Source organism: Acipenser ruthenus, chromosome 11 (assembly GCF_902713425.1).
Source record: "Acipenser ruthenus chromosome 11, fAciRut3.2 maternal haplotype, whole genome shotgun sequence".
Lineage (NCBI taxonomy): Eukaryota > Metazoa > Chordata > Actinopteri > Acipenseriformes > Acipenseridae > Acipenser > Acipenser ruthenus.
In genome coordinates, this window is record NC_081199.1 from 43,071,066 (window position 1) to 43,198,152 (window position 127,087).

The window sequence follows — 127,087 nt, forward strand, 5'->3', positions numbered from 1 at the left end:
ACAGAACACACATGAATAAGTTTGTTCTCCTAATTACAAAATGGGAGTCCTTGCTTGTTCACAGTGCTACACACATTCACTGCTGTACATTGTTACTATAGTTAAACATAATGGTGGACAAAACATTAGAAACTACATAACATGCGACATACATTGCTTAATACATTAAAGCCGCTAGTTACAAGTCAGTTTCAGTCACAATGGGCAAGACTGACAGACCGGGCGGATAGTAGGGGCTCGGCTGGCAGCTGCTTCTGTACCCATGACTGCACACGTTTTATATGGAACTGAACTGTGAGTCCAGCCGTGATGCTACCATTCCAGGAACCCTGTGTTGATGGGCACGCGTTGGTCAACGTAGCCAGAGTGTTGAGGGGTGATTCGGTGCCAAACATAAAGAAAAGATTTATTTATGCATAGTACAGAAAAAGCAGTTCCAGCCGCTGGGGGAGCGTTGCGGCAGGAAGAGTTCAGCCGAGTCCTGCAGGAGCGCTTCCAGCCTCTCCGAAGCGGATATGGAACAATGCGTAGATATAGGAGAGGTGGAGAGGCAGGCTGGCGGGGCAGTCGGGGCCACGTTTCACATGGAGGGCACACAGAGGTCTGTTTTATTTACAGCTTCCGGGCCCTTCAACACTGTATCCTGTATTACTCTGTGTTTATTTAAAGAGACTGTTCCCGTCAGACTGGACTGTGCAGACATTTAATCCTTTCACCAGACAACACAGGTTTGCTTATTGGGGTTTAGTTAGAAAACCTCTACGGGGAATGAGGACAGGTTATAGAAGGTAAAGTACTCACTGTGACCTCAATAGAGCTCTCAGAATCATGTCTAAGAGCACCCACTGTGACCTCAATAGAGCTCTCAGAATCATGTCTAAGAGCACCCACTGTGACCTCAATAGAGCTCTCAGAATCATGTCTAAGAGCACACACTGTGATCTCAATAGGGCTCTCAGAATCATGTCTAAGAGCACACACTGTGATCTCAATAGAGCTCTCAGAATCATGTCTAAGAACACCCACTGTGACCTCAATAGAGCTCTCAGAATCATGTCTAAGAGCACCCACTGTGACCTCAATAGAGCTCTCAGAATCATGTCTAAGAGCACACACTGTGATCTCAATAGGGCTCTCAGAATCATGTCTAAAATAAAGCACCCACTGTGATCTCAATAGGGCTCTCAGAATCATGTCAATTTCAATGTACAAACAACACAATAAAAACATGTGCGGTTCAAATGTAATCAGCAGCATACAGAGATCTGAGAATAGTATCAATACCTATTTGTTAACGTGGACTGCAGGAAAACATTAGCAGGAGGGTCTAAGCAATTCCCAAATACGATCTTTAAAACCAGAGAAGGAAAGACAATCAAATTCCTCCTTCATGCTATGATGGAAACAGTTCCATGTCTTTGGGATATGCAAATGATCATTTTACCTTGGAACAGCCAAATGAACAGAATCCCGAGACTGTAAATCTATAGCCAATGCGTGTCCTCTCTACCAGAGAACTCAAATAAAGAGGTACCAAACCTTTAAAAACCTTCAACTCAGAACAACCAATGAAAAAGCTTAATAAGGGCAATAAAAGAAACACCAACTCAAGTAACAGATTATTCCACATGCCCTGGAATTCCGAGTGAGTCACTGCAGCAGCAGCAGTGTGTTGCACGTGTCTTCGGTTGCTGTTCCACCTCAAGGAGGCTTGATTGGAGTCCTAGCCAGGTACACCACTTGCACTGCATGGTTAACACTGACTTTAGAGAAGCTGGACCGCAGTTACAAGCACAATTCGGGTCAATAAAAGGCTGCATTGCAAAGACCCTGCTGAAACGTGACTGGCTGCTCTGTCATGTCACAGGGCAGGGATTAGAGCCAATTGATTCTTGTCTTGTTCTTGACAATTAGTATTTTTTTCTCTACTTCCTGGAGATTCTTGTAAGTCACTCCCCCATCCCGGACCAAACAGAATACAAACATTGCGCAATCCCAACTTTGCGCAACCCCATTTTCAGTGTGCTCACATTTTCTGATCTTTTGTTTAAAGGTCATGTTGGTTTTGCCTGTTTCTTTAAATACTGTTAACATTATTATTATTATTATTATTATTATTATTATTATTATTATTATTATTATTATTATTACTATTATTATTACTACTACTACTACTACTACTACTACTAATAATAATAATAATGATTGCTAGAGGAACATTCACACAGCTGATTTCCTTACATTGTGATGTTGTGATGAGGTAGCAGGAAGCAACAGCACATTTGAATCTCTTGTGTTGTTTATTACATTTCTCTGTCGATCTTGAGAGGCAGATCTGCATTAAATAAGCAAAGCAAGAGCTCTGCCAGTGACACTGCTGCTAGAGCAAAGGAGCGGTCAGGAAGGGGGCCAGTGACACTGCTGCTAGCGCAAAGGAGCGGTCAGGAAGGGGGCCAGTGACACTGCTGCTAGAGCAAAGGAGCGGTCAGGAAGGGGGCCAGTGACACTGCTGCTAGAGCAAAGGAGCAGTCAGGAAGGGGGCCAGTGACACTGCTGCTAGAGCAAAGGAGCGGTCGGGAAGGGGGCCAGTGACACTGCTGCTAGTGCAAAGGAGCGGTCAGGAAGGGGGCCAGTGACACTGCTGCTAGAGCAAAGGAGCAGTCAGGAAGGGGGCCAGTGACACTGCCGCTAGAGCAAAGGAGCAGTCAGGAAGGGGGCCAGTGACACTGCCGCTAGCGCAAAGGAGCGGTCGGGAAGGGGGCCGGTGACACTGCTGCTAGCGCAAAGGGGCAGTCGGGGAGCTTCTTTCACAGTAATTGGAGAAATGTCAAGCGTGATGTATATTGTTACATTGGCCTGTTCTACAGCACATATAGTGTATAAACCAGTAGGAAGCCATTCAATATTCTAATTTACTAGCAGTCAAGCAGTTGCTGGCATTTCCTTCTGAGTATACCTTTAAAGAAGTTGAATGCATTACTGTGCAGGTGTGGTAAATGCCTGGTATAAGCACGATAAACTGCAGATTAACAGCGGTGAACATTTCATGGGTGCCCTTTTACAAGGGGTAAACAGGCAGCAGTACAATAACTTCTCCATTCCCTCCCTGTTTTGGACAGAGCCTGCATGTTCATACAGGTGCCTGTATAAAGGCTTTTCTTCGCCGCTCCATTCATGTATCTGTGGTGCTTGAAAGAACAAGCTAACCGCACAGACAAAGGCCTGTGATGTCATGCAGTAGTTTTAGTGAGCAGGGCTGCTTATCACAGCACTGAAGCAAGTCTCAGACCTTTCCTTAACAAGGCTCTCTCTCGCTCCTCCCGGTTCAGAGCAGAGGAAACCGCCAGCTGCTGCTACTGCTGCTGCACAATATCATATTAATTTCAATACAAACGAGCGTGTCTCCTTGTGGCACGCTCTCGCTCTTCCAAATGTTTCAACTGGGCGTCCAGGGTGGAGACCTCTGCTGCATAAAGAAACATTTCCTCTGCCGCAAAAAAAACCCAGAGAATGTCCCAAGCAGCTGAGCTACTGTACCCAGATGATACAAAACCCTCTCTTAAACCCGTTAGGGACACAATGGCCCCTCTTTATTAGACTTTGTACAGTTTTGGGAAGCTGGAATGGAATGTGTGTCTTGAGAAGCAGGGTGAGGAGCAGAAGCTTACGCACATAGGATGTTGTCAGGGTCCATCATTCTTGCCCTATAGAGATCCTGCAGTCATAAGGCCATCTAAACATTGTCTTTACATTGTAAAGCTTCATCCTTCCAGGGCCCTTCATCCTCATCTCCTAAAAGGCTGGCCAGGCAGGTGTGAGTTATACTGGCCTGGGGGGGGTGCAGCTCAGACTGCTACTTGCTCAGGGGATAGGGAGAGGAATGCGGTACCTCTCATGCTGTATTTCCTGCACCTTTAAGATGCCCCTGCATTATGACGTGCATTATGAGTATGCATGTAGGCGGCCTTCAATCAGATGTCTAATGAGGACGTGGCTTTTAACATACCCCTGGAAAGTGGGGACCCAAGTGCCTCCCTGCTCACAGTCTCAACCCTCCAGTTTATTAAACTGGGATTACTGAAGCTGTTATAAAACATTGTCTTGCCTTCACCGAGTTTATAATCCTGATTTTTCCTGCCACAGCAGGATGGCTGAGATTTATCGAAAGGCATTTTGCTCCCTTTTTGTTTATTCTGTGAAAGTTACCAAACAAGTAACACATTTTAATGTTGGGACTCAGAAGTGGCTCTACGTTGCTTGTTCCTGGTTTAACAAACAGTTTTATTTTCCTTTCACACGTAAAGAAGATGAAAATAACATTCAGGTGGAAAGACCGTGACCTTTCCCAGAGATCATTTAAGAATCTTTACGAATCAATGGTTCATTGATTGCTTGATCGATCGATTGATTGAACCAAACCAAGGGAAGAGAGAGGCATCTTCTATCACGGGCTGTCAGAGGGGTTCATCTTGGACCACGCTTGAAATCTCTTTTAAACGGTCCGGCCATGTCAAACACAAGAATCAGCAAATACATGTGTTTGCACAGCGCTGGGTGAAGTGCCCTCTTTGTGTGTGTGTAAGTTGGAACGAGCCCCAGAGACTAGCAGTGTTCTTTCCTCAGTTAGCTCTCTAATTACCGCTAAGACCCAGTTTCTCTTTGTGCAGCGAGCGGACAGTGAATGCGAAGCAGACATGTTCTCCTTTCAAAGGGACAAACCTTACGTTGGATATCAGTTGCTTTTTTTTTTTCAACCCGTCTTTTGTTTTCTTTTCTGATGGCATTTCTCTCCTGTGTTGTGAGGGGCCCTAAACGAGCCTTGACTGCCCTGCGGACGAATGGAGAAGCACAGAGGAGACCATTCCGCTCGCTACAGTAAAGCTATTGTGTTTTCTGACAATGCACTGATTGGCGATGACAATTAGGCACGGAGGACACTCATATTCAATTTGCCAGACTCTCAATAAAAATCAAATGAGTTAGTCGACACAGAGCACACACACACAACAAACTGGTTACTTTTTTGTTGAACTGGGAATTAAGAAGGGGGACGGAGAGCATTTGCCAAGTGGCTTGGTGTCTGCAGTCAGTCTGAATTGATGCCTTGTGCAGCAGGTCTGCAGCAGGTTTCATGGGACAAAATGAAGAACAAAACAAAGAACGGGGTGGAAAAAATGACATTCGTTTTCATATCTGCGTCTTACTTTGAATCTGTGGTGCCGCGCGTCAAACTGTGTTACAGTACAGTCTGTAAGAGTCCAGATCATCTCAAAGACTGAACCTTTCTTGGAGACAATTACTTTTAAGGGGAATGTTATCATTTTATTCCCATTGAGAAAAGAAGAATTCCACAATCAACTACAAAAATCAACTTTGGAATCTCAATTCCCCTTGTAAAATACGCAGATAAGCACGGACACATGTGTCCTTTTTATATAGCTAATCCCAGAACAAAATGTGGTTCCTGATGCCTTTGCACCGCATTAAATCTTCCTATTACATGCAGCTAGGTAAAGAACAGTCTCCAGATATGTATTTAAGAATGTTAAATGCATTCGCTGAGCCTGAGACAAAGCTGTTTACACAGACAAATGCATGCTTAAACTTTGTCATGGACGTCATGCAATTCCTATGTGTCTCATTTAAGCCACACGACACACAGCCCCATGTGCAAGTGAAGTGAAGGATCTCTGAAACTGTTAAAAGGTTTTAAGCAAAGATGACCACCGAGTCACGTCTTGATAAAACACCTCCCACCCCCTCCCAATGTACCAAATAAATATTTACACTGGAGATATGTACAGAATTAGCAAGCCAACACCTGCAGACAGGTTTATTAGTACACAGAAGGGGCCGGTGCACCATTATCGCTTGTGATTAACACTATGCATCATGGCAATTGATAACACAATTGGGTTTTGTCCAATTCTATATTATAAAAAATGTTTTAGATGATTTGACTCATTCATTTTTTAATGCACTTCAAATGGTTCGCTGTTCAATTTAAAAAATAACTACATTAACTACACTTCTACCAATTGAATCACGTTGTCTGTATGAGCGGGTGTCGTTTTTGATTGCTGTCAATGTAACTGTGCTTATGCCTCACAGAAGCAGCATGCGCTCCTCCTCACTGTTACCATAGTTTGTGTGCAGGTAGGAGCTCCACACAGGTACATACATAAATGGGCCCTCCCAGTACAGTCATTGTGAATATATGGTAATATACTTACATGCAAATAGGTATATATAGACAGACAGATAGAGACAAACAGACAAACAGATAACTAGACAGACAGAGTGACAAACAAACAGATAGATAACTAGACAGACAGATTAGTGACAGACAGATAGATAACTTGACAGATAGATTAGCGTGACAGACAGACAGATAGATAACTAGACAGATAGATTAGTGACAGACAGAAGGACAGATAGATTAGAGTGACAGACAGACAGATTGATAGAGATAAACCAGACATATTTAGTGTTAAACATGATTTTTTTTTATTTGTATCATTGGCATAGAAAGGGATTTAAACACAGTCCTGTTACTTGCATAAGCGAGCAGCTGCTACACATTGTCACCCAATAATAAAACACAAAGCCACGTATTCACACAGACATGAGGAAAGCATTGCTAGAATAGCTGCCAAAAATAAAACTAAATAAATATGAAATATTAAAATGAATGCAATGGTCTGGTTATATTTAGATGCCTTCACAAGATCACAAAATGAACTCCTTATTTAGAGTTAGTGGTACTCTTATTAGTTTAGCTGATACCACCGTGTAGAAGTTAATGTCTTTGAAATGTCCCTTTTTAAACACCCTGGCCTTGTGTGTTAAATCCTTTACCTCGACTCTGCAACGTCACATCCTACTGTAGACATTGACACTAATGTTATTAATCCCTGAAAATCCTTTCTTTCTAAGTGATCCTGGTTAAACTTCCACTACACTAATCCTGATTCTAGCTACCACTCGTTAACATGCATGAAAAGAGTCAGCTGTGGAAGCGTCCCTGCTATTCCTACCTTCGAACAGTAAACACGGGAAACAGGTACTTGACTATATTCCTTATTCACAATGTAAACTTGTTTTACTTCACCACAGAATCCTGTACTGTTCTACCTTCAGAGGTGCCAAAGAATTTTAAATTAACCAGAAGGAGCGATGGGCCACGCCTGGTTTTGCAGCGATGTTCAAATAAGCCCAGGGTCTAAGGACATTGTCTAAAGCTGAGGGAACACAATGCCACTTTTTCAGGAACAGTGGCTTGAAACCTGGTTCCAGGAGACCAGGTGACCTAGTCTGAGGTAAGTTTGCTGTATCAAACCCCAAGTCTCCCCTGGTGTGCCATGCAGTGGTCTGAAACCTAGTCTCCTAAAACTAAGTTCCAAGTCACAAAGTGGCTTCGTGTTCCCTCAGCTTTAGAAACTCCTTGACTGAGAAACTCATGGTGACTAAGTGGTGGCCTGTCATTACATACTCATATTGGCACAGGTTTATTCATGCCAATGCTGTGTTCTCTAATTAACTAACTAGCTAGCTAACTTATTAACCTCACACCCCTCTTGCAAAGCCCTCCATGTGACTCTGTAGAAACAGTGTTAAAATGTTGATCAGCAATACCTCCCAACCAACCCCTGCAACATTCTGTCATCCACACAAATCCAAGCAGCTGTTTCTTCATTTGTTTCACTTGGAATGTTAAATTAGCCCGACCAACACCAATGACCCTCCCCTGTGGAGAGCACAATCTGAATAATGGGTTTGTGCAGCTCTAAAACACAAGTGTCTAATAATGTTGGGTATCCTCTACAGCAGGGGTAGGCAACCCTGACATTTAGGTCTTTGTTTTACCCAAGCCCTAATTGATTTAATGATTGGCTTAATTGGTCAGAATTACCATGTGATCCAGGTATTTAGCAATTGATGATTAAGAGATCCCTACAAAACCTGCAGGATTGCGGCACTCCAGGACCAGGGTTGCCTACCCCTGCACTAGAGCAGTGGTTTTCAACCCTGATCCTGGGGGCCCACTGTGTCTGCTGGTTTTCATTCCAACTGAGCTCTCAATTACTTAACTAGACCCTCAATTGAACTGATCATTTGCTTAATTGGACCTTTTTAATTGTTTTCAGCTCTTAAACAGTTGCAGATTTCAAGTTTGCTATAACAGTTTATAAGTAACTTGAATTCTGCAACTGTTTAACAGCTGAAAACAATGAAAAGGTCTAATTAAGCAAATGATCAGTTCAATTAAGGGTCTAGTTCAGTAAACGAGAGCTCAGTTGTAATGAAAACCAGCAGACACAGGGGGCCCCCAGGACCAGGTTTGAAAAGCGCTGCTCTAAAGCACATTTATAGATGCATTATTAATGGTTTACAACAGATCCTTAACCTCTATGGCTTTCACAATAACAGTGGATATCATAGCCCGGAGTAGTGAGCTTTCATTAATAGTAGCCTTCAGTGGCAACAGAACAGTAACATGAAAGAATCACAAACAGACAAAACAATACAAGTTTCCAGTGACGGAAATAAGACCCCCTACTGCAAAGCAGTTTCACCCATTGCAGGTTTTAATACAAGCTTGATTAGCCACAGGGTATAGGTAAGTTCAGGGGTGTCTTATTAAAGTCATAGTAAAATCAGGAATGGATCACACTGCTATACAATGGGAGTCTTATTTTCTGAGTCTTACTGGCTTCTCATCACATAATGGTATAGTCAATTTAAAATAATAGCCCGTCCTGCTGGTCAAACATGGAAGTAAAGGAACAGAAAAAAACAAAACAAGGGAAAAAAGTTGATCTGGAGTGCTGGAAACCTGTACGAATCAGATTCCTGGGTTAATGCACACAAGCAAGGACAATCTGGTTGCATAGGGAAAAGTTAACACTTTGTTGTAAAAATTAACAAAAAAAGCTGCACTTTAAAAGCATAAAATATACTGTAAACATAATGCAGTTCATTATTGCCTCAGTTTTCAAGTAATTCAAAAAATCTTATTATAATACAACATATCTGTTCTGGTGAGGACTGCCCGTTGACAGGGCTGTTTTACATCGAGGTTTGCCAGGTACAGACAAAGTTAACCGCTTTGCATTGCTACTGCCTTTAAGGCTCCAGTGAGGAGGTGAAACTGCTAGAGGACACTGCTGTCCATTTGCTAGAGCACACTGCTGTCCATTTGCTAGAACACACTGCTGTCCATTTGCTAGAGCACACTGCTGTTCATTTGTTAGAGCACACTGCTGTTCATTTGTTAGAGCACACTGCTGTTCATTTGTTAGAGCACACTGCTGTTCATTTGTTAGAGCACACTGCTGTTCATTTGCAAGAGCACACTGCTGTCCATTTGCTAGAGCACACTGCTGTTCATTTGCTAGAGCACACTGCTGTTCATTTGCTAGAGCACACTGCTGTTCATTTGCTAGAGCACACTGCTGTTCATTTCTTACACATACAGGATTTCCCAGTGGAGGAGGAGTTATTTTTGAGTGGTAATGTAATCTTGCCGATCACCCAACCCGTTTGCTCTTATGTCATTTTTACAACTATTGCACCAATTTCCATCCAACGCACACTAGCTGTCCTTCTCTAATGCACCCTCATACTTGAGATCCAATCAAAGAAGAAAACACCACCAGAGTTTCAGGTTCGATGGAAACCCACTACCAAGAGCTGTCACAAAGCCATCTTGAGATCGAGTTGCTGTGCAGAGCAGACATGAAGCAGAGCAGTTAGAGACTTCAGAGCCACTTTGCAAAGGGATACAAAGTGATTGTTGTTGGTGGTGGAGAGTGCAGGCTGGATGGTTATTCCTTGGCATTGTTAGCTGGAAGTGTCCCAGGACCCCCTAGTTCCTATAGGTAAAAGTCAACTGCAGTGTCAAGAACTGAGCACCAGGAGCCAGGATCAAAGTCTATTCCCTAGTGATTCATGAAGACTCAACACAATATCACATGTCGTAATCACCCCGTAAACAAATTCCGTTTCAGCCCAAAGCACTCTAAAGCTGAGGGAACACTGAGACACGTTTTCAGGAACAGTGGCTTGAAACCTGGTTCTATGAGACTGGAAGGCCTAGTTTGAGGCAACGTTGCTGTTTCTAGTCTCCTGAAACAAGTTCCAAACCACAAAGTGGCTTTGTGTTCCCTCAACTTTAGACCCAGAGCAGACGATGAGTTGTACCATTTCAGGATTCTGTGGCTGGGGTTAGGTACAGGGTCATTTCAGGATTCTGTGGCTGTGGTTAGGTACAGGGTACTCTCCACATACACTTTGGGTCAAGTACATTTTATGTTTGGTATTGGGTACAGGACATGGTGGCCCCAAAGGGGAGAAAAGGCAATGTATCTCACTCTATTTGGAGGCTGCTACTAGGGACCAGGCTAACAGAGAGGCCATGTTTATTAACAAGGCTGGCAGGGCTTCAGCACTGGCTATTGTTTTTCTAGAAGGAAACCATCAGCGATGTGACAAACTGGTGAATTTGAGCAGGTTCTGACTCGCTGTTCCCAGAGGTCTACAAAGGTAGCTACCCAGCATGGTAGTCATGTTACACAAAGGTAGCTACCCAGCACGGTAGTCATGTTACACATTGCTGACAGTTATTCTTCTGCATTGTACCTTTTCAGAGTGAAGGTTCACTCTGCGTCAGACTTGCAGTACTCCTTTTATTAAATTCTGCTCATTTGTCACGGTGGAAACTATAAATCACTTAAATGATAGAAAAACGTATCCTGCTAACCTAAAATACCTTCCAGTCATTTCTGTGATTCTGGGTCACTTTGAATTTTTTAGATTCATGTCTGTTTGGGAATGTACAGCTACATTTCAAACATGATATTCCCCAACATTCCCTTGTAGAATTGGGGGCTCGGAGGCGGGTCCCTCCCTAGCTCGCTCTCTGCGGGGGGGGGGAGGGGCCCGTCTCGCGCAGGGCCCTCTCCTCAGGTACTCTGGAAAGGCATCTCGAAGAAGTTCCAGGAGTCCTCTGCGCTCTCGTCCAGGTTCAGCTTCCTCCAGAAGGAGCGGGGCTTCTTGTGCATTTCCCTGCGCACACACCGGGGGCAGGGCTGAGCCTTCGAGCGGCACTCGGCGTGGAAGACAGCTCCGCAGCCCTCACAGCTAGAGAGAACAAGGACAAGACAAGAGCGGGCAAGGGTGAGCAGCATTGACAGGAGCAAGCCACATGTAATAATAACTCTCTTTTCATTTCAGGATGTTACAATTCATTATCATCAAGTGTGTCAGTAACATGCACAGGCAGACAGACACCACCCATATATCCACAGAATCTGATTCTCTCAATAACTTCTGCTAAATAACGTTAATACCGAGTTTAAAAGACAGCTGGATAAATGTCCTCCAGGTAATTGGAAAACATTTTTTTAAACATGACATTCGGAAGTACGGACGACCCCGAGCAGGGAATAACAATGCATCTGTACAAGATAATAAAACTATATATATATATATATATATATATATATATATATATATATATATATATATATATATATATATATATATATATATATTATATATATATATATATATATATATATATATATATATATATATATATATATATAGTGAAGAATCGTGTAGCAGCTTCTGGTTATCGAGGGATTATTTACACACAGCCAGTATTTTCTCTTACAAAAGTTTACTATAGTAAAAGTACAACAACGTGTATTAAAGCATAGTAAATACATGGTAAAGCACAGGTAAGCATTGTAAAGAATAACGAGGTATGGTAAAACATATTAATAAACATGGCAAACCAGGGTAAACCATGGTAAATGCAGAGTATGACCATGTGAGAAGCAAGTGTGTGGTTCTTTCTATGTGTGCGGATTCAATGTAGTGGTACAGCAGTCTACTCAGGCTGGTATCTAGTATAGCTGCATGGCTATAACTACACGTTTATCAATATAGCTGCACGGTTGAGGGTCTATTTAAATGGTCTGGGTCGAGTTTGTGTTGCTGCTGCATAATAAATGAACGGCTTTCCAAGATAAAGTGGTTGGGAAAGGCAAGCTTTCAGATGAACCCCCCTTTTCAGTGCATCTTTCTGTTTTTGTTTTGCTTGTATTCTAAATGACCTAATCGCCGATGAGAGTACACTGTACATCTCCACTCTCATTAGCATGTGAATGCTTGTTGTTTCTTTTGTTTGTTAAAGTGTGGAGCTGGGTTCCGTGGCTCGTTAATATGCAGGAGGGAAACCATGTGGGAGGATGGGATGGTGTTTACTTCCAGGTCAGGACGGAGAGATGGCAGCATCATAACGCTGTTTTGCATGGTATTAATGCTGTTTTGCATGTAATGCTATTTTGCATGGTATTAATGCTGTTTAGCATGGTATTAACGCTGTTTTGCATGGTATTAATGTTGTTTTGCATGGGATTAATGCTGTTTTGCATGGGATTAACGATGTTTTGCATGGTATTAATGCTGCTTTGCATGGTATTAATGCTGTTTAGCATGGTATTAACGCTGTTTTGCATGGTATTAATGTTGTTTTGCATGGGATTAATGCTGTTTTGCATGGGATTAACGATGTTTAGCATGGGATTAACGATGTTTAGCATGGTATTGCATGGGATTAATACTATGAAAAAATGCTTTGCGGTTTGTTAACTACACAAAGCAATGTAGGGTTTTTAAAAAGCTTTCCTTTTTCAACCACTTCTAAAAGCTGAACTTCTGAAGTGGGGTGGTTTGAGAAATAACCATGAGGGGTGTAATTTCTATTTTCTGTGAGACGGTGATTTTGTACAGAGATTTATCATTTACTAACTCCCTGTTAACACAGTAGAAATTACTAACAGGGTATTGAAACAAGTAATTAATTAAATATTTTGGAAATGTGTACGGCATAAAAGACCCCTTTTTTTAATATGCCTAAAATCTTAAAATCTTTTATCTCCAGTGCACACTTAGGGTGCAATGTAATACCAATCAAGATGGAAGCAGAGCCTTTTAAACTCATACTAATCAACTGCAAGCAGAAATTAATGAGCATTGTATTTGACTAATACACTTTCTAACCTGCTTGCTTTCTGACTGCCACTCCCTACGTGAGTTGATCATTCTTTTTCCTTGGCATCTTGCTGAGTAACAGGCTTGTTATCAGAACCCTGCAACAAACAGTGCACCAACAGAGTTACAGGAGAACTAACTGGAAAGCTTTATGGTGGCCAAAGGTGAGTGTTGATTTGAGGATTAAACAAACACCTACACAACAAACAGTGAGCACAGTCCAACCCTAGCACAGCGCGCCTGAAGCCTGACTGAAACAAACCTGCAAACACTGACTGAGCAAGAGCAAGCACGTTCTCAAAGAGGCAGCCGTGGTCACAACAGCCCACTGTCATAAACTTACCGATACTTGTATCAAAAAAGTGAATACAATGCATTGTTTAGGCTGAACCTTCTTTTCAACACTGCAGGCAGTATTGGCCACTGTAGGCAAACCCCACAGCCGTTTCCAAACATGGCCAAGACACTTCTGGGAACTGTGCCCTGGCTCTAGAGGAGCTGGCACACAGGCTCTCCTCACACGTGAAGGAGGAAGATGATTTAGAAGATGACATTCTGTAATTGTGGCTTGGTGGAATATCTTAGCAGGGCTTAGGGGAGCCAAAAGGAAACCAGTTCTAATTATAAGAAAGATGGGACTGTATTTTTGTCCGGAGATTACTTTTTAATAGCAGAATTGTTTTTCTTTGGGTTTGTTTGTGTGTTTTGATTCTGATCCACCACAGACCAATGTTTTTGTCTGACCAGGACATGCACGCTTTTCTGCAGAGCTACCTCCATTGGTGGAAGGCAGGAACAGCAAGCATTACCGCGGGTGCCTTTATCAAATGAGCAGTGCTTGCCAATGTCTTCTCCGTTCGTGGGCTCTCATGTTTCTAAACCTCTGCTTTTTCAACACTGGAAAACAAAAACTAAATGATCAGTCGTTTTCAGTTCCTTTTCTTATTTCTAGAAAACGAAAATGCACCACTCTATGCAGAATTAGCTTATTATTTCCAGAGTAATTGGTTAATTAATGAACTGATTAATGTTTTAAACACCAGAAAGAAAACAAAAACAAGCACCCCCCTCCACACACAATTACTTCCTTGTCCTGCGTCTGCACATTTCCACAAGTCACGTCCCCAAATGAATGTCAAAAGTCCCACTGAGGACCCTGTAAAAAAGGCCCCCAGTCTTGCAAGCTCTGCACAGGAGCCCCATCTGTGCTCGCTTTGTGTGGGTTGGGCTCCCTGAAGAATGTCTGGGATTTCTTATTTGAGAAACGTTTTAAAGCCATTGAGGTTTCTTCTCCACGTGTTCGAAATGGTAGGGTCACAAAAGACCCTCCAGCAAACGCTAATTAGCTTCCTTGATGTTGTTGAATCTGGGCTTTGCGGTGCCTAAAGCATGCGTGGGGACTGATTGGCATGAGATATACGAAACATCTAAGCACCTGAACCCAGGTAAGCGCGGGACTTAGGCATCCATTCAACCTGTCTCATTTTCTTTAAGTGCTAATATAAACTTATGTTGTACAAACACTATAGAAAAAATATTAGCACAGCCAATGGAAATACCAAGTATCCCCTGCCCCCCACAGAAATGACCAGTCTAAACAGGGATCCTCCCTGACAAATCAAAGAACAAACACCAACAGCAAGCAGAGGCAGGAGTGTAAGCTACCTCAGCCACGCTGCTCGGGGGCGCTTGCAATCGGCTATGAATGAATAACCAGCCGATTCATTCCATGAAAACGTATCATTAAGCTTCCAGAATGAAGGGGTCCGGTGGGATCGGAATGCATTCCCGAGCGATGAAATTAGGTAGTGCGTTATTTCTTTTCGCTCCAATCCAAGGGGATCATTTTTCATGCATTTTCCTCCCGTCATTTTGGTCCCTGCAGACATCTCAGTGCCAAACACTGATTTGTTCAAGTGGTCTGAGCGTCTGTATTGATGTGGTAGGTGTGTGTAGATGAAAATAGAGCTAGGCTAGAATATATGTACTGTAGATAATGTGAACATGCTGGGGTTAATAATGAAAAAACTCATCGTCAGTTACCTTCAATGCATTGCTGTTGTATGCAAAGAACAGAAAATTTAAAAGCACTAGCATACGATTACTGCCATACCCCAGCTTATACAAAGTGTACATTTAAAAATAACTATAATCAAATCCAGAGTTTAATACCAAACTACATCACTCCCCTAACTGACAGATTTTCTGCGGTTTGGGAGGCTAGTTGCTAGACAGATTGTGAATAGGTAATTGGTGGAATAAAACATGCAGAAGTTGTGGTAAGTATTTGTTTATTGGCTTAGTAAGTGTGACAACGGTTGTGTCTTGAGACGACATCTCAAATAGTCATCTAATCTTGCATTGATCTGCATTCATTTAAAGTTATTTAAAAAATAAATAAAAATAAATACATGTTGTAAATTCCACACTGAAATGACAGCACCTCATGTCTACACTGCTTTATTGAATGTATTCATTTCTATGAGACAGGTATGTGTTATTACTACATTGCTTACTGCGTCTCAAACCCTTACCATATCAAAGCAGTGAATCATTATTTTTAGTATGAACCATACTCAGCAACACACAAACACACAACAGAAAAAACAGATGAATGGGGAGAGAAGTCCAAAAAGGACAGCATACTGTAGATAAACAAGCCAAGTCCTATTTTGATTTCAAAGCTATTTTCAGCCTTGTGTTCTTCATCATAGCAGTGACCCATGATTGCCATATAACATATACATTATTCTGCTGTTAACATGATGTTATTTTCTGCAGCATATCAGCAATTTGATCCACTTGAGTGCAAGGCTATGCAGTCAGTTCAATGTTGAAATAAAAAGTTCCTCTCTTAAAGCTGCAATGAAACAAAACCTTCAGACTCTGGTGTGATGTATTCAAGCCGTGATTAGGGTGATCAGTTCAGAGCAGACTCAGCAGGGGCCTGACTGTAGCAACTCCTGGGACCTACCTGGTCATTTCAATAATACACCTAAACAAGGGAAGCTCTGAAACCCAGGACTGGGCTCAGCAGGGTTAGGTGAGACACACAGGACAGTTAGATCCTCCCAGCGTTGTCTCTGACTCACCGCTTGGTAGCTGTGTCCTGGAAGGGGTAAATGACTTGTCCGTTTTGGCAGATCTCACAGATGAACCCTTTCTGGCTGCACAGACTGCAGCTGTAGACGTGGGAGCTGGCGAACTTGATAACCTTCGAGAGGAAAGGAGACAGCTTGCCTTCGATAACCTGGAATGAAAAGAAATACAAATGCAGTAAATACACATAAAAAAGTGATTTCTTAACAAGGGGTTTTAGGTAGCCACTAGTGGGCTTTTATTTTTGCTTTTACAGGCAGCTTGACCACTGCTGCGTGTCTCAGGAGAGTCAATCTCGGCCCTCACATGTTTCACTGGAAATTACCATGTGGTATGAACAAATTATGTGTGTGTGTGTGTGTGATGATGATGTTCCCTACTAACTAACTACACAGGGGATATCACCGTAATAAATAATTAGTAACATGTAAGCAAGTGGCAAAATGAGAAAACCAGGACCAGTCATGAGAAATAATATAGGACCAAACCAAAGTATGGCAATACAGCTGAAAAGATAAACAAAAAATCCATTGCAGACAAACTTAATTAAGTTTAAAAAATAAAACAAAAAACAAACACGTAAAAAATAAATGTGTGAATGTCATACATAGCTTGTTAATTAAATCAAATAAACTCTGGAAAGCTCTGGTTAGAACTTTTTGTGTCACTGACCAGAGCCTGCGGAAAGGGATTTTGTTCCAATCCAAACCTCCCCCCGGTCGTTCACTAATGCAATGAAAAGTGGATACACCTGGCAATAGCACTGGAGACCAATTAAAGAAGCTCCCAGCATTCTTAAACCACAAGAGAAACAGAAAACAAAAAAGGAAAGAGAAAGAAAGGCAGGCGAAAGAAAAGAGCCCCCACCTTCCTGGGCAGCGGCAGGCAGAGAAGCAGAGTTGTAAAAAGAGGCTCTGATTGGAATGAAGGTTTCATTAGGGCAGAGGGAGACAAATGCAGCAGCAGCAGCAGCAGCAGCACGTGTGGAGCGGGTTGTTCGTTTCTTTTCAGGCAGAGCTCAGCGGGGATCTCTGGGGCTCTTCCACACACCTGCACCTCTGCGCTCAGTGTGTGCGCGCGCGCACTGATTTTCTTTTCTTTTACTTTTAAAAAGCGCCTTTTTAAAAAAACAAAAGGGCTTAATGTTTTTAACAATGCTTGCCACCCAGAAAGCCTATTATTATTATTATTATTATTTATTTCTTAGCAGACGCCCTTATCCAGGGCGACTTACAATTGTTACAAGATATCACATTATTTTTACATACAATTACCCATTTATACAGTTGGGTTTTTACTGGAGCAATCTAGGTAAAGTACCTTGCTCAAGGGTACAACAGCAGTGTTCCCGACCGGGGATTGAACCTGTGACCCTCCGGTCAAGAGTCCAGAGCCCTAACCACTACTCCACACTGCTGCCAAAGCCTAAAACCGAAAGGAGCACCTTTAAAAAAGAAAAGGGACATTACTGTTTTAAAGTACTGTAGGTACGACTGAGTTTTACCCAGTTTGGTCTGAAGCTATAACTTTGTGTGCAGTTTAAAATGAAGTTTTGTAGTTTCTCAAGGCAGTTTAGACTTGGTTACTGGCCAGCTTTCCTCTAATAGGTCATCATTTTCAGGTAATGATTACAGGAATGCAAGACATCTGTCTATTGAGGCACAGTGCCAGAATTGTAGGATGTCATCTTGTCATTTTGTAACAGCCCTGGTATTTACTGGGATGCGGATCCACAACCCTGCCACTTGCAGACCTGTACTCCGGAACATTTCACTTAAAACATTTCTTAATAAATAATCAACAATACCAAAAGTACACCACATGGCTCTTTCAGAGATATGCATAAGAGTTTTGATTTCACTGGCTAATGTAAGTAAATAAGAAGCACAACTCGCTCTGCTAAACAACACTAAAATTATCTTGTTGGGGGGGAAAAATAAAAAATGAAAAGTGGTTCTGAGCCATTTTCAACTGTTTGCTGAGAAATATCTTGGACTGGCCAATAAACTAGAGAATGGTTTTGTAGACTGTGTTGATATACATGTTGGTCAATGCAGCCACTGTGTTGAGGGGCAAGCCAGCTGCAAGGACACCCACTATCAAGCCCCCTTGTGAAGACCCCTTCCTCTTTCCCATGATTGTTGCTGAATAGTTGCACTCGCACACAGCTTCACAAGTCCAGCTGATCCCAACATGTCACAGCATTGCACCCATTTTACTTACGTTCTTTCTCCATTTATTTGGCCAATCAGTGTATAAATTTTGATGGAAAACACAACAAAGAAAAAAAATGGGATCTGAAAGATGAATTTGTAAGTAAAGAAAAAAAAACTAAAACATCACATCACAAGTTGAAAGATACGGACGTCTGTGGTCTGGTAATCAAAGGTCTCTCTCTCCGAGTGTTAATTTCAGCAGCATATAAATGGGAAAAAACAGAATTCCAAATGATTCCTGGCAGTTGAAAAGGAAAAGCAGCTGTGAGATGTTTAACAAAGCATATTGATAATTAAAGCAAGGGGGCTGGGGCTAGAAGATTGTCACATGGACAGATTTGCATTACAAACAAGCAGAGGATCAGTCGTGCGTCCCATGGTTAGAACATTACCGGTGTAACGGTACTGTAGCCTCTAGCAGTTAACAGCACACGTACATGTTGAGGTTCAAACCAGTACATGGGAACAGGCTGGACATTAATAGCCTATCAGGTTCCCAGCGATTGGTCCCGTCAAACAATATAAATCCCCAGTGACGCTTGTAACCGGGCGGATTCCATACATAGGGGCTGCATGGATGTGTTTTCAGTTAAGGGCTCATCATATGTTCACACAAGAGTTTGGCTGTTCTGCTAATGCAGTGGCGGGTTGGGGTGTTTTCCGCCAGCATGTTTACCAAGGCCTTGCTCTTGTCTATAAGCACCACTGCTGTGCTACTGTATCACTCATCCGGGCTGTACAGGCTGGTCCAGTAATGTTTCAGTGCTGGAGTTTACAGAAAACAGGATCCCTTCCTCCGTGTTCTTGTCCAAGATGGAAGAGTGCTACAGAGATTCTGTATAGCTATACACTTGAAATAGAAGCTCTGAGGAAAAGTTCAGATTTAAAATGATACACACACCTTTTCCAGTGAGCTTGGTAATACTTTGGGGGAGGAGAGGGAGGGAGGTAGCTGACATGTGTTATTACTAGCCAGTAAACAACATGCTTTTAAACCAAGGGATAGGAAAGATTGCATGTATATTTATAGATCGCACACTCTGGAGCGCATGTATGATCTTTGACTTTTACAGCCAATAATAAACCAACATCCTTCCCAGCTAAGTCAATGAACCTGCCTTTAGGAATTACCTGAAGTCAGTACTGCTGGAGCCAGAAGCAAACAAATAAACAAACAAACAGTGAAGACACATAAGCTGGTTCCACTGACCTTTGCACTCTCCAGGGTTGAGCAGGGTTGAAAATTGGTTTGGGATAGCTCCTCTTTATACATTTCCAACTGTATTTCTGCATGGAATGTTTGCCCTTTTCCCATGCTATTTCCATGGTTATGCCATGTATTTACAAAAGTTTACCCTGGTTTGCAATGTTTATATTAATATGCTTTACCGTACCTCACTATTCTTTACAATGCTTACCTATGCTTTACCATGCTTTCACTGCGCTTTCTTACACTTTGCTAAGCTGTTGTAAACTTGTATAAGGGCATTGCCGAGACCAGTAAGGCATTCTTGGCTGTGACCATTGCAGGAACACATTCTTGGCTGTGACCATTGCAGAAACACATTTTTGCGATCTCTTAAGAAATTTGGTATTCTGACAGATGATTTTGTCTAACAAGTATCGGGAAGCATCCGATGCCCTTAAATACCCAGCCTGCATTGTGTCTAGACCTAAAGGAAAGCTAGTCTAGCAGTGTGGAGTAGTGGTTAGGGCTCTGGACTCTTGACCTGTGGGTCGTGGGTTCAATCCCTGGTAGGGGACACTGCTGCTGTACCCTTGAGCAAGGTACTTTACCTAGATTGCTCCAGTAAAAACCCAACTGTATAAAAGGGTAATTGTATGTAAAAATAATGATATCTTGTAACAATTGTAAGTCGCCCTGGATAAGGGCGTCGGCTAAGAAATAAATAATAATAAATAATAATAAGAGCTGCTGCAAAATACAATGGTAAGTGTTAAATTCACAGGAAGGAGAAGAATCGAATTTATAAAGTTCAAGACAACAGTGAGTCACTGACCTGCCTGTAAATAGTCATTGTGCTACAGTAATGGAAGTTAGTCTTTGTTTTATTCTTTATTTAGAAAAAGTTAATAAAAAAAAAATAGAAAAAAGTTTGTATTACTATAGCTGGACCACAAACCAGTTAAAAAGTAACTTCCCATAATGAAAAGGAAACGTTGTCTGCGCTGATCACGTACGTGGGAGAAAGCATTCTTGTTTTGCTCTTATTTTGTTGTAGATGCTCAAAAGCTACTTCTGTATTTCATAGGAGATGGGTTTCACTGGAAAGCCACACACACTGACCTGGTGAAACACTTTGACGAGCAGAACGGAAAGAGACACTCCCGTTTCTGCCTTTGACTCTATCCCGCTATTCTTGTTAAAAGAAAGGGTGGCATTAGAGAAGGAGCAGACAGTGCAGGCAACACACACCTGTTCAGGATTTCTAATGAGAGCTACACCCATATAGAGGTCTGGCTTTTCATGTTATTCGGTGGGGGGGGGTGAGGGGGGGGGCAGATCTGGGCTCACCTGCTGAACCTGCTAAAGGTGTGTCCCAAATAAACAGAACAATAACCTGCCAGTGTGTTGAAGACTTCTCAGCCTCCTGTAAAGAGGCAGTGAAAGGTCAGAATCAAAGGGAAAATGAATGGGGTATTTTCTTTTGTCAACCACGGTATTGTTTTGGGAAGATACCTTCCCAGCTCAGCCTGGTACAACTCATGAGTGAATATCAATGAATTTCTTTTAGTTTATTAAACGAGAACAAAAAAACTAGAGTATTAAAGACGTTCACAAAACGTGCTTGCAATTGAGATTGCAGAAGTAACCGTCATGGTATGAATAATTTCTTAATGTTCGAGGCATGTACAAAACAGCCCCTAACCTGGTGTGGCTAATAAGCTGATGAGCACATCTTAATGTACTTCCATCAGCTACGTGTGGGTCTGCTGGAAAACAGCAAGTGAAGCACTCAGCTTCCCTGAGAACCCAACTGTTCCATGAACTCAGGATTGTGAGCACTGCTAACTCAAATGCCAGCTTAGTCACTGACTGCACTACCCAGAGAAGGTGTTACCCACTAAGTAACCCGCTTAAAATGGGATGTGCTAGCTACTATGATGGATTACGTTATAAAAACATACACATAGTAGCTGTAGGACAAACCTTACTTAAACAGACTCCTGTTTAAGCAAAACATAACAGCTAACAGCATAGTCTGCACTAACACCACATATTTGCTTTATCTTTCGTAATGACATCCACAATGTACTTATCTAGTCCATTAAACTGTTCCAAAAGGCCCTGGATTACACAGCTAAACAGATATTTAGTCGTGTTTTGATAGTGACCTCTCTCTGACAACTTTACAAAGCAGGATTCCCAACTTGTCCAGTGTGTGTGTGTGTGTAGCCAGTGACAGGGGAGGGCAGAACACAAAATAAAAGAGAATAACACAATAATGGATCAGGGGAAAAGAATGAGAAACTGTCAAGCTCTGTTTTCCTGCCTGTTGAGTTTGAATGTCTCTAATTAGTTGCCCAGGCCTGTGAAGGGTGGCGGGATGAATGCACGCTGCACCCCTGCTGAGGGGAGGCCGTGTTTGCACAGCGCTGGCTGGACAGAGAGCCTGGCTGGAGGCTTGGGCACGCTGGCCTGTCATCCACGTACCTAATCAGAGATAGGAAGAAGGTGGTGGAGGGGCTGTGGGGTACTGCAGATACGCTGAGAACAGCAATGGGCACACTGGGGTACTGCAGACATGCTGAGAAAGGCAATGGGCACACAGGGGTACTGCAGACACTGATAATCTGCTGATTTCCTCAATGCCCTACAGCACACTAGAAGCTGATTAGGCAGCTTACTCAGAATGTGCAGCTCCCAGCTCCCTGTTTTTCTGCAGGTATTTCTCGGTTTCATGCAGGGATCAGCAGGGACAGTCCCCAGGGAAGGGTGGAGCCAAAGCTTTTAACAACAGTCCCAAAACACAACAGTCTAGATCCATCATGATGCTTAAGTTATATTGGTTCATTATCTGTCAGTCTGCACTGCCTGTCCAAATCAGTATACTGCAGTACTGTGGCCTTTTTTTCTTGTTAAAATGTCAAGTTTCATCAAATTTGGACAAAAGATTCAAAACATATAAGCCCACTCCATCCAAAAGAAAAGTTATGAACGAGTGGAGGCCAGTCAGCCCCTTACAGGGCTCGTCGTTGATTCCTGAGCGCTGACTGATCTTGGTAAAAGGAGTAAGTTACCTTCTGTACTGAAGATAGCAGATACAGCTAAAGAGGAGAATACGAGCTGTGCACTGCAGTTACCTACCTGAGAACAGGGGGCTGGTGTGAAAGCACGGCGCTACAGTAAGACAGCTGTTATAGGAAGGCGGCAGCGCGGTTCTTATATTACCTTCAAATTTCAAATGAATTTATTTAACCAGGACAGAACCCTTGAGATATGCATCTCATTTATCAAGGGGTCCTGGCAGGAGAAGCCAGCAGGAAACAACATTATAAAATCAATGGCAACAGAAGACAATCATTCAAACAGGACAAAAACACTTACAACAATAATAGAAACACTAACATAAAATAAATGCATAGAAAATAGAACAATTCACATGATCCTGGTCCTAGTCAGTAACCCTAACCCTAACCCGCTGTCTGAAAGGCAATGCGAGTGAAGCCTCTGCACACAGTTATCCTTACCTGCTGCAGATCAGACAGAGAGTACAGGTGGATGTGCTGAAGAAGGTATTCTCTAGGGAAAATCCTGAAAAAAAAAACATTAAAATAGCAGTAAAATAACATTCAACACACACATTTACAATCAGAAAAAAAGAGCTTATTTTGGAAAATATTTAGTGAAATTTAAATAAATAAATAAATAATTATAAATTGAGATACTGTATCTGAAATATATTGTCAACTGTTTTTTTTACATTTAAAGTTAGGAACCACTTAGCAAATATCTGTGCTGAAAACCATGGACACTAAGAATTAAAATCAGCGCATTACACACTGCTGATGAACACACCGCAGATATACTTACATGCATTACTGCAGGGATGGAAACCAGTCTCCCATTTCATATCAGTTTGAAACTGCTGTGCAATAGGAGTCTTATTTCCAACCCTGTACAATGAACACTGTGTGTAAATGGAAATTGAAGAGTTAAAAGCACTGGAACAAAATGCTAGTAAATCTGACCCCCAGTTTTATTTAACTAATGCTCAAATACTTTACTTACAGGCCTAAATTTTGCACTGTGGGCTAATTGCCCCCTTCATAACAAATGCATGACATGCACAATTTGCCAGTAGTGTAAAACCAGGCCCAGTACTGTTATAAATACTGCTCACGTATTGGGTGAATCACATTCCATGATCATACCAGGGGTATAGATTCTCAATTACTTAATTGTACAGATTATTTTCTTAATTGGTCAACACTGACATTTTTTCGAGGTCTTTAGCCATTGATGGTTTAAAGATACCTAGAAAACCTGCAGGAGTTTATGATTGTGGCTCTCCAGGACCAGGGTTGATCACCCCTAATCTATGATAATAATAATAATAATAATAATAATAATAATAATAATAATAATAATAATAATAATAATAATAATAATAATAATAATAATAAAGTTTAAAATAGATACATCGATCAATTCCAATTCCACAGCACAGGGCGGTTCTGATTCTGATTCCGTAGCTGGCCTGTGTAATAATGAGAATGCACAACCCAGGTGTTAGGGACTGCTTCACAACAAAGAGCCTCTCCATAGCAACCCTTCAGTGATAGTGCCTTGAAAATGAGGGCTCATTTCATTTCATCAGAAATCTGTGAACTAGGTGTTTAAAAGCACCCTTTCTTCTCAGCATTCACTGTTAAGCAGGGCTGCTGCCAGCTGAATCCTGCTTTATAGCCAAGGGGCTCTTGACAGCCTGGTCTGTTTTAGCTTCATACTTCCTATGCCATTCAAATATTGCATATTGTTATAATGGAAATTCATGATGGAGACTCTCATCGTTTATAAATAATAAATCAATAAATCAATCAATAAAATACCAGTTTAGGATTTTGTGGATTTCAGAGGTTTCATTTCCTGGACGCTGCAAGTCCTGCTAAGGCAGGTATCTTACCCATTTTATTCACTGAAGCAGAATTTGAACAAAACTTTCTTGAGACTCTTTACAAGCTACGACAGTGTCCTGGGCTTTACTCTTTACAAGCTACGACAGTGTCCTGGGCTTTACTCTTTACAAGCTACAACAGTGTCCTGGGCTTTACTCTTTACAAGCTACGACAGTGTCCTGGGCTTTACTCTTTACAAGCTACAACAGTGTCCTGGGTTTTACTCTTTACAAGCTACGACAGTGTCCTGGGATTTACTCTTTACAAGCTACGACAGTGTCCTGGGTTTTACTCTTTACAAGCTACGACAGTGTCCTGGGATTTACTCTTTACAAGCTACGACAGTGTCCTGGGTTTTACTCTTTACAAGCTACGACAGTGTCCTGGGCTTTACTCTTTACAAGCTACGACAGTGTCCTGGGCTTTACTCTTTACAAGCTACGACAGTGTCCTGGGTTTTACTCTTTACAAGCTACGACAGTGTCCTGGGATTTACTCTTTACAAGCTACGACAGTGTCCTGGGATTTACTCTTTACAAGCTACGACAGTGTCCTGGGATTTACTCTTTACAAGCTACGACAGTGTCCTGGGATTTACTCTTTACAAGCTACGACAGTGTCCTGGGATTTACTCTTTACAAGCTACGACAGTGTCCTGGGATTTACTCTTTACAAGCTACGACAGTGTCCTGGGATTTACTCTTTACAAGCTACGACAGTGTCCTGGGCTTTACTCTTTACAAGCTACGACAGTGTCCTGGGCTTTACTCTTTACAAGCTACAACAGTGTCCTGGGTTTTACTCCTCTGCTGTAATCACAAGGCTCAGGTTTCCTGCTGCTCTCGATTGCACCACTGCATTGGACTGGCCCTTCTCTCAGTGACATCAGTGGCAGACAATAGCAGAAGTTGGGTTCTAAAACCACCAGTATCTTGGCTCTAAGAGACTTGCTCTAACCACAGATCAAACGTGTCTTTATCGTCTCTGGGCTGCTGCGGATTTCTTTTACTACTGTAGGAGTTCATTTGTGCCGACACACACTTTTTTTTGTCTTCTTTAGCCCTTTGCGGTCCTATGTTGGACCAGGTCCGACATTACAATTTTCCCTTTCCGACATCACCCTGTCCATTCAATGGCCAAGTGAGACCGATAGGAGCCGAGAGAAGCCGAAAAAAAAAGGGCGGATCTGTGCAATACAGATAGCCCCGGCACCACAGAGATAACACAGACATAAACAAACAAGACAGCAGCTTCTGCATCCAGCGCTCAAAGAGTATCACAGACATTTGCAGAGCTTTTTGAGATGTTATAGTAATAAAATAATGATTTGGATGGCATTATTGAGGAGTTTGGTGATAAAACGAGTGATCAGGAGATGATTTATCGGTATGCACGACTATGAAGAGGTATGTGAAAAATACAGAGAACAAGGGGTGGGGCGGGGCTGGAGATGCAGTACTGAGTGTCCTGTTGATATGCAGTGCCTTTTAAACCTGTTTTACTTTGAAAAAAATACTTTTAAACAGTGCGTCTAAAATAAACTGCGCGTGTGAAAATAAATTGGACTTGACGCGCCTGAGACACGCTAAATAAATGGACCGCAAAGGGTTAAATATGAATACTCACAAACAGATTGCTACAAGTCTTTTCGTGATCTCTCTTGCATCACAGAGTACTCTATTATTCAGTAAACATTCAGACAATAACAGGTGAGATGTGAATGAACATTAAGAATTACCATCAGGAGATGCAAGCAGCAACCAGTTTCCTAATCGCATATCGAGCAGGAGGTAATGAACAATAACCCGCGCAACACTTTATTTATCAAAAGCAAGAAGCCAAAAAAAAGTGCTGTCTCTTTATAAAAGCCATCAAATACACCTGAAAGCATGCATGTGCTAGTAATACAATCTACACACACATGAGGCTCCAGATAGATCGATGAATGATGAATTGCGTAAATGCAATGGTGTGTTAGGGTTATGTTTCCGTTGCTGTTGGTGTTCAAGTGTATTCTCTGATTCTGTATCTGTATTCCAGTAAATACAAGTAAGAGTCTTGTTTTCTTTTTACTTGTTCTCAAGAACTCTTAAGGGTTTATTTCAAATAACTCTTTAGTGAAGTTTTTTTGGTGAGATCATCAGTCTGAGTCAGGAAAGTTGAAAAGCACTCAAACTGTATATTTTACTGTCTTAGCTGAGATTTCTTCATATTACATTCAGGAGATCGCAGCTACAATGTAAAAAAAAATAAAAATCAGTCATGAAATATATTGTTAATACAGGGCATCCAGAGAAAAGACTTTAACTTGAATACATCATAAGACTGAACAAGCTTACTAGTTTTAATGTACCCAAACATATACATTTGTAATACCTATAGTAATCTGGAAAAGTTTTGACACCGAGTGGCTGTTTTGCACCTTGAAAAAAAGAAAGAAATCAAAGTGCAACAAAAGCATTTTAAAACACTCTCTGTATTGGTTCTAGTTCGCTGTACATTTGACGTGAGGGCAATTTTATAATAGTATATACTGTATATACACACACACACCCACACACACACACACACACACTAAGATGATCTCTGTGAAGCACAGAAGATGCATCACTCCTAACAGCATGTCACAGATCTAGCACCTCCACTGCAATTCATTTGCACTCTTTGAAAGCCCCCACTCTTGTTCCTTTCCCAGATGCTTTTAAACCAGTAGGTGGTGATGGCAAAAAAAAAAACTGCACAGATGGAAATATTATTAAAAACAATAATAGAATTGATTTAACTGCCATGTAGCTTCACCCTGGAACTTGGAATAGCACCTGATTAGTTTTTTCAGGCAGAGATTGCAAACGGTCACTATAATAATAATAATAATAATAATAATAATAATAATAATAATAATAATAATAATAATTATTATTATTATTATTATTATTATTATTATTATTAAATAAAAGATGAACTGCCTGACAGTGATGTTTTATATCTTTCTTTCAGGACGGGGTGCGATGATAAGTCTCGTTCCCGCATCCACATACTGATGCCAGTGTGGGTGACCCCAGTGCTTAGCGATTTGCTTGCTTTTCACAGTGGGCTTATATCACAGACAGTTGCACTAGACTGATAAAGCCGTGTCGTTGTGTGAGGGAAGGGCTTTGCAGTCTATTTTCATTAACTAAATGGGTACATCTGGATACCGCTGTCCTAAAATTCATAACCTGCCCTGTAGCAGACTTCTTTCCAGCACACATCCGCGGTATAATACCGGTAGATTCAAAATCACGACAGCATTTGGACCTGTCGCTGTCGATTTTGTTAAAATCTGTTGTGAAAACTGGCTGCAACTTAGGCTGTTTTTAAACCCTGTCACTCTAATGACTAGTGTGTACTTATTTGTATTTTGGGTGCACTGCTGCCTCTGTAATCTACACAAAGCCCTGTATCTCTCAAATTAAATCTTTTTTTTTTTTTTTGTAACTGGCCTCATTATCCTTATAATGCTGCAATTCTTCTCTCATTTGCATCCTCCTCAGGTTACCAAGACAACAAGGGGGACGATGACATCAGACTCTTGTTTACTTTGTCAATTAACAGCCCTGAGTACACCTGATTGAGCCCAGCCCTGGCGGGTTTATTGCGGCCGATTCAAAGTCCATGGTTATCAAGCTCATTAGCTGGGCCCCGAATGCAGAATCATTTTACACCAGAAAGCAAAGTTCACACAGCCAGATAAGTTTATCTAGAGTATGTGATTAAGTTTTAACTTGTTTAACAGCCCATACCGTAACAGGTCATAAATGTAACTGCGTATGCGGTACAGTATCTGTGACATCTGAAAAAGAACTGCACTGGTTTGTTTTTTAAAAGGGAGCTGCACTGAGGGTTTAACAAAGCAGTCAGTGGAAAAATGTGAAGAGCCAGTATAATCCATGATATGAAATGCCGTTCAACTATCTGGTTAAATAATAATAATGTGTTTATTTAGCAGATGCCTTTATCCAAGGCGACTTACAGAGACTAGAGTGTGTGTGAACTATGCATCAGCTGCAGTGTCACTTACAATTACGTCTCACCCGAAAGACGGAGCACAAGAAGGTTAAGTGACTTGCTCAGGGTCACACAATGAGTCAGTGGCTGAGGTGGGATTTGAACCGGGACCTCCTGGTTACAAGCCCTTTTCTTTAACCACTGGACCACACAGCCTCCTAATTTCCACATGGTTCCAGTAACTTTATTTTTTGGGGGGTATCCAAAAGGTGTAAGGCTAGTAAATAAGCCTTCTGCTCAACCTAAGCATTTGGTCTACTGGAACAAAATATACCTCTTAGTCAAGCAGAGTACATACCGGTATATACAGTCGTTTGCAGAAGTATTCACCCTGTACCAATAATGTCACATTTTGGTGAATTACAAATAATGTATGTAGTTTTTCAAACAAACTTTTTTTATTCAAAGATGTAGTGGTTAAACTGAACACTGTTATATGAGGAGGAGGTTAAATGTCAGCAAAACTTGCAAAGAAAATGTACAAAATGAAATTTACTGGTTGCATAAGTATTCAGACCCTTAAGTCAGTACTTGGTAGAAGTACCTTTTGCAGCAATTACTGCTATGAGTGTTTTTGGATAGTTCTCTACTAGCTTTGCACAGTAGGATGGTGACATTTTTGCCCATTCTTCACAGGAAAATTGCTCCAGTTCTGATAAGTTTGTTGGGGATCGTCAATGAACTGCAATCTTCAAGTCTTGCCATAAATTTTCGATTGGATTCAAGTCAGGACTTTGACTGGGCCACTCAGTGTGGCTTTGGCTTTGTGCTTCGGGTCATTGTCCTGCTGAAATGTGAATTTCCTCCCCAGTTTCAGAGTCTTGGCTGACTCGAACAGGTTTTCCTCAAGGATTTGCCTGTACTTTGCACCATCCATTCTCCCCTCTATCCTGACAAGCTTCCCAGTCCTGCTGAAGAGAAGCATCCCCATAACATGATGCTGCCACAACCATGCTTGACAGTTGGGATGGTGTTGACTGGGTTATGTGCAGTGTTGGGCTTGCTCCAGACATAATGCTTGGAATTTAGACCGAAAAGTTCAATTTTTGTCTCGTCTGACCACAAACTCTTTTTCCACATGTCTGCAGTATCATCTACATGCTTTTTCGCAAACCATACGTGCTTTAAGATGAGGCTTTTTGAGTAATGGCTTCTTTCTTGCCACCCGTCCATACAGGCCAGCTTTGTGTAGGAACTGGCTTATTGTTGATGTGTGAACACTGACTCCCATCTCAGACACAGAACTTTGCAGATTTCTCAAGGTCATTGTTGGCTTAAGAGTGACATCACAAACCAGTTTCCTGCTTGCCCAGCTGCTCAGTTTGGGAGGGCGACCTGATCTGGTAGTGTCTGGGTGGTATGATGCATCTTCCACTTCTTAATGATGGACTTCACTGTGCTGAGAGGGATAATCAGAACCTTTGAAATGTTCTTGTGTCCTTCTCATGCTCTGTGCCTCTCTACCACTTTATCCCTGACTTGTTTCGAAAACTCCTTGGTCTTCATGGTTGCTTTGTTGGATCACTATGTAAGTTGCAGCTTGAAAGTCTTTATATACCTGAGGGATGTATATATATATATATATATATATATATATATATATAGGTATGTATATATATAGAGCAGCTGGGTCTTTGAGCTAATTATATATATATATATATACATTTTTTTTTTTCTCATCATAATCCTGGTTATAACACACATCATGGATCATAAATCAGCATTCTCCAGGAGAAAGAGAATTTCTCTTAGGAGTACCGCTGTGTATCCAGATCATGCTCCCTCCTGCAACAATGCTGGTGCTCTGATTGAAATGAGTGGGAACAGAAATCCAGCATTGCTGCAGGAGGGAGTCTGATCTTGACGCACGTTGACACTAATACGAGAATGATCTATAGGATACAGACAACACAGCAAAGGTAAAGCAATGCATTTCTTGTGAGCACTGCAGGGGGTCCTGTAACACTTTAACCCAATAACTAAATGCTGAAGTACCTGTCAACAGTACAGAGTGGTACGTTTCCGTAATAAAGCAGCCTCCTCAGAGTCTCTCTGCAGGAGCTGGGAGCAGCTGTGATTAATCAGGCTGGCTTCAATCCCCCACGAGAGATACATTAACAGTGACAGTGTGTAGTTTAGAATAACACTGACCTCGCTTAGTGACCCTCTTTTTAATCAAAGGACAAATACACTCTGCAGTGATTAGGAAAAATCAAGCTGAGTAAATTTACTACTGCACTAGTTTATTAAAGGGGGAATATTTTAGGGACCAGACCCTTCTTTCGTCATGCACTGGATGGCATTGGAAGACTTTCGTGCCAATTCTGAAACGCTGGGAGTAAGAAGCTGTTTTATTGAAACTTACTTCAGACGCAATAACCCTAAGCTAGCGTGTGATAAGACAGCTCTATCACACTGTACAATGGGTCCTTCCTGCAATCAAACCTTTTCTGAGAGCTAATGAGTATTTAAAGAAGAAGCTCCAATCCCATACTATACATAAAAAAAAAAAAAACATTCATCAGAGGGTTTTTGGATTTCATCACCACTTTAAGACAAACCCCAATGATACTGTTTTATTTGAGCGCATTTCTCGTGCTGCCCTCCTACCCCATAGGTTTCTGGTAATGAGGATGCATTGCCAGCAGACAGGACGACCAGCCGGATATAAGTTTCATGGGAGTATTTACATCTCCCTGCCACCCTGCAGTGAGAAATGATTTGTTTACAGCTGTTGATGAGCTGTATTTCCTCATAGCATGCAATTAACAGCAGCACCATAAAGTACTGTAGCTAGGGTACAATCGTTCATTAACTCTTCCATCACTGAAGACTGTGAGAGTGGTACAGGACAGGGGACTTTACTGTGAGAGTGGTACAGGACAGGGGACTTTACTGTGAGAGTGGTATAGGACAGGGGACTTTACTGTGAGAGTGGTACAGGACAGGGGACTTTACTGTGAGAGTGGTATAGGACAGGGGACTTTACTGTGAGAGCGGTATAGGACAGGGGACTTTACTGTGAGAGTGGTACAGGACAGACAACTTTACTCAAACTGTGCTACCTGATATGCCACAACAGATATGTAGCAACAGTTGCACAGAGCTACACAAATATTTCCCAAACATAATTAAGCTATTGCCAGGCATTGCAGACTTGTTCTCACAAGAGCACATTCATGGTTTACATTACTTTGTTTTTATAGAGCACAAGCTCATCAGCAAACAACCTGAAATGACACAAACATCTCTAAAGTCGAACGACAAACTGGCAGACAATAGCTTTTACACGGATTTCAATTACCCACGGCTATATTCAAAAAATAAATTACACATAAAGATTATAGTACTTCTGTTTATCATTGAAAGTACTCCAGCTGTAACTTCACAACCCCTAAATGACAGATGTTACGGTAAGTCGCATTTAGCTGTTAGTTATATAACACTGTAGGTCACCAGTGTGATCCCAGGGTGAACGGAGAGCCCTTTACCTCCTTCGAAGGTCCTCAGCCACGCCAGCCCTGCAGCTGAACAGATACGCTCGGAGGGACTTGAGCTGCTGTCTGAGGCGCAGGGCAGCCGCCAGCGAGTCCACGTGAGCATACAGGCAGGGGTTCTGCAGCTGGATATCGATCAGGGGCTCCTCCAACACAAACTCCAGGAACTCCTTGGCCTGCTTGGACACCTGCAAGTGAAGAGCAGTCAATGCACCCAGCTGGATTCTCACAATGTACAGCTTACAGCCATGAGATTAACATGTATCATCATTGTTTAATCACCCCTTTGCACTGTTGGTCCGATGGTCTGAACTGACCAATAATCTGAACCATGCTGTAATTAATGTATGCTGATAGCAACTGTAGAAAACCTCACTATTAAAATCTTATGGCAAGTGTTTCAAACACTTCCAGCAGTCTCTGCATTTTGTATCCAAAAGGTTATTACTGATTTTTGACTAAATATGTGTATCACACACATAAAGCTACATCCAGACAAGGCATTTTTGTATGCTGCAGATTACGATCAGTTTGGATTCGGGAGAGTCAACGGCATACAGCAGGGATGGAAATAAGACTCCTATGGCATAGCACTTTCACCCATTTCAGATTTTACTACAAGTCTGATTAGCCACAGTTTATAGGTAACAAGTTTAGGTGTGTCTTATTAAACTCCCAGAAAAACCAGGAATGCATCAAAACACTATGCAATGGGAGTCTTATTTCCATAGGCTTCAACAGAGCATTTTATTGATTCTCTGTGCTCTCCATGGTTTGTTCTGTGCCAGTACCAAACTTCAGCACTCTGTATCGAAACCACAGCATAAGTGAATATACCTCAAGCCAAACTACTTAATGCCAGTCCTGTACTTGGCTATATATAACACCGTTTTCCATCCTGTTTGCACAGCGAAAGGGTTTTGATTGTGTGGACAGTTTCGTGTAATGTGTGAACACTACCTGCAGCTGTCAGTGAGGGAGATGGATAGATAGATAGATAACAGAAAAGGCATAGTCACGTAGCTGGAGGAGAACACAACTACAATCCAAAGACAATAGTAAAGATGGGTGTTTTTTTATTTTATTTGGCATGGCAAATAATTTAAATACCTAAAAGTTAAAGGGTACATAATGACCTTTTTATTTTATTAAGTTACATATTCCCATGTGTTTCTGTTTACATATGTAACTGAGATGGATTTACCAGTGAGCAGGAGGATGATGGGAAATGTAGTTCTGAGAGGTCCATGCGGTTACATGTGAAGCCATCTTGATGCAGGGAATGCAATTTAAAAGTTTAAAAAAGTGGTCAGAATGTAAAAAAAAATAAAATTAAAATAAATATTTAAACAATACACACACCTTACGTAAATAGTTGTAGCAACACATGGGAACATGTAACACAATAAAATAAAAAGGTCCTTATGTACCCTTTAAGTCTGTCTGATTTGTTGTGCAATGGAAACAGATTGGCTACAATTTAACAACAGTTCAATAGTTGGATTAAATTTACCGACGCTTCAAACGGCAGATTATTTTTTGCGCGACTCGATTGCAAGTTGATGCAACTCTCTCGTTACTGTTTTTCCTCCTTCTCTGTTTCTCCAGTAGAATCCAAAGCATGGCGTAATAAAGCACATCAGTGAGGGTGATGCGGCTCCCGCTGCTCCTCTATAACCTCTGAACTGCACATTCTGAACAAGCAAGAGCTGTTCTAAAGCAAACACAGTCTCACCCAGCTACAAGCAACTTCAAGGGTTTATAATAAAATCAGACAAGCTGAACATGCATAAAACAAACTGATTTTGCCTGCATGTGTAAGCCCTTGAAATCCCTTAAAACTGTCAGCAAGGTTTCAAAAAGATTCTGCTCCCTCTGACTGGCTGAGCAAGCCCCAGCCTGTGGAGCCCCAGTGCAGCATGGCCGCAGCCTACATGAAAGGCTTGGTGTTTACATTGAGACTGTCACTGAATCACAGCAGGGCTGGGGGGCCGGGAGGGGAAACACACGTCGACACAGAGCGGTCTAAAAATGAAATGCATGAGGAAAGAAAGAAACTGACAGACAGACAAGAGAGGGAGAGATATGCACTGTCTGCTAGGAAAACAGGCAGGCAGGCACACATGCATTCATTTATATTTTACACATTTAAAAAATCCCTCCTTTAGATGTAGACAGCTGAGAATAACCCAACTAAGATTTCAGAACATCAAGACCAAAAATAATTAGCATTTACAAGCGCATGCCAGCTTGTGTCACTGTAGTTTTTAAAAATCCACATGGAATCTTGGGGGGGGTCACTCTGATCTCACACAGCTCCGCTCCCTTGCCCTCTCCACTTCAGTCTGCTGCTCCTGCCCCTCGCTATGACAAATTCAATGACAAAATCCAGCTCTGTGATGAACTGAGGACCTGAGCGCTGCGCAGAAAAACACACACATACACACACACACGTCTGTGATGCTGAGTGGGAGGGTTACAAAGCCCAGACATCAAAAAGGAGCCGCTGGAAACAGGGGAGTGGGGCACGGCAACAAACAGCCGGCGGCAGCACAAAGGGAGAGGTACAAAAAACAAAATAAAGCCAGGGAATTCGCAAAATCACCCAAAGTGTAACTGTAACTAAGAGTAGCCAATATAGTATATTGCACTCCAGACAAAACTATCACTATATCCACAGTATCATTCTGTGAATATTTCAGTGATCCAGTTTACAGTATCATATTGCTGCTGCTTTTGTTACTAATGCACACTCCTTTTACCCTGAACATTTAAAAAAAATGATAATCAAGAGCATATTCAAAGAAAACACACTAATCCGCCGCACTTCTTGGGTGAAAGACATGGTTAAATGTAATCCCACATAATTATTGTGTGTGTGTGTGTGTGTGGGCAGGTTTATAGTGCTTGCGGGGTCAAAAAATTCTCCACAAGGAAAGAAAGTCTGACAAAACCTACCTTATGAGGACACAGGCTAAGTCTTTGTAGTGTTTAAACAGATATTAAACAGTCATTATTGTTTTTTAAAACAAACTAAAAGTGCCCAAATATTTTGTTTGTTGTTGACTTTCACCCTGTGTGGAGTTTTGTTTGACCTGGAGTTAGGAATATTAAATAAAAATATAGTGAGATTCAATGCAAAGTCCTCATAAACACTATAAACAAACATGTGTGCGTGTGTGTGCGCGTGTGTGTGTGTCTGTGTGTGTAAAGGCAATAGGTATTTAAACAGGTGGTACTTCTGCATCAACTGCTGCTGCGGGAAGTCGTGGAGTTTGGACTCTCCTGTTACCTTGTGCTTTCTGGTGTCCCAGTTGTGGACGAGCCTGGCAGGGATGAGAAAGACGTCGTCTTCGTGGCAGCTCTGACAGTAATACAAGCCGCTGTAGCAACACACCTTGGCTCTTCCACGAGAGAGCCCCACGGGCCTCTGGCAACCTAGAAAACAAAACCGGGGTTCCTCATGATAGACCTTCCCTGATAAAAGTTTACCGTGCTATTTTTGCAAGCTTTTCCCATGGTTATACTATGCATTTACCATAGTTAACTCTGGCTTGCCATGTTTGTTAATATGCTTTGCCATACATCATTCAAATACTCTAATGCTGCCATCCATCACAGTGACTGTAACATGTACTAATCTTCCTATTCCGGATGCAGTAAAATGGTGCAGAAAGAGAGAGCAAACAGAAGAAGTAGATCTGTGAAAGAAGCGACTGAAAGTCATCTTTAAACTACATGATCCCATGGGTGCAAACCCTGACACGTCTTGATCCAGCGGAATCAGACATAACCAGTCCCAGTATTACTCATTGTACAGTGCGACTGTTCATGCCACTGTGTAAATTGCACTTGCCATAAAAATCCAATGTGATGTAGCTGTTCTTTCAGGACAAGTTATTTTTTTTTTTCAAATTAATAAATCTGGAATAATACTGATGATGACAATTTTAGAGTAGGAAGAAGGAGCAGTATAATGGCAGCTAAGTGCCACTGAAAAAAACAAACAGCTGAAAGCCTTACAATGAGAGTGGTGGCCTTTTACTACACGACTGGAATAGAGAGCCTGGGTGGTGATGGTAAATGGCACTCCAGAGTCCTGTCTCAGAGGGAGCATTAGATCACAGGCTGGATGTCAGTGGTAGAACATGACAGCCACTCTCCAGAAATAGACTTCTAATGAGCCTATACTCAGGGTAGAGAACAGCAGAATCTTACAGGAGATATAGCTAGAATAGAGTGCAGTTTATTATGAGGCTTATGTACATACCAGTATTGTATCAGAGACAGGGTTAGAACAAAATAGCTTTTGAATGAGAAAGTCTCATGTGATTGCTCTCAGATACGATTTGAAAGGGATTCAGTGGGGGTGTTTGTTTCTTTTGGCTAAAGGGTGCACATGCAAACACAATTAAATACAAATTGCTAGATGCTTAAGTACATTTCAGTCCTTTCCCGTGCTCCTCTCCCTCTCCGTTCCGTGCACAGGTTTTCATAAGAACATCATGCTCTGGGTTCTTTAAACGTCTCCCCCCCCCCCACCCCCTTCACTGCTTCTAGACCTGAAAGGGGCTCTGCTGTATAAACACAAAAAACAAACTCACTGCGTAAAGGACGAGCGAAAAATCTTTAAAAGAAAATTAAAAAATAATAATAACCCTGCCTTCTTTTGGCTGACACACCGCAGCAAGTACAAATACAGCACAAAAAGAAAGACCAGAGGAAACACTGCGTCTGTTTCCCTGGTTACCGTGTTTTTAAGACTACAAAGCCCAGGTGATTGAACGCTGATTGAAGGAGAGGTAGTGTACTGGACTCTCAACGTCTGGGGAGCTTCCGACTAGCTTTGTGGATCAGGCAGAACGGCTCTGTCAACTACAAATGAACAAAGTGCTGGAACACTCCAAAGGCAGACAACTCTGTATACAAAGACATCAATACAACTGTAGGACTGGACCACCAAATCATCGGTAGGATATCATTAAATGAACCAGTTGATAAACACATAATTGTGCTTACAAATACACGTCCAACCAAACATAAGGCCTGAATGTTGTGTACATTACTTTATATTGTATAAAAGAACATGTATAGATCGTGCACTGAGTATACCATGTATGGTTTCTACTTTCACAGGGAATCTAAAAATAGAGCTACGCAGGAAACTGTGATTGCAAATGGACGTAGAATTGGTTTAAATAAACTGCAGTGCTAGATGTGGCAAGAAACTCCCAACTGAAAAGGAGCATTGCCTTGCTCATCAAATCAAACAAACTTCTACAAAATGAACATGTCTAAAGCACTTCTGAGTTAAACTACACTGTGGCAGATTTAAACTGTGTGCAATCATTCGATTTGTATCCAAGAAACAGGAGTTGGTTACTCTCCTCGGCCCAGCCTGAGATATAAAAAGGCCTGTGGTGATGCCTGAACTGCTGTAGCCATTATCAAATTATACAGGCTCCTTCAATGCCATGGATAGACAACCTGCACTTAATGTTGTGTGTCAGTTTTGCCCTGTAATTTACACAGCAACATGTTTGACAATTAAAACCACAAGAAATCTACACATACAGGACAGCTTGGTTTCTATGCTGTTTTTTAATGGGAGGGGGATATAGGATTTAAAGGATACGACCCAATTGGAACATACACCATCATGACAGTAGGAGACAGTATTACGGTTTAATGACTGCCTTTCTAGAAGTGCAGGTGTCCTTCCAGTACTCTCACACCGCTGTGCATGGATTCAGTCTTCCTTTGCTTGCTCTCTGCTCTTCAGACGCTACTGTAGGAAGCCCACTAGGGAATAGGAGGGCACAGCGGTTGAAAGCCACAGCGTTCTCATTTCTGGGAAGCAGACAGCAGATGGATGCTGTGCAATCCAACGGGAGCCCGCAGCACAAAACCAGCACAGAACCTCAGCACACAATCAGGAGCACCAGCCCGTCTTTTCTGTTTTACAAAGGCTCTAAAAACTGGCCACTAACATACTGTACATATATTCCATTCAGATGTAATTGCATACAACCCACAAACACACACACACACACACACACAGAGGCTGAAACAATATCAGCACTGACTGCCATTCATTTTTATCTTGTGTCAAATCTGCGCCACTGTCCAGCACATGCATGCGTCCACCACATCACAGACACTGCTTTTACTAAGTGCATTCTCGCAGGCAGGCCTAGTGCTTGATGGGAATGACCGCTGAACTGCATTGGAGGGGCAGTGTGGGAAAGCTCCCACTGCTTGTGTGCTGTACCTGGTCAATGGATAATTAAAGGAATAGCCATTAATCAAGCACCTTTCATGAGCACTTAATTCATCTCAATTAAGAAAAAAATAAAAAAAGACCAGAGAGAGTCTTACTGTATAAGAATGAAGAACAATAACTTCTAAGGCCATCCATGTGAAGCAGCGGGTGGGGTACACACCATCAACACTTGGGAATGAATAAACGAATGAACAGTTATGCTTTCTCAAGATGTATTATCTGCATTGCTTTAAACCGACAATTTATTTACACAGATAGAACAAAAAAAACCTTATAAAGCGAGCTGGCTCCTTTGAAGTTTCCATTGAAAGTGCTGTGCGGTGAGAAGCGCACACTAATGAAGCTGTTTGTACTGAGAGCGAGGGGGCCTTCCGCACCTTTGATCCTGAACCTTCCCTCCATCCCTGGCTCTCCACCGTGGAGGGAGGGACTCTGCTCCCTGCCCAAACCCCTTTGGAACCAGCAGGTTCAAGATGCCATTGATGTGGGTACATTCACTGTATCTTTTCAAGTCCCCGTGTGTTGTTTATGCTCTTGAGCGTGAATCTCAAACCCCAAAACGTAATCCCCCCCCCCCCCCCCCCCCCACCCCCTGAACTAAATATAAAAGGTGTCTATTTTTTAAAAAAGAACAAAACCCTGTTGGAGTGGCCAAATTAAATTCCATCTCATCTGGGAAAACTCTTTTTCAGGTTGACATAACCAATTATTACACATTTTCAAACACCTCCTTCCTCACAAACTGCGGGGACAGACCATTAATATCATTTTAAAACTTATAAATTTTAGCTACCGTATACAACGGAAACAAAGCCCAAACCCTTTTTTTTTGTCTTTTTTACAGTGATACGTCAGATAAGCCCAATCCTTCTGAAAGCAGAGCCTATTCCTGGTTTTTAAACAGCACAAGTATCAGATAGACGTTCACTATTTACTTACAGTTTATGGCAAGTGTCAGGCACTCGTAAGAGTACCTGCCATCAAGTTCCACCAGTGTGAATCCATGCGTGAGGGTTTTAACACCGATGGGGAGGCAGGTATGGGAATGTATGGGAGTGGGTGTGTCCCTCTAGGATCCACCTAGACACCAGAGAGGATTCAGGCTCCGCATTGTAATAACTAACTACATGCTGTATTATCGGAGCCTGAATGGAACCTCACTTACCAGGCAAAACAAAAACAGAAGGCTGTGAACTTCATCAGCCTCCTTTAATCTGAGAATTCATTTCTGATGAAATGAAAGCGAAATGGATCTTGTCCTAACAAACCAAACACTTGGATGAGCGGCTGAGCAGAAAACAAAAGCCTAGGCAGTGACTGGTCCCGGAGAACCACAGCTTCCAGTACGGTATTATTGGCTGCTAAAGCACAGACCAGAACAACTAGGTAAGAGCATTTTGGCCTGGATGCGATGCTGTAAGCGTGACTATGTAAAATACAGCGATAGCTGTAGAATTCTGTAAAGTCAAATCAAACAGTGATTTTGGGTCTGCCTTACCATGCTAGTTCTATTTATATACAGCAATACTGGTATCTGTGTTTAAGTGGAAGGATTCAGGCCCCCTCGTGGCTGAATATTGATAAAAATGGGTTCAAATGATATTATTATATATATATTATATACCAGGTGGATATCTTTCCAGCTGCTGTTGTTTTGACTTTCTCTGCGAGCACTGGGTGGGTTTTGGTATTGCACAAGTCCCGTTTTCCAAGTACTTGTCAGTGAGGTCTATTCAATTGATCTGTACAGGATCTTACATTGTTTAAATATTATATTGGGAACAATCCTGAAGATGTACTTCAAGTTTAAAGACACAAACACATACTGTTAGAGGTGTTGGTTTTATTTGAATGATTTAATCAATGCAATACCTCACATTGATTAAACAGACCCAGTGTGCTCCCTTACCACCTCCAGTTGAAATGTTATATTGTGCATAGCCTAGGATTGCAAAACACAAACTAAATGGAACCAATTCAATTGAGACTTTGAAACAAGCTGAAGAATAAAACTCCTTTACAGTATACATGAGAACAGGGCATATATGTCTACACTACTTCAGACTGGGAGCTAGGAGTCCCGTGAAGTTCTAACACCATGTGTTAACATCAGATAAGATGGGATCTTGAGGACTGAAAGGGAAACCTGTAGAAGCTGCTGCAGGTACTATAATCAGGACCTTGAGGACTGAAAGGGAAACCTGTAGGAGCTGCTGCAGGTAATATAATCAGGACCTCAAGGACTGAAAGGGAAACCTGTAGGAGCTGCTGCAGGTAATATAATCAGGATCTTGAGGACTGAAAGGGAAACCTGTAGGAGCTGCTGCAGGTAATATAATCAGGATCTTGCCACACACTTAGACCAGCTGCCACAGGACATTAACCACCAGAACTGGGTTATCCTTCCTTCCAAACTAAAAGGAATAAAGAAAGAAAGAAAGAAAGAAAGAAAGAAAGAAAGAAAGAAAGAAAGAAATGTAGACTGTAACTGTGTTTTTTTAGATGGACAGGTGGAGGGGGTGGAGGTGATGGGGTCAGGGTTTTTTTTATTTTTGAAGTTGTGTTTTTTTTGTGCATCTAAATTCCTCAGCCATTTAGTGTTAAGTCCAGTAATTAAGGCCACGCCGGGTCCCCCTCTGAATGGGAAGCTAATGCAGCCGGGGCTGTACCCACTAGAACACACATACAAGGTACAAATCCCTCCATTGTGAAGACTGACAAATTGGGGCCGGAGAGTGTCAGGCAGAGGGGGGGGGGGGGGGTTGTTCAATCAAAGCCTGAACTGCAAAGAAACAGACGGGAAAGCTACAGTAATAACCGCCCATTGTCCTGCCCAGCCTGGCAAACTTTTCTTTTTCTTTTTCTTTTTCTGCTTCTCCCTTTTTTCCTCTCCTCTCCTCTCCTAATCCCCCTGACAGCTCCTTGGAGGGCGCCTCTATTTATTTAGTAGAAAGTGATTAAACTTTAATACAACGGGGCTGCCCATTGCCCCCCACCCCTCCCAGGCTAATTGATTGACATTTAAATGCAGTCAAAAGAACTTTCCAACAGATCCCTGGAATCGGAGGGGCGGGAGGCTGTGCTGTGAACTTCAAAGTCTTATTGGGGCAGAAAACTGGGGAAAAACAAGCAGGGAGGATTGTGAAGTTTTTTTTTTAGTTGTTGTTGTTCTTGTGTCTGTGTAAGGATACTGAATTGGGAAGGTTAGCTTTCTCTTTCAAATGGACCGACTACTTCTAAAAACACAAGTCAAAAAATCAACTCAATGTGTTGCAATTTAATTTTTTTTAAAAAAAGCATAAATAAATTAAAAAAACACAGATTGATATCAATGCATAAATACATATTATAAATTATACAGCTCATGAAAATGTGCTTTTACAAAACAGTAAAAAAATGTTAAGTCACCAAGTTAAATCCCGGTAGGATAGTGTGTGTGGGTGTTTGTTTTTTTACAAGTGGGCCTGATACCTTAATATTAGTTCACTATATCCATAACTATATTCATAAATACTGTAAGTTTAATAAGACACACCTGTGCTTGTTACCTATACACACTGTGGCTAATCAAGCTTGTAGTAAAACCTGGAATGGGTGAAGCTGCTATGCAATGGGAGTCTTATTTCTATCCCTGTGTATATGTTTGATATACGTACTGTATGATATATTGCCACACTAAATCCCAGTGCACTGTTGGGGGCTCACAGTGGGCCCTGGTAGCTATCCACTTACAAGACTGACTATTAAGAAATACATTCTGACGGAATTCAATACTGGAAACACGCTGCTAATCAGAGACTTGCAATCAGCAAAACAAAGTGTTCTGTTCGAATATGAATAATAATGACTATTTTGTGCAGTTGTCTTTCATGTGGTGCTCACAGAAGGGCAGCTGTGACAGTCTGCACTCTTCCGGTGGGTGTGTGTGTGTAAGAATGAGTGAGGGAAGTCTTCTCCAGCAGCACACAAAGGTGTCCAGATAAAAACAAACACCACACATATAAAGCTTATGCACATTCACAGCTTTTTTTTGCTGTCCAAAGAGTTTACTTAAAATCAGCTGGGAAAGAACTTCACAAGGAAAGGTTCCATTTACTTCCAAGACATTTAATAAGTAACCTAACCCACTAATTACTGCCCTTACCAGAAGCCAGCAGTCAGTGAAACTTAAAAATGTAATCGGACTGCAACGCGGTAGAGCTGTCCCGTGACTCTCTGCACCCCAGCACGGTAGAGCTGCCCCGTGACTCTCTCTGCACCCCAACACAGTAGAGCTGCCCCGTGATTCTCTCTGCACCCCAGCGCGGTAGAGCTGCCCCGTGACTCTCTCTGCACCCCAACACAGTAGAGCTGCCCCGTGACTCTCTCTGCACCCCAACGCGGTAGAGCTGCCCCGTGACTCTCTCTGCACCCCAACACAGTAGTGCTGCCCCTTGACTCTCTCTGCACCCCAACACAGTAGTGCTGCCCCGTGACTCTCTCTGCACCCCAACACAGTAGTGCTGCCCCGTGACTCTCTCTGCACCCCAACGCGGTAGAGCTGCCCCGTGACGCTCTCTGCACCCCAACGTGGTAGAGCTGCCCCGTGACTCTCTCTGCACCCCATTGTAGGCACACACAATAATTCACAGGTAGCAATTAGCACACCACTTTGCATTTTGAGGCCCATTCTGTAGCTGCAGAGCATTGTTACAAGCAGATTCAAATAAAGAAACACTCCTTTGTGGTGGATAGCCTTCTAGTATTCTGAAGGTTATTTTTTCAAAAGTTTTTTGGTATTGAGTGCTGCAAATGAGTCTATTTAGTACCTGAACAAAGAAAAGAAGGTGCACAGGAGGGACCCAGACTAATTGCCACTCTGCTCTGTTGAGACTGATAGATTGAATTAAACTAGGAGGGGCATGAAAAACAACCCTTCTCTTTCTTGTGGGACAACCACAGAGAGGATTAGTGCTTCTGAGCCCTCATTTCAAATACTGCAGGTCAAACAATACGGTTTGTCCATTTGTACAAAACAAGGCTCTGTCACACCTGTAGTTGATATAAAAACCAGGGTGGTCTTTAACTTCATTATAACTTAGTTACAATGTACAAAGGCCTGCTAGCCATCATCATCATCATTTTAAAGAATAACTGAATAGTAAAATAGATCATTTAAAGTAATTTCTCTGAAGTCTTCAAGAAAGGGTATTTTGTTACTGTTTACTGTAACCCGATTGTATTTAAAACTCTGTATTTAAGATCCAAACGTTCCCAGCTGAGGTTTAGAGGTACCAAAGCAGGTATCGAGATGACCCAAGGCAGGACCAGTACCACAGTGCCTCCGAGGTGTAATCTGTAAATTCAGCTGGGGGGGGGGGGGGGGGGAGAGCTGCCATTTTTTTACCCGTCCTGAAACAGTGCCTAATAGGCAAACAATTGTAACTAAATATATAATTTCACCTACATTTAAAAAAAAAAAATCTCTACGGTGGTCTGGGAAAGGCATTAGGATATTACCATACAGTATGGCACTTTAACTTGCAAACATACAAATACACTGACTGAACAGGTCCCTAAAGTATTCCTAAGAAGTAACTCAAGCCCAGTTTAAAAAAGGCCAATTTATATTTGTCAACTAAATTATTAAAAAAAAAAAAAAAGAGAAAAAAAAGAAACTTCACCTGCACACCTGAAGCTCTGGGCTGTGAGTCCCTTCTCCACAGCGAGGGTGGTGAGGATGCCTAGGAAGCTGGTGGTCACAGACTGCCTCTTGCTCCTCTGTGGGTTCTTGGCAGGCTTCCCCCGGAGGGTGACATGAGAGGGCTGCCCAGAAGCCTTCTGCAACGCTGCAGCCACTCTGATGGCTTCTGCCCAGTCCAGGGTCTTGTTCTCGCTCTCCGCTCGGAGACACAGCCCCTCCTCAGGGAAGATGACCTGGAACCGGGAGACGCAGCCACCGCTCACGTCCCGCTGCACCGCCACGCAGGTCCCAATGTTATAACGGAAGAGGGGGTCTGACACAGGCCCTCTCCCCTCCGTGGGGAAGGCCACAAGGTGGCTCTTACTCAGCACAAAGGTGAAGGCCTGCCAGTTGTTCTGGTTCGTCAGCTGATACAGCACCCCGGTCTTCAAGACATCCTGGCAGTGCTGTGTGAACAGGGGTAGGGCCGTGGGCCTGCTGAGCTGCCGGGGAGCCTGGGTGGTGGGTTTATCCTCCTGTGGAGCTGGCCGCACTGCTGAGATTCGTTCCAAAAGCCTCTGCTCCCAGTCGAGAGCTTCCCACTGGGACTGGGCTCGAAGCTGGAGCCGGGTGTTGTTGAAGAAGACGGCGTCCACTATTTTGGCATCCTGGTTGTCGGTGGCCACGACGCTGTGGCAGTGGGACAGGGAGTACGCAGTGCAGAGCTGCTGGTTCCCGCTGCTGTCCAGGCTATAGATGCGCAGCTCGCATGGGGACAGCTCGATGTAACAGCTGCTCCAGCGGCTGCCCACACCTTCCCTTTGCTCCAGGTATCCCTTCTTCACAATGTTTGGAAAAGCTGAAAGAAAGAAGAAACAAACACACACACACACACACAAGGATTCAATGCTTGATTACTACTTCCAGTACTATTACACAAGCAATCAATCCAAAGGAACAAGTCATAATGTGTTTTTGCAGCCATCTGCATTGCACTAAGAAAATTCCTAATATGTTATACCTTTTTGTAGTGCTAACTGTAATTTTTTGCAGTATAATTGCAACTAAATATCTGGAAAAAATCAATCACCTTAATTCTGCTTCTGCTATGGGCCAAACTGAAACTCATTAATTCCAGAAAATCCTAAAATGTTTGTACATTAATCATAGCTGAGACTTGGCTAATAAAATATGCCTGTGCTTATTACAGCGAATGACTTTCAATGCAGGATGCAAACACAAGGGGAATGCCAATGTTGAAGCCAGTATTTGGACCTCATCTCAATCCTACTGTAACACCACTGTTTTATAGCTGTGCCAAGTGAAGCGCTGCTCCCCTCCCCAGAAGCACACTAACATAAAGTAGCTCTGACTTTATGAATGGCTTCTATGGACATGCTGAGACTGAGACAAGGAGAATACAAATTCACCGGACAGTCCTCAGACAGAAATGGCTTCTGTTGCTTCTGCTGTGGCCTGAATGCTAACATGAGATACATGGAGGTGACTAGCCTCCCATTTAGCATCTAACATATTCCAAGTGTCAACCTGAAAAGAAATGAGATGAGCAGAACAAAGGGCAGATTATTTATCAAATGAGATGATCAGAACAAAGGGCAGATTATTTATCAAATGAGATGATCAGAATAAAGGGCAGATTATTTATCAAATGAGATGATCAGAACAAAGGGCAGATTATTTATCAAATGAGATGATCAGAACAAAGGGCAGATTATTTATCAAATGAGATGATCAGAACAAAGGGCAGATTATTTATCAAATGAGATGATCAGAACAAAGGGCAGATTATTTATCAAATGAGATGATCAGAACAAAGGGCAGATTATTTATCAAATGAGATGATCAGAACAAAGGGCAGATTATTTATCAAATGAGATGATCAGAACAAAGGGCAGATTATTTATCAAATGAGAGGAGCAGAACAAAGGGCAGATTATTTATCAAATGAGATGATCAGAACAAAGGGCAGATTATTTATCAAATGAGATGATCAGAACAAAGGGCAGATTATTTATCAAATGAGATGATCAGAACAAAGGGCAGATTATTTATCAAATGAGATGATCAGAACAAAGGGCAGATTATTTATCAAATGAGATGATCAGAACAAAGGGCAGATTATTTATCAAATGAGATGATCAGAATAAAGGGCAGATTATTTATCAAATGAGATGATCAGAACAAAGGGCAGATTATTTATCAAATGAGATGATCAGAACAAAGGGCAGATTATTTATCAAATGAGATGATCAGAACAAAGGGCAGATTATTTATCAAATGAGATGATCAGAACAAAGGGCAGATTATTTATTTTAGTCCTCAAGTGCTGCTCATTAAATCATCTATTAAAATCGGCTTCCTTGAAGACACTAGTTCTCATTAACTTTAAGCAAAAACAAGTAAAAAAGAAAATCGTTGGAGACTGGCAGATTTATTCATGGCCACCCACTGCCAGTTCCCCTGGTCAGGTGCCAGCCTGTCCTGATTTGACAGCACAGTTGTTTAAACACTTGAACTGTCCTTGTAATTGTTCTTAAAGCAGTTTATATTGATCAACCACTGCTGCATGATGGGTACAATCATCAGTGAAAGTATGTGTGCTTGACAGCATAACAAAAAAAACACATTCACTATAAAATCCCAAATAAAAGCATTCCTGAGAAATAACGCACAACTCCCACTAACTGCCATTCACCTTTTTGTTTAAATGCCTGTTAAAAAACACTGTGAGTTTCTGATTGTCTGGCCAGCATGTGATGCACTTCACTAGCATTCAAAGAGAATTCCACGTACTGCGTGTGTATATCGTCTGAATGGCCTTGCCCTGCGTACCACTAACGAGTCTGTGCAACATAACAGACAGCCAAACAGCAGACTGATTCAAAGCAGTAATGCTTGCCAAACCTCAGCAATTAGCACATATTTAGGAAACAACAAAAAAAAAAGGTTGAATTATCTTTAAGTGTTTATTTTAAAGACACTTTATACAAAAAACAACAACAAAAAACATTTATGATTGTGCAGGCATGATGTCATCCTCCTAGGTGGGTGGACAGCACAGGATAATTAAGAAGCTCTAATCTCTTAAATAGTCCTTGCTACTGGACTTCCAGTAGCAAGGCATTGACAGGCAGTGTTGTAGGTGAATTCCTGGCCTGTCTGAGTTCTATCAGGAACCACGATTTTGTTTTACATTGCCCTCAAACTGTTTCCACTGCATGTCTCAGTCTTCAGTGCAATATGATTTGTCACAGCCTTCCCCAAAATCTTTAATGTCAGCGTGTCATGCTGAAAACAAACTTGTATTGACTTAGTAAAGAATATATAGAGACTAGCAGCAATATACCAAGAATTATTTTTCTTTCTAACCTTGTTCGACGTCAAGGCAATTAAAAGGTTAAAGCCAGTTTAATTCTGCTATTAAGGACATTTCCATCACTCTTAAATATTAGAACGAGCGAGAGAGAACACTTTACTAGGGTGTGTTTGTCTTATTTAGGTTCATAAAACAGACCCCACTTTGCAAAGGTCCCCTAGCCAAAACCAGGATTCGGACCCGCAAGCTCCTGATCGCATGACTCACCCTGCACTCCACGCGGTAGTGCCTTTACTGGGGACCATATTTTAAGGAACGTGGCGTCTTTTTTCAGATTAACAGAATTCCTGAAGAGCGGGTATTTGGTGAAATGTTTTTTTCTTATCTTATTTTTACAGCAAGTATTTTATTTAACGGCATGTTTTTTGTTGTTGTTGTTGTTGTTTTTTGGAACAATTTATTATTTTCAGGACACAGATAAGGATTTCTATTCATCATATGGAAATGTGTTCTTGTACTGCCTTTAGGAGCACAGCAAGTCGTAAAGGTCAGCACTACGTGTGTGTTAATCAATTGTATTTACAAAAAAAATACACACTTAGAGTTAGATGCAGCAAACCCCATTATTATTATCTTTATACTACAAATAATAGGTTTTGATTCAACATGAATTCAATTTACAGACGGGGAAACATTTAAAGCAACACAGCTTGATGAGCTTGGAATCCCCTGCATTACCCTGAAATATCTCGTCTAACAGCTTTTTGTGAATGTGCGATTCTGTTAAGTATACAAGCAGGTGCTTTAAAACAGTGATGTAAATAATCACAGTTCACTCTCAGGGTTAAATCATTCATCATTGTCTTAGGTTGGAGGGTTTGCCTTTTTGGTGTAATATTTCAAATGGTTTTATTATTTTCCAATGCTGGTTCTGTAAAATATAATTAGGGTTTAAGCTAAATTGGTGTAGGATATCAAAATGACCAGCTAACTCTACTAACTTGCCAAGATAGTAATTAAAAAAAAAAAAAAAAAACACACACATACTTAGAAGGCTCTTGTACTTAAAATAATCCTGTGATCAAAACTACAAGAATGTGTACTGTTCAGGGAATTTCCATATACCTGAAAAAAAAGATCAGATGTGCTGTCAGCAAATAACAATACTTTAATACACATGATCCTTGATGTAAGAGAGTGTGTGTGTGTGTGTGTGTGTGTGTGTGTGTGTGTATACAGTAACAGAGCCAGGAGGTGGCAAGCTTCAAAGTGTCAAGAGAGAAAATTAATTAGTCACAATTACTTTAACCTGAATTCAATTTGTTCATCTCACCATCTTCAAAGGGCTTGGTAATTGCATTGAAAAGAGGTTGAAAGCTATCTCAGGTAAAACGCAACATGGATGGCTTCCACAATGAGTCGGCGAGATGGCACAGCATGTCCTAAACCATGTTTTGGACAAATCCCCAGCGGTGAGAGCGAGTTTAATTATGTTTGCACTTTTCCAGTAAACTCCTGTAAACATGCCACGAGGAAAACCCTAAACAGACTTGTGGTAGCACGCCATGTGCACATGTATTTAGGCACACATTTTATTAGGCCTGCACTGCAACCTCTGAAACTAAGCTTCCATGTGACTTAGCCAGGGTTTGAAACACACTAGTCTTGCACCTCGGCCTGGATGAAATACAAAATATGGCAGCGCCATGAATATTATAGCTACAGTACGACATTGCCAAAAAAATGCAGATTTAATCCAGCAATCTGACTCCTATTAAAAAAAAAAAACTGTTCATCCCTATAGCGGAAAGAGCAACTCCTAATACTAAACCTACAGGCCCTAGAGGGGCAACCCTGGAGTGAGCATGACAGTCCCAGAGCCCAATCTACTGCAGGTTTAATAGGTACAATTGAATGATGTACTACTTTCGGACCTGAACCGAGGTTGAATCGGTTCAATTAAACAATTACGAACAGGCCTGTAGACTGGTAGGGCTGGAGCTGCCTGCCCCTGCTGTGGACCAGCAGAACACACGTGTTCCAGTCAGCTGCAACACATGACCTTGTTCCAACAAGGCTCTTCGTTGATTCATTGAACCACAAGGTTCAGGTCACCACTGTAAGACCTGGGTAGTTGAAACAGTGCTTTGGAACCCTGTCCTGGATAGGAATGGGCTGAAAGAGCCACAAGTCAGTTTCCCTGGCCCTGAAGAAGAGATGCTCTTTGCCATTGCCAATGCAGTGGGGGTGTCTTTCTGTATTGATTTGTCTATCTGCCCACGGCTAACTGAGCCTGGCCACAAGAACTGAAGCCTTTTTTCCCAGCCATATTTACCTGTAATGGAAACGACTATGAATCACGTACTGGCGAATCTGGAAGAGAACTCAATGCTGAACACAAAGATGACAGGCGCTTACCCGTTTTCAATGCTAATACAAATATTTGAGCATATTTTTATGTTACAGTAGGATTCAATATTGACTCGTGTTCTGATTTCAAATGGTTTTGTAATAAAAAAAAAATACAAATAAAAAAAACATCTAGCCAGAGCTGTATAAGTAAGGAAATAAATGAAACCGTCTCAATGGGTTAGGCTATTATATTTGATTGAAGAAAACGGGGGGGGGGGGGGGGGCGCTTAGGCTGAATTTTAAAAGTAATAGATGCATGCTGTGCCCTATATTCTAGTTCTGTTTTAAAAACAACTGTAAGTTCAAATTAAAGAGCTGTCTTAATTGGCTGCCATTCCTTGCCAAAATTGTCATCTTCTTTTTCCTTCAAGTGTTTTAGTCCTTTATGCAGAATGCAATTCATTACCAACGCAGCTTTTAGCTGCGGAGTAGCCTTTCTTCCCTGCCTCCTGTCTGTTAATGCATTTGACTGAGATGCTAATCCACCCTTATATTAGTGATAATTGTTGCACGTTGTTAGCCCCTTGTTGTTTATTCTTGTTTCGTTAATGCACTAATCCAGTATTATTGTAAATCTTATTGCAGCAGCCCTCTAATTCCACACACTACAAAAAATCACCATTGCTAATATTACGTGGACTATAGATGACATTTTGAAATGTTCCCCATATGAGAAATTCAGACTCATCTCACAAAAGCACATGCTTTTGTAGTATGAGAGAAAGCGCTATTCAGCTTGGCTTTTTTTTTTTTTTTTTTCTCCCATGTCAGTGAAGTGTATGCTCCCATTTCCACTCTACGAGGGACAAATAAAAAAAAATGTGCCATTAAAATTCAAATGCCTTGTTCCATATGGGGGTTGGCGATGGAGGTAGAGGTTTGACAGAGAAGCTTTCTTCTCTTCCAGTGCCTCAGCACAATGAGATGGATAATATTGATCTATTGAGAGCGGCTTCTGTGTGCTCTGTGTGCACTGCTGCTACCTCTCCGTTTCTGATAAGGAAAATCGTTTAAAAAGAAAGCAAATTAGACTGAGGCAGAGAGAAAGGAAGAACACTAATAGAAGAGCACAGTCAACATCTGGGCCTGATCTGTACAATAAAGAGGATGAAAAGGATGGCTGGCCCAGCAGCTGCCAGTGTGCAGTACTGGACTGTATCGAGTTTTCTTTTAATAAAGTTGTCCAGTATTCTAGCACTAGTATTAAGGTTTTAAAATTAGCAGGTAATCTGGAGTTGGTAGCGATACTGTAGCGACTAAAATGAATTGTTTACCAGCATGATGTAAGGACCAAGATACAAGCTTTGGTTAATGATCTCCAGGGTGATTTTAATTTAGATTTTAACCCAAGATCATCACGCTTAATACTAAGTGCTTCTGGCCAAACTCCAGCTAGGTCTGAACCAGGTTTGGGGAAAATGTTTTTCTATTTAATTGTATTTAGCATAGCTGAGAGCTTACAACAGGGGTGGTTAAAGCTTGGCCTTCCATTTTGATCTCATTTTACCCGCTGAACCTGGAGTAGAATGGCCATCCAGGACCCGTGATTGGACACCCCTGGCTTAGCAGGTCAGAGCTGGGTATCATCCCTTTTGAAACGGTCCCTTGTGTAAAATCCCTGGTCACTTCTGTCGTCTTGGATGTAGAAGAGCCTGCCTAGCACAGTCTCCAATTAAAGTAAAATTAATAAGCACTTCATAATAATACAAAATAAATACAAATAATAATTAATGCATTTAAAAATCATGTGGCTTTATTGATGTGATAGGAACCTGTGCTCACAGTCGGGGTCAATTCCAATTCCATTTCCTTTTTAAAATCAATTCCCAATTCCAATTCCCATTCCTTAGAAGGAATTGGAATTGATATATTAGAGACATAATTGTTGTGATTGTTAAACTGCTTTCACTGAAGTAACTTGTTGCCCCTGTGAGAAGCTCATTATAACAGAATACAGATTACAATTTGTATCAATGATGTGTTGGAATTGATTAAAAGGGAATGGGAGCTGATTTTAAATAGAAGTTGGAAATGGAATTGAAATTGAAAAACAGGAATTGACACCCCAACCCTGTCTGTGTTTCTGGAAAACTAAATCGCAACAAGTCTCAAGCTTCATGTAATACCAACATACTGTCTTCTTCAACAGTCACACAGCCTCAGACCGATAGAACTGTGCATTGTGATGAGGAGAAGACGTATTGCATTTCAAGAAGTTTAAAATAACAGATTTTCTTCAACACTCCCTACCTTCTTTCCTTTGCAGGTCACTGACGACAGCCAGATTCCTCTCCAGGGAGGGGACTCCGTTATCGGGGACAGACTTGTAATTTGCGTCGGACCTTGAGCGGTTGTGCCCACGTGTGAAGGCTGCCGATTCTTTGGCCTGGCTCGCCAGGTCGTTGGTGGAACGGGCCCTGCTCCTGCTCCTTCTGCCCTGACACATGCTGAAGATGTTGAAGGAGGGCACCTCTTTCTTCTCTGCCCACTCCAGGTTGTTGGCGGCTGCATCGCGGCCCTTATTCAGCTGCTCCTTGCTCAGCAAGCCCCAGAAAGTGCCGCCGTTGCTCTGGAGGGAACTGTTTCGGATCTCGACTGCGTGAGTCTTCCCAGCCTTGCTCATGAAGCCCTTCTGCCCAGCGAGCTCAGGCACCTCCTGTATGCTGTAATTCTCATGCTGCTGCTGCTGCTGTCCGTTCTCTACAGGGCAGTCAAAACAGTGTAGGAAGTCTTCAGTGACCTCCAACGCCGGGCTGATATCCTCCACTTCCTGCCCGTCCATTTCAAACGGTTTGGTAGCAGCCAATTGAAACCAGCTGGGGCCTCAGTCTGTATAAATGTATATGCAGCAAGGGAAACAGACGTGGCTGACAGATGAAATTTCAAATCAGCCTCTAGAAACTTTGCACAGTTAGTGTAAAAAGGGGCACTCAGCCTGCTTACTAAATATCAACACGAGAGCTCCATGCTGTTTATAGCAGACGGAGTGGTCTTTTTTTTTATTTATAAGTGCAACAGAATTTCTTTGGTTAAGGAAGCTAATTTGAGAGGTTCAAGTCTTGTGCCAGGGCCCTCCATTCCTAAAGCGTGTGGTCTCATTTCAAGAAACCAGTTCCACTTTACTGTCGTCACAATCTTGGCTGCCCAGATTAACTGTGTAATGCAGCTGAATACAGTAAACTGCTGTAGATTTATATTCCAGTTCCATGGGAAAAATAATAAATAGATTTCATTTAGGATGTGCCTGTCAACAGCACACCACCCAAGACTGTAATTCAGGCAGAGCTACAGTGAAGTCCACATGGCTATCTAATTAATGGAGTATGATTGGATTGGGCATCCTCTAGAGAGAGACGTTATGGACAAGTGGAAAAGAGATACAAGTCTTTAGGCTGTGGATTCGCATACAGGGTTCTGAGCGTGGTTCACAGCATGGCGAGTCCTATTTCCTGCAAAAAAGAAAAAAGATTATTAATGCAGTCAGCCAACACCCCCCAAAAAACAAAAACAAACAAACAAACAACTGTATTTGCTTAGAACACAAGAATACCCCTGGGTGTCAGACTACAGGGCAGATCTGCATGCATCACAACAGAAGAGCAGATGCAGTGGTAGCCTGTCTAGTAATCAAAATGGCTTCAATCAAGGCACCACGATAAGACCTTGTCACACAGAGTGATCATGAAGGCACCATGATAAGACCTTGTCATACAGGGTGATCATGAAGTCAACATGATAAGACCTTGTCATACAGGGTGATCATGAAGTCAACATGATAAGACCTTGTCATACAGGGTGATCATGAAGGCACCACGATAAGACCTTGTCATACAGGGTGATCATGAAGGCACCACGATAAGACCTTGTCATACAGGGTGATCATGAAGGCACCACGATAAGACCTTGTCATACAGGGTGATCATGAAGGCACCACGATAAGACCTTGTCATACAGGGTGATCATGAAGGCACCACGATAAGACCTTGTCATACAGGGTGATCATGAAGGCACCATGATAAGACCTTGTCATACAGGGTGATCATGAAGTCAACATGATAAGACCTTGTCATACAGGGTGATCATGAAGGCACCACGATAAGACCTTGTCATACAGGGTGATCATGAAGTCAACATGATAAGACCTTGTCATACAGGGTGATCATGAAGGCACCACGATAAGACCTTGTCATACAAGGTGATCATGAAGTCAGTCGGCAGCTGCTGCTGGGAGGGGGTCGGAGCACTGCAGAGAAATGAAGCTTGGCAAACGATATGCAACAAGATTTTAGGACTGCCGACACCTGAAAGTGTATTAACTTCTTTATATGGGCTCCATTCGTCTTGATAGACAGCAGCATTGCAGTCTGGCCAAATGACTTCTCAATCACCCTGTATACAGTACTGGCCACAGACCCATTGTAACCAATTGAATTAAAGACGGCAAGCATTCTGCGTTCTGATTCCCAAGGAAATACCCCCCAAATGCCTAATACACAGGTCCAGGAAATAGATTGCATGTTTAAAAAACAACCAAGCTGAACAGTTACTATTGTATACAAATTATCCACGATAACAATTAAGAATAAGATCTACTCTTGCTCTGTGCAGTAAAGAAAATGTTTATTTTAATATAATATTTCTTTTTTTTCATATATTTTTGTAGCAAAATCCAATCTGACCAGGTACTGTAAAACTAAATTATTATACACTTTCATAGCAGAATAACAAATACAATTACCAGATGTGATTATGTATCCTTTACTGGTTTCCTCAGACTCTCACCATCATTCATCTTTTAAAATTCTATGCATTTAAACTAAATGAAATTAAATAAAGATGCTGTTTCCCCCTTTAAAAGCTCTTGAGAATGCAATCCGCGTGAGTAAACTGGCAGGTGCTGCGTTTGGGCTGCCTGCTCTGTGGATCTCTGACACACAGTGCAAGAGCCCCATCCCACACCAGGTCCACAGAGAGATGACATCACCGACACTGGATTGATTCTGCCTGGGTCCACCACATTCACAGATCAATAAATCATTTACAGTGCATTACGTAAGGGATGGCCAATCCCAGACCAGAAGATGTCTGTGTGCTAGAAAAAGGGTTTAACTCTCTGACCTAACCGTCACACAGAGGAACACAGGCAGGGAGCACCTTGAAATGCTGATTCTATTGCTGAATCAGCAATAGAATCTCCTGTATTTCTCTGCATACATAACTTTGGTTCCAGATTAAGTACCAGGCTTGAGAAATGATTTTTGTTTGAAATATTTTGGAAATGAATGCAGCCCTCTGTGTTTCCAAAACCTAAAGTCATTTGTCTGCTGAGGGTGAAGGCTGACTTAATTAGCCCTATAATCTGCCCCATCACAGTATTGTTTCTTAAATATTAGGGGTAATGAAAAAGTAGTTTTTTTAAAAAAAAATTGATCCATACAGTTTTTAAAAAGGGGTCTCCAAGCGTGCAGAAAACCAGACTCACACTGCTAATTCTGCTCCCCATCACCACCACACACACAGCAGTATACATATTCCGGTGACTAAAACAAAACAATGACGGCACATCATATGTGATAGGCCCTGACAGCACAACACAGGTACCCGAAGCCACAGACTAAACGTTTGCAGTGTTACAACAAACATCAGGCCAGTATGGCAGGAAATTAAATCACATACACTAGCTTAGATCTGGCACAATTTACAAGAGCTAGTAAAAAAAAAAAAAAAAAAAATCAGACACAATAAAAAATAAAAAAAGTGTATACACACACACACACACACACACCAATCCCTTTCGGCTGGGACCTCGACGTTAAATATTAATTTATTCCCATTTAGCATGTACATTTTTAGTATTTACGGTTTGACAAATAAAATAAAATAAAATAAAATAAAATAAAAACATCAGGTAAATATTCTTGACATCGTACCGTAGCCTAGTATATAAATATTAAGCCGTAACATTTATGTGTATGAAACTTGCCTGCTGATTCTATACAAACACGATGTATTATGAATATTACCGAGTTCGATAACTATCTGTTCTAACTGGTACTGTATTATTTATTAGTGTGTAGTATAACACACAGGCTACTGCATAACGGTCTTCAATAATATTTCGTATAGCTTGACACGGAGTCTGGGATTTTCTGAATATGATTTTAATGTTACATAACCCTTGCCCAGTCACTGTTTTCCCATTCTTTATTAACCGCGTTATTTATTATTGTGTATATTAATTATACCGCGTCCCGGTGACTCACCTGAGTCTTCTGTTTACTAGCTGTCAGCTGCGGTTCCGTCACTGAAAGCGGTCCCTCCAGCCACCGGATAAGCAGTGATTCTCAAATAAAAGGTCCGCTATTGATTGTGGCAGCAAACCCGAGCTGCGGTGTAAAGGGTGGCATTCCTTTTGCTGGTCTAATACACTTGTATACAACCAGCCCCCGATCTGTAGAGAAATACCTTAAGTAAACAGCAGATCACTGCCTGTGTGCCATGCACCCAGTCTGCACTGGCAGAGAGCATCAATGCTTGAGGCAGCAGCAGCATGTGCTAATATGGGTTCCAGTTCACATGTACCATGTGGGGCTTGCATGTCCCTTATAACAGTTACCAGGGTAAATATGCACGTTTGCTATGATTGTACCGTGTTCACCCCATGCACTTACCTTTGTTTACCTTGGTTAACATGTGCTCCACCATACTTATCTGGGATTTCCATTCCTGGCTGTGCTTTACTGTGATCACACTGTGATTTTACTGTGCTTCTCTACCACACAGCAACCCTTTAGAAGCGTTGTGACAGTGACTACTTACTGCTAAAAGTTGCCACTCAATCTATTTTTTTCTTCCAATAAGTAATACTGAAAAGTAATTCCAGTTGTGTTGTACTGTTGTGACATTCACTTTAGTAAATAATAATAACAAGCAACAGAATTTCTGCAGGTTTAGTTTGAATGTTTGCAGAAAGTGGGAGCTCCTTTGCATGCAGTGCTGCCCCTACAGGTGAGAGAAGGTAATGGTATATAATCTGTATTAACATCCTCCCCAGTCAGGCCCAACCCCTTGCACAGTCGTTAAGACGCATGCTTGGGGAGTGAGGTAGATGTTATGATCCCAGGCTCTGGCTGATCATGATTGGCAATACTGCCGGACGGAAGGGTCTGTCTCCTGCCAGAAAAACTGAAAACCATTTAAAAAAAAGCATATTGCTTTTTGCCAAATGAGGATCCTTTGAAAACTTTCTTTTCATGGATAGCACTAGCTTTGGGTGAAATAATCTGATTGTTTTATTTTTCAGTTGATCACTTCTTTGACAGGTCGGGTCTTTATTCTGCTCCTCAAGGCGGATGAGAAGCATGCTTCGGTTCCATTGGCTGCTTTTGTCTTATGTTGGCTCGGTTTGTGTTTCATCATTCCTTCCCATTAGCAAACAGAGACGGAGACGAAGGGCGCCTCGTTTGCCTCTCTCTCTCTCACAGGCTACTTGAGTCTAACACAGATAAATGGTCTGATTGTTTACTGGAGCGCACTTACACCCCAACACAAATCCACAAGTAGAGGGGGAGGGAGGGGGTAGATTCACTGGGGGGTTGCTTTGGGGGTGAGGGGAGGTATTCATCCTTAACCCCTTCCCACCAACTGCCCACCCAGTTCCCACTAAGCAATATATATATATATATATATATATATATATATATATATATATATATATATATATATATATATATATATATATATATAGGAGGCTGTGTGGTCCAGTGGTTAAAGAAACAGGCTTGTAACCAGGAGGTCCCCGGTTCAAATACCACCTCAATCACTGACTCATTGTGTGACCCTGAGCAAGTCACTTAACCTCCTTGTGCTCCGTCTTTCGGGTGAGACGTAATTGTAAGTGACTCTGCAGCTAATGCATTGTTCACACACCCTAGTCTCTGTAAGTCGCCTTGGATAAAGGCGTCTGCTAAATAAACAAATAATAATAATAATATACATATATATATATATATATATATATATATATATATATATATATATATATATATATATATATATATACACACGTAAATACAAAAAATGAAGCCACTCTCCACTAATGGGATTATCACAGCTTGAACACCCAAGTTTCATTGCCTTGGCTCCACAGTAAGAAAAACATTATTCAAACTTCATTCAGACTACAGAGGAGGCAGAGTAATTATCCCGGGCTGCTCAGGAGAAGGACTCCCCCACCCTCCCCCCTCTTATTCATTGTCTTAGTTTGTTTAAAAACCCTTACTAATGAAGGGGTGGACAGAGGGGTGGGGGCTTAGCTAATTGCCCCAAATAAGTTCCTTTCTGGAACATTGTTAGGGGATAGTGGCTTTATGAGTGCCAGCTGTAATCTTGTGGATACCGTATTGTTCCTGACCTACATAAAATTGCATGTGAACCCCCTGAACTGTTAATCTGTCCTGCAAATCCCTTGCCTTTGTGTTAAGAGTCAATTAAAGGAGTCAATAGTTAATGCTGCCATTGAAAGGGGGGAGTAGGTGTAAGTGGCTACATTTTATTTTAAGTATTAGGCTGTCCAAGAAGTTTTAGTAAAAAAAAAGAAATAAAAAAAAAAAAATTACTGTTTGAGACAAGTATGTTTTTAGAGCAAGGGATTTACATTGATGGTTGTGTGCACACCAGACTATGGAAGATTTACATTGATGGTTGTGTGCACACCAGACTATGGAAGATTTACATTGATGGTTGTGTGCACACCAGACTATGGAAGATTTACATTGATGGTTGTGTGCACACCAGACTATGGAAGATTTACATTGATGGTTGTGCACACACCAGACTATGGAAGATTTACATTGATGGTTGTGTGCACACCAGACTATGGAAGATTTACATTGATGGTTGTGCTCCCTAGGCGGTGTGGCAGGGCATGATGTTCACATTAACACAGCTCACTGCTTAAGTGCAAGAGCCTTATGGGAATTTTACTGTTTTGGCGGAGAGCCGTCTGAAAGTGGAGTTTGGGAAACGGAATGCATGCTTCACTCTGCTAGCTGAATGATTCTATCACAGAAAGAGAAGCTCAGCTATGTGCTGTGGTGCTTACTGAGCGTGCAAGAGCTTGGGAATGGGTGTGCCATTTTAATACTGAACACCTTGCAATATGTAGTTCTGGAGCAGAGATGACTACAGCTCCCATAATGCAATGAGTTGTTTTTTCCCACTATGCTCTGCAGTTTATTTCTCTCCTTGTTTACCAGCTCTGTCCATGACGCTTTCCGAAGCATTTAGCACTATTGTAAAATGAGCATCATTGTTTTGTAATTCTGAATGTTTCAAAGCTGGAATTCAGATAGTTCTGTAACATGAACTGTCTTTGTTTTCTAACTCATTTCAGAACACAATCCTCGAAACGTTTAGCGCTAATATTTCGAAAGGCATTTTCTATTATGCAAAGATTTTGATTTTGTTTGTCTTTTCATGTAAAGACACTAGTGAGATACAAACTGGGCACACTGCAGGCTGCATTTAAATCCATGCAATCTGCAGCACCAGTTTGACAGATCAAGTTTCTGAATTGTTTTGGTCAACGGCTGGTGGAGTAGGGCCCCCTAGTGGCTGACTAGGGGCATACACAACAGCCAGCACATGGACCAAGACTTTCTCATGCTGGACTTGCATGGCAGAAATGTGTGTGGTGTGCAATGGACAAGCTGCTGTAATCCCAGCAAATGACTGTGATACTGTATAGCAGTACTGTATATTTCTTTCATATGACATGGTTTTAATCACATTTACGCTGATAGGTTGACACTCGGGTAGCCAGAAAGCAAACGTTGGAAGGTGTTCTTTGTTAATCCAAAAATGATCCTGTCAAGCCACCGCTCTGTATTCACTGGGTATTCAGGGAACCGAGCTACTGCAGGGCAATGGGTAATGAGTATAATAAGCATATAGGCACTAGAATAGGAGGGGTTTGCTTTAGTGGGTACCAGTGAGATACCCAATGGATTTAAAAGTTGCTGTAATCATTTATAAGGCCCTTCATGGATTAGGGCCATCCATGAACCGCTGACTCTGTATGTTCCTAGTCATTTTTTGAGATCAGAAAATGCAGAACTTTAAAACAGCTGCCTTAAAACAGCTGGAGCTAGAGCTTTTTGCTGTTGTGCTCCTCGGTTGTGGAACTCTAGTCCGGTTACCATTAGGCAGGCTGAAACACTGGATTCTTTTAAATCTAAATTGAAAACACACTTTTTTTAATGTGCTTTTAAATAATTGGTTATAACTGGAGTGTGTTGTATACGTGAGCTATTTTATTTGTTTTTAACTTTGTACAGCGCTCTGGGATGCCTTGGCATCAAAGGCGCTATATAATTCATTTGTATTGAATTGTATTGTGCTTAATCTCTTAAAATGGTAGAAGGCTGGAGGTCTAGTGAATCCAGTAAGCATGGCACAAGTTTCTCATGCAGACAAGCCCAGAATAGAGTGTGATTCTACTGTGGCTGTCAGTTCTTACAGCAGCACAGCCCCTTTGTGCAGATATACAGCATCTGTACATCGGTCCTGGTTTGCTTCTGTAAATAGGAGAACTGTATTTTTTTCATATAGAAGTAAATAAAATCAATGGAACCAATACATGCAGTTTATAATAGGAAGTAAGACTTCAGTACCATGGGATTCAAACCATGCAATTAGGGTCTTGGAGAAACACTGCACATTGTGAAACACAAACACACAGTGCCCCCCTTTCACTGGGAACAAGATGAGTAAAGATGAGGAACAGTGCTGAGACTGAAGCATACAGGAGACTGAAGCATGCGGGAGACTGAAGCATGCTTTCTTTTTTTTTGCTCTGTTTTTGATTATACACTCTTCCATTGATTACTATATTATTGTGCTTAAGGACAGCAGCTCCTTTCATCTGGCCAGGGCTTCGTGTTCTCTGCTGTACAGCACAAAAGACCTGAAACCTCTGTTTTCTTCTCTTTTGATGGAGAGAATGATTGTTTGTCTCCATGGTAACGTTCCATCCCCGAGAAGCCCGAGTGTTCCGAGGCAAGGTGCCTGTCTGCTCTTGTACAAAGTTGGTGTAAAGACCCCCTGCAAGGAGCCGAATGCTCACCAGTACTGGGGTTCTGTTAAGTATCTGCAAACCCTCTCCATTAACATAGCACTGCAGTGTGGTTGTCAGTGCAGGGCTGTAATGCTAGTGCTTTCTTATGGACTGTGAGGAACACTGACACTGGCTGCAGTCAGACACATAACTCTGTGTGCTTTCCATGTCATCCAGTCATGGGCATTGCTCAAGCAGAGACTACCAGATGTGTTTGACCACTAGACAGCAGATCTCACTCGTAGGATGTTGTAAGCACATATTGTGTGTGTGCAGGAATAAAACAAGCAAAATGTTAAGTGAATAAATTGGGCATATTGGACGAGATATCAATTTGACCTGATCTGTGACATGTCAAGCACATGTTGTAATATCCAGCCAATAATATCCAGTTGTTCTGTTGTTTCCCTTCAATTCCCAATGTTTTCAAGGCTTGCGCCATGCCCAGTGCCAACCCAATACCTTCCAGCGTGTAGCAACAGTTGCCATGGATAGGATTCATCTTTAAAAGCTTCTACCTGTTCTGTTCATAGTTCAACTCATCAGGGCAATCTGCCAGATTAAAAATAGAAATCGTAGCCCACATCCACTAATGATCCAGCCTTTCAACAGCACAATGATCTCAATGCAGCTCGGACTAGGAAATGAGATTCCTTTTCTTACTCTGCAAAATCCAATTACTTTTGGACAATAGCAGCTGCATAAAAGCTTTGATACTTATTAAGACAGATTGCTTCCACTTTCCTCTGTTAGTGGCTTTAAAAATAAAAAATCAGCCAATTGGTTACGGTCTCTAGACCACAAAGCTCACAATGTATTTTTTGAAGGTATATTTTTTATTGATGATCGTGGTCTCAGTATAGTGCAGACACATAAAGTATGAAGAGTGCGTTCTTTGTGAATGGTGCTTTACCCTTTTCCCAGCAGTGTTCTTATAATTAAAGGGAATTTCCTTTTTTAATTATTACTTTAGATACAGTATCTGTTTAATTTCATCACACGCATTCATCTTGTATACAGTACAAATGATTGGAACGCACCTTCAAAACAAATCTTGTGTGCATTACGTAATGCATTTTGTATGGGATATTTACTGAGCCAATTCAAAATACAGATGCTACAGTGCGACACATGATACATGGTGCAGTGGCTGTTGTGTTGATTCAGCAAGCAGCTGCACTGGTTATCCGGTTTGGTTTTTTTGGGGTGCCCATGTGTTACCACTGGACTTTGGATATAATGCAGGTGGCATTTCAGCACTGTGAAAACAGATGCTGTTTCCTATATATCTAGTGGAATATTTAACACTGCTACATTTTGCATAATATCTGGAACACAGGTGAATCCAATAAGAATGGTACAAACATAATCACATTGCCAGCTGGTGCGCTCCCCCTTGTGGTAAACTGAGACATGTGCAGGTTTCCTTTAATCATCCGGGTATTGGAAAATACTGATTTAATAAAGCATGATGTTTTCCCCACGATTAATCGAAAATTGATAACAGCGATTCAGGAATGTCATATTTGATATTCACATGCCACACACTTTTTTCTATAAAAAGGGAAATTCTCAAAAACAAGTATTGATCAATCAATCTTTATTTTATATAGCACCTTTCATAGTGGACCACCATCAGAAATCGCTTTACAAAATGCAGTAATAAGAAAATCCATAATACTTTAAATACAGAGAAGTGCATAATACACAGCAAAAAACAATGCCTGATACAATACAGTTAAAAATGCATAATACATGAAATAGTAGCAACAACACAGCAGCTAATAGCAGATATCAGGCTTAAAGAGCATGGAAAGCAAGAGAGAACAGATGGGTCTTGAGAGCTGATTTAGAGAGCGATGGTGGGAGCATCACACACCGAAGCTGGGAGAGAGTTAAGCCACTGGTAGGCAGCATGTGTTTATTAGATACAGTATTAAAGAACGGTTCCATACAATAAGTAAGTGCATCTTATACATGTACACATTTTAGTTTTTAGCTTACACAGTAAAGTGGCAACGATCATTATAGGAAAAAAAGGAACTCAAAATCAGACCATAGGAGAAATAAATATGGGTCAGTCGTTTTATTTTCAAGTTTGAGAGTTTACGAGTTAACAGTTTCAACTAGGGTTTAATTTCCTCTATCCACGTAACTAGAACGACTTGAAAGAACATACTTGAGATCCATTTTTAAAATGAAAACAATCAACCCTTTATTCTAATTGAAAGGAGACCAGGCTATTCTGTTGTAATACAGAAATCCAGCGTATTATCAAAGGAAATCTTTAAGATCAATGAACAAACATAAACAGCATCGATTCACAACTAACCAGAGAAGCTGCTTTACAGGGTCTCCACAGTGTGTCAAAGAGTACCGTTTCAGATGTTAGAAATGATCAGCATTGTTTGGGAGGGGCAAAGGGAAAAATCACAAAATCGTATAAAAACAGCAGCATATAAACATGTTACAATGTTTCAATGTAGTGAAATGTAGTTTTTTTTAAAATCATCCACTCCAAGATTAATTCTAACCCATACAAAAAACGACAGTCCCAAACAGCTGTTTAGCACAGCTATTTTAAAAGTGGGCCTTCTGTCCCAGTTATGATACTTGCAACATAGGTAGAAAAACTTTGAATTGTGTTCCAAAAAGGCAATAGGCAGCTGCTCTTCATATTGTAGTTTATATACTTTTACAGTGAGGCGGAAATGATGAATGAAAACATACATGGCTAACAGTTGCCCTGTGTAGAGTACTGTTAGATTTAGCATCCTAATAGAGCCATAATATTTTGCATGATTGTAAAAGGAAATGTAACACTAGTGTTTAAAAACAATTATTAATGATTTTCTTACTATAACCAAACAAGAATTAATGGTGGCATGGTTCTTATTCAAAACTGTCCATTTCATAAATACTAGAAAAGGACGGTTTTGTTTAAATCACAAGAAACATACAGAAACAACAGTATGTAGATGTATATTTATACATTCTCCAGTGTTCCAGGGGGATGTTCCGGGGCGGTCTCACAGTCTGGGCTGGGAGGTCAGTTTCACCTTCAGGTTCTCTGCTAGCTTGTCCAGGAACTCAAAGGTGTTCAAGTAATCAGAATGCTGCACACTGCAGAGAGAAGGAATGCGATCTGTTAATGACCCGAATCACACAACAGCATCAGAGGGTTCAAGAGGAGTTCAAGACACAGAAAGAAGATCAAGGACCAGTCACACCTGATGGGGGTTAACTGACAAGTATGTAGGTAGGTAGGTAGGTAGGTAGGTATAAATGTGTGTATGTATGTGTGTGTATTAGTGGTGTGCTGTTATTCATTACTCCTACTTGCTTTTTCAGCAGGTATTCAATAAATCGATTAAAACTTGATTTCAAAACAAGGAAATCCGCCCTTCACTTAGTTTACAATTGAGTAACAATGGCAATTGAAGTGTTTTAAAAGCTGATTGGAGTATTATTACCCTCTCATCCAGGGCACTGAGATGTTTACTGCAGTACTGGTGTTTCCGAGGCTGTAAGCTTCTCTTGTGTTTGAATCAATACATTCATGAATCAATTTACTGAATACCTGCTGAAAAAGCATATGAGGAACAGCACACCCCTAATATACATACACACCATACACTGTATATATTAAAGGATGGCTCATTGAAAAGGGAATAGAGAAAATATAAACACTGGCGCACTTACTTGGGCAGCCCCTTAATGCACGCTGCCAGATCTTTAGTCATGAAGCCGGATTCAATGGTCTCTATGCAGACCTCCTCCAGGGCAGTGGCAAAGGTGCGCAGCTCTGCATTCTTATCAAGCTTAGCTCTGTGAGCCAGCCCTCGGGTCCAGGCAAAGATCGAGGCTGCAGGACGAAAAAACGCCCATTCATTTCATGTATTATATTGTAGCGATCTCGGTTAACGCAGGCAGGCGCAACACACAGGACGAGGCAATCCACACACAGGTGGAGGGCGGTAGCAAACCCGGGACCTCCGACACTAAAGCATATATACTGTATATATATATATATAAAGCTTGTATTTTTCATGTAAATGCTTCCTATTGCATTCAGTATTCTGAAGACAGCATGCATTGTTCCACTAACCAGGCTGCTAAGTCTTTCGAGCTGGCCACACTCACCAATGGGGTTGGTGGAGGTCTCTTTGCCTTGCTGGTGCATGCGGTAGTGCCGTGTCACAGTGCCGTGAGCTGCTTCTGCTTCCACAGTCTTTCCATCCGGGCAGATCAGCACACTGGTCATCATTCCCAGAGAGCCATAGCCTGGAGGTTTCCAAAACGACTCGGATTATTTATCTTCTTGCACTCCAATAATATATTCATGTTAAGAAAATATACATTTGGATTTTACATTTAGATTTTGTATTTAGTTTACTGCAGGGAGGGAAATAAGCCTCCTACTGCGGAGCATTTTGATCCATACGTCTCTCCTGATCTTGTTACCTATACACTGTGGCTAATCAATCTTGTACAATATTGAAATCTGGCATGGGTGAAACTGCTATGCAATAGGAGTCCTATGTCCATCCCTGTACTGTAGGAATACTGTAAGTACAAATGACCATCCCTCCCGGTAATACATTTCAGATTATTTATATGATCTCTAAAGACTCTTTGACACTTCAGTACCCTGAGCGACAGAGTCAGACTGCACATCTCCATCGTAGTTCTTGCAGGCCCAGATAAAGCCTCCTTCAGACTTCATAGCCTGCGCCACCATGTCATCGATCAGCCTGTGCTCGTACCAGATCCCCTTCGCTTCAAACTGGGACTTGTATTCCCTGCAATGAACCAATGGATGAAACTTAACAGGAATTAGCCAAAGTACACCAGTGCAGCGGCTCAGAAACAGGAGTGGCATTAAATCTCAGATAAAAAGAGACTTGTATCTGCAAAATGCGAACTACACAAAAACTACATGATGAATCCTGGGCTGGGACAGAACTGCATACGCAATATCATGTTTATAATTTAAAGCAGCTTCACTTTAGTTTGCTTTTTGACTGCGATTGCATTTCCAATGTATTTTCTGATAAACCTGACCACAGTATCATACTTTTCGTAGATCTCCTGGAAGATGTCCTTGAAGCGGCCGTCGTATTGCTTCAGGATGGTGTTCTTGGTGCTCAGGTAGAGGGGCCAGCTCTTGGTCAGGGCCATCTGGAACGAGCTGTGTGCAAAATCCCTGATGGACGGGTCCACGTTGAACATGCCCAGAGCTACACCACCGCATTCTGCAGAGCAGCAACATAGAGAAAATCAGTCTATACTGTGAGCAATCCATCACAGAAACTCCTTGCAATAGGTACAAAAGCAGAAGGATGGATCCGGGAAACATTACATTGCAATTGTAGCCCCTGACATTGATACTGTATAAGTGGAAAACAAAAAGAAAGCTAAACCTATCTCAGCTAAAACATACTCTCAAAACTACATTAAAATGCAAGGCAATACTCCGAATATAAAAATGTGAAAGTACTCTTGCGTGAACATGCATTGAGGGTCCATGATGAAAGGCAGGACACATCTTCCATTGATTTTTTTTTACTGAAGAATTCAGTTTTCTCTGCTCTGGAAAGTGACCTTACCTTCAAAATCATGCACAAGGTATGTGACTGGCTGGCTGCCACTCTTTGGGGTGTACATCATTTCAACTCTTCCTGGGCCGGGGACCACGAAGTCTGTAGCTCTGTACTGAGGAGAACAAAGCAAGCACGCTCACTATCTTATCTGGTCTGGTCCCAGGGAACCACCTTCTTCAACTCTGTTTATCTGTACGGCGAGACATCACATGAACCCTGCAATAGCATTTCAACTGTGTAACAAAATGAGTTCATATTCAATTCGTAATAGCAGAGTAAAGTGGTTTGTTAGGATTTATTCATGAATCCAGTGCTAGCGCTCTCTTGCTTGTCACCAGAAAACCTTAATAGTATTACAGCCTTATTATGCACACCTGGGTGTACATTATTCCTTATGTTATGCACACATACAGACCACCTGATCTAATGCTGATAACGGGAGTGATCCTGTGTTGCTTGGAAATGCTTCCTCGTGTATTCTGCGCTTTGGACCTTTGACATGGTACAGACACTTATTTTTTGGTTACTCATGAAAATCCAGAGGCGCTAATCATGTTCTGTCCACAGTCTAAAGTACATCACAATTAATAAGTAACTATAGCCCTTTACTCAGAAACTGTAAAGACTGCAGTAACAACCATAACCCTTTTCAACTAGAAGCCATGTGTAACAGTGTCACAAAGAAAGACTAATTGGCATACAGTTATTGTATGAAGGGACACCAATTATATGAAGGCCTTTCTGATCCAGCTGCTGGGAATCCTGCAGCAATCAGCAAGAAGGAAAGGGCAGCATGCATCTTGCTGCCCTATGACTGCCATGATGATGCATTAATTGCACCATCTATAGCAATAATAACTGCTGGGATTCGCATATCAAGGTGCTAGCCAGCAAATCACCTTCCAGATGAAAGGATACTGGGCGTACCATCCGGGAAGGCGAATGCTTCTTTGCATAAGATTCAGCACAATTGATGCCCCTAGCATTTCACTGCAGTTTTTAAACAAGAATCCCCACCCACCTGGTCCCCAAAAGCATGACGGCCGATAATGATGGGTTTGAGCCAGCCGGGTACCAGTCGTGGGATGTTCTTGCAGATGATCGCCTCCCTGAACACGGTGCCCCCCAGGATGTTACGAATCGTCCCGTTGGGCGACTTCCACATCTTCTTCAGCTTGAACTCCTCCACCCTCTTCTCGTCTGGGGTGATGGTGGCGCACTTGATCCCCACGTTGTACTTCCTGACGGCTTCGGCTGCTTCCACTGTGACCCGGTCATCAGTGGCATCTCTGTTCTCCATTCCCAGGTCATAGCTGTAAAACAGTAGGAGCGAAAAGCATCAGCATCCAGTATGATGGAAAAGTTGATGACCGTGACATATATGACATAGGTACAGAATAGCATTGAATAATAGATGGCAATTAAACTTTAACCACAATCTGATAAGCGATTTTCCAGATCTTAGCAAAAAACAAAAGTATGTATAAATATAAAGACGGATGGATGTACAGACAGACAGACATGAAAATCAATAACGCATGCTAAATAAAGTTAATACCAAGCGTTTTTCCAGATCTATGCAAATTGTAAAGTGTGACATACATATGCAACACCGCCTCCAATATATCTCTGTGGATTTCACCCCCTGCAAGGTGTAACTATATAATAGTGCTGACAGAGACACTGGGATTTGTAACTTAATTGTTTATTATGAAGCATGCACAAATCATCTATAAATGCAAAGCATTTAAATCAGGAGAGGTAGCTATAAATGTGTACAGTGTAAGACTTAAGGATCCCATGAGTCAGAGATCATCAATAAATTTTGTTAAGGAATGTTGAAATGTGTATGTGCAAGCGCTTTCAAAGACCTTATCACTGCAGTCCAATCCCTACCCAGTCACACTGCTCCACTGTTCAGATAAGCCCCACCCCTCACCCTTCACCCAGTTCCCCTTCTCTTCACAAGCATGACTTGAACAATGGCTTTCAAGGCTTATATATCAGACTGCACAAGCTTTACCATGCTGTCCAGTCATGCACATGGATATGATTTGTTTGGTGTTTTAGGGCTGGGGTTAGCAGGGAGCGTTGGTTTAACATGCCAGCAGGACTCCACATAGTGCCAACCAGGGTCTAAAACCAGCCTCACAGCTATAATCAGGAATCAATAAACGGTGTCAGTAAGGCTACTTCTGATCACCCAATGTCATTGTAACATCTGTGATCTACACACATGTATTGTAATGTCTGTGATCGACACACATGTATTGTAATGTCTGTGATCGACACACATGTATTGTATTAAGAAGAGAAGGCTGGCTGGTTGGGGCACACAGGTGATTTCTGACAAGAAAAAGCAATCTCTATATATTTTACAGTATTTCCATGGGCTGTCATGTGATACCAAGCACCCCACTGGAAAGGCAGTACTTGAGTTAATGACAAGCAGCAATGGCATTGCAGGCTCCATGTCAGTGACAGTCACTGTTACCTGTGTAGGTCCATCTCCACATAGGGCAGGATGAGTTTGTCCTTAATCAAGTCCCAGATAACTCTTGTCATCTCATCTCCCTGCATTTCAACCACTGAACCAGCCTTGATTTTTTGTGACATTTTCGAACCTGAAAAAAAATAAATAAAAATAAAACCATAATGAACTTTGAATGATGACAAGCCTGTGTTCCTATCTCTAAAAACGACTTGGAATGCCAAGACCTGCTTTTAAAATAAAGCACAGCATGGAATGTTGTGGACCTAGTCCAAGAAATTAGATTTTAGTGTGAAACATAACTGCAGTGAGATAAATAAACTGCATTATTCTTTTGGCAGAAAATCGAATATGTGTTTCCTATGTTCTCTATAACGCTGGGTTTTGCAAGGGCTATGACTCAGCATTTTGAATTGCTTAAGAGACTGACCCACAGGAAGGAGTCGGTCTAAGCACTAGTACCTCTTCTAAATTGAGCCTTATAAGATTAGAGCCTTAGAGATGTGTTTGTGTCGTACATACTGTACATTACGTCAGCCTCCACCATCAAACTTTTAGTTATTTTGTTTTTACTGCAACTAAGAAAAAACTCTAAAAAACTGCAGCCAGGGCTAAAGAAAGATAAATATTAATATTTTATTGGCCTTACATTTGTCAGTAAAATAAAAATCCTACAAGCTGTCTTTGAAACTAGATAGAGAAGGAGTTTGAACATTTAGAGTGCTGAGCCACTGAATACCGGAGATGCTGAAAGTGCTGAGCACTGAATACCACAGGTGCTGAGCCACTGAATACCGGAGGTGCTGAGAGCACTGAGCCACTGAATACCGGAGGTGCTGAGAGCACTGAGCCACTGAATACCGGAGGTGCTGAGAGCATTGAGCCACTGAATACCGGAGGTGCTGAGAGCACTGAGCCACTGAATACCGGAGGTGCTGAGAGCACTGAGCCACTGAATACCGGAGGTGCTGAGAGCATTGAGCCACTGAATACCGGAGGTGCTGAGCCACTGAATACCGGAGCTGCTGAGCCACTGAATACCGGAGGTGCTGAGAGTCCTGAGCCACTGAATACCGGAGGTGCTGAGAGTGCTGAGCACTGAATACCGGGGGTGCTGAGAGTGCTGAGCACTGAATACCGGAGGTGCTGAGAGTGCTGAGCCACTGAATACCGGAGGCGCTGAGAGTGCTGAGCCACTGAATACCGGAGGCGCTGAGAGTGCTGAGCCACTGAATACCGGAGGCGCTGAGAGTGCTGAGCACTGAATACCGGAGGTGCTGAGAGTGCTGAGCCACTGAATACCGGAGGTGCTGAGAGTGCTGAGCACTGAATACCGGAGGTGCTGAGAGTGCTGAGCCACTGAATACCGGAGGTGCTGAGAGTGCTGAGCACTGAATACCGGAGGTGCTGAGAGTGCTGAGCACTGAATACCGGAGGTGCTGAGAGTGCTGAGCCACTGAATACCGGAGGTGCTGAGAGTGCTGAGCACTGAATACCGGAGGTGCTGAGAGTGCTGAGCCACTGAATACCGGAGGTGCTGAGAGTGCTGAGCCACTGAATACCGGAGGTGCTGAGAGTGCTGAGCCACTGAATACCGGAGGTGCTGAGAGCGCTGAGCACTGAATACCGGAGGTGCTGAGAGCGCTGAGCCACTGAATAGCGGAGGTGCTGAGAGTGCTGAGCCACTGAATACCGGAGGTGCTGAGAGTGCTGAGCCACTGAATACCGGAGGTGCTGAATGGCTTGGCACTGAGATCCCAGTGCTGAGAGGCTTGTGCATGTGTGCAGGCATTGCTGAGTACATTACATTGATCTGCGGCTCTGTTAGGAGAAGGACCCCAACCCAAACTACGCCCCGATCTAGATCAGGTCGACCCCATCGGGTTGGGGTTCATTTTTAGCCCCACCTTTATTCTTCAGATCAGGTTCGGGTTAAGTGAATTTTCTGCATCGCGATGGAGTCATTCACAAGACAGCCCCACCCCGAACATGAAATTATTTCAGGTTGCAGTCTTAACTGATCCGCAGATCAATGCAATGTACTCAGCACTGCCGGTGTTCTGAAAATCTGTGCTACTTGAAAATCTGTGCTACCTGAAAATCTGTGCTACTTGAAAATCTGTGCTACTTGAAAATCTGTGCTACCTGAAAATCTGTGCTACCTGAAAATCTGTGCTACTTGAAAATCTGTGCTACTTGAAAATCTGTGCTACCTGAAAATCTGTGCTACTTGAAAATCTGTGCTACTTGAAAATCTGTGCTACCTGAAAATCTGTGCTACTTGAAAATCTGTGCTACTTGAAAATCTGTGCTACTTGAAAATCTGTGCTACCTGAAAATCTGTGCTACCTGAAAATCTGTGCTACTTGAAAATCTGTGCTATTTGAAAATCTGTGCTACTTGAAAATCTGTGCTACTTGCACAAACTACCCATGTGTCACGCCCACCAAAATTTGAGCTACCATTTTAGTGTTAGCATAATTTTGAGTTTAAGGAGTAAATTAATTCATGTATACGTTTCATTATGTACAATTGCTTGTATTGGTCGTATAATAAACTTGGTTCATTAAGTCCTTTTCATTATGTATACTTGGTTTTATCTGTCGTGTAATAATATAATGATTTCCATTACATGAGAGTAGATGTTAAAACTTCAAATATAATATAATATAATATAATATAAAATCAAGACACATAGTCAACACGGATCCTTTCTGCCTCTCCAGATGAGCTATCCGGGCTTTAGAGGGTTAAAAGCTGTACATTTTATTTAAAACACAGGTTAGCCTATTTTGAACTGTCATTACGACTCTCCAATGACCTCCCTACCTATTGTTCAATTGTGGTAGCCCATTCAGAGGGGAGGCGCTATTTTTCAGATTAGTCTGTTAATCCGTGGTACCAGTAACCCATTTTGAGGGAGAGGCGCAGATTTTCAGAACGGGTTAAACCAGTAGTTGTGAAACCATACAGTACATACAGTACGTGACAAAAAAAATAAATAAATAAATAAATACTTGAGTTGGAAACATTGTTACTGTCAAAGCCGTTAGAATTATTATTGTTGGCATAATCGCTCGAAAAACAACTTGTTTGTATGTAAACACATATTCAAAAAATGTATATATATATATATATATATATATATATATATATATATATATATATATATATATATATATATATTAGCTCAAAGAGCCAGATGCCCATACGATCCCGTATTGGTACTGTATTCAAATTGCAATTGTGTCTGGAACTTGGAAATTATTTTTCAATTGATTGTTTGATAAAAAATCGTGCCATAAGCAGTATAAAATAATATACGTTGATAACATATGATCGCCCTACCTTTGCAAAGCTGTATTTTGTAGAATAACGTAAATATTGAACACGAAAGTTTGTAGAAATCCGATTGCCACTGAACCCTCAAACAACTAGTGTTCCTCCGAGTGCTCCTTGAGTGATGTCTGCACCGCCCACCCCACCGAGTGCGTTTAACCAGTCAGGGAGTGCAAGGATCCTCTGGGTACACCCCACCTCAGACGTGTTAGCCACAGAGATGATGGGGTCGTTGTTTTTATTCTTCCAGGAGGAGGGTACGAGGAGACTCGTATGAGCTGAGCCAGGGAGGAGACTATGTCAAATATTACAGAAAATAAAGAGAGAGGCTTCCTGTTTACGCTTTTTAAAGGAACACTTTCTTTTAGTAACGTTATGTCGTATTTAAAATGTGATCCCATGATGATCACGCACTGAATTCAAGGACATTGATATGCAATTAGATTACGGTACTTGTTAAAACATTTACTAAGGTGTAACATAGCCTACCGGTACACGTTTACTTATTGTATGTGTGCCCCTGCTTATAACCAGATTCAAGATACACTTACCTCCGAACCGTAGACGGCTCGACAAAATCATATTCCCAAAGAGAAGCTTTTAAAAAAAATGATTTCCATGGCGATCCGAACCGTGAACAATGACTGAGTCTGTCTCATCTGCCCGCCCATGAGTGACAGGCGAGGCAGCGGATCCCAAACCGCAGCTCTGTAAGAAATGTTCACCGGGGCTCCTCAAACGCGCGCATTATTCCATTTAAATTGATGTCACCTACTGCTAATTACATTTCCCAGGTGTCCTTTGTATTAGTTTCTTTAGTACATTGCAGTTTATTGTGGACATAAAGGACTTTGTTGAATGTGTTTGTCCTTGATAAAAGGAAGACTTTGTTGTGACCGTTTAGTCCTGTGCAATTTTCAGTTTGGAGAGACGCTTTAAATGAAGTTCGGAGCTTCCCATCCTCACAGTACCCCAAACAGAAAATGAGAGGGAATGGCAAATCACAAAGACAGACACCGGTACATGGTACTTCAGTGAATGTAAATATCATTAATAAAGTCTATATACATTGTTATTAGGGCTGACTCCCATCACATTACTCAAAGAGCACTTTCTTCCAATAAATATATATATTCAAAGTTATGCAGGGCAATTTCTCGAATTCAATAGTTCACACAAACTGTTTTAAAATTTCTAAAAAATTAAATACAAAAATTGTGACTGAAGGGGATATTGTACTGTACTGTAGAACGAGTAGCTGCCTCTCACCACAACAGTGAAAGAACACATGTCTGTACGTTAAATTATTATGTATGTTGTTTCATAAAAAAAAAAAAAACCGCTGTTAGGAAATGTATGGGCTCAGGAGGCGTGGTGTTTCTGTGCCAGCTGATCGAAGGAAAGAAGCTGGTATTGGCCACTGGGGTGGTCAGCAGAAGGCAGGTGATTGGGCCAGAGTAATGATATGATACAATGCATAGGCCTGCAGAATGCATTGCATACAGTATTTCACAAGCTGATTTGCAAGAGTTTCTGTGCATGTTTATATTTGCAGATTTCACAATATAAAGTATTTGGAGGAAGGTGAAACAGTAGGAATACCGTGGCTAGCGTGTACTTTGTCCCCAATATTGAGTAATGCTGTTATAGGGTGACTTTACAGAACATTACAATATTCCATCGAAACAAAACTGCGATAGCAATGAAAATAAGACTGACTGATGGTTCTCAAGTCAACCCTGCCACTAATATGCATGCCTTGCTATTTAGGTTATGTCAATGCATTCGGGTCCATTTCTTAAAGAGACTACAACTAGCAGAATACACTGTAACAAACAAACAAACACCTGTCCCATACTGTCGCAGGGAGCTTGGAGCCATATGGTCATCAGTCATCACCCAATAGGATCTATCAAGCTTTTAAACTGAACAAAACCTTTTAAAAACCCTCAGTTAACACGCTGAACAAAGGCTATGTTCTGGCTGTCTGGTAACTGTACAGCTGTAGTTCGATTGTGCTGTTGACAGTTTGGTCGAGTCTGGTCTGCAGGAGAAGGCAGTGGTGGCCGGTGTACGGAAACTGGAAGCAGGTTTTATGTTACAAAAACACAAATCACCTGGTTTTAAACACAAAACAAAAGACTAGCATGCTAGCGAGGACGCCGCTCTGAACAGGTAAACCGCCTTTAATGCAATTTGAGTTCGCTGTTGTTTTTTTTTTCTCTCAAAAGTATTCTTTTGATTCAGTGTTTTTGGTAAATTTGCATCACTGTGACGATCTCGTAAATTACAAGTCAGTAAAATATAAAACCCATACATTCAGGCAGTGCTAGGAAATGCTTCTCTTTAGCGATTGGACCCGCACGTTGCTGTTAGCGGGTCGTTTTTAATCTGGGTCAAATCTGTGGTTTGAATGATGCGGCTGCTTCGCGCGACTCTTGTGTTTGTATCGCTTTGCCTTACACTGCGTATTGTTTCGAAGTGCGATACGATATACAACGATAGCTTAAAAATATAACTTTGCATGCACTGAAAGAGCAATGACTTGAAAAGAAACCCATACAAAACATACTGTGCTCATATTATCATGTAACAACATACTGTGCTCTTATTTTTATCGTGTAAAAATTAGCAGTTGTGTTGGAATGTTTTTTTTTTTGTTTTAATAGTTGGGCTGGTTAGTAAGATGTCAAATGATCGTGGATTATTTAGCTGGTTTTCAAATATGGGCACATACTGGATGTCGGTATGAGGTTGTTTGATTTACTCCTCAGGGTGAGTCACACCTTAATGACAGTACCTGTTGGCAGCTGCCTCTGTCTGATCACAAATAAAGTAGATTCTATTCCGGACGTTCAGCCTCCCTTCAGGAAAATGTTACGGAGTCACTTTAATTGGTGTCATGCGCTACCCTCTGCTACTCCTCCTCCTCTCTCTCTTTCTCTCTCTCTTTCTTCTCATTCTCCCGCATGGTCTGAGTTTCTCTTCAATAGGTATGTGTAGCCTTTCTGTTTAGTAGAGCTCCTACAGTGAACTACTGTTCAAAAGATTTGCAGTTATAAATAACTGCCGTGCAGTGTCAGTATGTGAGAAAGGAACTGTAGATGTGGATCCAGGAATTGAGCATGCTGTAAACAACTGTAAAGTGTTCTGACCTGAGCCAAGGTAAGTACTGTACTGTAGCTCTCAATTCCCCACGTAATGTGTAACTAACATACATTAAGAAAATGTTACAGTGGGGGACTGTGAGGGCTTTCAGGTTTGCCACAAGTAAACAATTTCTTTTTAATTTAAATAAATAGTTTTCGTGTCTGAAGTATGTGAACATGACTGTAAACATCAAGGGTCATTGCCTTTTTATATTCTGTAACTAATATTTATTTTGGTAACTGTGCAGAATAACAATAAAACAAAAGCCAGCGCAGTATCTTTTATGGGATCTTTTCCTGTTGGTGAATATATTTGTGCATTTTGTTTTAATGAGAATTATCAGGTTTCCCTTACAGGTAAAGTAAAAGCTTAATGTACATTCGTACAGTTGACTGACTCAGTAAACGTATGAACTTGATTTTTTCAGAGGATAGTCTGTGTGGCCGGTGAGTCTTGTATCTTACACAGTAGGGACGCACAACAGCTCTTGAGAACACGTGCAGTGCCTCAAACCTCCGCTCTTTTTACAGTGAATCCTGGTCCCTGCATTCCCTTCATGAAATAGCATCCTAATCTTCCTCCCCCGTGTGTCAATTCCAGGACCAATGACATGGCTACAGGTGAAAAGCCCTCCTCCTCTTCCTCCTCCTCTTCCACGTTGGACCTGAGCGGGGAGCCCCTGCAGTCCCCCAGCAGCCCCCCCCAACTCACCCACTTCAAACCCCTCACCCCCGAGCAGGAGGAGCCCCCCCTCAAATCCGCCTACAGCTCCTTCGTCAGCCTCTTCCGCTTCAGCAGAGGTACGTACAGATACAGGGCTGCATTCGCACAGGGTCAGGGTCACGGTCAGGGTCAGAGTCAGGGTTAGGGTGCTTTTTTATTTGTATTTTTTTGAGTCGGGTAAACAGTGATTTGAAAAATGAACTAATAAACTGTAAAAGTTTAAAATGTTTTCTCTGAACTAAATCAAAACGGGTGTTTATAAGACACAACCCTTAAAAAAAATCTTCTTTAAAACAATCTTCTAAGTTTTGTGAATAGGGCCCGAAGGCAGCGATCATCCAGAAGGAATTCTGTATCGCTGAATCCTGATTCTTCATTATATAATATTGTCTGTCCTTACAGATGACCAAAAAGCTCTACATAGCTACTTGTAGTCCACCAAATGGTTCCTGATAAATAAATGCCATCTGTAGCTGGTATGAATATACCATCTAACAGATTAAATCCATCATTATATATATATAATATATATATATATATAAAGTTCCTTTTCAGCTTTCTGAGGCTGAGCTGAAAGGCACTTTCTTTACTGCAGTTTCCACTTCTCATGTGAAAAAGAGACCTTTGTGGTCTCCAGAGTATTTTATACAGCAGTTCTGCTCATCCTGTCTGAGAGGTCCTTTGTTGTACAGTACAAGAGTACCAGATATCAGTGAAAACATCTCATGTGCAGCACTGCAAGAAGGGGCTCCTCCGCATGATTCTTCTCACATGGTCTGCATGAAGGGGTAACTCACGTGAGGGATGTGCCTCACAGCACTGACGTCACAGTGCATTGCACGTGTGTGCATTTCCTCTTATGATTATCATGCAGGAAACTTGTAAATGGAGGGCCCCTGTCTGAAACTGCTGCTTCTTTAGAATCTGTATGTAAATATCAGGCGGTGTTAGGAGTGTCTGAGAACATTTTTGGATATTTGAAGTTGCTTTCAAATATAAGAAGCGGCTGCCTGTTCTTGCTTGTTTGGTTCATTCAGAGAGAAGCACAAGACTCGCATGTCATTGGCAATGCATTTGGCAATGAATCTCACCACATGATGTTGGGTTTCTTGTCTCACGCACCAGTTGGATCTCACATATCTCTGAAGGAATTTGATACTCTGCATCAAAATAAAATAAGGAAATCCACCACAGTTTACCTTTTTGTTCTAATTTTAACCCGGTAGTATCGATAGTCTTGGGGCTGCAAAATGCTAAATACTGTGCTAACAAAAACACGAATAAAAGCATTTTCCATTCCCAAAACTGAGTTCTTTTAATTGCAGAAACCTCCCAGATCCCCAGCCCTAGCCGAGCGAGTTCATGATTCAGATGTCATGGTTTCACGTCATGCGTCTCCATTTCTCGTGTCATTTCAATATCTCTGGACCAATTATTATTATTATTATTTATTTATTATTATTATTATTTATTTCTTAGCAGACGCCCTTATCCAGGGCGACTTACAATTGTTACAAGATATCACATTATACATTATTTCACATTATACAGATATCACATTATTTTTACATACAATTACCCATTTATACAGTTGGGTTTTTACTGGAGCAATCTAGGTAAAGTACCTTGCTCAAGGGTACAACAGCAGTGTCCTCCACTGGGGATTGAACCCACAACCCTCCGGTCAAGAGTCCAGAGCCCTAACCACTACTCCACACTGCTGCTCCACTACTCCACTATTTCTTAGCAGACGCCCTTATCCAGGGCGACTTACAGTCGTAAACAATAATACATTTCAAGGATCACTGTAGAAGTAATAATACAATTAAGAGCAAGATAAATACAATGACTTTGATAAATACAATTAAAAGAAAGAATCTGGGGCCCTGGGAAACCTAACAGGGAATACTGGTCAATACAGCAATCAGGGTTTTACTTGTATCTTTGGTTTATCAGATGAGGCCAGACCTGCTGCAGCTCCAGAGAAAAGCAAAGTTGATCCAGGGTGCCACCAGGGGGCGAGAGAGTCCTGTTCTAGTGCAAAGCACACAAGCAGGGCCCAGTCTGTAAAGACGTCAACGCAGAACAAACAGCATTCCACAGACAGCCAGAGACGAAGCTCCACAGTGTCAGGTAACAAGATCACAATGCAGATGTTCAATTCACCACCTGCTGGGCTGCAGTGCACAAGGAGGTATGGGATAGGACTCGCAGGTCTCCCAGTATATGGGATGTCAGTCAGCAAGTATTTCTAAGGGTAGCTTTTGCATTGATCACTATGAAACGTTGCTTCTATTCATACTTAAACAATGCATTACTCCTGTCAGTGTATATCTATATATATAACGTGAACAATTAAATAATTGATTATTTGTTTATCTGTGTTGATTAGTTCTCTTATTAATAATACTTAATTGACGTGTTAAAGATCGAGAATTTACTATGAACACACATTTACGCGCAGACACAAGGAATGTTTAATCAATAGCAGTATTTTATTAAGTACACAAATATTAAACAGAAATCATAAAAGTCAGAAAGTAAATATCTTAGTCTCTAAGCACAAAACACAATTCAAAACCCTCACTGCACTCATCCTGGCTAGCAGGCAATTGAAATATGACACCTGTCTCCTCACACACAAAGCAGTAAATCAGCAGCTCAGGCAAGCTGTGACGTAGCTAGTAACTTCCTCACACACACGGCCACATACAAACTGAAATGACGCAGACAATCTTAGAATATATCACATTAAGCTTATTAATGATATATAGATTAAAGATATGACACGTTTACTTTTAAAGAAATTCTTCATACAACAGTATAGGGTAGATTACTTATAGTTACTTCATCAAGTTTCACGAAGTTATTTCACATGCAAAGTGTGCAAACTAAGTAATTAACAGTTCAATTATATGTGAATGTGTTACAATTAATTAATTTAGTTCCACTTGCAACTGGAATTATACTCAGCGGTTCCTTGAAGCTTAGACTTTTGGTTCGCTGGTTTGGAAACTCAATCTGTTGAAGTGTCCAGTACAAAAGGCTCTCCTCACAGCAACAAAGTCTTCAATCCCATGTTGGATCAAACTCTGCAACAAAGCTCTCAATTCTCGATAGAATCAACAAACAGCTGCAACAAAGCTCTCAATTCTCGATAGAATCAACAAACAGCTTGGTATAGGATCCACAACAGCACCGGTCCCCTCTGTCCTCTTCGCTGAATCTTTTAGCTACGCAGGTAGCAGGGCAGTTTCTTTTGGATACTGTACTTTTAGGTGTACAGCAGGCCTAGACTGGTTTGTCTGATAAGTCTGTGTAAGTTTTACGTCAGTCCTCCAGCCGGGCCTCAGTCTCGTTGCTTGTGGTCGTTGATTCGCTTGCAGCTTGCTTCCTGGTCTCGGGTTTGTTTCAGGCAGAGTCCCGTCTCGGGTCAGTTTTTAGGCAGAGTCCCGGAGTTGCAGCTTTGCTTAGCAGAGTGACAGCACCTTGTTTAGCATTCAATGTGGAGCGCAACATGTTTAGTTTTGCTTGGATATTTATAGTCTTTTTACTCTGCTGAGTTCACTTTCATGAGATCATTTGTGTATCTTGCCTTTTTAACTCACGAATCTTTGAGATTTGTCTTTTGTCTGCTTCTTTCGTCCAGCAGCTAGTTTTTGCAGTTGGGACTTGTTGACATCTATATTTTATGTCTTCCTTGCACCAAAGCGCTTGTGTTTGCAGGTTTGCAGTCTCTTTACTGTCCTTTCAGCCTCACCCAGTCCAGATGCCCCCCTCCTAGCCCTGGTCATCTTCAGTTCAGTATTCCTGCCAGGAACCAAGGGTCCCCTTACTTAAGACACAGCAGTTTCATTAATTAGTCCAGTTGTATCATTAATACACGTTCAGGTATTAATATCATATTCATGCAATATGTCCCACATATATATATATATATATATATATATATATATATATATATATATATATATATATATATATAAATATAATGTGTGTGTGTGTGTGTGTTTCTCTTTCGGCTGGGCAGAGGGCCGCAGGAAGGCGGAGCCGCCCCTGGGTGGCCATGACCCCCGCACAGCGGTGCAGCTGCGCAGCATCAGCACGGTGCTGAAACGGCTGAAGGAGATCATGGAGGGGAAGAGCCAGGTAAGCAGGGACATATATTCACAGCCCAATGAGGTTCCTTGTGCATAGCAGTGTAACCCATTCCAGGTTTTACTATCAGCTTGATTAGCCCCAGTGTATAGGTAACAAGCTCAGGGGTGTCTAATCATAGTACAACCAGGAATGGATCCACCTGCTATGCAATGGGAGTCTTATTTCCATCCCTGCCATTTACAGCAGATGTTTTCCTAACGTTGATGTTAAAAGCCTTCCTGTAAATCTTTTGTGTTTTAAGAGCTCCTACATGCTTTAGCTGTGTCTTGCTGATTGTGTTTTATTAGCAGCTTGTTTCCCAATATCAGCAGCTCTTTTTATAAAAGGATGTGGCACACAGTGTTGGTAAGTACTTTGTGAGTACAGTGTGGCTGGCCCAGTATACTTCATGAAGTGTGAGCCCAGTGCTTCAGGGTGCCTAGGAGCTTTGATCCTTTTGGTGCTGCAATAATTAACTTTAATATGTGGCTAAAATCACGTGCCTTTTAAGAAGCTCTGCACATTATATTAGCTGGTGTCAGTTCATTCCATCTAGAAGGGAGCTCAATAAACAGTTATTTAGAGCAATCAACAGCTATGCATTAAATGGTTTTTAAACATCCCATAAGCTCTGTAAATGTAGCCTGGAGATCACTGTTCTCTTAAATGTTTTCCGTGCCCAGTTTTTCCACCAGAGGGCAATGTTGGCCAATGGAGAGAGAAAAAAGGGACGAAGATGTGTTTTTAAACAGATAAATAAAAAAGACAACGAAGAAACAAACTTCTCCATGTCTTTAAACAGTTATGAATTAAACAGTTACAAATTAATGCTGGGTGAAAACTGCAGAGTTTAGGTTTTATTTTTTTAATGTTATTATACAGAACATGTCTTTACAAGCTGTGAGAGATGTCATCCTAACCACAAATGACCTCAATTACTGAAATGAAGTGTTGAGTGGACAGATCCAATACTGATGTGCCTCAGCCCTGGCCTGGGGGAACCACCAGCCTGTGGTGCAGGGAAGAGAGTGGAGTTCTGTGATTGGTGATTCATACACTGGATTAGGGAACAATGGTGCTTTTGAATTGAATTCATAGCATGTGCAGTAACCATCAGGCTTCAATCTAAATGTACGAGTAAGCTCTGAAATCAGTCACACCAACACAGGAAAAAATTGAATCTGAACAGTGTACAGACTAGCTAGACCAGTCATGGGGGTCAAGCAATCGAATACACTGATGGTTCCCGTATTACAGTTTACCATATTAAAAGCATGGCAAAGTATGGTAAAGCATTTTCCAAGCCATGGTTAGCCATGTTAAACTGTGGTAATCTCATAGGGTAGACATGGGAAAAGCATGGGGACACTGCAGAATTGCCATGCACATGTACACTGGTAAACTCTTATGAGGGTTGTTTCTTGTGTTTTTGCAAAGGAAATGGTGTGCAGTGCATCCTGGATCAAACCTCTCTGACCGTGCCTTTTATTTTTGTGCTGCAGGACAGTGACCTGAAGCAGTACTGGATGCCGGACAGCCAGTGTAAAGAGTGCTACGACTGCAATGAGAAATTCACCACGTTCAGGCGGAGGCACCACTGTCGGCTCTGCGGACAAATCTTCTGTAGCCGCTGCTGTAACCAGGAGATCCCTGGGAAATTCATGGGATATACAGGCGAGTGAAGCTGCCTTGTTGCCTGAAACCGATTTCAAAACTGAAACAAAAAAGATTACATAGTGCCTTGTGTAACAAGAACTGTGTACAGTTATATTTAACGCTGTCTCTACATATAGTGCCAATCTTATTTTTGGTATACGGAGCCAGTGTGTCTGATAGATAATCAGCTTGCTGCACTGTACAGATCTACTGAGCGCACATCCATAAAGTCACTTCTCTTGCCTTTTGTTTTCGTTGCAGGGGATCTCCGGGCCTGCACCTACTGTCGTAAGATAGCGCTGAGCTACGCGCACTCCGCTGACAGCAGCTCCATCGGGGAGGACCTGAGCACTCTGTCTGACGCCACCTGTGCCGTGTCCGCGCTGGAACCCAGCGAGCCACGCACCCCCGTCGGGGGCAGGAAGGCCAGTCGCAATATCTTCCTGGAGGAGGATCTGGCCTGGCAGAGGTAACAGACCCTCGACACTTCTCATGGGGCACTTCTTTTTATGTGTCATGTAGGATGACTTTTATAGCTGTTTCAATAACGAATAGCATCCTCTAAATAGGTTCATGGGAGCTATGGGCTCGTATCGCCCCTTGTAAAAGCATAGCATAGAGTGTGGTAAAATACAATGAAAGCAGGGTAAAGCACAGGGAAGCATTGTGAAGAATAGTGAGATATAGCAAAGCATATTAATAAACATGACAAACCAGGGCAACCTGTGCATAATATAACCATGGGAAAAGCATGGGGAGAAAACTGCACAAATACCCTGGTTGACTTTTATAGGGGGCTCTCATGCCTCTGATATTATGGGTTTGCTTTACTGACAGCTAACGTGAGTTCTATGTTTTGTTGCCAGTTTAATTCTCCAGGACTCCCAGCCCAACAGCCTGGCGACTCGGCTGGCCAGCATGCAGGAGGATGTGGGGAGGTCTCCAGCGCGGAACAGGTGTGTTCAGAGAGTGCTTTAAAAGCTGCCTTCTTCCTTTTGGGGTTTCTCCCTCTGGATCTCTTGAACATGATTGCTTAAAAGAAAACATTGATCACGATGAGGGCAGGGGTGTGGACAAGTCTTTATTATATTATATAGTTGGCACCTGCACATTATTTAATGTTAAAGTAATAATATGGGCACATCTTTCTTACAGTGTTACAATTGCAAGTCAAGGGAGTCCCCTATTTGTTTAAATCAAACAAAATACTTCTTATCATATTGCGTAACATTCACTGGCCATTGTTTCATTCTGATAAACGGTCTCATTCATTCTGGACTTCTCTGTCCTCCAGAGGGAAAAGAGAGGCTAGTGTTCTCTTGTATTGAGCTTGTTGTATCGAGTCTATTGCTGAGTGAGTGTGGTGCACTGATTCAGATGCACTCCCTGCTCTCAGGTCTGCCAGCATTACTAACCTGTCCCTGGACCGCTCGGGCACCTCCATGCTCCCCTACGAGAGCTCCATCAGCCCCCAGACCAGCCGCGCTTACATCAAGGGAGACGCCAACGAGGAGGAGAGGAAGATCCTGCTGGTGATTACCTGCCATGTGTAGCCATGCGCTTTCTTAAGCACAGCGTTGGATTGATGTAGCTATAAAGCAGTTGTTTCTGTGCGTGTAGGATTCTGTGCAGCTGAAGGACCTGTGGAAGAAAATTTGCCACCACAGCACCGGCATGGAGTTCCAGGACCACCGTTATTGGCTGCGCACCTACCCCAACTGCATTGTGGGCAAGGAGCTGGTGAACTGGCTCTTGAGGAACGGGCACATCTCAACAAGGCATGTATTACAATGCTAACATAATAAACAATTCATGTATTACAATGCTGACATGATGCGATATTGTAGTGTTACAATGCTAACATGATGCAATATTGAAGTGTTACAATGCTAACGTGATGCAATATTGAAGTGTTACAATGCTAACATGATGCGATACTGAAGTGTTATAACATGATACGATATTGAAGTGTTACAATGCTAACATGATGCAATATTGAAGTGTTACAATGCTAACGTGATGCAATATTGAAGTGTTACAATGCTAACATGATGCGATACTGAAGTGTTATAACATGATACGATATTGAAGTGTTACAGTGCTAACATGGAACCAGTGGCGACCAGGAAGAGACCGACCTTTATATAATACTTTTGTAAGCATAAAACAACATGCCAAGTCAAAGGTTCAATATTTAACAATATTTTATTCTCAGAATGCTAGCAGGTATACGGCTACATGTAATAAAAAGCTTTTTTTACTCACCTACTTGATTGCATTTTGCGTGCATCTTTACTTGCAATACTACACTGTTTTCAATCATAAGCGAACAAGTTTAAACCAGTCCCTCCAGATTTCCGCAAAAATTCACAGAAATTTCTCGCACAGAAAATCTTTTTTATTTCCAGTCAGAAATACAGGCATGTTAATTTGCTTTTGTTTATTCTGGTGCCCAGCAGCTGCTTCCGCCTAAACTACATGATGAATCGTGCTGCACACAGAATATAACTGCAGACAACTGCTGAACAGCACCCCAAAACCTTCCGTGAGGACAGTAGGAAACTGTTTTGCAATACTGAGAGACGACTAGGCTAAAATACAAGTGGTCGCGGAGTTTGAAAAAGAGATGCCAACAAAACATAAAACAGTGCCTCATACCAGCCTCCATGCAAAGACAGTTACGAGGGAAGAAAAAACAAAGTTAGGAAGCTAATTTTAATTCAACCAGCCCAGATTAAAAACAAGGCTATGGTGCACCGATCAATAGCCTCTCTGATCCCTGCTTCACGTGTGCTGTCTGTGTTTCAGAGCCCAGGCTATAGCGATTGGTCAGGCGCTGGCAGATGGACGATGGCTGGACTGTGTCACTCATCATGATCAGCTGTTTAGGGATGAATATGTCCTTTACCGCCCCCTGCAGGTAAACGTTGCCTGTCTACAGCAGTAGCAGTAGTACCTTTGCCTATGTGAATGTGAGCAAGTAATTTAGGATTGCATTAATAAAAAACTGTTTTAGGAACTTTCTATTGCAGATTTTATTGATTGCTAAGCACATAAGAAAATAGTGTGAAATAATTGCATGAGTTCCTTGCAGATTCTAAACACATAAAAAACTAAAAACATGAAATAGAACGTTAGTAAAAAAAATTAAAAGGTCAAATGTGACCTGCAGGTTCCACACATTTAGCAGGCACTGGGTAGATTTAAACATGAACACATGCAGTGTGTTGTAAATGTCTTTGTGTTTTCTTACCTATTTATTGGCTCTGTTTGAGAAACCAATCCTGTTAAATTTGCTCTTATCTGACCTGTCTGATTTGCTCAAATTCTGAGACCAAAACACACAGTCATTTTAATATTCTAACTGAATGCATGCATGGGGCAGCAGTGTGGAGTAGTGGTCAGGGCTCTGGACTCTTGACCAGAGGGGCGTGGGTTCAATCCCAGGTGGGGGACAATGCTGCTGTACCCTTGAGCAAGGTACTTTACCTAGATTGCTCTAGTAAAAACCCAACTGTATAAATGGGTAATTGTATGTAAAAAAAAAGAAAGTGATATGTGTATAATGTGAAATAATGTGTAATGTGATATCTTGTAACAATTGTATGTCGCTCTAGATAAGGGAGTCTGCTAAGAAATAAATAATAATATAAAATAATAATGCAATCCTGAAAGCCAGAACTGAGGGTTGAGCCACAGGTCATTTATACAGTTTGAATGCATCTCTCTTTTATAACATGCCTGCATTTCCTTAACTGCATAATAGAAAGGGTTGGATCACCTTAGACACCCTGCCTGTAATCATGAGTCTTTCGTTTGAGTTCAGGGTCAGGATCAAAGACATTCACAGCTGGGTATTAAAAGAAAAAAAAAAAAAAATTGAGGGTGATGTTCTTAAAATATTTTCTAACAAAGAGGCTCTGTGTTCTTAAAGAATTCCCAGTAAATGCATACAAATGTAATTACAGACGCACTAGAGGGTTGTGAACAGTCTTTAGTTGAGCGAGTCTGCCTCGTGCTTGTTAAACTGCAGTAACACAGCTGATTGTCTGCTTCTGTTTTATCAGAGCACAGAGTTTTCCGAGACTCCATCTCCAGACAGCGATTCAGTGAACTCCCTGGAGGGCCACTCGGAGCCCTCCTGGTTTAAAGACATCAAGTTTGATGACAGCGACACGGAGCAGATTGCAGACGAGGGAGAAGACAACATGCCAAGTACGTCAGTGTGTGCTCTCAGGCTGCCCTGGGAAACCCTTCTCATGCAGAGCAAGGCTTCTGAGCACACAGCGACACAAACAACTCTCCTTCCTGTCCCAGAGCACACACAGAGCGACACAAACAACTCTCCTTCCTGTCCCAGAGCACACACACAGCGACACAAACAACTCTCCTTCCTGTCCCAGAGCACACACACAGCGACACAAACAACTCTCCTTCCTGTCCCAGAGCACACACACAGCGACACAAACAACTCTCCTTCCTGTCCCAGAGCACACACACAGCGACACAAACAACTCTCCTTCCTGTCCCAGAGCACACACACAGCGACACAAACAACTCTCCTTCCTGTCCCAGAGCACACACAGAGCGACACAAACAACTCTCCTTCCTGTCCCAGAGCACACACAGAGCGACACAAACAACTCTCCTTCCTGTCCCAGAGCACACACACAGCGACACAAACAACTCTCCTTACTGTCCCAGAGCACACACAGCGACACAAACAACTCTCCTTCCTGTCCCAGAGCACACACACAGAGCGACACAAACAACTCTCCTTACTGTCCCAGAGCACACACACAGAGCGACACAAACAACTCTCCTTCCTGTCCCAGAGCACACACAGCGACACAAACAACTCTCCTTACTGTCCCAGAGCACACACAGCGACACAAACAACTCTCCTTCCTGTCCCAGAGCACACACACAGCGACACAAACAACTCTCCTTCCTGTCCCAGAGCACACACAGCAACACAAACAACTCTCCTTCCTGTCCCAGAGCACACACACAGAGCGACACAAACAACTCTCCTTCCTGTCCCAGAGCACACACACAGCGACACAAACAACTCTCCTTCCTGTCCCAGAGCACACACACAGCGACACAAACAACTCTCCTTCCTGTCCCAGAGCACACACACACAGCGACACAAACAACTCTCCTTCCTGTCCCAGAGCACACACACAGCGACACAAACAACTCACCTTCCTGTCCCAGAGCACACACACAGCGACACAAACAACTCTCCTTCCTGTCCCAGAGCACACACACAGCGACACAAACAACTCACCTTCCTGTCCCAGAGCACACACACAGCGACACAAACAACTCTCCTTCCTGTCCCAGAGCGCGCACACAGAGCGACACAAACAACTCTCCTTCCTGTCCCAGAGCACACACACAGCGACACAAACAACTCTCCTTCCTGTCCCAGAGCACACACACAGCGACACAAACAACTCTCCTTCCTGTCCCAGAGCACACACACACAGCGACACAAACAACTCACCTTCCTGTCCCAGAGCACACACACAGCGACACAAACAACTCACCTTCCTGTCCCAGAGCACACACACAGAGCGACACAAACAACTCTCCTTCCTGTCCCAGAGCACACACACAGCGACACAAACAACTCTCCTTCCTGTCCCAGAGCACACACACAGCGACACAAACAACTCTCCTTACTGTCCCAGAGCACACACACAGCGACACAAACAACTCTCCTTCCTGTCCCAGAGCACACACACACAGCGACACAAACAACTCACCTTCCTGTCCCAGAGCACACACAGAGCGACACAAACAACTCTCCTTCCTGTCCCAGAGCACACACACAGCGACACAAACAACTCTCCTTCCTGTCCCAGAGCACACACACAGCGACACAAACAACTCTCCTTCCTGTCCCAGAGCACACACACAGAGCGACACAAACAACTCGCCTTCCTGTCCCAGAGCACACACACACAGCGACACAAACAACTCTCCTTCCTGTCCCAGAGCACACACACACAGCGACACAAACAACTCTCCTTCCTGTCCCAGAGCACACACACACAGCGACACAAACAACTCTCCTTCCTGTCCCAGAGCACACACACAGCGACACAAACAACTCTCCTTCCTGTCCCAGAGCACACACAGCGACACAAACAACTCTCCTTACTGTCCCAGAGCACACACACAGAGCGACACAAACAACTCTCCTTCCTGTCCCAGAGCACACACAGAGCGACACAAACAACTCTCCTTCCTGTCCCAGAGCACACACACAGCGACACAAACAACTCTCCTTCCTGTCCCAGAGCACACACACAGCGACACAAACAACTCTCCTTCCTGTCCCAGAGCACACACACAGCGACACAAACAACTCTCCTTCCTGTCCCAGAGCACACACACAGCGACACAAACAACTCTCCTTCCTGTCCCAGAGCACACACACAGCGACACAAACAACTCTCCTTCCTGTCCCAGAGCACACACACAGCAGCACTGACAACTCTCCTTCCTGTCCCAGAGCACACACACAGCGACACAAACAACTCTCCTTCCTGTCCCAGAGCACACACACAGCGACACAAACAACTCTCCTTCCTGTCCCAGAGCACACACAGCGACACAAACAACTCTCCTTCCTGTCCCAGAGCACACACACACAGCGACACAAACAACTCACCTTCCTGTCCCAGAGCACACACACAGAGCGACACAAACAACTCTCCTTCCTGTCCCAGAGCACACACACAGCGACACAAACAACTCTCCTTCCTGTCCCAGAGCACACACAGCGACACAAACAACTCTCCTTACTGTCCCAGAACACACACACAGCGACACAAACAACTCTCCTTCCTGTCCCAGAGCACACACACACAGCGACACAAACAACTCTCCTTCCTGTCCCAGAGCACACACACAGCGACACAAACAACTCACCTTCCTGTTTCAGAGCACTTTTGATCTTTTTGATTCTAAACTTAAAAAAAAAAAAATACTACCCCATTAAGGCTAATAAGTATTAAAAAATAGATTTTTTTTTTGTAATGTTTGGGTTTAGATTTACTGATGATCCAATGCAAAGCCAAGCACTGATTCCCTGGTTTGTATGATGTCTTGTTTCTTTTAGAGATAAGTGGTGAATAGATGCAAATGCTGAGTAACGCTGCTCCCTTGACTGTTTCACACGACCAATATGTAACCATTTTTACGGTGGAAAATCTGGAATATTTGTTTGTGTTCATTGTTCTTAGACTCTGCCAGTCCTAGCAAGCGGACCTCAGTTAGCAGTTTCCAGTCTGCAGTGGACAGTGACTCTGCTGCGTCTATAAGTCTGAATGTGGAGATGGACAATGTTAACTTCCACATCAAGAAGCAGTCCAAGTACCCTCACGTGCCCCCCTACCCCGCTGAGCAGAAAGGTACGCGCCGAAACCACCCGCAGGGCTGCGGTCCAAACACTACTTGATGTTGACTCCGAAATGTCTTCATCTAGACAATTATTATTTGTTTATTTAGCAGACACCTTTATCCAAAGCGACTTACAGAGAATAGGGTGTGTGAACAATGTGGGGAAGCTATAAAAAAGGCCAACAAGATGCTCAGATATATTGTGAAAAGTGTTGAATTTAAATCAAGGGAAGTAATGTTAAAACTTTACAATGGATTAGTAAGACCTCATCTAGAATATTGTTTTCAGTTCTGGTCACCTCGTTACAAAAAGGATATTGCTGCTCTAGAAAGAGTTCAAAGAAGAGCAACCAGAATTATCCTGGGTTTAAAAGGCATGTCGTATGCAGACAGGCTAAAAGAATTGAATCTATTCAGTCTTGAACAAAGAAGACTACGGGGTGATCTGATTCAAACATTCAAAATCCTAAAAGGTATGTCGACCCAGGTGAATTTTTCGACCTAAAAAAAGAAACAAAGACCAGGGGTCACAAATGGAGATTAGGTAAAGGGGCATTCAGAACAGAAAATAGGAGGCACTTTTTACACAGAATTGTGAGGGTCTGGAACCAGCTCCCCAGTAATGTTGTTGAAGCTGACACCCTGGGATCCTTCAAGAAGCTGCTTGATGAGATTCTGGGATCAATAAGCTACTAACAACCAAACGAGCAAGATGGGCCGAATAGCCTCCTCTTGTTTGTAAACTTTCTTATATTCTCATGTTCTATTGCTTTGACGTGCAGTTTCAGTGGTTTTATACTGTATAGTCTATATGCTAACTGACAGGACTGAGTTGAGTCCCACATGACCAGTATGAGCGTGTGTGTGTCCAACTTGTCCCAAATGTTCACAATAATATCATTATTTGCATGCTTCATTTCCACATACATGCTGTGGTAGTGTTCTCTTTCTTAACCCTTTAAAAATAAGGCCTGGTGGTATTCCATTATACTGTAGCCCCATTCCCGTGACGGAAAACACTAGTGGCTCCTGTTGCTGAAACGCTAAACCATTTCCATCAAAATCAGGAAACGAGACTAGAATTTGTGGTCCAGATGGTTTTGCTGAAACTCAAGAGCTCAAAAAAAATATTGGATATAATACAAAAGCAAAGTAACAAAAAAGGAGAAGTTTGAGCCGGAGGGACACAGAGGTCAGGAGTTTCCACTCACTAGACTCCTGATAATAACAGCACCTTGCTGGACAGTTCTGCCTGATTTCCTTTTTTTTTTTTAGTTTTTGTTGCTTTTTCTGCAGCACTGCAGTTTGTTGTTCTGACCATTGCTTGCTAGTTACAGTACGTTCCTATTAAAAATATTTCCTTTTGTATGGCTAGAGAAAAGGAGAAGTGAGTTGTTATGGCAACGCTGTGTTCTCATGCGCTCATGGTTTTGACAGAAGGCAGAAGCTGAAAGTTCTTTGCTGGAAAGTTCTTGTACAGTGTACGGTGCCATGTGTTTGTCTGGTTAAGTGAGTAAGTCGTTCCATGTACTGGCAGAGGGTGCGTGTGTGTTTCTGCAGTCATTTCTTTACCATGACGTGTCTCCTGCAGCCCACATGTTTCTGTTGCTATATATCATTTTCTCTGAACTCTCCTTCTCTGTGTCTCTACTATGAACAGAGTTCCTGGTTTCAGAGGACGGAGGACAGCACATGATCTCCATCAGTGACGCTTTCATCAGAGGTAAAGAGATGCCGTTTTCCTCCACGCTTGTATTTCTCGGTGCAGGTCTGTCTGTCTTAAAAAGTAGCTTGATTTGTGTCATTTGTATAAGGAAGTAACAGAAAGACTGCACTAGGCTATCTAATCAAATAGTTTCGCACTACATTACACCCAAAATAAACAACAATAGGAATCTGTGTATATCATTTATAAGTAAATGCTTTGATGTGTAGGTCTGATAGCAACTTTAAGTACAGTAACTATCACATGGTAATTAAAAATGACTGTAAATAAAAACCTATGATCTCTCTCTCTCTCTCTATATATATGGTACAAAGTCATGCTCTGTAGTCCTGTTTGGTTCGGCTGTGTTTTTTTCTCAGCTTCTGGGTGGGGCTGGCCCATGCAGGACACCGTCACGCATCAACGTAATACAACTCAAGTGCAAGTAGGACCCTTTGGGTCGATTGCAGCATACCAATGACTTAGCCCGCATCAAGTGGACTAAAATGCAGTCTAGCAAATCCTGCAGCTCTGTCCTAAGTTAGTCCTGATTGCAGCATACCAACCAGCTAATCCTGAAAATTGGTTTAGCTGACCTGAACAAGTGGAACAAGTTAGACCGATCATGAGGACTAACCCATAATAAGCCATTACAAATGCAGATGGAAATTCACAGTTTAAAGTGTAAAGACAAACTCTGACATTTACGTGTATATTGTCATTACTAAAATTTGATAAAAATAAAAATAAAAATACACTGAAGATATTGAACTGGCACAAAAGCCAGAAATATTAAAAGGTATGAAAAAAGCAAATAATTAATGATAAAATGGTAAATGCGTTTTTATTACATTAGGCGTGATTCGGGCAAACAGATTTAAGTAAAAGTACATCTATATTCATAATATAAATGTAGCCTACTACATGTCTCTTTCTGCACGTTCCGCACACGGATCATACTTGCATTTTAACTTGCCGGTAGCCTATTGCTGCGTGACACTGAACGTTAAGTTATAAGTGTGTTGTTTATATTTAATACACATTTACACTGACATTTCAGTTTAAATTGAATACGTCAAGCGTGCTGCTTTTTGAATATTTAAATACACAGTGTCTTAGTGTGTGGCACTTTATTAAAGTTTGTACAATATTTTAAAACGAAACCAACCTCTTCAGAACACTTTGTTCCTCAACCATAATAAATCAGACAAAAAGGAAAAGGGTGCCACATTGCTATAGTAGTTTATTTAAACTACCGCATACATTCACAGTCTACCTAAGAAATGAATAATTGCTTAATATAGTGTATCAACAATATATTAAGGTACATTGTTTCATTACATAGTGCATTTGTAAATTTTATTAAGGATATTTCTGTGACTCGGCGAGCGAACCTTACTGAACCAAATGCTTCAAAGGGTTCACTTTTCACTTTAGACGTCATTTCAGAGAGGAATGGTGCTGTCTTCATTTTAAAATGTGCTGTACAAATGAGCAAGAGTACTAAGTTAGTCTTATACTTCATAATACTAAGTTAGTCCACCTGAACAGGATCCTCTCGCATCCGATTTGGTACGCTGCAATCAGGATCTTGTTTAGTCTGATTTAGCGGATGATCCACCTGTGGTGATTATCTTCTGGTACGCTGCAGTTGGGATTAACAAGTGTACTAACTTTAGTCTAAGCAAGTTGACTGAACCTGCTTAATCCGCTAGTTAGACGCATCAAGTGGACTAACTGTGGTACGCTGCAGTCGACCCTTTGAGCGCTGCGAGAGCTGCTTGTTCGCAGTGTTTATAGACTGATGCACAGGTGTAAAATGCTCATTTAATCTGGCCTTGAAATAGATTAGCTTTTTTCATATTCTTTTTGCATATCTGATTTTGGGCCAAGATTGAGTTCAGCTCTCGGGAATAGCCAATCCAGATTGCTTTACGCTGCATTGAAAGACTTGATTGTGAACTACAAGAACTGAATTAGAAATTCTAACAATTATATGTTAAGCAAAATGCAATTAAGGTATTTTAGGTTCATAGTGGAAAATTATATATTCCCTTTTAATTATGACCTTGCTCTGCAGTTACTCCCTTTGCCAATTGAGGCCATAACTTTTCAATATCTGAATGTGCATGAACCTGGGGAAATCATGACGAGGTCATGCATATTATCTGTCAAGATAATGCATATTCACTATGGAACAGGATTTCATTCAGGGAGTTAATATGAGGATCCAGGTGTTGAGGTCATAGATTCCAAACTTCAAACATCATCACGTATCTGACCAAAAGCATAGTTTGAGTTTCAGATTTACTGGTTTCAAATAATAAGAGATACGGAGCTGGAACGAAAGCCAAATGGGTTTATTATAATAATAATAATAATAATAATAATAATAATAATAATAATAATAATAATAATATTATTTATGAATCAGTCATTGGGAATCCTGGCCCATCATAGGAGGAAAAATAGATTGAACTATTGCCCTGACATCCTTACACCACCAGGCTATAGTCTCCGTCTGTCATGTGATTGGTTTACATCACTGTCAGTCCCGCCCCTTTTCAAAGACACGCCCTTCTTCCCTACAGCACTCACAACAAGAGAACAAGAGAAAGTGGCTGAACACCAATTCTGTGATTTAACAGAAAATTAATTACAAAACATACTACAAAAGAAAGATGCTTCAAACACTAAAATGGGGATTAAAGCGTCACTGTCACTGTTTTCTGACTCGACGATATAAACTGGATTACGCAGCAGTCATGTTTTCTGACTCGACGATATAAACTGGATTACGCAGCAGTCATGTTTTCTGACTCGACGATATAAACTGGATTACGCAGCAGTCATGTTTTCTGACTCGACGATATAAACTGGATTACGCAGCAGTCATGTTTTCTGACTCGACGATATAAACTGGATTACGCAGCAGTCATGTTTTCTGACTCGACGATATAAACTGGATTACGCAGCAGTCATGTTTTCTGACTCGACGATATAAACTGGATTACGCAGCAGTCATGTTTTCTGACTCCTCGATATAAACTGGATTACGCAGCAGTCATGTTTTCTGACTCGACGATATAAACTGGATTACGCAGCAGTCAGCAAGCGCACGGAGAGCTGGACACCAAAACAACTTTTATAACTATTGTATGCAGTATGAACTTCAAAAACATTTTCTGTTATTTATTTATGTTTATTTATTTACATATGCTGTATCAGCTATATTTAAACAAGATATATAAAGTTGTATTTACTGTCCAACCTTGCCTCACTTATTTTCTTGACTGATTCACATATTAATATGTACTGCAGACTCAGCCAGAGTGGAAAATTAAATGCCCCTCGGGAAGACTATTGGGCATTATAGCCCCCTGTCGGCAACAACAGTCTTCCCTCGGGTCAATAGTTTTCTACTATAGCCCTCCTCTCCAGTCCATATTTACTGTATAAATAACTTAAACACATACAGGCTTGGAGATGTGGGAGCGCAAATAGACTTCTTTAGACCACGAACTTTAATGAAAACGTAAAACTCAGGGTGACGGTGCTGTCCTGTCCTCATGCTGATCCTGCGCTCCCTTCTCTCCCTCCCTCTCTTTCCTTCTTTCTCTCTCTCCCTCCCTTCCTTCCTCTCTTCCATCCCCCTCCCCCCCTCCCCCCTCCTCCTCTCACTCACCCCCTCTCTCTCTCTCTCTCTCCAGAGTCCCTGTTTAACCGCCAGGTGGAGGAGAAGGCCAAGGAGCTGCTCTTCACTCCCCTGGGCTGGCACCGCAGCTCCCTGGAGCAGCTGAGAGAAGAGAATGGAGAGAAGCAAGCCATGGAGAGGCTGCTGTAAGAAACAACTTCTGCTCCTGCGTCAACCTCCTCTGTCTTTGACCTAACTTTCATTTTATTCCTTTTTTTCTTTGTCTTCTGCCTTGGTCCTTCTGAAGGTGGCAGGCTCTGCTATTATGATCTTAATGTCAGCAGATACTGTTAAAGACATTGTTTTAAAGCATTAAAGTAATGCCCACAACGGCAAATCTTTTTCTCGGACAGAACTATACTTAACCCTTTCATGCATGAAAGGGTTTGGGGAAAGATGTATAAAGATTAGAAGAGTTTTTTTATGTTTTTTTTTTTTTTTTCCCCCGTCACACACCATCTCCTAGCCATGTCCCCATATAAAGACTAGAAGAGTTTATTTTATCCGTCCTCATATGAGGTCGCCATGCATGAAAGGGTTCATCTTCAACATGCTGTTCCTTTTCCTCTCTGCAGCTCTGCCAACCACAGCCACATGATGGCGCTGCTGCAGCAGCTGCTGTACAGCGAGTCCCTGTCCCTGTCCTGGAGGGACATCATCGTCCCGGTGGTGAGACAGGTGGTCCAGACGGTGCGTCCCGACGTCAGGAATAACGATGACGACATGGACATCCGCCAGTGTGTCCACGTCAAGAAGGCGAGGCTTCTGATCTTCTCATGATCCGCAGGGACCGTGGAGTAGAGGGCTTTCTTTAGACATGTTTTAAGAGATCCCTCTCATTCCAACTTCTTTTTTTGTTTGCTTTTAGATTCCTGGAGGGAAGAAATTTGACTCTGCAGTTGTAAATGGTTTTGTTTGCACCAAAAACATAGCCCATAAGAAGGTGGGTGTGAGGCTTGCTTTGGTTGTGTGAGAAGAGGCCTGGCTAATTATTCTGACATGTTTGTATGCTGGGTATTTTACTGGGATACTACTTTACTTTTAATGGATCCTCTGATCAGTCCTGTAAACAACAACACATTAAATACATTGGGAAATCATTTTCAAATTCTTATTTTTAGAATATGCTTTAGAATACATAGGATAATGGTTTCTCTGTGTTCTGTTTGTGTCCAGATGAATTCCTATATTAAAACCCCGAAGATTCTGCTGCTGAAGTGCTCCATTGAGTATCTTTACCGTGAGGAGACCAAGTTCACCTGCATCGACCCCATAGTGCTGCAGGTCAGTGATCACACTCTGACAGGGAGCCTTTGCTTGCCTTTCACACTTTCACAGAAACTACATTTCCAGGGGTTGTTAATAATCTTGACAATAGTATTTAAAATGAACTTAAGTAAGAAAGTAATACCATTTTTTTATGTGATAAAATTAGACAAGCATTTTGACTCTATTCATCTTCCCCTTAATGCTAGTTCTAAACCTCTGCTGTATGTTTTATGATTGAGTGTAAGGTGGTCTAAAGCTGCAAACTGCTGTAACTAATAGTCAGCTGCATTGAGGCTGACAGTGAAACAAGAAGCTCTAAGAACAGATAGACGTCAAATCTGCTCACAGTTTTATACACAGCTCCCTGCTAGACACTGGATCCCTTCAGTACTGGCATGCAACAGGAAAACTGAGAAACGTACAGGAATTCTCATATTGCTTCATATTTTGGAACAGGAACGGGAGTTCTTGAAGAACTACGTGCAGAGAGTCGTGGACGTTCGTCCTGATTTGGTTTTGGTGGAGAAGACGGTGTCGAGGATAGCCCAGGACATGCTGCTGGAGCACGGCATCACCTTGGTCATCAACGTGAAGCCTGTAAGTTGGGCTGGTCCCACAAGAGGGAGCGACAAGCACGGCTTCAAGGGGGAGTCTCTGTCATTTTAGCTGCATTTGTTAAGTCTCAACCAGCTCTAATAATATTGCTCCTGCTAACTACAGTGATCCTTGTAGGCCATGTTGTCAGCAGATATGCACAGGTCTTGCAGCTCGTTTGCTGGTGTCTTGGTAACCAGAAAGGTGATCTGCAGAATATTCTCTGCAAGAAATGCATCCACTGAAATCAGTCTGTTTTTTCTTTTTTTTTTGTATTTACCTTTGCAGCAAGTCTTGGACCGGGTGAGCCGCATGACTCAAGGCGACTTAGTGATGTCCATGGATCAGCTTCTGACGAAGCCTCGCTTGGGAACCTGCCACAAGTTCTATATGCACTCATTCCAGCTGGCCAGTGGTGAGTTGTAGCAAGGTCTGTCAGCACCTCCTGCCTCGCTCCAGGGGGCCTCATAACCTGTTTAAAGCCCTGGCTGCTTCTCCTTCTCCTCCTCCTTCTGCTCCTCCACATGCGGTGTAACCAATCGACATGAAACTTGGCAGGTATCATCCCGTGTAGTTTACAGTTCAGATGCAACGAAATTGCTCTCCTGCGTCAACCAAGGTGGTGGCCTGGCGCATATTTTGGAAAAACCTTTCAAAATCTTCTTCTTGGGAAGCGGTGAACCAATTGATCTGAAACTTTGCATATGTCTACGTTTCCAGACCTACATCTTCTTAAATTTAAAACTGCTTCAGTTTAAAAACGGTTTACTTGATTAACTCCAAACCTGAAAACCATCATGCCTGTATCAGTACAATTAACTTTCAAAAATGGTGTTTGTGTGTGAATCAAGATGGCCGCCTGATGCATTTTTTGGAAAAAACTTAAAATCTTGTTGTTTGTTTATTTAGCAGACACCTTTATCCAAGGCGACTTACAGAGACTTACACTTGCACAGCTTTGCAGTCAACCCCCCAAATGGAAAGAATGCTTCAGTGATTTCTGCTTTGTAGCACAAATGCAAGGGAATACTTACAAAATAGCTTTACAAAAATGAAACACCGGTTGCCCTGCTAAAAGAAAAGGTTAATCAGCTTCTGCGAATCAATCATAAAATCCATATACATTACAGCTGGGAATAAAATATGATAATAGAAAGTATTGTTTGTAGTTGGCGTGACAGCTTCATATTACTTTCTCTGTACAGTACCGAATATCCACTGTAAGAGCTGCGGCACCTGTTAATACCATTGCTGTTGCTTTTAACGGCTGTTTTAATTTCTCTCCAGATCAATCGAAGACCCTGATGTTCTTTGAGGGCTGTCCTCTGCACTTAGGATGCACCATCAAACTGAGGGGGGCCTCGGAGTACGAACTAGCCAGGGTGAAGGATATCATCATCTTCATGATCTGCGTGGCCTATCACTCCCAGCTGGAGATCTCCTTCCTCATGGACGAGTTTGCCATGCCCCCCAGCCTGGCTAAGAGTGGCTCATTCCATTCCCTCATCGAGGGCGGGGCTGCCGAGGCAAACAAACTGGACCTCTTCCAGGGGGCTGACGTCAGCACTGTCCTCAAAGAGCTGGACTTCGCATCAGAAAAGCTGCCCGCAATTTCAGAGTCGGTGTCCAGGGAGGTGGTCGACCAGCTTGTAGACAACGGGCTACTCGATGAGAAGGTCCCCCCTGGTGATGAGAAGGTCCCTGAGAAATTAGATGAAGCAAAGATAGACAATCCCGAAATGGGTCCCCCGCACAGACTGACCCTGTCGTCCTCCTCCTCCTCCTCCTCCTCCTCCTCCCTGCCACCAGCGGTAGTGCTGCCCCCATTTCTGATGGATGACGCTGAAGACAACATCAGTCAGGACAGCAGGTTGAGTGAAGCAAGCACCCTTTATGAAGGACAGTGTGACGGGCTCGCGGGACTGCAGGCAGCTCCGAGGCTGTTTAGGGACCCCCTTCAGGACGACACAGGGATGTACATCACAGAGCTGGTGACCTCCTCCGAGGACAGGCTGAAGTCTCACTCGGTGGCCTTCAAGCAAGAGCTGAAGGATGTCATCCTCTGCATCTCGCCCTTCATCTCGTTCAAGGAGCCCTTCCTCCTGACACAGAAAGGGATGAGGTGCCCCAGCCGAGACTACTTCCACGAGCAGGTCTACCTCTCGCCTCTCATCAGCAAGGAGTTCAAGGAGCAGGACAGCAGGAGGAAACGGCAGCTTCTGAAGGAGGCGTCGGCTTCTCAGCCCTCAAACGGGAGCGTGCCTGGCAGGTCTACCCAGGTCCTCCCCTCCCACGAGCTCACCAACACCCGGATCGCAGATCACCTCGGCAGCAGCCAGGGCCTGTCCAGGATGCTGGCGGACTTCAGGGCTCGGGGCGGGAGGATCAGACAGAAGGACGCTGACCCCTTTGTACAGAGCAAAGAGGCCTCTGGGAAGACTGGGACCAAGAGTGAGAGTGATGACGATCGGGGTCATGTGCAGAATGAGATGGCCTGGGGGTCCAAGGTGGGGATGATTTGGGCTTGTTCTGCAGCTTCAAGTACACACCCACAGTTAAGAAGTGGGATTTATTTTAACCCTTTAAGGTACAAGGGACCTATGTGTCCCACAAATAGAAAGGATACTAACTTTCTTATTTTCGCAATGAGGTGCACGAAACAGGGTTACAAAATGTACTGACAGGTTGGAGCTGGTCATCCAAATTGTCAGTTTCCTTGTGACAACTGAGTCACTCTGAAATGTATTTTAAGAGGAAACTTCTTATATAGCATGGCTTTGATTGACAAGCTCTAAAAGGATTCATTCATTGAATGCAGCACTAATAATTTACTGCTGTATTTTCAGTTTTGTCGTGTCTTTATCATTAGCACCCCTTGAACAAATGTAACGGCTGATTTTGCTGCAGCAGCTTCTAAGTGTGCTCACATCAGGGGTCTTTGTCTTTCTCTGAGTGTCCTCAGTGAAGCTACATTGCTCTTCCCTGTTTACAGATTGACTGTCTGAACCCTGCAAACCACCAGAGGCTTTGTGTTCTCTTCAGCAGCTCCTCGGCTCAGTCGAGCAACGCACCTAATCCCTGCGTCAGCCCTTGGTGTGTATCTTCTCCTTACCAAAAAGCTACAAAACTAGAAGAAAGTAGGGTTCATTTGAAAGTTATAGATTATGTATGTTCTATCTGTGTGTATAAATACATATGTATTGGCTGTGTAGTGCTTGGGTTTGAGTGACTTTATTTATTTATTTATTTATTTATTAAAGACTGGTGTGGTAGCAAAATCCATTCAGGAGCAATACCGAGCTGATTTAAAACCCAGAGCATGCAAATAGAAATTTAAGCATGGTTGTGATAATGATCGATTGAAAAGAAACGCCACAGCAGGTAATGAGTGTGTCTTTCATGACCTTTTTGGAACTAACTGCATCAATTTCATTGTAAATATAATGATGAGTTTCCATCGTTGTCGTTTTCTTTAGGATCGTTACAATGGAGTTCTATGGGAAGAACGATCTTACACTTGGAATATTTCTGGAACGCTATTGCTTCAGGTAAAAAAAAAAACTAAAGAAATATAAATGATTTAGTCTAGCAAATTCAAATATATAATATGTTATGCAGCAGCCCTAAAAATAATAAAATGCTGGACTTTTATAGGATTTCACAGCGCATTATTCAGAATGTTGATTTTTAATTGGTGGAGGCAGACTATAATTTGTATAATTTGTATAATTTCTGTTAATCAGAACTTACCTATTGACACAATTAATGAAAACAAAAACTATAACTAACCTTCTAGTTAAAATATAGCAAAGGTGTTCATTAGATTTATCCTCGTTGTGTCTTGCTGGGCTGGTGTTGATCAGATTTATCCTCTGTTGTGTCTTGCTGTGGAGGTGTTGATCAGATGTATCCTCCTTGTGTCTTGCTGGGCTGGTGTTGATCAGATTTATCCTCTGTTGTGTCTTGCTGTGGAGGTGTTGATCAGATGTATCCTCCTTGTGTCTTGCTGGGCTGGTGTTGATCAGATGTATCCTCCTTGTGTCTTGCTGTGGAGGTGTTGATCAGATTTCTCCTCCTTGTGTCTTGCTGTGGAGGTGTTGATCAGATTTCTCCTCCTTGTGTCTTGCTGTGAGGTGTTGATCAGATTTCTCCTCGTTGTGTCTTGCTGTGGAGGTGTTGATCAAATTTCTCCTCATTGTGTCTTGCTGTGGAGGTGTTGATCAGATGTATTCTCCTTGTGTCTTGCTGTGGAGGTGTTGATCAGATTTCTCCTCCTTGTGTCTCGCTGTGGAGGTGTTGATCAGATTTCTCCTCGTGGTGTCTTGCTGTGAGGTGTTGATCAGATGTATCCTCCGTTGTGTTTTGCTGTGGAGGTGTTGATCAGATGTATCATCCAGTTGTGTCTTGCTGTGGAGGAGCTGATCAGATGTATCCTCCGTTGTGTCTTGCTGTGGAGGTGTTGATCAGATTTCTCCTTGTGTCTTGCTGGGCTGGTGTTGATCAGCTGTATCCTCCTTGTGTCTTGCTGTGGAGGTGTTGATCAGATTTCTCCTTGTGTCTTGCTGGGCTGGTGTTGATCAGCTGTATCCTCCGTGTGTCTTGCTGTGGAGGTGTTGATCAGATGTATCCTCCTTGTGTCTTGCTGTGGAGGTGTTGATCAGATGTATCCTCCTTGTGTCTTGCTGTGGAGGTGTTGATCAGATTTATCCTCTGTTGTGTCTTGCTGTGGAGGTGTTGATCAGATTTCTCCTTGTGTCTTGCTGTGGAGGTGTTGATCAGATTTCTCCTCCTTGTGTCTCGCTGTGGAGGTGTTGATCAGATTTCTCCTCCTTGTGTCTTGCTGTGGAGGTGTTGATCAGATTTCTCCTCGTTGTGTCTTGCTGTGGAGGTGTTGATCAGATTTCTCCTCGTTGTGTCTTGCTGTGGAGGTATTGATCAGATTTCTCCTTGTGTCTTGCTGGGCTGGTGTTGATCAGCTGTATCCTCCGTGTGTCTTGCTGTGGAGGTGTTGATCAGATGTATTCTCCTTGTGTCTTGCTGTGGAGGTGTTGATCAGATTTCTCCTCCTTGTGTCTCGCTGTGGAGGTGTTGATCAGATTTCTCCTCGTTGTGTCTTGCTGTGGAGGTGTTGATCAGATTTCTCCTCGTTGTGTCTTGCTGTGGAGGTATTGATCAGATTTCTCCTTGTGTCTTGCTGGGCTGGTGTTGATCAGCTGTATCCTCCGTGTGTCTTGCTGTGGAGGTGTTGATCAGATGTATTCTCCTTGTGTCTTGCTGTGGAGGTGTTGATCAGATTTCTCCTCCTTGTGTCTCGCTGTGGAGGTGTTGATCAGATTTCTCCTCGTTGTGTCTTGCTGTGGAGGTGTTGATCAGATTTCTCCTCGTGGTGTCTTGCTGTGGAGGTGTTGATCAGATTTCTCCTCCTTGTGTCTTGCTGTGGAGGTGTTGATCAGATGTATCCTCGTTGTGTCTTGCTGTGTGAAGCAGGCCCTCGTACCAGTGCCCCAGCATGCTCTGTGAGACTCCCATGGTGCATCACATCCGGCGTTTTGTCCACGGGAGCGGCTGCGTGCAGATCGTGCTCAAGGAGCTGGACTCGCCCGTGCCAGGATACCAGCACACCATCCTCACCTATTCCTGGTGCAGGATCTGCAAACAGGTACTGTCTCCTGCCCTGGGTAGCTGTGATCAGGTCTGTGGTTTTCTTAACACCTCAATTTAAAACGTGCTACCTGCAGTAAAACACAGACCTGTAATTTCAACAGCATTGACCTGCCAGAAGTTTTAACTATTCGACCCTCCCACCAGCACCAAATTAATTTTTTTGTTTTTGTTTTTAATACAACAGTATAGAATATGATTTGGAACTAAATGTATAGATGTGTTCCATGTAATTCCCAGGTCACTCCGGTGGTCCCCCTCTCCAATGATTCATGGTCCATGTCCTTTGCAAAGTACCTGGAGCTGCGTTTTTACGGGCACCAGTACACTCGCAGAGCCAACACCGAGCCCTGCGGGCACTCCGTCCACAACGATTACCACCAGTACTTCTCCTATAACCAGATGGTGGCGTCCTTCAGGTACGGGCTGGTTCACTCCAGACATGGCTGCTTCTCATCAAAGGTAGTAGTAAAGCCAGCGCCTGGCTTTATTTATGCATTTATTTTTTATTTCATTCAACAGTGATGACATATGTGCGTTGTAACCCATAGCACAATCAGGCATCATTTCTTATAAAAACACATTCCTTTTAGCGTCAGTAAATGTCTTTTAACTTCAGCATGTGTTAAGGGACAGCAATGACTGTTATTAACCCAGACTTGTATAGTCATTGTTTCTCTAGAACCTCCCGCAGGCAGTGACTGTTGTAAACAGAACTCTTGTGTTTCTCCTAACCTCCTGCAGTTACACTCCTGCCCGGCTGCTTGAAGTCTGCCTCCCCCCACCCAAAATTTACGTGAAGCAGCAGACCCCTTCGAAAGGCAGCCTCTTTCAAGACCTTAAAGACTTCTCCCAAAAGTAAGTTTATAATGAACTAAAGACAGAATGTGTAGCCTAGGCCTAATATTTCTATTTCACTTGGAATCTGATAAGAGATTCGATTAGCTGTGCAAAGGAAATAGCTAAGAAGGGGGTTTCCGGAGGCAGCTGATGCTGATGATGACGTGAGAATGATCCTGTCGGCTCCCAAAAAATTACAGCTAGAATGTTCAGGTCCTGACCAGATCCTTCGGAGCACAGTGTGAGCGTGTGCGCAGCTATTCTGCAGCCCTGACTTTTCCAATACATTTAAGCAGGAAAGGTCTCCTGGAATACAGGAACTGGGGGAAAGGAAGCTTTTAAATCTGAAGATACTAAAAAAAAAACAACAACTTTGTAGCAAAATTAAACAAACATTTCAACAAGGGTCCTTTGCCAGTTTGCAGTCTCTTTTACACAGTGCTGTTTGTATCTTGCTTGGGGAAGAGTGCGAATCAGACTGGCAGTGACCTGTTCCTCACTGTCTCTGCAGAGTATCCCAGGTGTACCTGGCTATAGACGACCGGCTCACCTCGCTCAAGACAGACACTTTCAGCAAAACCAGGGAGGAGAAGATGGAAGACTTGTTTGCACAGAAAGAGGTGATTTGATTGGTTGAAACGTTGAAAGTCCAGGTACAGTACAAGTATTTAGGTCACTCAAGCAGTGCTCAGCTCAGTAAGCAGTATGTAATACATGGTTCCAGAAATAAACACATGGAAAAAGTGCCCTCATCTACTTAAGGAAACATTCTTTGCATGTGTGCTTTCCCTTATAAAAGTTTACTATGGTACTTTTTTCCCATGCTTTTCCCATTATACTACGCTTTTACCATAGTTTACCCTGGGCTTGCTATATTTATTCATATGCTTTACCGTATCTTGCTATTCTTTACATTGCTTTCACTATGCTTTATTACACTTTGCTGTGCTTTTACTGTGGGAAATTTTTATAAGGGTTTGTTTACCATGTTTTAAATTTGCTCTACCGTACCTCTCTGAGCTTTACAATGCTTGCACTTTGCTATGCTTTTATAAGGCTCTGTTAGTGTACATTACAAAACAAAAAATATACTGTATCGCCTGAATCTTTTCATGAAAATCCATCACAGCATTTTAGTCTTAAGGAATATGTTTTGGGGTTTACAACATATTGTCGTGTATCTGCAGTTGTGGTTTTCGCAGTTATTGCTAAAACAGCTAATTACAAAAAAAGGTTGAAATTGTTGTGTGTTGTTCAAGACTAAAGCTGCTAATTATCAAGGCACTGTGCAATAGACCACAAATCAAAATCCTCTTCAAGCTGTGCAATACAAAATGCATAAGATCCTGAGATCTGAAGAGGGTATTTGAACTCGTTGCAGATTTTTTTTTTTATAGTTTTAAAATAGCAACAAAATCTAATTAATTATTTTCAAATATTTCTTTCTTCACTGTCCCAGTCTAGCAGGAAGGAAAAAAAAAAGAAGAATCCTCAGATCCTGGTTTTATGAAAACAAGCCGTTTGTTGAAGGGCATCTCTGGGAGTGTGTGTCATTTCATCTAAACAGTGTCGGATTAAACAGTGCTGTCGTTTAAAATCATTAAAAGAAAGAGATATCATTAAAAGAACGTGAAATCGAGAAAAGCAAGTGTATTTAGGGTATTTTGGTTTTTTAAAAGCATGTAAATGGCCATGATCAGCCATGCTTTTTAATATTTAAATGCTGGAGGCATTTTGATCTGCCACTAAATATCAGTTGTATACAGAGCGCGTGGGTGCAGTGCACCAAGACTGCAATGCACTGGACAACGTTCCTGACGCAGTGCAGCACTGAGCGCTCGTGTGATTTCTCACCAGCGTGGAGCAGCGTGGCGCAGTGCTTATGTGTTTCTGTGATTGCAGGTGGAGGAGGTGGAAATCTGGAACTGGATTGAATCATGTGTTTCTGTGATTGGAGGTGGAAATCCAGAACTTTATTGAATCATGTGTTTCTGTGATTGGAGGTGGAAATCCAGAACTTTATTGAATCATGTGTTTCTGTGATTGCAGATGGAGGAGGTGGAAATCCGGAACTGGATTGAGAAGCTGCAGGCCAGGCTGCTGTCCTTTCTGGACACCCCCCAGCAGCTGCAGGCAGCGCTCGAGTCCATCATCGTGAAGAAGCAGAGCCTGTGCGAGATGCTGCAGTCCTGGAACAACAGGTATCTCTAGCACCGCCCAAAACACAATCTCAATCCCTGCCCCTGTTACAGCATGTCTGTGGAATTGCTAAAGTCCACCATTTACCCCAGCGGCTGCAATGCTTGGCTGACATTCCTCACTTCGGGATGCACCCGTTCAACAGGAATTGCAAGAGATTCATGGTAAATGACGTCCTTTAACTCCAGGTTTTGTCGGTGGTTTCACAGCGCCCGGCTCAATCTGGTATGCAAATGCTCTGACTGTGTGCCCTGCATGCGCACGTTTAAGTGCTTTGAAGGTTTGCATCATAGCGTCTAATCTCAGATGCACTGTCCCTGGTAAGGGATAGAGATGAGACATCTAAAAGCTGAAGTTGTTCAACATGTAAAAGATCAAAGGGTCCGTGATGTTGAAGGAGAACAATGTCATTCTTCTTGATGAAAGACGGGCTGAATTAATTGTATTTATTTTTAACACAAGTGCTCTTACGAAAGGAGGAGGATAAACACAAGTCAAGAGAGTAGAGTTCTGTATCTTACCAGGGGAGTATAGATATACATGAGAGCACAATACAATCTTGTTTGCCTGAGCTTTATTAATGATATGATGATGCCTTTGAAGATGGCTCCAAAAATAGCAACAATGCCCCCAGGTTCTAATTTTGTAGCTTGACTTGGGAATAAGATATCATCTAACTTTTTTTTTTATAAACACACAGCTGCAGTCCTTGAATTGGATTAAAATATATTCCTAGGGTTCGTGTTCAAATCATTGTCATGCTGCTGGCTTTGGTGCAGACTTTTTATTTTTTTGCAGGCTGCAGGATCTTTTCCAGCAAGACAAGGGAAGAAAGCGGCCAACTGTCCCTCCGAGCCCCGGGAGACACAGGCAGGCCGAGGAAAGCAAGGTGCAGTTTGTCCACCCGTTTCACACTGCATGTTACCGGAATATTTCAGAAAATTAGAGAATGCTAGTGTACGTAGAGAGGGTTTGCTTGTTAAGGCAGTAAATAGCTGCCGTGCAGATTTCTAATTTCACTTGATTGAATGACAGCTGCCTCATTTAGAGCACTGTGCTATCAGAGATGATGAATTTGTTTGTTTGATTTCTCTAGACCAGCGTACTGGATTCCTCACCACGCAATGCCTCTCCTGTGATACAGAATGGGGATAAAGGTGAGTGACAGTTTGCTCTGTCAAAAAAATGTCATGCTAATAAATATTAAACACTGAGTGTACATTGTCCATTTAACTGTAATGGGTTTCCGATGACAAAAACTGAAGTCCTGAAGGCAGTGAATTGTGAAGGGTCTGTAGACACAAATGCAGTGGGGCTCACTTATAGCAGGTCCCTAAGCCTTGCAGTGAACAGTGAGGATCAATTAAACCATCAGAGACCGAGCTTGAACAAGATGTGGACTGGAGCACAACTTCACTGTCCTGTTCCTACGTGTACAACAATAACATCTGGTGTTAGTTCATGGACCTCCTTTTATGCTTAAAGCAACAATAGCCTTGCATGCATTGCTCAGCTTTTAATTCTGTCTTTTCATGGGTTGATTGTTTGCTTTTTGTATTATTATTATTATTATTATTATTATTATTATTATTATGATTATTATGATGATGATTATTATGATTATTATTTATTTCTTAGCAGACACCATTATCCAGGGTGACTTACAATTGTTACAAGATGTCACATTATTTTTTGACATACAATTACCCATTTATACAGTGTTTTTTTTTGTTTGTTTGTTTGTTTTTTTACTGGAGCAATCTAGGTAAAGTACTCAAGGGTACAGCAGCAGTGTCCCCCACCTGGGATTGAACCCACGACCCTCCGGTCAAGAGTCCTAACCTGTGCTCCGCACTGCTGCCCTAATTTTAGAAAATGTCTATCTGTAATGCTGGATTGAATTCTGGAGTTTTTTGCCTCCTTTTCTGTTTTGAATTTCAGAGGATCGGTACCTTAGCAACATGCCCTCGAGCTCCACCCTGCTCCAGCTGCCTTCTCCACCAGAGGGAGCCGTGGAGCAGCTCTCTTCTGGGCCGTCCTTCCCCAACACATCGTCCACGAGTGACCAGGACTCGAGCAGCATAACTGAAGGTATAACCAGGAAAAAACAAAGGGCTAGTTTGTGAATCTGTCATGCAAGGGACAAAATAGGCCAGGACAGTTCTTTATAGACATTAAAGCCTGATTTTGAAAAGGGTTTGTTTGTTGAACAGGTACAGTACTGAGGAAGAACCAGGAAGCAGGTTCAATGTATGCATTCAATAATAATCTGAGGATTTAACAATCTATTGGATCCTTTCAGGCTTTCCCTCTTCATTGTAAGTCTTGTTTCTAAGTGTGTCACCGCGTGTCATTTGCGTACGGACGCTTGTTGTGTCCTCATTCTGACCGACTGGGCAGGAGCAAATCCTCGCAGACCCTATTCCAGTCTCTTCCAGTCAGAGTCCCAGTACAAATCACAGGGATGTTACCCTGCTGCTGACAGGATCGTATCACATCACTTTCAACTTGATCCCTGTGGAAGGTGGAAGCAAAGCATTGGGGTTTGGGGATCCTTTCTTTGGTGTTTATATTACGATTGTACAAAATAATGGTTTAACTTTTTTTAAATTTGATTTAAGATGTTTTTGATGGGCATTTACTGGGCTCGACAGACGGTCAAGTCAAGGAGAAATCCACCATGAAAGCTATTTTTGCAAACCTGCTTCCTGGTAACAGCTACAACCCCATCCCATTCCCATTGTAAGTAATGGAAGATGTGTTTGAATTCAGAGTCCAGCCTATTTGAATTAAAAAGCCTTATGCCTTCCCAGCGCACTTGTAACAGTGTTTCATTGCATCTCTCTGTGACAGCGAGCCGGACAAGCACTATCTGATGTACGAACACGAGCGGGTTCCCATCGCAGTGTGTGAGAAAGAGCCCAGCTCCATCATTGCCTTTGCACTCAGGTACTCTCCAGAGATTAGGGCCAGAGCACCAGCTAGATTTCAGGTTTTAAAAAAGCCCCACACATTGCATTTGTAGTGACCTGTTTTATATCATATAAGTTATCACACTAGGATTAGTGCACTGTAAATATATGGGTAATGTAGGACTTTCTTTTGCAGCGTGCTTCCACAGTCGTACACGGTTGTCTTTTTAATGTCAGCATTAGTTTCACTCCCTTCCCATGATGTGCCTGTGGGAGTGCTGAATGCTGCCTGTGTATTGCTGAACTCTGCCTCTTTTTTTCAATCCATGTATTTAGCTGCAAGGAGTACAAGACTGCCTTGGAGGAGCTGTCTGTGAAGGGCACCGGAGAGGAAGGACCTCCTCCACTTCACAGGTAGCGCTGTTCGGGTGATATTGCACCCCACTGAAAGACACGCCTTAGCACAACTATTACAATTGTTAAGGTTGGACCTTATCACGTATAATAAATCACTAGATACAGTCAGTCTTATCCAAGTGTTTTGGAGCTTTTAGACAAACGTGTGAATCTTTCTTAATAGGGCCAGTGCTAAAGTTATACATTTCCCTACAATAACAGTCAAAAACAAATAACTTTCTTGAAGGTTGCAATACATTTTGTTAATCGACACAGTTGTTGTTTTTCAGCACCACGGAAAGCAGAGCTAAAACCAGCAGCCCTGCCAGGCAGGTTGAGATTGTAACAGCCCAGCTCAATCGCAGCACGGACTCCGACGTACCAAGTAAGTGTTGGGGCTTTACTGACTGCCAGTTATATCTTCCCAAGTCATTCCTGCTCCAGTGTTTTACCAACAGCACACACATTATTGTGAGTGTCCACTTTACTCAAGCTTAGCTGTGCACATTCAAAATGTTTTCAGTAAGATTGCAGTTATATAACCAATATAAGCAAGGCTTTTGTTTGCTTATTTAATGGGAGTAAAAAAAATCCTGTGAACCAATCCATGCCTCCAGGTAAATTAAATTTTGATCATTTGAGACCCTGTTCACACTATGATCTGTAGCAGACACATGGAATAGGGGAGAGAGAGAGACCCTGTTCACACTATGATCTATAGCACACACATGGAATAGGGGGGAGAGAGAGACCCTGTTCACACTATGATCTGTAGCACACACATGGAATAGGGGAGAGAGAGAGACCCTGTTCACACTATGATCTGTAGCACACACATGGAATAGGGGAGAGAGAGACCCTGTTCACACTATGATCTGTAGCACACACATGGAATAGGGGAGAGAGAGAGAGACCCTGTTCACACTATGATCTGTAGCACACACATGGAATAGGGGAGAGAGAGAGAGACCCTGTTCACACTATGATCTGTAGCACACATATGGAATAGGGGAGAGAGAGACCCTGTTCACACTATGATCTGTAGAGCACACACATGGAATAGGGGAGAGAGAGACCCTGTTCACACTATGATCTGTAGAGCACACACATGGAATAGGGGAGAGAGAGACCCTGTTCACACTATGATCTGTAGAGCACACACATGGAATAGGGGAGAGAGAGACCCTGTTCACACTATGATCTGTAGAGCACACACATGGAATAGGGGAGAGAGAGAGACCCTGTTCAGACACAGGCATTTCAGTATTTAAGAAAGGCATTACTGTTTTTCTGTTCTGTACAGAACTCTCATTACTGAGATCTATTAGAATGGCAGCGGCCCTTCAACACAGGGACTTGATATCGGCAAGATCCTGCCTCTCCGCATGTTTGGGAAATTCCTTTGATCTACACACATCCTTCATTTACTCAGGACCACTCCAATGTACCTTCTTTTACCCTGATATTCATGATAAAAGAATTCTCCTAAAAAAACAACACACACATATAAAAGTAACTTGAAGTAGTTTTAATGGCATTTTCAAAGTCCAGACGCTGATGTTGATAAACAGGTTTTGGCTCATTACTTGAACTGCGCGGTTTTTGGGAGTTTTATTTGCACGAGGGGGTACAGTCAGATACAAAAGCTGGGTGGTGACCGAAGAGTTTCAAGTATGTAAATGCTGTACAGTTTTAGCATGGCTGTCTTCTAACAAGATGTTGTCACTGTAAGTTTGTTAAAGATTTAAAATGAGTGGGGTGGGTTAATTACTGATGCACACCACTAGTGTAACTGCATATTGGCCATTTTTATACAAACCTCATTACAGAAATTCCATCTTGTTCAGGCTTGCTCAGTGACTCCCCCAAAGATATTGGTGACTTTATTAAAAATATCTGACAGTGCTGTAACAGTAACACATGATGAATAAGAGCAGAGATAGAGGGTAGAACATTATCCCTAGGAGTGCCTTCGTACTCGATTTGGTTTGAAGTTATTTACTACAGGTTAATAATAGATAAGAAGTTAGTCGTTGGTAATATGAAAGATCTGGGATTTAATCTCTGAGAAGTTGTTAGGAACCCCTTGAGTGTGTATCGGGTATTCAGTGCTATGAATAGTATAATCCAGATAGAGCTGCATTCTGGATATACCAGCTGATACAACCACATCCAAGGTGGAAAAATTAAACAATAAAATAAATAAAAGCTCAGTTTGAATTACTGAGTTTCTCTCTGGAGTGCTTGGGTTGTATTAGAGGAATGCTGTGTTTGTGCTTTTCAGATGCCTTCTATGGAAATAAGCTATTAAACCATAACATTTAAAGTTTTGTTTAGAAAACTGGGCTGTGATGCATTTTAATAGCGGGCAGAGGCAGCGGAGTCGAGAGCTTCATGGGTTTTGCATTTAAAGTCGTTGATCTTTGTTCACGCTATTTACAGATATCTTTTAAAATCCTTTTTTAATTTATTTTCACACATTAGCATTTAGTGCAGTCAAGCAGCGAGAACAGCAGCCGAGGAGCTGAAATTAGATCAGTACAGTCCATCGGAAAGCTTTCTTTTTTTATTCTTTCTCCTGAATTACCATTGTTCCTCTCCTAATTACAGTATTTTTCATTTCCGTAGCAGAGTCAAATTCCATTATTCTCCAAATTGAACCAAACTGTGGTCTGCTTTTGCAATTAATTCTTCTTTTGGTTTGGTTTTTGCTAGCATAATGTAATGCTTTACCTTTGGGCTGAACAGTCATTTGAAAAGAAAACAAAGAGATGCTAAAGCTTGGGTCTGCTTTTAACTTGTAGTCTGAATATTTATGCTTTCTGCATAACGGTACAAAATAAAGACATTGTCTGAGGGCTTTTGAGGGAACTGGCTGCATACATTTTCAATACCCTTAAATGAAATCCAATCCCAATTTTATACGTTTTCCTAAAATGTTTCCCCTAGTTTTAAAGAGATTTAACCCTGTTCCTTGTGGAGAAGTGTTTTCAAAAACACAACCCCTGATTTATCACTAATGGCATCTCTGCTGGCGGTCCCTCGGAGATGCCAAGCATTAAATGAGCATGGATACCCCCGGTGCCTCCAGGGCAGGGCAGGAAGGGGGGATTGTTTATCCACTGCCCCTCGCTGCAGCCCCATTCACATGCTGTAAAAACACACCATAAAATACAGAAAAACACATCAGCAAACTGCAAACTGCTTCCTGGGTACCACCCTGAACAGAGGCAGCCGTGTTCTTTTCATCACTAGATATTTCAAATGGAATCAAATACTTTTTCCTATTGGCTTTATTAACCCTTTGCTGCCCAGTGTCCAACAAAAATAGGCATTAAATAGGGCAGTAAACGGTTAGGCTTTTTTTTTTTTGTTTTGCTCTGAGAACATTTTTGGTAATTTTGAAGATGTTTTGAAATTTCAAATGCAACACTGTAGGTGAATTGCTGTGTCCTGGTGCCTTTGCTGGTGGTCACATGCTCTGGTTGCTGCTAGACCATAGGATTAAGTTTAAACATGTGCAGTGATTACGTACCAGGACACAGCAGCAATATCTCATCCATAGCTTTGTCTTTGAAAATTCTGCATGTTCCAATTTGAAGCACAAACATAGTACAAGCAAATAACCAAAAGAAGAAAATCGGGACCAGAGGTATGAAAAATTGATTTTAAAAGCTAGGTTAGCACTCGTGTATCCCTTCAAAAGGAAACCCCAATTGCCTAGTAAACTGTTTCTTTGATTTTTGCAGCCAGAAAGGCTTCAGGAGTGCTGTCTTTGTTCCGTGGTGCAGGGGGCAGCAGCCCTGACCTGTGCCCTGTGAGAAGGGAGCCTGTGCAGTCAGCAGACACTGCTTATTATCAGATGGGACAGTCGGGGAAGGAGGGGGCAGACAATGATGGGAGTGAGCCCCCAGGTACAGCCTGAAGCTGCAGCATCCCCCTTTCTGCACTAACTACGCTTACATATGCAGTGCGGCACCATCGCTCACTACTCTTACACATGCAGTGGGGCACCATCGCTCGCTACTCTTACACATGCAGTGGGGCATCATCGCTCGCTACTCTTACACATGCAGTGGGGCACCATCGCTCGCTACTCTTACACATGCAGTGGGGCACCATCGCTCGCTACTCTTACACATGCAGTGGGGCACCATCGCTCGCTACTCTTACACATGCAGTGGGGCACCATCGCTCGCTACTCTTACACATGCAGTGGGGCACCATCGCTCGCTACTCTTACACATGCAGTGGGGCACCATCGCTCGCTACTCTTACACATGCAGTGGGGCACCATCGCTCGCTACTCTTACACATGCAGTGGGGCACCATCGCTCGCTACTCTTACACATGCAGTGGGGCACCATCGCTCACTACTCTTACACATGCAGTGTGGCACCATCGCTTCTGCTTTAGCGTGATTTATTTCTCTGAACGCATCACTAATATTCTCAAATGGAGAGCTTTTTTTTTTGTTTGTTTACAGACATACAAAATGATGCCAGGTCCAACACATATTCTATCCCACCTCCTACCACCTCCTACCACCCTGCATCCAGTCTCCCCTCTGCTCTGTGCTTTTTTGAATGTACAGTGTATAATATTAATAGATTTTATAGATTTGATGTGTGTTGGTTCTTCCCAGTCCTAAGTGGTTTTCGATGCTGATGGAGTTCTCAGTGCTGAATTCTGCTGATCTGTAGAAAAACGACAGTGTCTGCAAACTGACCATATTATTGACCATTGAACGAGCTGCTGTAGCGAACTTGAACTGCCCTCCGTGGTAACTCTCGCGGTCAGGATTGAGATACACAGTATGTCCTTTTCTAGGGGTTTAGGTGAGGGATGAAACGATTCATTATGTACTGTGATATGATGTATTGTATTGTGCTACTTGTAGTCCACAGAAGTTTCCTGAATGCCGTGTAAACGTGTGATGTGTAGTTGCTAACAAAGTAAAAAACAGTCTATCCTTATTGGATCTTGTACAGATCCTACATCAAGACGATTCCCACATGTCCAGACCTGCGTGTCATTAAAGTGTACTTTTTGCATTCATGTAACACCAGAGGGTTGTAGCAGCTATCCCTGAATTGAACAAATAAGAAGTCTTATAATTCAACTGGTGGTTCATTCACAGCCACTAAACAAGTTTGCAGTATTTACTTCTCACCACTCCATCCCCACAGAGGTTGGTCAAAATAAGTCTGCAAGGCGGATAAGTTGCTGTTCTGCAGACTAGCCCTTAGAGCTGTCACTTTTTCGACTGTTTTGTACATTTGTGAATTGCGTAGTTTAACCGACAGCCTCTATCACAGTCTGTTAGTTAAGTGACTTGCTACAGAGATACTGGGCCCTAGTCACAAATCTTAAAGGACTGTTTTAAGGAATAATTTTTTTTGTTAAGGACATTTCTTTTCCAAGAGTGGTTTTACATTTTTTTATCGTTTAGTTTTAAACAGTGCTTTCAAAAATGGCAATAAATGAAATCCCTCTCTAAAACCGATGAAAATTGAGTAATGAGCTGCAAGCTTGACTTAATCAAAAAGGGCTTGATTCCATTTATAACAAATGATTTGTTTCTGCTTGATTCCATTTATAACAAATGATTTGTTTCTGCAACCTCTGTAAATGCCAAGTCTTAAGTGCTGCAGTACCCCGCTCTTAAGGATTTCGATATTTTAACAGGTCACAAGTTTGTATCTCTAATGGTTGCAATTAAACATTTTCGGTAGGCAGAATTCAGTCTGTTCAGTGCACTGCTCAAATTGACGAGGAAACCCCCCTAGCTGTCTGATACAGATGAGAGATAATTGACTTGGCTTGCATTGTCTGCACTAATTCTGGTTACCTTTGCCTTACTCGATTACTTCTGAAACTGATGTAATGATTTTGTCCCTCTCTATACTGCTGCGCTGGATGTACTAAGCAAATGGGAAAACTGCACTGCTTGGAAATCTAGAAGTGTCCTGCATTGTGCTTGTTCTTGGTCATTTTTATAAATGTCTTTTTTTTTTTTTCTTTAAGAAGAGGCAGATGGGGGTGACAAACATAAGAAACAGCTGGGCAATCCCCACATCGAGCTCCGTAAGTGAAAAGCTCCCAGGGCTGATGGCTCCAAACAAAGCCACATAGGAACTACTGTATTAGACACACGCTGTACAAGTACTTACAGTTTTGAGTTTCTACTTGACATGTTTCCAGATTACATCATTGGCTTTGTGGCCTGTAGCTAATTCGAAATTACATAACATAATTTGTTGCTGCTGTATACTGAAAACAAAAGCTTGTGTCCCTAAAGTTAAAAATGCCTTTAGGGAATGTAAACAACACCCTATGTTTTCTGATGTGCTGCGGTACACAGAAGACCAAACAAGCCAAGCAGTCACTAAGGAGTTACGTTTTAATGTAAAATGATTCCACTCCAGCTTTAGCTTTACACCAGTTTATATGCATCCATTGTGGATTGTCTTGGCTTAACACACTACACTATAGGCACTCTCCGTGTCCACTTGCACACTTACAATACCAGTAGAAGCACGTGTCTCTGACGCATGACATTGCATGTCAAGTCGCTACAATGAGGTATAATTTGCTGCAAGTGCTGGAGAGTTTAAACATTGTTGCAGCGCAGGATGAACTACACCAGCACATTGAGCATGTTTTAAACCCCCTCTGCTTTTTTCAGAGTTTTCAGACGCCAATGCTAAGTTCTACTGCCGGATCTACTATGCAGAGGAATTCCACAAAATGCGGGAGGAGATCATGGAAAGCAGAGCGGACGATTTTATCCGCTCCCTGGCCCACTGTGTCAACTGGCAGGCTCGCGGAGGCAAATCTGGTGCTGTCTTCTATGCCACTGAGGGTAAAAGCGAGAGGCTGCATGTAGATGGTGCTTCATTTTCACAAAACCATCTGAAACTTACTAGAAATTCAGATTGAACTGAGGTCCAGAGCCTGTTGGTTCACAGGGTTCTAAATGTTTCAGATAGAACTGAGGTCCAGAGCCTGTTGGTTCACAGGGTTCTAAATGTTTCCTGTCACATTACTGGGGGTTAATAATCTGAGATGACTCATTACATGTTTTCAACAGTTGCCTCCTAACCATAAAGGCAAGCAGTTGTGTCTCACATAAAGCTGTGAGAACTTCCGTTGAGCGAGCCGACTCACAGTTAACATGCCTCTGTCAAGGGAAAGTGTGTTTGAAAACATACAGTGGAGGTACTTGTAGGCTTTTGATGCCATGGTAACCACATTCACTTGTTTCTATTTAAATCTATTAGTGTGCTTGTGATGTAATTTACTACATAGTAACAATTTACTATTTCTTTCTATTTAAACCTTCAGGCATCATGGTATTGAGTCTATTTATCAAATTAATTTCTTTTATTCTTCCGTGTTTTATTTCTTCTAAAACTAAGAATTGTAGGTAATTTAAAGTGTAGAGTATCTATTATTTTGTATATATATATATATATATGTCTGTGTGTGTGTATATATATATATATATATATATATATATATATATATATATATATATAATATGGCACTGTTTAAAAATACTAAATATATATATATAAATTAGTATTTTTAAACGGTGCCACATGGCCGATTCCTTTTCGTTTCTTTCTTGCTTGTAGATGATCGGTTTATCCTGAAGCAGATGCCTCGGCTGGAAGTTCAGTCTTTCCTAGACTTTGCTCCGCATTATTTCACCTACATTACAGGAGCCGTGCAGCAGAAGGTAACTCAAGTGTTCAGCAGTGCAGTCGTTCACGTAGATGATCTTACAGATACTCTTCTGTTTTTGAACACGATGTGGAAATGTGTTTCAGAGACCCACAGCCCTGGCTAAGATTCTTGGCGTCTATCGGATCGGCTATAAAAATTCTCAGAACAACACAGAAAAGAAGTTGGATCTGCTGGTTATGGAGAACCTTTTCTATGGTTGTAAAATGGCTCAGGTACTGTGAGGAGTCCTGTGTGTGTGATCAGGTACTGTAAGGAGCCCTGTGTGTGTGTGGTCAGGTTCTGTAAGGAGTCCTGTGTCCTCTGTAATACGTTTTGCAAAATTTCCGAAGTTCCTTTTTAGTGCCTATATCTCTTCCGATTCAGTGTTTTAAAGTGTGGTTGACAAATTGAAATGATGGATTCCATAGTGCATTCCAAACACAGGTACTGTATTCAGAATACCGCTTCTCAATTTCAGATCATGCTGGATTTAGAATGGAAATGTAATGCCCTTGCCCCGTAAGCGTGCTGTAGTGACTGTCACGCCCTCCCTCCCCTCGTAGGTGTTTGACCTGAAGGGCTCCCTGCGGAACCGCAATGTGAAGACGGACACTGGGAAGGAGAGCTGTGAAGTGGTGCTGCTGGATGAGAACCTGCTGAAGCTGATGCGGGACAGCCCACTCTACATCCGCTCCCACTGCAAGTCTGTGCTCCGCGCCTCCATTCACAGCGACGCCTACTTCCTCTCCAGCCACTTGATCATCGACTACTCCCTGCTGGTGGGGCGGGACGACTCCACGGACGAGCTGGTCGTGGGCATCATCGGTGAGACTGGCTTGCATTGCTGAGTATCCCTGCTTGCATTGCTGAGTATCCCTGCTGCTCCAGAGCGCTTATGAGCACTGCAGGACAGCTCTTTCCTTTCGCACAGCTTTTGTTTTTGTTTTTTTCCTCCCCATTGAAATCATCCAAGTCCACTCGAAGCTCAAATCAAGACACTTTTGGTTTTGTTGCTTGAGTTTTGCATATGAGGAAAATTGCTTGAAATACCATCTGCGACTAGCTGCTTCAGCTGGTTTTTTGTGGGGTTTACAGGCGTGGTGAAGGATAGCCATGGAAGATGTGTTCAGTGTTTCATCTTCCACCTATATTCAGTTAAGCTTTTATTACATAGTGTCCATGAATATGCAAAAAGGAAGAACATGAAAAGTGCAGTATATAATATGAATTCAAATAAATCCCAGAGCCCACAAAATGTCACTGTTGATTTTTAAAATATGATCATTTTTTCTTTCAGATTATATCCGGACGTTTACGTGGGACAAGAAGCTTGAAATGGTTGTGAAGTCCACAGGAATCCTGGGTGGACAAGGTGAGTTGCATTTGGGGGTTTGAAAATACACCTGACTCTCTGACATCACGAGAAAAGTCTCACCTCCCTTTAGGAGTCTGGATCCTCAGAATTGTAGCTTACAAACTGTTTAATTGGCCAGTTCCCTGTAATTAAATTGGCTGTAATTTAATTGGCTCAGAGACATCCACAAGCCTGCAAATGCAGAACTGAGACATAGGCAAAGCTTCCAGGTTTAGATCTATATACCATGGGGAGCTGTAAGCAAATTAGTATTTTCGTTTTCCATTAATACGCTTTTCATTGGGCATCAATGTGCATGACAGAAATGCACAATGCTGCAGAAATTCAGGGCTATGCAGTGGATCCAAAACTAACTTGTGTTGAATGCTCCCACGTGTTCTTACTGGTGTCCATGTGCTGAAGTGTTGTCTTTAAGAATTGTTTCAAATGTTCTCCCGATGTATCGGATCACCTGTGTTTTTGGTTTGTCTCCTACGCAGTTGTGCTGTTTCTCACATCCTCAATTATTTTATTTTTTTCTGTTTGTTTAATAAGGTTTGATTCTGTAGGTGATAGTAGGGTCTTTAAATATGAATGCACCTTAATGAGTCAAGGGATGGAAATAAGACTCCTATTGCACAGCAATTTCACCCATTGCAGTTTTTACTATCAGCTTGATTAGCCCCAGTGTATAGGTAAGCTCAGGGGTGTCTAATCATAGTAAAACCAGGAATGGATCCACCTGCTATGCAATGGGAGTCTTATCAGCAGCTCTTTTTATAAAAGGATGTGGCACACAGTGTTGGTAAGTACTTTGTGAGTACAGTGTGGCTGGCCCAGTATACTTCATGAAGTGTGAGCCCAGTGCTTCAGGGGGCCTAGGAGCTTTGACCCTTTTGGTGCTGCAATAATTAACTTTAAAATGTGGCTAAAATCACGTGCCTTTTAATATGCTAGGCTGATGAGTTTTGTTCTGGATATTGTGTTGTTATGCTGGCTTGTGTTTGTTTGAATTAGTTTTGTATGGTACTGTGTTTGAAAAGATAAATGTTTTGTTTTATTCACAGGTAAAATGCCAACTGTAGTGTCCCCAGAGCTGTACAGGACTCGGTTCTGTGAAGCAATGGATAAGTACTTCCTAATGGTACCGGATCATTGGACTGGATTGGGCGTGAACTGTTGATATAGGAGCAGGATTTTTTTTTTATTTTATTTTTTTTTAAAACAGACTTACAGAATTACTTTTTTTTATTTGCAAAAAAAAGAGATGTTCTTTGCATTTCAGAAACCAAGTAGAAAAAATAAATAAATGGAAATGTCTTTAAAAGCATGCGCTCTAAGTGGATTCCGTATTGCACAGGTGGAAGAATTGGGAGAAACAGCTGTGAGAAGTCATTCATACTTTCTTTATCATTATCAAGCCTGCAACTGGCGTGCTGGTCTGGGCTGAAGAGAGCTGTTCCTTTATTCTCTTCTCAACGTGGCTTTGGCTGAATGAAGCACATGAAAATGAGGCTTGGCATCGTATGGACCAGCCTTGTCTGGAGCTCACAGTCTGACACATTTAGTTGCTTTTGGATACAGCTGTACACAGATTTTACAGTGAGAGGGCGTACTTTCTTTCTTATGTTATCATAAGCAATCAATGCCTCTCTACGTTAGGGAATGTTACCTACTATACCATACAGTCTATAGCACTGCCGGTTATCCAGTACCCAGTACATTATAAAAGACACAAGGCATTTTAACTGTGGAGAGGTAACCTCAGAAACATTTTTCACATTATTGCCTGTCTACAAAAAGATACAACAACAACAGCAACCCGAGTCTTTTCCAGGTTATTCATGGACAGTACATGAAAAAGAAAATGTTTATTCATGGTCTGAACTGCCTAGAGTAAAGTATAAATATGGTCAGATGTTTGATACAACAATACTCTTAACTAGAATGTCTTCTCTACTGCAAATCCTATATCCACTGGCCGGTTGTAATCCGGTAAAGCTTAGATCATGATTTTGGGCTGACTGAGAATGTTTGACTCTTTCAGAGGGCTTCTGTTCATTAACTGCTGTGGTTAAACAGGAATACTTGTCTGTTTTAAATACAATAGTGCTGGCACACGGCCATGGCTTCCTACATTGATGAGTGTAGGTGTTTATAAACTGTTTGAAACAGCCTCTCAAGTGGCTATGTTCTAGATCCTTGTTCAGAATTGGAGGGGGCTGGAAACTGCCTTTCCCTTGCCATTAACTAGTGTCAAAAGCATGTTAGACTTTAATAAGCATCATGCATTTACATCTCTTCCTCTGTGTTTGCCCATTTTAAAACGTGCTTTTATAAGAAATATGTATGGGGTCAAGTAGCCTAATGTATTTGGAGAGCTCTCAGTGGAATCAATGAGCACTTGCAGAGAAGGTTGCAAATAGCGCTAGCTAGTCTTATTGTTATTTACAATAGTAAGTGTAATAGAATATTAACCATGTTTCCATGTCTTCTACATTTACAAACTCATTTTGACCTTGTGCTGAAGTTGTCTTGAATTGAAGCCGTCTGTGCAGGTAGTTGAGAAGTCCCACTTTTTTGAAACTTGGAAAACATTCCTTTTGAAATTACGGACAGGCTATGGTTGTAATAGGTATGAATCAGGTTCGTGATTGGCTGCATTGATACAAGAAACTGGTTCTGTGCCTGTCCTGTTTTAAGCCACAACGTTACTATTACAGTAACTTAACCTAACACAGGTAAGTCTATCTGGGCTTCTGTGTCTGCTGGTTTTCATTCCACCCAAACTCTCAATTACTTAACTAGACCATTAATTGAACTGATCATTTGCTTAATTACACCTTTTTAATTGTTTTCAGCTCTTGAACAGTTGCATATTTCAAGTTGGCCATAACAGTTTATAAGTAACTTGAACTGCAACTGTTTAAGCGCTGAAAACAAGTATAAAAAAAGGTCTAATTAAGTAAATTATGAGTTCAAGTAAGGGTTCAGTCAAGTAATTGAGAGCTTGGTTGGAATGAAAGCCAGCAGACACAGGGGGTCCCCTGAGAAGCCCTGGTCTATGTGAAGAGGAAGATGGAGTTAGTTCTTGGTGGTGCTAAACAAGGACAGCAGTCTTAATAACCACATTGACCCGTAAAGATCATAAAACACCTGGAACTGGTTCATAGAAACTGTCTTTCTTAAGTTAACAGTTCAGATTTTTGCCTGCACTGATTTATATTGAAATCTTGTGTTTTTATAGATGACTTTGTGGATAGTAATCATGATGTATACAGTTTGGAGACTGTGTGTAAATCATTATTTTTCTTTTTAAAATCTGGATCAATCAAATACTAGGATAGAACACCTAGGGATATTCTAACTGTCGAACACTGAGGAGCACTAATGTATAATAATGTACATAATAGTCAAGTTGGATGATGATGTTCTAGAAATGTTGTTATATTTACCTCCTCATCTCCAAGATGTATTGTTTTAAAAAGAGAATCTAATAAAATATTAACCACATGGTATACTGTATGTATTTCAAAATCAAACTTTACTTGTTAATAAATCACATGACCATTTTTCTTTCACCCACGTTTGTGCTGCGAGATATATGAATTAGCGCTCATTTTACTATTGAACTGCACACTGATGAAAGCATTGGCATTAATGAGGTCTGGTTAAGGGAGCCAGATCATTAATTAATGTCTAAGACTCACCTGGGAGGAGGGTTTTGCCATTATTCAGAGAGCACGGGAGCTACGCTCACACAGACCTGCGAGGCTTGGATACAGCAGCACAGTCTCATGAGGAATTAGAGTAAGGCAAGTGGAAAAGAATAATAATAATAAAAAGATCAATGCTAGATACATTACAAGGGAGCCTTAAACACTGAGCTGGCACATTTGTACGTCCCCTCCTGCCTTTGTTTTATGCCACTTGTTTTGAATGCCTGTGGGTCTCATGCAAAACCTTGGCTTACATCGGAACAAAAGAAAGACTTTCTTTATGTTTGCAGAGCTTGTGTAAAAAGACCCTTTGAACCATCACGTTGAAGTAGGTGTTTTGCAGGAATCACGGGGAAGCCCTGAATAATCTGTTGCATTTGGTTCTAATACCAATCTGCCCAAGCACCAGGTATGCTGGAGAGCAGGAAATATATCATTGAAGAGATGATGAATCGTTTTGTGTACAGCAAGGAAACCAAAGGCCATAGTGACGGATTGGCCAAGCCATGTTTGGATGTAAATTTTCTTTAAAACCTGCATTCAGCAGTTCTGTCAGATTGGAGCGATTGTGATCTGGGAGATGACCGCTTTAGGCATTTGGATGTATGTGTCATTTTTTATCATATCTAAAAACAACCGAGTTCATAAACACTTCATGCAAATGCTTAACCCTTTAAGGTACAAGGGGCATGTGTCCCACAAATAAAAATAACTTATTTATTTTTGCATGAAAAAGGGTTTCAAATGTACTGACAGCTTGGATCCTGTCATCAAAATTGTGTATCCTAAGGGGTTCAATTACTATTTTCAGTTTAATTATGTGAATTTTTTTTAATTAATTTATGTAAGTATTTACAAACAAGCATGGTGTAAAGAAAATGATTTGTCAAATTGTTTTATTACCCAAGCTAAAGGTTCAGTTTGATCATCCAGTACCCTGCGGGGGTAAAGTAAGTCACAGATGGATTTTACTAAGAGTCCCCTCTGATTTGCATTCAGCACATCAGGGTAATCCTGGAATGAATGCAAATCGATGGCTGATGCAATCCCTGCTGATTCGCCGTGCTGGTTGATTGAATTGACCTGTGCTCTGTGTTCCTTTTATTATTCCTGAACATGCTGCTGCTGTGGAAGTGCTGGCCAGTCGCTCTATTGACTTTCTATCATATAGGCTATGAAGGGCAGGCATGGCACCACAGCACAGAAGACACTTCTTATTTGAATTGAATAAAGTCTTTTCTGTGCTCAGACTTCGATGCGGGCGCAGCGTGTGCCTTGTTCTCTGTGCAGCAAATCACAAATATATCATTGAGGTTTGGAACACAAAGCACACAATGGGTTTGTTGGTTGTTTTATGCTAATAGGAAATATCACTTTGTCTTCTCCTTGGTTATTAACCCTTCAGCTTCTCTTACTTGGGTAGAAATAGTAACATGCAGGTATCATACTCCAGTGCAATCTCAGAAAAAAAAACACAGCTCCAAAGTCATGTATATGGCTAGCAAGCCCTAAACAAACAGAGCGTGGCTTTATGCTGTTACTCAATCTTGTATTTTATTTCCGCATCCTTGTTGTTTGGCATGCTGTAGCTTTGTGATAAATAATGCAGACTCAGGCCTTAGTTTCGGTTTGCTGTAGTTTCGCTTAGGAACGTGTGTTCAGGACATACAATACATCATTGGAAAGCTCCAAATCTGTACTTTAAAATAAGCCTTGACCCAGGAAGCTAGCTATTACGTGATACCTGAGATATTAATGCAAGAAGGTCGGGCCAGCCAATACACTACACCTGGAGTCCATATGGACCCCAAACCTAAAACAATTTGGGAAATTCAACCAGGCTATCTGGACTAGAATTATCTTTTGCATAGTGTAACAGGATGGGTGCCTGACAACTACCTAAAAGGAAACAAAAATCAAGTCACTAGATCCACATAATAACTGATACTAAAGCACCGTGGAGTCAGGTTACCTTAAGAGGGTTAAGGAAGGTTTTTGAATTGGCTTTAATAGGATGGCATGTTGTTAAAGAGCTTTGAAATTCTGCTTGGGGTACAACACCGAAAATTAGAAGCCCTAGGTACAGTGCCTATAGAAAGTCTACACCCCCTTTCAAAATGTTCACCTTTTGTTGCCATATAGCCTGGAATTAAAATGCATTAAAATAGTTTGTTTTTTCATTTATCTACCCCACAACTTCCAAGTGAAAAAAAAATTCTAGAAATTTGTAGAAAATTAATTAAAAATAAAAACTGAAATAGCTTGGTTGGGTAAGTGTCCACCCCCCTTGTAATAGCAATTCTAAATTAGCTCAGGTGTAACCAATCGCCTTCAAAATCACACATCAAGTTAAGTGGCCTCCACCTAAATTGTAGTGATTCACATGATTTCAGGATAATTTCAGTAGTTCCTGTAGGTTCCCTGTGCTGGGTAGTGCATTTCAAAGCAAAGACCATGAGCACCAAGGCGCTTTCAAAAGAACTCTGGGACAAAGTTGTTGAAAGACAACTAAAAAAATATCAAAGGCCTTGAATATCCCTTGGAGCACAGTCAAGACGATTATTAAGAAGTGGAAGGTGTATGGCACCACCAAGACCCTGCCTAGATCAGGCCGTCCCTCCAAACTGGATGACCGAGCAAGAAGAAGACTGATCAGAGAGGATACCAAGAGGTCAATGGCAACTTTGCAAGAGCTACAGGCTCTTATGGCCAATACTGGTCAAAGTGTGCATGTGACAACAATATCCCAAGCACTCCACAAATCTGGCCTGTATGGTAGGGTGGCAAGAAGGAAGCCATTACTCAAGAAAGCCCACCTTGAATCCTGTTTTGAAGTATGCAAAAAAACACTAGCCATGAGGCAAAAAGTTTTGTGGTCTGACGAAACTAAAATGGAACTTTTTGGCCTAAATGCAAAGCGTTATGTTTGGTGCAAACCCAACACATCACATCACCCAAAGAACACCATCCCTACTGTGAAGCATGGTGGTGGCAGCATCATGTTATGGGGATGTTTCTCATTGGCAGGGACTGGGGCACTTGTCAGGATAGAAGGGAAAATGAATGGAGCAAAGTACAGAGATGTCCTTGAGGAAAACCTGCTGCCATCTGCAAGAAAGCTGAAACTGGGACGGAAGTTCACCTTTCAGCATGATAACGACCCAAAGCACACAACCAAAGCTACACTGGAGTGGCTAAGGAACAAAAAGGTAAATGTCCTTGAGTGGCCCAGTCAGAGCCCCGACCTAAATCCAATCAAAAATTTGTGGCATGACTTGAAGATTGCTGTCCATCAATGCTCCCCAAGGAACTTGACAGAGCTTGAACAGTTTTGTAAAGAAGAATGGTCAAATATTGCCAAATCTAGGTGTGCAAAGTTGGAAAGTTGGTAGAGACCTATCCCGACTTACAGCTGTAATTGCTGCCAAAGGTGCTTCCACCAAGTATTATATCAGGGGGGTGGAGACTTGTCCAATTATGATCTTTTCAGTTTTGTATTTTTAATATTTTATTTTTTTCTCAATAAAAAAACTTTGTTCCCCCTTAACAGTGTGGAGTATGGTGTGTAGATAAGTGGAAAAAATCCTCATTTAAATGCATGAAACCCTGAGGCACTGACACAACAAAATGTGTAAAAAGTTCAAGGGGGTGTAGACTTTCTATAGGCACTGTATATAATATATAGCCTGTTTGACCTAACAGTCATTCACAACCTTTTAATCCACAGACATAATATAATATAATATAATAATAATATCTTTATTTTTCTATTGTGCCTTTCATAGTGGACCACCATCACAAAGTGCTTTACAGAGGTAGGCTGTGAACTGTGCATTATATGCAGAGTCACCTACAATAGGACAACACAGCAAGTCAGTCAGTGGTAGAGGTGGGATTTGAATCGGTGCCCTTCTGGTTACAAGCCCTGGGCTTTAACCACTGGACCACACTGCCTCCTATAATGAGGAATCCCTGCATGCTGGAGTCTCTCTACAGGGGGCCTTGCTTTAGTAATAGTCTTGCTCTTAAGTATTAATGAATTCATTTCTGAAACGGTTGGCCCCTGTTCAGGTAATAACTGGTCTAGAAGAGAACCCTAGCTTGTGAAAGCCTATTAAGAAAAGAAAAAGAAAATTGTGGGCAGCAGAATGTAAAAATCAATTAACCCAGTGTGCTGTGAAGCTTCTGGCATTTGCAGTTCACTTACTGCACTATTAATTTTGCTCTTTAATATGTGAAGTATATTTGGGTCTTTAATTTCCAAGGTATTGCGTCAGCAAGTGTCGCATGTCCTTTTCAAAGCATAAAAAGGAACGTTCTTTCTTTTGTCCTACAGACCTGCACTCTCCTACTGGGCCTTTCACTTGTAAAGGACTTTCTAATTAGGGCTGGAGTGCTTTGGGATTGAACAGTACATGCATATACTGTAAGATCACAGTTGTTAGACTAATGTAACGTTTTACCCATTATTTCAAACAGCTGGTATGTGCGCCAGATTTTTATCTTTTCTCAAATATTTGTACCCTGGAGATTTGTTAAAATGTAAAGTTTCTGACTTGGGTAATAAACATGGTCAAAACTGATTTAAAATCATTTTGTGGGATTTGTTGAGTACCAGTCAAATCGTCCTGAACTGAGCTTGGCTCAACTCAAAACAGACGAAAGTTAAGTTGTCCAATGTTGTTGTTGTTGTTGTTGTTAATAATAATAATATAACTGTATGGCATAGCAGATAGTTCTAATTAGTATGCAGTACCAATAATGATATACAACTGTTGATGTGAAACTCCAAATCAAAATATGAAATGTAGAAGTGCATGAAAGTAACTGACTTGTGCTGCCATGGTCCTGCTGCAAGGGCACGCCTGTGTACAGCAGTAATTCCACACATCTATATAATTTGCATACAGTTGATGGTTTGGAAGATCATTATTTCAGAGAAACTTAAAGTGCCTACTTCATATTCTACAGATATTTGCCTGAAGCAACATCTCTAATTAATAAGGATTGCTCTTTCAATATTGAGTGGAGCAAATGTGACGCATGCACTCTGTCTGTCTGTTTGTGACTGGTGAGTTAATATAGTTACCTCTTTATAAACTAACACAAGAGCGAGCTGAAAGTGTTCAGCAAACTTCAGCTCCCTACTCAAGTCCAAGTGGATCATATCATTGGAGGACATGTGTTTTAAAAATGGTACTGTTGTAATTAGGGGTGTGCTGATGCTCGCACGCGGAATTGCCTTTAAGAAGTATTTATCGTCGGGTATTAAATGAATCCATTCATGAATGTGTTGATTTCAAAACAAAAAAAGCTGTCCTTCCCTCACCTTTATAACCAAGTACAACTCTGTGGCAGTTAACTTTGGCATTGAATGTTTACAAGCTGATTGGATGTGCATTCTCCTCTTATTCGGGGCGCTGTACTGCTGTATTGAATGTTTACAAGCTGATTGGATGTGCATTCTCCTCTTGTTTGGGGCGCTGTACTGCTGTATTGAATGTTTACAAGCTGATTGGATGTGCATTCTCCTCTTGTTCGGGGCGCTGTACTGCTGTATTGAATGTTTACAAGCTGATTGGATGTGCATTCTCCTCTTATTCAGGGCGCTATAAATCATTAT

At 42.0% G+C, this 127,087-nt stretch overlaps 3 protein-coding genes across 11 annotated transcripts; 1 reads left to right on the top strand and 2 right to left on the bottom strand.

Annotated features, from left to right (window-relative positions):
* Window positions 1–8,130: 8,130 nt before the first annotated feature.
* LOC117427124 (pleckstrin homology domain-containing family M member 3-like) lies at window positions 8,131–56,608 on the bottom strand. 3 transcript variants are annotated; one of them, XM_034045518.3, is made up of 9 exons: window positions 56,020–56,296; window positions 52,007–53,205; window positions 44,009–44,866; window positions 35,355–35,500; window positions 32,057–32,250; window positions 23,091–23,154; window positions 16,155–16,312; window positions 13,072–13,160; window positions 11,049–11,142 (listed from the first exon to the last, which is right to left on the bottom strand). In XM_034045518.3, the coding sequence occupies exons 2-8, from the start codon at window positions 52,536–52,538 to the stop codon at window positions 13,097–13,099; spliced, it is 2,016 nt and encodes a 671-aa protein (XP_033901409.3). In that variant the 5' UTR covers window positions 52,539–53,205; window positions 56,020–56,296; the 3' UTR covers window positions 11,049–11,142; window positions 13,072–13,096. The 3 variants fall into 3 exon arrangements, with proteins under 3 accessions (XP_058890044.1, XP_033901408.3, XP_033901409.3); XM_059034061.1 differs by lacking the exons at window positions 13,072–13,160; window positions 56,020–56,296 and adding an exon at window positions 56,428–56,608 and having other exon boundaries at window positions 8,131–11,142; XM_034045517.3 differs by lacking the exon at window positions 13,072–13,160 and having other exon boundaries at window positions 8,131–11,142; window positions 56,020–56,295.
* A 5,847-nt stretch (window positions 56,609–62,455) lies between these two features.
* Window positions 62,456–72,992, bottom strand: LOC117426211 (isocitrate dehydrogenase [NADP] cytoplasmic). Of its 2 annotated transcripts, none has more exons than XM_034043591.3 (9): window positions 72,857–72,992; window positions 68,970–69,099; window positions 67,497–67,788; window positions 66,482–66,587; window positions 65,950–66,127; window positions 65,523–65,674; window positions 65,016–65,156; window positions 64,575–64,737; window positions 62,456–63,995 (listed from the first exon to the last, which is right to left on the bottom strand). In XM_034043591.3, exons 1-9 carry the CDS (start codon window positions 72,885–72,887, stop codon window positions 63,902–63,904), a joined length of 1,287 nt encoding a protein of 428 aa, XP_033899482.1. In that variant the 5' UTR covers window positions 72,888–72,992; the 3' UTR covers window positions 62,456–63,901. The 2 variants fall into 2 exon arrangements, with proteins under 2 accessions (XP_033899482.1, XP_058890045.1); XM_059034062.1 differs by lacking the exon at window positions 72,857–72,992 and adding an exon at window positions 72,315–72,525.
* Window positions 72,993–74,270: 1,278 nt separating this feature from the next.
* On the top strand, window positions 74,271–121,326 carry LOC117426906 (1-phosphatidylinositol 3-phosphate 5-kinase-like). Of its 6 annotated transcripts, none has more exons than XM_059034063.1 (42): window positions 74,271–74,480; window positions 76,056–76,255; window positions 78,135–78,311; window positions 80,209–80,327; window positions 81,821–81,992; window positions 82,236–82,443; window positions 82,841–82,930; window positions 83,371–83,506; window positions 83,595–83,752; window positions 84,783–84,894; window positions 86,042–86,189; window positions 89,234–89,401; window positions 91,051–91,113; window positions 94,806–94,935; window positions 95,365–95,545; window positions 95,658–95,732; window positions 95,966–96,073; window positions 96,515–96,655; window positions 96,941–97,067; window positions 97,940–99,159; window positions 99,645–99,745; window positions 100,129–100,200; window positions 102,137–102,311; window positions 102,554–102,732; window positions 103,058–103,171; window positions 103,665–103,773; window positions 105,203–105,354; window positions 106,151–106,241; window positions 106,449–106,509; window positions 107,294–107,443; window positions 107,974–108,094; window positions 108,206–108,301; window positions 108,601–108,678; window positions 108,951–109,045; window positions 112,410–112,574; window positions 114,688–114,747; window positions 115,349–115,525; window positions 116,301–116,404; window positions 116,496–116,624; window positions 116,955–117,216; window positions 117,689–117,763; window positions 118,813–121,326. In XM_059034063.1, exons 2-42 carry the CDS (start codon window positions 76,066–76,068, stop codon window positions 118,926–118,928), a joined length of 6,405 nt encoding a protein of 2,134 aa, XP_058890046.1. In that variant the 5' UTR covers window positions 74,271–74,480; window positions 76,056–76,065; the 3' UTR covers window positions 118,929–121,326. The 6 variants fall into 6 exon arrangements, with proteins under 6 accessions (XP_058890046.1, XP_058890048.1, XP_058890049.1 ...); XM_059034065.1 differs by having other exon boundaries at window positions 102,140–102,311; XM_059034064.1 differs by lacking the exon at window positions 74,271–74,480 and adding an exon at window positions 74,736–75,470.
* The last annotated feature ends 5,761 nt before the right edge of the window (window positions 121,327–127,087 follow it).

Excerpts from the sequence above, each read along its gene's own strand:
- LOC117426906 (XM_059034063.1), top strand. The coding sequence starts at position 76,066 with ATGGCTACAGGTGAAAAGCCCTCCTCCTCTTCCTCCTCCTCTTCCACG. Across the intron at positions 97,068-97,939 it reads CTCATTCCAGCTGGCCAGTG|ATCAATCGAAGACCCTGATG; the intron begins GTGAGTTGTAGC and ends ATTTCTCTCCAG. Across the intron at positions 99,746-100,128 it reads AATCCCTGCGTCAGCCCTTG|GATCGTTACAATGGAGTTCT; the intron begins GTGTGTATCTTC and ends CGTTTTCTTTAG.
- LOC117426211 (XM_034043591.3), bottom strand. The coding sequence starts at position 72,887 with ATGATTTTGTCGAGCCGTCTACGGTTCGGAG. Across the intron at positions 65,675-65,949 it reads TTCCAGGAGATCTACGAAAA|GGAATACAAGTCCCAGTTTG; the intron begins GTATGATACTGT and ends GGTTCATTGCAG. Across the intron at positions 64,738-65,015 it reads GACCTCCACCAACCCCATTG|CCTCGATCTTTGCCTGGACC; the intron begins GTGAGTGTGGCC and ends TTCGTCCTGCAG.
- LOC117427124 (XM_059034061.1), bottom strand. The coding sequence starts at position 52,538 with ATGGACGGGCAGGAAGTGGAGGATATCAGCCCGGCGTTGGAGGTCACT. Across the intron at positions 44,867-52,006 it reads TGACCTGCAAAGGAAAGAAG|CTTTTCCAAACATTGTGAAG; the intron begins GTAGGGAGTGTT and ends TCTTTCTTTCAG. Across the intron at positions 11,143-16,154 it reads CAGGACACAGCTACCAAGCG|CTGTGAGGGCTGCGGAGCTG; the intron begins GTGAGTCAGAGA and ends TGTTCTCTCTAG.